We start from the raw sequence: 143270 nt of genomic DNA, 5'->3' as shown, positions 1-143270 counted from the left end.
ATCCAGGTAAAAGGAGGAGGCATTTGTGGGTCACATTTGGAGCAGTCTTTGTCGCCTGGCTGTGATGTAATCGGCTATTAAAGGCAGGCTCTGAATCACAAAACAACCACAATGGACCAAAGTGCTGTACAGTACTGACGGTTAAAAAAAAATCTACAAAGTGCTGTACAGAAGATTAAATACATAAAAACAAATAGAAAGAAAAACCACAGAAAAGGAAAAATAAAATAAAAAACTGTATACAAATAAATAAACAATAAAATAAAATCAGCTGGAGTCTATCCCAGCTGTCACCAGGGTGTCAGCTAACACACAGACAACCAGTTGCACTCACATTCATACCTATGGACAATTTAGAGTTTCCACGCAATCACAGGAGAACATGCAAACTCCACACAGAAAGACCCACAATTTCATACCATAAGGTCACCAGTCTCCCAGCAATTCATTTCTCATATATTTGCCCAACAACTTCACAAAAGCTGGAGAATTTATTGCGGGACCATGTACTCTCATGTGCCTCTTCATTTTCTCAACAAATGAAATCATTTCTCTTTTATCACATAAACAGTGTGGATGCTGAAGAGCTTCATCTGTCATGGAGGTGACCAATAACCCAATGGTCACTCTGACAAAGCTCCAGCATTGCTGTGTGGAGTATGGAGAACCTTTAAGAAGGACAGAGGCTGTATCCCAATTCAGGGTCTGCAGCCTTAAAGGCTGCATTTTAAGGCCGATTACGTCACAGTGGCGCATCGAAGGCTGTCCCAATTCAAAGGCTGCTCGAAATGCGGCCCTCAAATGCGTCCTTCATTTCCCTGAATTTTAAGGCTGTGGCAGTGTAGACTTCGTGGTCCCATATATCCCACATTTCATAGCGCTGCAGTCGGTGTGGATAATTCTGCCGCAAACGGCAGAAGCTGAATATTATGTCACTTATTTATGTGTAAATGTTTAATAATGAGGAACATTAAAACATTACTGTTGGCCACATGTCAGCAGAGTTATTTGCCATTATCGATGTTTGTACGTTCAGCTTTTACTTGCTTTTAAAGCCTTTAAAATATAATAATACAATAGTCGACCTTAATCTGACAGAGAATGTGATGATTTTGTGGATAATTAAAGTCAGTCATATATCCACAAACACAACAAGCTGAAAGTCAGTGATGCTGCTCGGTTTGCAGTCCTGAATATCACGGCACAAGCAGGATTCACTGCACTGTTAATGTTAGCTATGTTATATTGCTGCCTCTGTTCGGTGGTGTTGAGCCAAACGGACTTTAACGTGTGTTTGAACGAGCTGACGGTTCACTCGTTAAGCTGAAAGAAAGATGCTTTAATCACAGGAGTCACACGTGTCCACTGTACCATCTGGGAACTCTTCTTGTTTAGCACTCGTAATAACACAAACACTAAATCCTCCTGTTTGTAGCAGTGTATACACCTGAGACTGTCACCTGTCTGTCTGTCCTGCACTCTCTCTCTCTTATTTTCTCTCTGATTGTGTAATAAAAGTATGAACATGTATTTATAAGTTACACTTATGTTTGAATCCTGCAGCTTATCACACATTTGATTTCCATGTGTGACAACTGCAAGTGTCCAGAATGAGGACAGACTGAGGGACCCACTGCTGCACATCATCTGTGAGGCTTTGAACCCCTGATGATCCACCAGGACAAACTCAGCAGTGTGTGAGGAAGAGCAGGAGGAAGAGCCAGCAGCAGCTGACAGATGGAGAGAATAGACAGACTGTTCCCTGTTTGTGAAGGACTGCTAGAAAAGTTTAGAATAACTAATTGTCTGTCCTGAATCAGTCTTATTAGGTAATGTTCAAATAATGTTATCATCCCAGTGTTTTCAGTGTGGGAGAAAGTACTCAGGGCCTTCAAGTTACACACTATGAAAGGCAGCAACAAGTTTAATATTCAGAAACTTAAAGTATGTATCAGCAGCAGAATGGAGCTAAAAATAAATGTTTGTTTCAGTTTTATGAAGCTTTGAGTATTTTGGATTAGTAGCACTGCTGTGTTTGTTGCATCATATTGCTGTAATTGTTTATATGCTTTATATATTCTGAGCTAAGTTGATCTATAGTGTTACATCATATTCTATAAGGATGTTATGTGTTTGTATACTTTCTGCCCAGTTTGACCCATTTAGCAGAAGTCAGCCTGTTTAAGGCTCTGATAACTATTCTGTATGACTTAAAGCAGTTATGACATGGTCTGATTTTCTCACCCAATATAGGAATATTTCATATATCAGTCTACTCTTCATTCTATCAGACACAGTTATCACAGCTCGTACATTTTCTTTTTACACATATATGTAAGCACTGAGGCAAAATGTAATAATGCCAACATACTGAAGGAACAACATTTGTCTCTTATATATAATACATCTATATATATACTCTCAAAGATACTTGAATGTCTTTGAGTGAAGATTTAAGTAGAGATGGCACGATACCACTTTTTTATGTCCGATACCGATACTGATATCATAAATTTGGATATCTGCCGATACCGATATGAATCCGATATAGTGTTTTTTAATCAATAAAACTGTTTTTTTAATATCTTGGTGCTTTTTGTATAAGTTCATACTCAAGTTAAAAAACAACAACACTAAAGCTATTCTGTTATACCTGTATGTAAAAAAAAAACAAAACACACTGCACCCAAAATATTTCATAGTTTAGCAACACTGATCAATCTAATAAACTTAAACCTACTCCATCCTCCCTATTCTGATATTTTAAAGAGTACTTAGCAGAAATATTAAGCAACCTAACTAATAGGGTTGCAAACTCCCAGCAAAAGAAAATAGGGAACCACCACCCAACCTCTTCCTCATGATGCTTAATCAATGTAATCAACTTTAATTTGATGCAGGGTGAAAAAAAAATCACAGAAAAAAATTATTTTTCAAGAATAATTAAATAGATTCAACATCTTTCTTCAACAGAATCACAGAATTCACAGATGGTATCTTCCCAAAGGAAAAAGTAGTATAGCTTACTAGGGTATATTAGACTTAACAGTTACTATATACAGTAATGGACTTCTATACATTTTACATCAGATTAAAACTTTGGGTGTAAGATTCAGATAATTATTAAATAATTAAAAGCTAGATATTTTAAATGAGAATAAGAAAGAAAAGTATGTCTTTGTGCCCCCTTTTCCCTGTTAATGCCTTATCGGCCCCCCTGGCTTAACTTTGCTAGATCCGCCCCTGCTCAGTTACCAGCCGTCAGCTGCGTAGAAAAAGATCCTGGTGTAGAAAGTAATATTAAATAAATTCTAACAACAGCTTATCAAGCTTAATACTGCTGCTGTTGTTCAGCCGCTGGTTTCCTCTTTCTGGTGCAAAGTGGGCCAAAAACAAAGAAGAGAGACAGACTCGCGACAGAAAAGCCGATCAGCTGATCATTAAGCAGTTTCATGATTGAAGTAGCAGCAGGAAGGTGAGGGAGAGAGAGAGAGGCAGTTGCTCTATATATCGGTTGTTAAGCTTAACGCGGGAATGCTTTACAAACATTCAGAGATGAACTTACACACTTGCTTTACTTCTCTCTGAGATAACTTCCTCGGAGATGAAATGTTTGCTAGCAGGCTACAAATACACACAGCCGCTCTATCACGTGACCACACTGCTCCGACGTGCTACGGTTATGAGCCGAGTTACGCTGTGTCGCAAACTTTGTGAGGTGCTTTTTTGATATTTAATGGATCGGATTACATTTTTTATTTCTCTCCGATATCCGATCCAGTAATTTAGGTCAGTATCGGACCGATACCGATACGTAATATCGGATCGGTCCATCTCTAGATTTAAGGTGATGGGACATATAAATAGCTGCAACTTGAATCTTTACTGAAGCTCAGTATTTGACACAGAGTTCACTCACATGTGCTGTACCAGTGTACCTGCACATGTGATGTGACAATAGAAGTGATTTGATTTGAGAGTTCAAACTCACTGCTGTAATAACTAATAATGATTAATATAATAACTATAATATTGGCCATCTAATATTTACACTGACTTTAGTCTCATGAACAACATTAGCTAATTGTTATTTACTAGCTAATGTTATATGACTGTTCAGTACAGAAATTAAGCCCAACAATCATGTTTTACAGTCCTGTGGTCTCAGCCTCAGATACTTATCAAATCACACAAAGCTTATGTAGAAACAAACAAATGAACAAAATATATTCTCCTTCATTTCTGTCAACCACACGTTTCCAGCTATCATGGTTGCTAGGCAACCTGGGCAGCGCCACGGAGGCTAGACGGTCCCATTCATTCGCTGTGTCCCATTTCAGGGTCTGCACGCTTGAAGTACGCATTTTAAGTGCGGTTACGTCACCGCCATGCGACGACGGCTGTCCAAATTCGAAGTGTACTTGAAATGCATACTCCAAAAGCGCCGTCGATTTCCCCAAATATCAAGCGTGGTCCGGTGCACGCTTCGTGGTCCCATATATCCCACAATTCATAGCGCGGCGGTGGGTGTGGATAATTTTGCAGCAAAATACGGCAGAAGGGAGCGGCCGAGAAAACAAAATTAAAGATATTTCTTATAAGTTAATACACAGAATTTATCCTTCTAAAGATTATCTTCAAAGCAAATTCAAATTAGACATTGATACAAGTGTAACAGTGTTTATGTGGTATTATTCCACTTGCCACAAATGTCAGTGTCATGGGGAAACAGCGCCCCCCCCTCTCGGCGTGGCTGGTTAGGTGAGGCTGGCTGCAGTAATCGCTGCCAGTCTGCCGTAGCCATACGAGAGGTGAGTTGTATTGTTCCGCACACGATATAGCTAAGTAGTACAGACACATAAAACATGTTTGATTAGTTGATGTGCACCGAGTGTAATAAGTGCTTAGTGGACACATGTCCAACACCAGTTTTATGTACTTTTCATTTGTTTATTACTGTGTAAAACTGTATGCTAAAGCGGAATGCTAATGGGATGTTCTGCCGTAGTGTGCTGTGCGGAGCGGTGTGTGGCGAGCCATTTGCACTGATACAAAACCGTTGTTTCCATTCAAGTACATCATTTGTTGTTGCTGTTATTTTATTGTATATTAAAAATTGTAATATTGCTGCAGTAATCGCTGCCAGTCTGCCGTAGCCATACGAGAGTGTGCTGTGCGGAGCGGTGTGTGGCGAGCCATTTGCACTGATACAAAACCGTTGTTTCCATTCAGGAAATAAAGTGGCAACGATCGATCAGAGACTCCTTGTCTTTTTAAAAACAACACAACGCAGAGTCGAGGAGTCTGTTTGGGCCGAACTGTTGCAGCGGGATGAAGCAGAAACCGGTTACACTGGTGCCGTGACCCAAGCTCCTGCAATCCTGCGACTGCAACGGGGCCGTCTACTTCCTGGAAGGTGGAAAAGTCGCGGGAGACTGGCTTTTCTTAGTCCCGCCATTTTCTGCGTTCTTTAGAGACATCGGGGTGGGGCTCTGTGTTTTTTTTTTGGAGATTAAAAAAAAAAAAAAAAAAAAAAAAAGGGAGAGACACATTGCTGAGCCATGGCAGATTTTCCCAGTTTTGGCAGGGAAAGGGGGGCAGTTGGTTTTACCCCTCTGCATTCATTTGGCAGAGGCAGATCAAGGTTGCTGACAGCCCCAGTTTCATCCACACCTAAGCCTGTCCTTGCTGAGTTAAATGAAAACCCTATTGATGTGAACTGTGATGATCTACAAAATACTAGATCAGAAACCAGCCCCACAAAAGAGAACCTTTATGCAGAGATTGCAACGCAAATTGGGTTTTCTATTGGGGAAAGCATTGCTTCTTGTCTTGAATCTCGGTTGGGCTCTGGAGTGGGAAACAGTGTTGTTGGGTCTGCCAATAATGTGTTATCAGAACCCTCACTATTGAATGTGATTGTAAAGTCTGATGTTAAAGAACCTGTGTGTTTTAGAGGGGATGGCTGTGATACATGCAGTGTTCAGGAATGGGAGGAAATGATGATGACTTTTTTTAAGAAAAGAGGGGTACCTGTTGCGGAACAAGCTAATGATGTGCTAAGTAAACTGCTGGGGAGGGCACGAGAAATAGTCAAGGTGGGCATACGTAGTAAGCCATCTGTGTGTCTTGAGAGGGGCCCAGAGCCCATTTTTGAGATCTTAAAGCAGCACTTCAGTGACACTGCCTGTTCAAGCATGCCTTTAGCTGACTTTTATGCAACACTACCCAACTCAGGTGAAACACCGTTTGATTACTGGCTCAGGTTGAACAGAGCCATGGAGGTGACAGAAGACTGTCTGAAGAGACAGAATAAGTCCTTTGCATATCTGACAAAAGAGCTGACTGCTATGTTTATCCGTCACTGCCCAGACTCAGAACTGTCTCTTATTTTCAAGTGCAAGCCCCTGCAGCAGTGGACAGTTGCTGATGTGCACGAGAAATTGCTGGAGCATGGCAAGGACCGGAAGTGCACCCCTCAGTTTAGTGCAGTCAGTGCCTTGAGTTTTCAGCAACAGGAGGTGAGTCCTAATGTGCAGCAGGCGACAGGCAACATTAAGTGTGTTACACCATCACCAACCTCTACCCCAGCATCACTTACTGACCTTCATGCAAAACCACCTACTGATCGTCTTGATCATGTGATAGCCCTGTTAGAGAAAGTCCTGGAGGGGCAGCCTCGACAAGCAAAACTGCCTGCTAAGGATGATGTAAGGGTCCCCCGGAACCAAACACACAAAATTGTGCCTTGCGTGATTTGTGGTGACACTGAACACTCTACGTATCTCCACTGTAGAGCCCATCAGCTGTGTTTCATCTGCCATGCTGGCGACCACACACGGGCTCAATGCCCCAGGGCCGTGTCTGTCAGAGTGAGGGGGCCTGAATCGGCCACCCAGCAGCTGGGAAACTAGATGGCCTACATGTGGAGGGGGCAAGTGTTAGGCCTGAAATCGCCCCCAAAGAGGATGATTTTGATGATTTAGAATCTGTATTACACACTGTTTGTGAGGAGCGCCAGCTAGGCCGGAGACCCATTCTTCAGAACACACACAGACTAAAACAGCATGATGAGCTGTTCTATGAAAATGTGACCCTGGGGGGGCAAAGTGTCTGTTAAAGCCATGCTTGACAGTGGCTCTATGGCCTGCACCCTCAGCACCAATATGATGCCCGAACTATTACATCATGCAGTGCTGCAGACCCCCACCTTGCAACCCACGGATGTCGTCCTGATTGGCTGTGGTGGTTCGAGGACCGTTCCATCAGGTGTGTGTGACATTACGGTGGAGATGTATGGCTGTAAAGTTGTTGTGCCAATGTTGGTGATTGCAGGGCAGAGTGAGGACCTCATTTTGGGCAGCAACCTAATGAGGTATCTGGGTAATCGCCTGAGGACAGAGGGACATTTAGGAGAGGAATGCAGCAAGACCCTGAGTGCTGAAGAACAGCCCAATAAAAATCTGCTGAGTTCAATGTCAGGAGTGGTGGCCCCAGGGCATGTTGATGATAAGATCGGAACTGTCAAGCTAAAGAGAGCTGTAACATTAGAACCCTTGACAGAACACCTTGTTTGGGGCAGGCTGCAGCTAATGAATAATGGGGAAGTGGGCAGTGCTGTAGTTGTAGAGCCCACCGGGTCAAGGTCAGGACCGAGGTCAGTTATGGTTGGGAGAACTGTAGCGCATCTAAACAGTGATGGGTGGCTTCCTGTGAAAGTGTTGAACCCCTTTGACAAGCCGATAACACTGAAACGGAACATGAAGTTGGCTGACGTGTCCCCCTGTGCAGCAGTGGAGAACTTCAGCCCCACTGGCTCCTACTGGCAACAGAACATGCAACGGTCTACTGGCTCAGCTTGGTGCCATGATGAGCAGAGTCTAGTTACTGATGTTTCCACTCTGCCAGATGATTCACCCTCACAGGAGGTGACAAGTGGTTGTAGCCCCTTACATGCAGTGCTGCAAAATCTGGGGCTGTCTGATATCGACATTGATTCATGTGCAGTTTCGCCGGCTGGCAAAGAAAAACTGGTTGGCCTTATAGCCCAGTTTGAGTCTATCTTCTCGAGAGACAAGCTGGATTGTGGCAAGGCTAACGGCTGCCTACATCGAATTCGAGTTGTGGACGACAAGCCATTCCGGTTGCCATGCCGACGTGTGCCGCCAACTCATTATGAAAAACTAAGACAGGCTCTGAATGACATGGAGGAACGGGAAATAATTCGGAAGTCTTGCAGTAAGTTTGCATCACCCCTGGTCTTAGTTTGGAAGAAGTCCGGTGAGTTGAGAATCTGTAACGACTTTCGCTGGCTTAATGCTAGAACTGTCAAAGATGCTCACCCACTCCCGCATCCAGCTGACGCACTGGCTGCTTTGGGAGGGAATGGATTGTTCTCCACAATGGACTTGACTTCGGGTTATTATAATGTGGAGGTGCATGAGGAGGACCGTAAGTACACGGCATTTACGTCTCCATTTGGGTTGTACGAATATAATCGTATGCCACAAGGACTGTGCAACAGTCCGGCCACCTTCATGAGGATGATGCTAGCATTTTTGGGGATCAGAACTTCCTCAGTGTGCTGTGTTATCTTGACGATGTTCTGGTTTTTGCCCCGACAGAAGAATTGGCACTGGAGCGCTTGCATATGGTGTTCCAGAGACTCCAGGTTCACAACCTTAAGTTGGCTCCAAAGAAGTGCCATTTTCTGAGACAGTCTGTGAAATTCCTGGGGCACATTGTAAATGCTGATGGGATACAGTCAGACCCTGACAAAATAGCATCCATTACATCCCTTGCAGAGGCAGACCTTATGGAAGAGGGTTCGAGTGTACCATCCCAACAGAAGGTTCACTCATTTTTGGGGATGGTAATGTTCTACCAGCAATTTATTGAGAACTGCTCATCCATCGCAAAACCTCTGTTTCGGCTGACATCTGGGGATAAAGGCCCTCGTGGTTCACGGCGAAAGCACCGGCTGGTGCGTACAAAGCTGTGTGAGGAGGACTGGACGGATGAATGCAGGGCAGCTTTCAATGAGCTGAAGCAGGCCCTGTTGGATCGAGTGCTCCTGGCCCATCCTAATTTTGAGGAGCCCTTTTTGCTCTCTGTTGATGCCTCCAGCAGTGGCCTTGGTGCTGTGTTGTCGCAAGTTCCTGCTGGAGCTTCTACATCAAGACCGATCGCCTTTGCCAGTAAGACACTCAATCATGCACAGTCCAAGTACCCAGCGCATAGGCTGGAGTTCTTTGCATTGAAGTGGGCAGTGTGCGACAAGTTCCATCACTGGTTGAGGGGTCATCAGTTTACCGTATGGACGGATAATAACCCTCTCACTTACATACTTTCTAAGCCAAGACTGGATGCATGTGAGCAGAGGTGGATCGCAAAGCTAGCACCTTTCCAGTTTGACATAAAGTACATTCCTGGTCCTAAAAATGTGGTTGCTGACGCGCTGAGCAGGGAGCCCTTCGTGCACCCCGGGGCCTCACACCGGTTGATAAGGGTTCCATATAAGGAACTTCTGGCAGAAGCAGAGGCAGTCGCCACTGGTGGGGTTCAGGAGGCCTTCAGATGGACTGTTCACTCAGCTGATAAGGCCTCAAGCAATGACCAGCCTGTTGTTTCGCAGTGCACGGCTGTTGCACAGACAGGAATGCTGACATCTTCTGAGGTGGGAGCTGTCTTCCAGGCCCATTGTGAACATGAGTCCAGGGTGTGGCCACATGCTCTCCTTCTGCCCCAATGCTCGCAGACTGTGCTTACGCCAAACCAGTCTGACTCTGAACCCTTCTCGCATGATGACCTAGTGGGACACCAGCGGCGTGATGATGTGTTGTGCAGAGTGATCTCCTATGTGGAAAGGGGACGGAGACCCTCAAGGAGGGAGCGGGCAAGTGCCTAGAAAGTCTAGTCAAGGGACTAGAAAGAGAGAGCATATTTCTCCTGTTTTGGCTTCCCTTCATTGGCTTCCTGTTAAATCCAGAATTGAATTCAAAATCCTGCTCCTCACATACAAGGTCTTAAATAATCAGGCCCCATCTTATCTTAATGACCTTGTAGTACCATATTACCCTATTAGAGCACTTCGCTCCCGCTCTGCAGGTCTACTTGTTGTTCCTAGAGTATTTAAAAGTAGAATGGGAGGGAGAGCCTTCAGTTTTCAGGCCCCTCTTCTGTGGAACCAGCTTCCAGTTTGGATTCGGGAGACAGACACTATCTCTACTTTTAAGATTAGGCTTAAAACTTTCCTTTTTGCTAAAGCATATAGTTAGGGCTGGACCAGGTGACCCTGAATCCTCCCTTAGTTATGCTGCAATAGATGTAGGCTGCCGGGGGATTCCCATGATGCATTGAGTTTTTCCTTTCCAGTCACCTTTCTCACTCACTATGTGTTAATAGACCTCTCTGTATTGAATCATATCTGTTATTAATCTCTGTCTCTCTTCCACAGCATGTCTTTTATCCTGTCTTCCTTCTCTCACCCCAACCGGTCGCAGCAGATGGCCGCCCCTCCCTGAGCCTGCTTCTGCCGGAGGTTTCTTCCTGTTAAAAGGGAGTTTTTCCTTCCCACTGTCGCCAAAGTGCTTTCTCATAGGGGGTCATATGATTGTTGGGCTTTTCTCTGTATCTATGAAGCGCCTTGAGGCGACATTTGTTGTGATTTGGCGCTATATAAATAAAATTGAATTGAATTGAATTGCAAGTGAACCGGTTGACACGAAGAGACTTCTAAGGGCTTGGGACAAGTTAACTGTGAGAGATGGTGTGCTGTATCGAGTCTCCAAGAATCCCATCACAAAGACAAAGACTTATCTGTATGTTGTTCCGCCAACCTTGCATCTCGCTGTACTGAAAGGCGTCCATGATGAAGCCGGTCACCAAGGACAACAAAGAACACTTTATCTGGCCAGGCATAGATTCTACTGGCCTGGTATGGCCAAACATGTGTCAGAGTATGTACGGTGCTGCAGAAGGTGTGTTGTTAGCAAGTCGCCTGAGCCAGAGGCGAGAGCACCTTTGGAGAACATCAGAACATCAGAGCCCCTTGAACTGGTCTGCATAGATTTTTGGTCTGCGGAGGATTCGGCGAACAAATCAGTGGATGTGCTTGTGGTCACAGACCATTTTACTAAGATGGCTCAGGCCTTTCAATGCCCCAATCAGTCTGCTAAGGCGGTAGCACACCAACTTTGGCATAACTACTTCTGCATCTACGGCTTCCCAAAACGCCTTCACTTGGATCAGGGAGCTAATTTTGAGAGTGTGCTTATTGCCGAGCTATTGAATGTCGCAGGTGTCCAGAAGTCTCACACGACCCCATACCATCCGATGGGAAACGGCTCCTGCGAGAGGATGAACCGTACCTTGGGCAACATGATTCGTGCATTACCCCCGAGAGCCAAGCAAAGGTGGTCTGATGCACTGAAAGCTCTCACATTCGCCTATAACTGTACAGTCCATGAGACAACTGGCTATGTGCCATTTCTGCTGATGTTTGGCAGAGTGCCAAGACTGCCGATTGATGTGATCTTTGGCTCTGTTATTGAGCACCAAGACATCATGAACTATGATCGATATGTCCAGACATTGAGGAGGGACCTCAAAGAGGCCATGGATTTGGCACAGGAGGTGGCACGCAAAAATTTGAAGCGTCACACAGACCTCTACAACCGGAAGGTGCGGGGAGCCCCAGTAGTGATTGGTGATCGTGTCCTTTTGGCCAACAAAAAGGGACGTGGCAAAAGAAAACTTGCTGATCGTTGGGAGAGTGTTGTCTATACAGTTTTTGACAAAAATGATGAGAGTCACACCTTTAAGCTGATGGATGATTCCACGGGGCAAGTGAAAGTTGTGCATCGCAATCTGATAATGCCAGTGAACTTCCTCCCCCTCAGTGGTGCTTCAGTTCAAGATGATGGAGATGAGCTTTCTGAGTCTGGCTCGCTGATGGTTGGATGCGATGGAGAAGCTGTCTGCAACTCATCAGTGGGCATGGCTGAATACAGAACGAGAGCTTGGGTGTCTGACTTGCCGTCTGCAGTGTCCAGCGACTCGCTGATGATAGAGGTTACTCAACCAGAAGGCAGCATTATAGATCAAGAGCTTGCCTGTACCAGTGTTCCCCCTGTTGACACTGAGGAGCAGGTAGATGCCACCTCTGGTGGTCAACATTCTGACCTGCTTATGTCTGTGGCCCCAGTTGCAGCCTCCTCTGTTTTGGAGTTGGCAGCCGTTACTGACGGTGATCAGGACAATGAAGCTGCTATTGAGGGTCATGTCTCAGCCACAGTTGTTCCGCCCAACGCAGACCCGATTGATGTTAGCAGGATGGTGGGGACCCGTGCTAGATCGAGAGTGGGACGGTTACTTAAGCCTGTTTCCAGGTTGATTGAAATGATGCATCAGAGACCTGTTAAAGTTTAAATATTGTTGATAACTGCAAGTGGATTCTATTGTTGTTGAAATGGGACTTTGATCTTTAGAATTGGAACTGATTATTTGTCGTTGATTTTTCTGTGTCAGAGTGGTGTACAGTTATGATGTGATGAAATATGTAACTGGCATATTTTATTCTTTTTTTGGAAGGGGTCTGGCCAACTTCTTCCTCTACTTCCTTTGGGGATAGTCCTCTGACTGAATTTTCTTTGTGACTGTACGACCTGGTATTACTGAACAGATTTATCACATGTCGATAGCTGTGGATTAGCTATTGAATTTTTTTTATCTTGTTCTTTTTTTTTGAGGATTATTGGGTTTTTGTCCTCTGTTTATGTTATGGTGACTGTGGTGTACCTGTTTTTTTTTTTTGTTTTTTTTTTTTTTTTGTGGTGTTTGTTTATTTGAGTGTGCAAGTGGAATTCAGCAGGGGGGAATGTAACAGTGTTTATGTGGTATTATTCCACTTGCCACAAATGTCAGTGTCATGGGGAAACAGCACCCCCCCTCTCGGCGTGGCTGGTTAGGTGAGGCTGGCTGCAGTAATCGCTGCCAGTCTGCCGTAGCCATACGAGAGGTGAGTTGTATTGTTCCGCACACGATATAGCTAAGTAGTACAGACACATAAAACATGTTTGATTAGTTGATGTGCACCGAGTGTAATAAGTGCTTAGTGGACACATGTCCAACACCAGTTTTATGTACTTTTCATTTGTTTATTACTGTGTAAAACTGTATGCTAAAGCGGAATGCTAATGGGATGTTCTGCCGTAGTGTGCTGTGCGGAGCGGTGTGTGGCGAGCCATTTGCACTGATACAAAACCGTTGTTTCCATTCAGGTACATCATTTGTTGTTGCTGTTATTTTATTGTATATTAAAAATTGTAATATTGCTGCAGTAATCGCTGCCAGTCTGCCGTAGCCATACGAGAGTGTGCTGTGCAGAACGGTGTGTGGCGAGCCTGTGCACTGATAATACACCGTTGTTTCCATTCAGGAAATAAAGTGGCAACGATCGATCAGAGACTCCTTGTCTTTTTAAAAACAACACAACGCAGAGTTGAGGAGTCTGTTTGGGCCGAACTGTTGCAGCGGGATGAAGCAGAAACCGGTTACACAAGCTGTAGCTTTTGTAAAACTTCCAAGGAATCTACTATACATCTTTTTGGGTTTTGTAACCTTGTACAAGATTTTTGGCAAAGTTTTTGTGTTTTTATTTCAGAAAATATATTTAAAGGATTTGTACTGTTTTGGAAATATGTTTTGTTTGGTCTGCACAAAAACCAAAAACAATTCAACTTTGATAACAGATATATGATTAACTTGTTAATTTTAATGGCTAAATTTCATATTCATAAGTCCAAATGTTTAGGAAGACATCCCTCTTTTAATGTAATCTCCTTTGAACTTGTACAGTATCTTAACTCAATTAAGAACTCCACTAACCCAAAAGCTATAAAAACTATTGGTGTTTGTGAAAAAATCCAAATCTTTCAATCACTTTATTCTTTGGCTTGATCAGTTACTTTCCCCCTAGCATATTTATATTGTTGTTTCTGAATACTGTTCTTGTATTTGTTTATTTATCCATACAATTCTTTTGTAAGTACAACACCATTATCGTGGTACTGTTTAATTCCATTTTGTATTGTACTGAAAATAAATAAATAAAAAAAAGGGAGCGGCCGAAAAGTGAACTGTCAAAAGTAAGTACTGAATATGACGTCACTTATTCATGTGCGAATGTTTAATAATGAAGAACATTAAAACATTGCTGTTGGCCACATGTCGGCAAAGTTATGTGACACTAGTGATGTTTGTACTTTCAGCATTAACTTGGTTTTAAAGCCTCTACTTCTAAATATACATATAGTCGACCTTAATCTGATGATTTTATGGATAATTAAAGTCAGTCATATATCCACAAACACAACAAGCTGAAAGTCAGTGATATACATATATACATATATATATACATATATATATACATATACACATATACATATATATACATATATACACATACATATATATACATATATACACATACATATATATATATATATATATATATATATATATATATATAGTAGTACGTACGTACTATAGTATAGTACGTACTATAGTATAGTAGTACGTACGTACGTACGTACGTAGTGCGCGTACTTCAAGCGTGCAGACCCTGAAATGGGACACACCCATTGACTGTAGAAAACATGGACGACGCGACCCCGCCTCCTACCATTGTTTTTTTTTTTTTTTTTTTTTTTAATTTAACAAACAATGAGTATACAACATACGAACAGATGAAGTATACAAAACAACAGAACATGAACACAAAAATCCAGGGGTAAAAGAAAAAGGTAACAATTATAAGAATACATGCAAAAATTCACATACATATATTGTTTTGAGAGCCTTTTTGTTGGTGGAGTCTGATATTGATTGAATGTACATTTCCACATCCTTAAAAAAATGACAGAAATATGGTGTTTTGTTAGTAAACTTACATTTATGGATAAAAAATTTAGCTAAAAGTATTAACAAATTTATCATAAAAAAACATTTATCATACTTCTTGGGGAACTTAAAGAAACAGAATAAAACATTTTCCCATTGTAAAGAAAACTCCCTTAAAATATGGACAATAACAAACCTGCTAAATTCCTTCCAGAATCTCTGTGTAAAAGAACAGTACCAAAAAAGATGTGTCACAGTTTCTGGATGATCCCCACAGAATGTACAATTAGTATTTATGTCCCTTTTAAATTTTACCATGTAGTGACTGGCTGGATAACATTTATGTAGAATTTTAAATGAAACTTCTTTCACCTTATTTACAATCAAATATTTATGGGGGATCATCCAGACTGTCTTCCACTTGATATCTGGAACATATCGGTTCCAATAAGATATTATATATGGGAGAGAGACGATATCTTCTTGGAATAAACTACGTATTCTCTTATTGCTGTTACCAAGTTCCTGTGAAAAGCAGATTTTTCCTATTGGTGACTCAGCTGGCTCAGGGAGAGTGACTGAGGTAGATATTGAGCTGTCAGTGTTTTTATATAACATTAAAGTCCCTGAGGGTATGGCACCAAGCACCATTGAGAATTCCTGAACACTGATTGGAAAATTATATAGTGCAATAAAGTCGTTGTAAGTAAGTAGTTGTCCCTCTTTAATAACCAGCTGAGCCACCAATAGGATCCCATTTTGGACCCAAGTTTCCAGGAAAAGTGATTTATTTTTACAAGCGGGATATTTTGGCTTAATTTTTGCACAATGGTAGGAGGCGGGGTCGCGTCGTCCATGTTTTCTACAGTCAATGGTAGTGACAGTGGCAAAGTTCGAACCACTTCACAACACTCCCCTATGGAACTGTCGCTACATAAACATTGGAAACAAATCAATCTTTTATAAAAAATGGTACAGTAAGGGCATCTGGTCAGTGATGCATTTGTTAAATGATAGAGGTAAAATTTTATTAGAAGATTTCACCACCAATTATAATCTGCAAATAAATAACAAAGAATTTAAGAAAATTAGTAAGGCTATCCCTTAAAACATTCTATGTACAGCATATAATCTTTTTCAAAACCCTGACTATAGATCCCCTGACCTCCCTGAACTCTTGGTAAATGGGCATACATCTAACAGTCTGAAAAACTCCCAAATTAGGGAATTATTTACTAATGTTTTTTTTCCCTTATAGATGCAATCCAAATTCCATCTCACATCTGTTCTCCGGTGATCAAAAGAAAGAGATCAGAAAAAATTACCTAAAACTTCCCATTTCTCCCAAAGCTAAGGAGGTCCACTACAAAATACTCTCTGGTATTTACCCTTCCAAAGAATTTCTCAGACGTCGCTTTGCTATTGATAATAATTCTTGCTCTTTTTGTGATGGGGATATTGAATCAACAGAACATTTATTTTATGATTGTATATTCTGTAAAGCCCTGTAGAACGATGTGCACTACTGGCTCTTTCCAAAGATTCCAAACTTACTTGAATTTTCTAAAAATGATATTATTTTTGGTTCTCTAAGAAAAGAAAAGAAGCTTGAAAATGTTTTAAATGTAATAATTATTATGGGGAAATTCTTCATTCACAAATGTCGTTTTCTGAAAACAAAGCCGTCCTTTTTTACTTTTCACAAAGAACTCTGCCTCTTCCTCTCATCTGTTAAATTTATGGACAAAAAACAAGCTCTGGTTCGGAATCATATGATTATTGAACTAGATCTGCTAGAAAACCCCTAAGGTATAATGTCTTTTTTTTCTTTATTTGTTGTTTTTTTTTCTTTGTTTTGTTTTGTTTGTTTTGATTCTGTTTGGGGTTTGGTTTTATTTATTTATTTGTTGTTGTTTGTACTTCCTGTTCATTACCTATCTTCTATATGCTGGAATTCAGCCTGTTCTGATACTATTTCATGTTGGAAAAATAGAATCTTTGTAGAGATTGCCATAATTGTTGTACATTTCTGTGCAAATAAAATTTAAAAAAAAAAAAAGTTCGAACCACTTCCTGAACCAGTCACGTGGTACAGCCGGACAGCGAGGCTTCGGACGTCATCATTTTCAGCTCCTCCCATAAATGAAGCAAGCGCATCGCGGAAACGCCCCCTCCATTACTCGACACAAGCTTTGAAGCCTCGATACAGAATGTCACATCACGAGTTTTAACTATAAAAAGTTTAGTGCTACTCCAGTATTGCATTGATGCTTAAAATAAACGTCCTAGGAATCAGGTTTAAATTCATATTAATTTTAGGATGTCAAATTAATTTGACCACATCAATGAAGTGACCCCAGCAGCAATTTGATTAAATCACTTTTAGAGATTGTGTTTGAATGTTTAAAGGAAAAGCTACGGAGATTGTTACGCTTTTGAAATCCAGCTTTCATCTGTGACCTGCAGAGGATGGCCTGACCCAGTTTATCTCTGGGTACTTGTTATGTTACTTTAAGGTTTTTGTCACAAAGAAACTGGGGCTTTGTGTGGTGTCAGTGAACCGACAATAAACTCATTAACTGACTTTGAGTTTGTGAATTAACATTACGCAAACTTCCCTGACAACACATACTAACTATTAGGTTAGCATTCTATGATTCATGGGTTACACACATGGAACTCATGTTTGCATAACACATCCCTCTAATCCAGGTACCAAGGAGAACAGGAATGACAAGATTATGGTTTGCATAAACCTCCAAGGTATATGCGCTTTCCAGTACGCTTTTTCATTCATTCTTGCAAAACACTACAGAAAGGTGCAGCTCATGATTTCCAGACCTTATCATAAGGGAGGATTGCTCAGAATCTTCTGTTTACATCATACTTGTAGCCCCCCACAGCTGAGCGGTGGTGGTAACAGCCTGACTTATGTATGCCGTAGGGTTCTGGTAGAATGGTGTTTTAGAAGTATCATTTCCTAAGCCTTCGCAAGGAACTACAAGCAGGAACGTGGTGCATTCTCATTGGTGCAACTGCTTAGATGCAGAGGTGTCAAACTCCAGTCCTTGAGGGCCGGTATCCTGAATCTTTAACATGTGTCCCTGCTTCAACACACCTGAATAGTAGATCATTAGCAAGACACTATAGGTCTTGACTGCATGCTGAGGTGGCAACCACTAATCATACTCAAGTAAATTTAAATAAATTTTAAGTGTTTGGAAAAATGTACTTTTAAAAGTACTTTTATTGCACCATGTTCATTCATTCATTAGCTGCTGTAACATGAATCAAGTGGCTGAACTGCTACCTCAGCTTGTCGTCAAGGACTGTGTCCCATTTCAGGGTCTGCACGCTTGAAGTACGCGTACTACGTACGGTGCGTACTATGGTCGTGTCCAAATTCATGGGCTGCATCCTCCTGAGGACCCGGCCTTCGCGGTCTACGTGGGCCGGGTCCTCAGAAGGTCGGGTAGGCCGGAAGTAAACGGCCGTGAAATTGGACGGTCTAGCCTTCTGATTAGCGTCACCGCTGTCTCGGTGGAGTTTAATAAACTCAGCCGTCTGCTCCTTGCTATCTAAAATATAACAGGACACTGGTGTAAATTCTCGACTGTCTCATACTTCTGTTTAATCAGTTTTCTGTTTGACGTTTAGTCAGCTGTGTAAAAACCAAGGAGGAACCCACCTGGGGGATTAATAAAGTTTTATTTTATCTAATCTAATCAAATAACTTTAATGTCAGCCAAACCGATTTACTCACGAACAAACAAAACACTGAAAAAAGCCCAACAATAACATTTTTAGGTTGTCTAAGTGACTTATATATTACGTTTAAACCGAGCAGCGAAAGTCCGCGGTGATCTGAAAATGATGTGCCGGGAGTTGTGCCGTTCTCGGCCGCATCAGTGACCCTCGAGCTCCCGGCTTGCTATCGAGCTGGTGGGTAGCAGACGTCTCCGAAAACGTTGAAGCACTTTTGCAAATATGCGATATCTTGATAAACCGAGCAGTTATTTGATGTTTACACAGCTACTTTCACGCCTGAAAATATGTTAAAAGTTTATTTTGTGACCCAGAAAGATTAGTAAGAGTAATTTTAAAACTTAGTAGCGGCCCCCATTGTTGGAAACTGGAGTTTGGCTGGGCCGCGCTATGAATTCTGGGATATGGTAGGCCACGAAGGACACACCCGACCCATCCTTCAAATTCGGGGAAAAGGAGGACGCATTTGTCGGCTGCATTCGGAGGAGTCTACGAATTTGGACAGCTTTCGGCGCGTTGCTGTGACGTAATTGGTCTACAAATGCGGCCTCAGGAGGATGCAGCCCATGAATTTGGACACAACCTATAAGTACGAGAAGTGCGGAAGTGAGAGGCGTGTGAAATGGGACGGTATATGCTTCGTCGCGCTGTTCAGGTTGCCTAGCAACCATGATACTAACCGCGAGACACGTTACATACAGCTTTGTTTGACATAAATGAAGGAGAAAATTGTTTTGTTGGTCAATCATTTTTGTCATGACATCACTTTGATTAGATGAGTATCTGAGGCTGAGACCACAGGACTGTAAAACATGATTCATTTCTGTACTGAACAGTCATTTAAGATTAGCTAGTAAATAATAATTAGTTAATGTTGTTCATGAGACTAAAGTCATCTCACTATGGTAATGTAAATATAATATGGCCAATATTATAGTATTGTCAGATTATTATGATATAAATATATATATATACATATACATATATGTATATATATGTCCTCGTCTGTCCTGCTTGGTGCTGTTCCCAAACCAGGTGCAGATGTTTCTCGTCAGGATGCTCTCGATGGTGCAGGAGTAAAAGTTCTTGAGCACCTTCAGTGGCAGATAAAAGTCTCTAAGTCTTCTGAGGAAGAAGAGACGTTGACGGGCTTTCTTAACCAGGGTGTTGATGCGACAGGACCATGACAGGTCCTGAGTGATGTGGACACCCAGGTATCGGAAACTGTCCACTTCCTCCACTGGCGTGCCACTGATGATGAGGGGCTTGTAATTCCTCGCCTGCTTTGTAGTGAAGTCCACGATCAGCTCCTTAGTCTTGCTGACGTTTAGGAGGAGGTTATTCTCCTGGCACCAGGTCTCCAGGTTCCTAATCTCCTCCAGGTAGGACGTCTCGATGTTGTCGGAGATCAGGCCCACACCAACAGTGTCGTCAGCAAACTTGACAATGGAGGAGGTGTCTGATGTGGCTACACAGTCATAAGTGTACAGTGAGTACAGCAGGGGGCTTAAAACACAGCCCTGAGGCACTCCAGTGCTGAGTGAGATGGAGGGGGAGACTTGTTTTCCCACCCTCACTGATTGGGGTCTGTCTGTGAGGAAGTTGAGGATCCACTGACACAGTGATGAGCTGAGTCCTAGATCCGTCAACTTGGTGAAAAGCTTAGAGGGAATTATTGAGTTGAATGCTGAACTGTAGTCCACGAACAGCATCCTAACATAATTCCCTCTGCCAGTGTCCAGGTGACTCAGGGATGTGTGGAGCAGGTGAGATATGGCATCGTCTGTGGAACGATTAGTCCGGTAAGCAAACTGAAATGAGTCGATGGTGGCAGGAAGTGAAGAAGTGATGTGATCTCTCATCAGTCTTTCAAAACACTTCATTACAATTGAAGTCAGTGCTACTGGACGGTAGTCATTGTGGCAAGCGGGCTGTTGTTTCTTTGGAACAGGGACAATGATGGACTGTTTGAAGCACGTGGGAACCATTGCTTGGGCCAGGGAAAGGTTGAAGATCTCCGTGAACACCGGTGCTAGCTGGTCAGCGCAGGCTCTCAGCTCTCATTGCATCTGGTCCTGCTGCCTTCCTGGTGTTCACCCTCCTGAAGGTGTTCCTCACGGCATGCTCTGTGATGATGAATGCATTGTCTTCACTGGTGCACTCCGAGCATGCGCAGCCGTTTGTTGTTTTAATGAGTGGCAATGGTGCTTGTACTTGAAAGAATTTTAGTGACTTTAATAAAAATACCAAATCAGGCACACATCAAAGCAGGATCATAAATGTAAAAACCAGGTTTCAATCTAATATTATACGGGGTTATGTAAGCTCCATCATATATAAACATAAATTATCAGATCTCAGCTAGATTTGTGTAAGCTGCATAATATGTAAACAAATGATCTGATCTCAATTATCAGATCTATCTGCAAAATATATTAGATAAGAGTGCAAGTACGGTAACTTTTTTATTATTATTATTTTGCTTTTGTTTGGATGTAAACTTCGGAAAAATACACACATAACCATTACATGATGAAAGAAAAATACAGGTGTTGTAACAGAGCCAGAGAACATACGCATTACTGACTTCCTGTTGCCTTTTTCTTTTTTTCTTTTTCTTTTTAAGCGGACGTAGCATAAGAGAGCGCAAATCCGCTTTGGCTGCTCATTGGTCGAGAAATATGGAATCAGATGACGTAGTGGTTCCGGGTTTCTAGGTCCCGACAAAAGGTAACTTTCGGTCATTCGTGAAAGAGCGGCACACGGCTGATCGGGCTTTCTTCAGCTGAAGGTAAGAACGCTGCCAGCCTGCCAATACAGGAGGGTATCACTCTCTAGCTGACCGCTGTAATCTCATTAGAGCCTTTATCCGTTAGTTAATATGTACTGCTAATATTGAGCAGGTTTAAGCGACAGCAGCTAACGTTAATCAACTTGCCAGTGAGACGCGCCGTGCCAGCAACGTGCGGCGGCTTTTGTCATCATTTCGTCTGCCATGCCGCTCCTGACCCATTGTCGTTTCAGTTCTAGATAAGGAGGTCAGATTTGCTTCCCAGCTCGCCTTATTTTGAAGCAGACCAATTATGTAAAGGGAGCAAGAAAGTCGCTTTAATTTTAATTACAGCTCGTATTGTTTTTCATGGTGTTTTAGCGTAACGTGTTACAAGTGGAAACGGCAGACCCCGGCTACAACTTTAACATTTCCCGGTATTAAACTGTCGCTTTTGTTGGCAATACATGCCCTAAACGGATATGCAGTGTTGGGCTTTTTACCGTTAGATAACGTGTTATCACTCACAACTAGATTTAGACGTGCGAGGAGATTTGCATCGAACCACTCACTCCCGTATTCCCGTGTAAAATGATTTGAATTTACTTTTATTCAATTCCACCCAAGAGAGAGAGAAAAACTATTGCTTTAAACTAGTGAACCATGGCTTTTCCATCATCACCATCACCGTCCCCACGTCCTGTCATCACACAGGAATGTTTTCAGGGTATTTTTATTTCCACAGTAAGAGCCCAGAAAAAGATGCTGACATATAAATATTTCTTTCTCCGCCGCTTTGCTTCATCTGTGGGTGCACTGTCATTCTTTAAGATGTATGGACAGATGTGACGTACACTGAGGATATGATTCACTGAAATGATTCACGATGAAGTGTGTGAGCTTTCAGGATTGGGAAAGCCAGTTACGTGGTTTGACCTTCTCTTTGCATAAATGTCTTAATGTAGCTAAGTACACAGTGTTCTTTTATTTGCAGGTAACCGGTGTCTGTCTTGTGCCATAAAGACACTTTCCACTTAATAGCTGACTGCTGTAGGCTACAATTACTTCACGTGCTAAACGGGTTCAGCACGTGACGTTTAGCCACAGAGCAAACATGTGGATATTGACTACATTTTGCAATTATGAGACACAATTTGTTTTAACTACTTGACTGCCTCTGCACTCCGAGGATATCAGCAGGCTGAGCTTGCTCTATAGTGACCCTTCCCTGACCACCAAGTGGGGTGAGCCTAAAGAGTATTGTCATTGGTTGTCTGCAGCACAATCCTCATTGGACAGTAGCCAGTCTGGTCAGAGTGACCACATCTCCGCACTACTTCATCCCTCCATGACCTTTCAGTTGACCTGTTGTTTAAAAGTAGGCAGGTGTTTGAGTGCAGCAGAGGACATTATAAGGAGCTGAGCACTGAAAGCGTTCAGACATACAGAGGCGGTTTGGTACGCAGCGAGGAGGTGGCGAGGCTGTGGATACTTGCCGTGTACAGTGCAGTCTTCCTGTCTGTAAGAAGAGGTAGCACAGCGGTGGAAGGGTTTAGATAAGCCTCAGATACTGATGGTTAATAGTTCACTTTTTATTTCCAATCTAGTGTTTTGTCAGAGTTCCTTTAAGCAAGAAGTCAACCACCAGACAAACTTAGTTAACCAGCCAACTTCCCTTTTGTGACATCTTTTGGCATGTGATAGATATTTGGGTGAAAATCAACTCTCTTGCTTTTGACTTTTAACGTGAGTTATTTAAGTGATCTCACAGGCAGCTGATGAATGAACTGTATCAACTGACTGTATTGTGTTTTTTTGTTTTTCTTTTCTGTCTCAACTTTAGCTTAAGCATTTTGTGGACCAAATATTTACATGCTACAACTGTGGGACTCTTAAGAGTTTAAGAGCTTTTTTTCCCCTCTTCCCGTCCAACACAATTCTCTTGACGCATCTCAAACATCTTTGGGACCACCAAGCTTGAAAGTTTTCTGATAACCTGCTGCTCAGCTCCCTTCCAGAAAAAAGCATGGGTCTTCAGTCAGACTCTGTCCTCCAATCTATCCTCCTTTTTCCAATCCACCTTATCATATGGCTGTACTCAATAGTCTCATTCCTGCCTTGGTACTACCTCACCGGAGCTGGCCAAGGAAAAGCTCTGTCCAAGAGGATAAAAGCCCGTTCCAAATCAGGATGTGCCGAGGGACCATACCGCTCCGTGGACCAATTTGATTCCCTGGCCAGGGAAGACTTCCCAGGCAAGGACACACTCGATAAGCTGTTCAAGCATGCTGTGCAGCGCTTCGGTGAAGCTGATTGTCTAGGAACCCGAGAGATTCTGAGCGAAGAGAATGAGACTCAGCCCAACGGCAAAGTTTTTAAAAAGGTATGGTTACTTAGAGTTTACTGCTCTGTTGACAGAAGCTTAAGTGATCAGAGATGTTCGGTGTTATTTATGTGACTCTTTCTCCTTTTAGCTGATCCTGGGGGAGTACAAATGGTTATCCTACAATGAACTCGACTCCATAGTCAGTGAGTTTGGCAGTGGATTGGCGGCTTTGGGGCAGCAACCCAAAAGCACTATTGCAGTCTTCTGTGAAACCAGGGCAGAGTGGATGATCACTGCTCAGGCATGCTTCAGACGCAATTTCCCACGTAAGTATATCTCAGCGCGTTCAATCCAAGGTTTTGGGGTCAGATAGCGTGAGTGCTGTGTTAAGTGTTTCATAATTTAATTATCTCACTCACTGAGATCCCTTTTTTAAACAATGTTATTATTGCAGTGGTGACGTTCTACGCCACACTGGGGGAGGAGGCGATTGCTTTTGGACTGAATGAGACGGGTGTTTCACATTTGATCACCAGCGTGGAGCTCCTTGAGACTAAGCTGAAAGTGAGTTAATCCTTTACAGCACATGGTCTAACCACCACTCCTAAGAACAAGAAAAGCAGTGATATGATTATTCTCATGAGACGTCTTTGTTTACCATCTAACCAGCCTCAATTATCATCACATGATTATAATTTAAGATGTAGCAAATAGTTAACATTAAAGTTTGGAAAACCCAGAATAATGTTTTTGTCCACTGCTTCATCGATGAAATAAGGAACACAGAATTGATTTTTTTTAAAGCATTTTTTAAAAATGCATTTACTGGCTTTCTGTTACAAAGAAAATCCCAAAAGGACTATCACTTTTTTAAAAATGTTATTTATAGAAGGAAATCTTGTACTTGGGCATCCTCCTGTAACATTTTTACTCTTTGCTTTTTCTGCATAGACTGTACTGCCACAGATCCCCAACCTGAAGCATGTGATTTATGTGGATGACAAGAAAATGAACACAGAAGGCTACCCAGCAGGGCTTTCCATCCGCAGCATGCAGTCCGTACGAGAGATGGGCAGGCAGCCGGAGAATGGTGTGTATTTCTGACTCACTCTGGTTGTGCTTTTTGTCCTATTTCAGGCACAGTACAAGACAGTAACGCTTTCCTTTGTTCTACAGTGGCTAGGGCAATTGTTGAGCCCCAGCCATCCGATCTGGCCGTTGTGATGTACACCAGCGGTTCCACAGGCAGACCCAAAGGAGTTGTCATTGTCCACAGTAACCTAATTGCAGGAATGACAGGCCAGTGTGAACGCATCCCTGGGCTCGGGTGAGTTGCAGCAATGGCTGATTTGTAGTATTTTAGTAAGGCTACTTGGAGATGTGAAGAAATCTAAGAAAAAAAGAAAGTTTATTTCAAATTGGAACTAAGGAAGTGCAGTCAATGATCCTCAGTGTAAACATTGGAAAGAGGAACCGAAAATGTCTACTAATCGTTGGTCCTAACCAAGACTTTCAATGACTCTACTGTGGCAGGCCTAATGATACCTACATAGCCTATCTGCCCCTGGCTCATGTTCTGGAAATGACAGCTGAAATCTCCTGTGTCACATATGGTTGTCGGATTGGCTATTCGTCCCCACAGACACTGTCAGACCAGGTAAGCAGCACCGACGCCAGGTTGCATTGTTTCTGTCACTGTAGTCTTTATTTTAATTGACTCTTAGTGGTGTTGCTGTTAATATTTAGATGAAAAGTCTGGTTTATTTCAACCTGTTGTTTTTCACAGTCTAAGTGGCCATTGTGACCCTTGCATGCCGTGGCATCGGTCCACACTTTATCTACATTGTAAAGATTTGAGGAAACGAGAGTTCACAAAACCAGATGTGAATCGTGTTTATCATGGCAAACAGTAGCTCTCCAAAAAGACAGCTTTTTATATTTATTTTTTAATCTTACTTAAAGGAGATGGCTAACTTAGCCCACTGGAAGTTTTGCTAACTGCGCAACAAATCAGTTGGAAATGATGAGAAACACTTTAATAATGGCTGGTTTTATTAAAACTTGAGGCATGAGTTTGTCCACAAACCAGTGTGACTTGATCTTGCCTTTGTCGATTAGATTCTGTAGTCTGTGACCACAATAGTCACATCAGTGGGAAGCAGGGCAGATTGAGGAGGAGTTACATTACAAACGTTGGACAATTATTTCAATCTTCTTTTTTTTCCCCCTTCTCCTCTTTAGTCTACCAGGATAAAGAAGGGAAGTAAAGGAGACTGCTCTGTGCTCAGGCCCACACTGATGGCAGCTGTGCCAGTAAGAACCTTGTTTTTTATTTATCCTGTTCGTGTCTTGCTTAATTATTTTATTTTGTTTGCCAACTGGTGTCTAAATAACTCCTATATGTTTGGTCCAAAAAGGAAATCATGGATCGCATCAACAAGAACGTGATGAGCAAAGTGCAGGAAATGGGTTTTGTTCAGAAGATGCTGTTTACACTGGGCTACAATTATAAACTGGAGCAGATCAGGAGGGGCTATGACGCACCACTCTGCAATGCGTAAGAAGCATCCTATGCGTTCCTCTGACCCTTGCACTAAAACGCGATTGGCTTGTTTAACTTAAAATCAAAACACTGCGTGATCTCTCTTTGCAGCTTGTTGTTCCGGAAAGTAAAGAAACTGCTGGGTGGGCGAGTGAGGATGATGCTGTCTGGAGGAGCCCCCCTGTCCCCGGCCACTCAGAGATTTATGAATGTGTGTTTTTGCTGTCCAGTGGGCCAGGGCTACGGCCTCACTGAGACCTGTGGAGCAGGCACTATCACAGAGGGTAAGATAACATTTTGAGTGCCCAAAATAATGACAGATGAGTTCAAATTTAGGCATTATTTAATGTAAAAGAAACAAATCCTGACTTACAGTTTTATTTTAAGATGGATTAACTAAAGTGCCTCAGTTCCCTAGTATTTGCTGACTGGAAGCAGTCATTATTGTAGTGAGCCTGGCCAATAGTCACACAGGAAAAACAAATACCTCAGTATAGAAGCAGATGGGCCTAAATTGAAAATAATGTTTAAATGACTGTTCTTAAGAAATGTTTTTCATTTTACAGTTGAAGACATCAGCACCGGTCGTGTTGGAGCTCCTCTGATTTGCTGTGAGATTAGACTCAGGGACTGGGCTGAAGGTATGTTTGGGGGGGAAAACATGCCGGGACACGCTTGTGCAGAATGGAAAGATCTCCATTGCAGCGTACTCATGTGTTTTTTATTTTCACTCAGGTGGCTACACCAGTAAAGACAAGCCAAATCCAAGAGGGGAGATCTTGATTGGTGGCCCCAATGTAACCATGGGTTACTACAGGAGCGAAGGCAACAATCAGGACTTCTTTGTGGATGAAAATGGTCAGAGATGGTTCTGCACCGGAGATGTAGGAGAGGTTTACCCAGATGGCTGTCTACAAATTGTTGGTGTGTATATTTCTTTTTCTGGATGGGGGTGGGATGCTACTGTGAATGATACGTATTGTATAAAGCCCTTTGAGTGCTTAAGTGGAGTTTTTAAAAAAGTGCTATATAAAAATCAGTCCATTTATCATTTACTTTTTCTCATTAAGACCGCAAGAAAGATTTGGTGAAACTGCAGGCTGGAGAGTACGTTTCTCTCGGTAAAGTGGAATCTACTCTGAAAAACTGCCCTCTTATAGACAACATCTGTGCTTATGCAAACAGGTGAGTGACCTACTTTTTTTTTTTTTTTTTCCTTATTTATTCAGGGAAAGTTAAAATGGTAGGAGATGCAATTTAAAGGCAAAGTTTTTTCATATCCCAATATATGATTTACATCTGGATCAACGAGTATAATGGCAGATTATAAATGATATGGGGAAACAGCTGAATGAATTTGCAGATGGTGACCTTTCCACAAGCTGTTTACAGTTCAAACATCATATTCAACTGCTACAGGCGTCTGTGTTTTTACTCTAAACTTAAGAACACGAGTGCTTCTTCAAACATTTTTTCACTCTTCACATGTTTGACTGTTTGCTAATAAACACTGACTAAACACAGATTTGCATATGACGGGTACAAACAAATATTATTTCACGAGTTACTTGCATAAAGTTAGAATTACAGGAAATGTTATTCAGGGTCAGGGTTTTTTATCGGTTGATGCAAATGAACCAGGAAATGAGATAAAAGATAAAGGTACTAGTAAATAACCCAGATGACATTTCCATGAAATGTTTACTTGTACGTATGGTATATTCATCAGCTACAGGCTGTTTCTCTTTGTATTATACATGATTGCGTATCTATAGAAATGTCTTTCACTTATCTCACACTTGAGATTTGAGATGATGATCTCCATTTGAAAATGTGAATGACACTTTTTTTTTCTTTTTTTTTTTAAATCATCAGTCAATCATCATAAATGCAGTACATAATGCAGTATATGGACAAAAGAATTGGGCCACACCTTGCAATCATTGTTTTCTGTTCTTAGCCAAATGCATATACAACCAAGCACCTAGCCATGCGATCTGCCTTTGCAAACATCCGTGAAAGAGTGGGTCATTGTAAAGAGCTCACTGAATGTGAGTGTGGTGCTGTAATAGGACAAAGTTAGTGTGGGACATTTTTTCCCTACTAGATATTCTACAGTTGACTGTAAATGTATTATTGGAACCACAGCAACTCAGAGCATGTAAAGTTGCAGAGCAGGGTTTTATAAAGTCATCAACAATGTGCTGATTCAATAACTGCAGAGTTTCAAACATCAGCATAAACACTGTGCACGGGTAGCTTCACGGTGTGGGTTTGCATGGCTGAGCAGCTCCTGTAGGTCATCCAGCACTTTTGTCCATGTAATGTATTTTAACATATTGAATTAAGCAAGCTACGGTTTAATTCATTGGGTAGGTGTTTTGTTTTTTAATTATTATTATTATTTTGTTTTTTCTGACCAAATACAGTGTTAAGTAAGTGTTTATTTCTGGGCTCTTAATATAAACATAATGTGCAGGAAAACGTTTTTCAACCTAAATTTAGTCCAGTGTGTTCAACATGTGTGTACTGTTCTAATTATGCAGGCAGGTTTAGTTCCGCTTCTGAAAAGGGGCACCCGGTTTAGTTACAACAGTACTGACGTGTTGTCAGAACAGTTTAAATATGGTATATTGCATAATATTACACAGAGATGGTTACTCAGGATATCCCAACAGTAGCAGTATTTCTCAACGTTGCCAGCACTTGCTTGTGTCTCACAGCTCCACTCCTTGAATTCTTTTCTCCTTTTATCATTCCACATCACTCAGCACCGCTCCTGCAGTCATTCTTTGCCTTTTTTGTTTTTTTCCCCCTGTGCTTATTATACCTTCATGGTAACACTTTAAATCATTTCCAGTCTGAGTTCTTCTCCAAGCTCCAGTAAAATCAAATTGTTACTGTTCATACATAATTACCTGACAGGCTTTTGCGCCTACACACTTGAACTGACAGCTTTCAGTGTGAACACCCAAACGGTCACGAAATTCTTCCCACTTCAGATGTGTCACCTGCACTCTGGCTGACATGAGAACTCCAAGTGACGTTTAAGTGTCGTAATGACGACTGAATCGACAAATGTAGCGCTCACTTCGACTTCAGCTGATATCGGAACAATTAAATTTGGCCCCTAATTAGACTGAAGTGATTACGGCTGCAACTTGAATTAATTATTTCGTTTGTAGTTGTTCAGTGGTGGGCATGCAACGTAATGTTGAACCGTTTCTAAACTACTTCTTCTTCTTTTTTTTTTTTTTTTAAATTGTGTGCCCTTGCAGTGATCAGAACTATGTGATCAGCTTTGTGGTTCCCAATCAGAAAAAGCTCACAGAACTGGCCAAACAGAGGGGCATAGAGGGGACATGGGAGGAGATCTGCACTAATCCTGAAATGGAAAGCGAGGTCCTGAAGGCGATCAAGGAGGTCGCCACTAACAGTAAGAGTCCATTAAGTCTTTTCACAGCATTGTGATAATAGAAGCTATGCAAGTTTTGCTTTTATCCATACTTTGTCCAAATGTGTCTGAACATCACTTTCCTTCCTTGTAGTTAAACTCCAGGGATTTGAGATTCCAGTGAAGGTGCATCTGAGTCCAGAGCCGTGGACGCCTGAAACGGGCCTAGTCACAGATGCGTTCAAGTTGAAGAGGAAAGAGCTGAAGAACCACTATCTCCATCACATAGAGAGAATGTATGGGAGGAAGTAACTTCCAGCAGGCCCACACCACCCAGGAGTTACTGCTTTCACCATAACCACAATTTTGATGTGTAAATATTCCTCTGGTTACAAAGCTGTACTTTGTTTGTGTTCCACAGCTTCACAGAGAAAAGCGTAAGCTGTAAATAGTTGTAGCTGTGTGTGTGTGTGAGAGAGAATGTGTGACTGTGAGAAGTTGTGTTTGTAAGAGATGCACCAAAGTATCAGTTTTTGTTATTAGAAGGGTGAAAAGCTATTGCAGCTCTCAACTGCCATCCATTGGAAATTGCTGGGACTCTTATTTGTAGCTGTTAGAAACGGCACCTTCGGTCCACATGTTGCTTAAGTCTTGCTGCTGCTTTTATTGAAAATGTTTCAAAAAATAAAGGAAAAAAATGCCACCATGATCGCAGAGGCATGTCATGCTGTTTTGTAAAGTTGGAGTACTGATGTTAAGGTGCCTTCAGTCTGCAGTTCTCATGTAGTCGAGCAGAGGTGGTAGCTAGACAGTAAAAAAGAAAAGTTTCAAAAAAGGCTGAATGCCGTGTTTACTTGACTGAAAGGAAAAATACTCCCCACCGCAGACACATCGACACGATCAAGAGCATTTACAGTCGTTTGTCCGTGTCTGTAGCTTTGTTTTTGTTTCTTACCTGTGTTTTATTTATGCTTTAATGTTATTTTAATGGTTTGTTAAGAAAGGAAGACCAAAATGTGTTGGCCTAAATGACTCAGGAAGACGGACAAATGTTTTAATATATGAAGTTGTCAAATGTGGGGTATAGAAACATTTTGACAAATGTTTGTAGGCACCTTATTAAAAAAGCATGATTAACTACTAAACTGCTTAGCCTTTATTATAGTCACAACTGGCATACTGTAATACTGTGCGTACTTTACCTCAGTTAATAGGTTATTGTACGATTTGGTATAAAGGATCCTCTGAACTCTGTTTTAATGTGTTTTCTATGTATTTTTCCAAATACTGTCATGTTGGTGGATTTGCATTGTTAAAAGTTAAGTACACAGACGATGGCAGTCACTTCAGTTGTTTGGTGAACCTATGTGTATTTATTACTCCCATCATTGCAGTCACATGCCTTGTTCGACATCTCAAGAATAAACACCTTTTCGTACTCAGTGTTGTATGACACTTTATTTTATTACAAAAAACCTGAATATACAAATGCAATATTTATTATTATAAAGGTGATCACTGCTGAGGCCTTTGTACACTTCAGGGGAAAGCAGAGCCTCAGCTATTCCAGTCTTGAAAGCGGAAACAGTCGCTAGCGATCTTCCACACGGGCTGATCATTGTTGGGTGAAGCCTGAGCTGTTAGGAGAAAGTTCTGGTTGAAAAAACGCTGTTTGTTCCCTTCAAACTTGACTGTGCCACCGGTCACCACAAGCAGTGTTGTCTGGCCTTGGGTTGCTTGCTCTGAATGAGGAGAAGTTAAAGTTATTTTCTAAAGCAGCAACAGAATAAACGTTTACATTCACATTTTAATGAGACAATATGATTAATAGGGATCAATTTAATAGTTCAAATGTGAGTTTGGGATTGACCCACTGACCGTGCACAGGCTGGCAATCCAGTGTTTGAACCTGGAACTCGCTAGATGGCAGTGACTCAAAAAACTCGCCCAGGGCTTCCTGTCCCGACACCGCATTCCCGTTCCACACCAAGGTGGCCTTGTCCAGGTAGAGCCGGATTAAGTTCTAGCACATGGGAGCCAGAAAATGGTGAACATTAACAGCAACAGTGACATCAGCCTGTAGCAGAGCACCATGCTCATTAGCTCTAGTGAAACTGAAAAGTAGTTTTCATTTAAAAGATCATAATCACTTTAAGAATAAGACTGCTTTCACTGCAGAGGAGCTAGTGGGGAGCTCACAGTTGAATCCACTTTAATAAATTTACATCACAGGCCCCAATAAGGAGGTCTTCACAATATCTCTTACTTAGAAGATTTTAAAGCTAAGTTTCAACATGCTATAACCTACACTCATTGGCCACATTATTACGTACTTATTCAAGCTGGAGCCCAACCGATGTACTGACCAATATATCAGATATATCAGGACTTATAATGGCCAACAGATGAAAAACGTAAAGATGAAACAGATGAAACACCCAGAAGAGCATCTGTGAATGCATTCAAACCTTGAAGCAGATTGGCTACAGCAGCAGAAGACCACAGGCTGCCACTCGAGCTAAGAACAGGAAGCGGAGACTACAATTCACACGTGCTAACTAAAGTTGACCAAATACAGAAGACTAGAAAACGTTGCCTGATCTGATGATTTTTGCTTTCTGCTGCAACATTTGGCAGAGTCTGAATTTGTTGTAAACAAAGTGATAGCACAGATCCATCCTTGTATCAACAGTTAAGGATGGTGGAGGTGTGATGGCGTAGGTCAGTGATTCTCAAAGTGTGGGCTGCCCCACCCCCGGCAGGCAACAAAATGTACTGCAGGTAGGCTGCAGTAATAACAGAAATATCAGTTTGTAATTACTCACAAGTATGTACACTAGGGGTGGGGGAAAAAATCGATACTGTGTAGTCTCGTGATATTTTGTTTGCTAATAATGTATCGATACAGGGACAGCAGAAATCGATATTTTGTTACAAAAAAATGTTTTTGTGGACTGGAACATGCTCTGACTTCAGAGCATGTTGATCAGCTCCTTTTTCTGAGCAAGAATCCTGACATTCCTTCACTGTCCAAATGTGTTTAACTTTTTTTATGACAGCAATAAACATGACAGTTTACTTATTTTCATTTAAGACATGTTTTATTTTAATTAAGTTTAAAACTTTTTTATTTAATGTAAAATTATATTTTGTTTTAATTTACTTTCAAATTCTTCAGTTGCTGAATGGGCTGCATAGTTTTCATAAATTGCATAGTTCAGAATAGCTATAATTGTACCAGATGGTTGCATTCAGTTAAGTTGGACTAGACTGTAATACAAACCGTTCAGTTTGTCAACAATAAAACTGACTGAAATGAGAAAAAGACTGAGTGTGAGGCTTTGTTATTAGAGAAAATTAATATTGCTAAAGTTTACTTTTATGTACAGAATCTGAATATCGCAAAATATTAAAAAAAAATTGCAATAATATCGTATCGTGCGTTAAGTATTGTGATAATATCGTATCGTGGGATGTATGGTGATTCCCACCTCTAATGTACACTTAAACATTTATATACATTTATCTGAAACAGAAATTAAAATTGGTAACTGGAGGTGGTTAGTTTGTGATATTACTCATTACTTTAACTTAAACTCTGTATTGAAGGAGTGGGTCACACTTTGGCCTTAACACTTTTCATATGACTGCACAACATTAGCAATTTATAGCTAATGGAATAACATTTTCAATGAAATGCGTCATTTTTGTTTGGTCTTTAACATTTTTATAAGAGTTTAAGATTTAGAACTGGGTGGGTCCCAAATGATTTTCTGTTTTTTAAAATGGTCACAGCACTCTTGACTTTGGGAATGACTGGTGTAATGGGACATTTTCTTGGTACATATTAGGCTCCTTTGTACCAGCTGTTTAAATGTCACATCTTAGCTGACGTTGCTGACCATATGCATCCTCTTGTGACCACAGTGATGACTATTTCAACCGCTTCCATCACATCGCAAAGCTCAGGCCGTCTCAGACTGATTTCTTGAACATGACAATGAATTCACTGTAGTAAAATGGCCTCCGGTCATTAGATCACAATCCAACTTGGCCTTTCAAAGTGGAACAGGAGTTACATCATGGATATGCAGCTGACAAATCTGTGATGCTGTCAAGTCCACAAGCACCAAAATCACTTTGTTGAATCTTTGCCATGAAGATTTAAGACGGGACTGAAGGAAAAAGAGAGGCGCAACTAGAAATGTGTGCCTAATGGAATGACCGGGGGTTGGTTGGTTGTTTTTTTACGGATTCAACGCTTATTGGTCCTTCACATTTAGGGATTACAGAACTTAAGACAAAGAAATGTGTTGACTTGACCACATGTGGAAAATAAGGTAACACGGGGCGTATTTACGGCACTTTCGGGCCACCGTATTTGTTTGGTCTTACAAATTAATTTAAGTTAAATTCCAGAAACAAAACTCACCCGCCTCTTCTTATCCATACAGTCGTAATAAATGTTGACAAATTCTTCTGAATATCTGCATGACTGGTCGGCATGAGTCCTGAAATCCTGAAGAGATAACTACGTATTACTCAAAGCTGGACACGGTGATTTAACGTGTGTTTTTTGGAAACGGCATGGAAAAGCTTACCAGGGTGGTTGCCATATGAACGGAAAAATTATTGGAAACAACTCAAAACAAAAATATTACAAAAAGACTGGGAAAACTTCACAATTCAGACTTCTTTTCTTCTCTTGTTATTCCTTTAGCAACCAACACATTTCTATCACACTGGGTATTACTTCCTCGGGGCACCAACTCTGCCTACCAAAATAAGATGTCAGTACAATCTTTCAGACTCATTTGTGCTTCTCTCTTCCGAGTTCCACTTTCATGTGGTGTTTTTTTACATTTTAAGGAAACAATAGTGGTAGTAAATGTTGACTGTATGGACAATAATACGGAAGTGGCGTGGCAAAGTCAGTACCATTTTGGTGATGAGTTTTAGTTTGAAAAGAAAAGGTCAACCAGCGCGGAAAGAGAGCTCATAATTTCCTGAGTCATTGCTTCTGTGGTTTATTAAACTAAATAACTAAAGAGTATCCTCAGTGAGCTTTAATATATTTATTTGGACATTTAGCTATATTTTAAGAATGGAGGGGTCGGTGTCCAATGTGGAGGTGTGTAACTTTGCTTACACGGGGCAGTTTGAGAAATTAAAACAGTGCATCCTGTCAGATAAAACGCTTGCCTGCAAAACAGACCAGGTAAGAACACATGACCCACCAGTACAGCCCGCGGGAATTCATTTCCCCCCCTACAGTAAATCGGAATAATAATTTTCTTTTTAAAGCAACACAACTTTCTGTGATTTCAGGACCGGAGAACCGCGCTGCACTGGGCTTGTTCTGCTGGACACACCGATATTGTGGAGTTTCTTCTTGACATGGGAGTTGAAGTGAACCTGCAAGATGATGTAAGTTTGTTTGTGTGTACATTAATTCTTTCCTTCTGCAGACTTCTCCCTATAAGATGCCATGTGACCATTAATACAAGAGATATACGGATGAACACATTGTTTCAGAGTGATGCCACTGATGTCTGTGTTTTGTTTTGTTTTCCCTTTCAGGCTTCGTGGACCCCTTTGCACATTGCAGCATCTGCAGGCAGAGAAGACATTGTAAGATCTCTGATATCCAAAGGAGCTCAGCTCAACTCAGTTAATCAAAATGGATGCACCCCTCTGCACTATGCCGCCTCCAAAGACAGATATGAGGTAACATCCACAGGTTGCAGTATTAGTCCTCCATACTTCTGCAGTCAGTTAATACAGTTGTGTTATCTCCCTGTTTAGTTCAGTGGTGCTTTGTTTTTGCATATAATTAATTATATAGTGTTGTGCAAAAGAGTTTGGACATTTGTCTGCTTTTTCCACTTATCTTCGGTCCAGTTCTTATACCTCACAATTTTCAGAGAAGTGTTTTTTCCACATAAGCCACATAACACTAACCTATGAATCATTCAAACAAACAAAAAAAGACACCTAATTCAGATGAGCCAGTGTTGGCTGCACATAACAGACAAATTAGCAAAGAACCAGTTTTAAATTGTATCTTTAGGCACTTTGTTAATAGCAGCTTGTCATGAAAACACAATTCATTCCCATTTCTTTAGTTAAATCTACAATAATGCCAGAGATTAAAAAGATTGAAAGGCATAAAATGTCTTGTATGCCGAAAACATGGCAAACCTCACCACGGTGTGCAGTATGTCCTTTAAAAGAAAGTAGACAAGTGGACGACAAAAGAAGTGGCAGGCAATCTACAACAAATGCAACAACATATTTAAGTCATTTTCTCCAAAAATAGGAAAAATCAAAGAAAGACCTGACATAGAACCTGAGAAGATGCATCTCGCACTTCTGTTGACCCATCTGATGGTCACTGAAGTCTCAGAAATGGTCTCAGCTGGAGGGTGGCTGTCAAGAAGCCATTCTTAAGGAAGGAAAATAGGGACAAAAGGCTGAAGTATGACAAATTACACAAGAACTGGACTAAAATCAGTGGCAACACATCTGATGGAGTGATGAATTTAAATGTGAAACTTTTGGTTAAAATTGTTGTCAGTGGTGTAGCTCTGGGGAGAAGTACAGCTGTGAGTGTCTTCTAGTGATGGGCAAAGCACAGCTGTGTGAAGTAGTGAAACATTTGAAGCAGCTGTGCCAGGATTGTACTGAGGTTTCAAAACAATTTCCACAGTGACACCTACTGGCCACTTTTACTATTGTCATGTCTTGATGATGTCTACTCTGTGAACACACAACAAACGTGTTTTGCACAGTTCTAAACAATTCTCAATTAATCAAATTTTAATCTCGATTACAATCTGGGCTTTCAACGATCATTAAAAATGACTGAGCCGATTATTAGCCCCTTCCTCGTGCTTTGCTCTCGCGCTGCTCCATGTGGCAAATCGAGCGCACCTCTCTGCATTTCGAACACGTGTTACAACAATTACAGGACCCGAGGGAAGCTCGGAAAGCTAAGCAGAAGTTATTTGGAGAGGAGAGTGACTGCCGTTGGTTGAAAAGAGAGGTAAAAAAGACTTCAGTGGTGTGGAAACATTATGGGTTCGTGGAGTCAGATGTGGATCAAGTAGACATAGTGTGTAAACTTTGCTACGGTGTCGTAGCTGCACTACAGAGCAACACTGCAAACTTCACTAAACATAGATGTTTACCTTTTCCATTTATTTTTTATATTGCAAACATTTGCACTGTTATCAGTATTTGCACACTATTTTATATAATTTTTTGACAATCTTTAAAGTCATTATTCAATACATTGTTATTGTTAAATAAATATCGTCAAATAATCGAGATCTCAATTTCAGTGAAAATAATCGTGATTATCATTTTTGCCATAATCGAGCAGCCCTAAGTTATACCAGGCTAACAATAATTATGACCAGCGCATGATTTGGAGAAATCTTCATTGACCAAAGCCAGAAAAACTTTGAGACTGATGAAGCATGTCTCACGCATGTACACACATGTTAATATATTAAAGACTCTGCACTTAGTTATTATTTATTTTTATCTATTTTTATTTTTATACAAACCTCCTCCTCAGCCTTGGAAAAACTACAATTAAACAGTACACTTCTTGTGGGTGTATATTGGTTTTAAGTTTTGTTTGTTTTGTTTTGTTCTTTTTACTTTTTTTCCAAGATGTAAACATTTGAATAAACACCACATCATTGCTCCAAATACATTAGTGCAGCATGTGCCCTTAGAACAAATGTATCAGTAGGGATGGGTACCGGTTCTGTCATAAACGGTAGTAACCAGACCGAAAAGCAGCGCACATTTCGGTGCTTTTTTTCCTGAGCTGTGATACACTTTAGATTCTAGCCAATCATTTTATGTTTCCGAGGATAGTAGGCGGGTCCAGGTACGTACGTTCTTTTAGAGCAGAGCTACAGATTAAAAATGCCCGAGGCGAAGCAGTCAAAAGTCTGGCTGTACTTCACAGCAAAAGATGCAAACTCAGCAGCCTGCAACAAGTGCTTTAAGCTGATACTGTGATACTGTCAAAGGAGGTAACACCTCAAATCCGATGAAACAGCCGCTGCGAGACCTCACACCTCACACCGAGCACATCTACTACGGGTGTGGTGCCTGTTATCGGACCCGGAGTTAGCAACATCCCCCAAAAACCCGAAGAGTAGAGTCCTGGCCCCAACCCCATCCAGTGTAGCAGAAATGATGACGGATGATGATGGCAGCAGAAGCAGCCATTCTTCTCTGCGTGAGTAGCTTAATGTTCGTGTGTAATTTACGTTGAGTAGGCTAACCACGTTATTACATTAATGCATGTAAGGTGAACTAGCAAACACCGTTGTAGTTACATGCGGCTGTCTTCTTGTTTGATGGCAGATACTCCCGTCACCCTGGCCAAAAAGGCTAAAATGACCAAAGAAAAAGTGGAAAACAGCTAAACATGAGAGGTTTTTGGACAAAGTTTGTGTTTTTTCCATTGTTTAAGCACTGCTTCCAGCCAAGAGTGATACCATATATGCCCCATAGCTGCAGAAAAGGCTAACATTGTTATCTTTTTACAAAAAAACAGCTGAACATGAGAGGTTTTTGGACCAATTTTGTGTTCTCCATTCTTTAAGCATCGGTTTGAGCACCGTTTAAGCACCGGCATCGTTTCAAAAGTACTGGTTTGGCACCGGTATCGGATAAAACCTAAACGATACCCATCCCTATGTATCAGTGAGGTATGTATTTTTTGACTTCTACAGTGCCATCAGTAATTACACTGTGAATACTGTGGGTGACACTAAACCTGGGTGTGGTTGCTGTTGCCACTCCTGGTGCTGCTGATGACTCTTAAGCATTTTTACCCACAACCTTAAAAGCCCGATAGGGTATTTTCAGATTTAAGCTGTAGGCATAAAGGGGTAGAACTGGTGCCTGCTGGTATTTCCATAGTTTGCAATGTCGTCAGTTTTTGTTCTACACTTAGACACAGTGGGTAAGCCACTGAAAGCTGAAGTGAAACACACCAAGACTTCAGTCAGCTATGGTCATGTGATCTGAGCTAATGCGCATTTTGAAAAAAGATAATTATGCCAAGTAGGACTTTTCAGGGCCCAGTTTACCCGACATTAGTACAATAACACTGGCTCTCAATATAGTAATAATCATTAGGAATTATCACATATTAATTCAAATTAATCGTTTATCTGTTGCTGTTATTTAATTAATTTTTTTATTTTTCAAATTTTGCCTTCGCTTCCAGCAGGTGGGCCCTGTAATATGTACAGGTGGGGTGCTGAATGGTGGGTTACACTGGTGGGTTTCTTGTTCTCTACACAAGCTCTACTGGTGCTTCACACTGAGTACTGACACAAATATAGAAAGTAGGGCTGGGCCATATCATACTGTTCACGGTAATACCGGTATAATGTTGGGCAACGATAAGAAAATGAAATATCGCGATAGAATATGGGTAAAACGCGCATGCGCAGTGCCTTTGTTTTCATACACATGGCGGAAAAAGCATTTCGGCGACGGAGAATGAGACGGGCGAAAGCGGATCGTTGAATGACAGGATGAACCAGAATTGGTTTGTAAAAATGCTGCAAATTCAGTGGTGTGGAACTGGTTTAGCTTTCGTCCGTCAGATATACAACAAAGCACTATTTTTGGTAGCGCATGCTAGCGGGCCGTCGTTATTACCGTGTTTTTTGGAAAATACGGCACACTTAAAATCAATCCTTTGTTTTTTCTGAAAATTGACAGTGCCCCTTATAATCCCGTGTGTCTTATGTATGAATTCTGGTTGTGTTTACTGACCTCGAAACGATTTTATGTGGTACACGGCACTCGAAAATCTGTCAAATGTTTTAGTACAACTTTGCTAAGCTATGGAGCCGCACCGCTTGATGGATTGTCGGAGCATTACGGCTATCGTAGGCAGGGGCCTCGCAGAGTGATACGTACTGTGCTTCAACATAATATTACTGTATTGTGTGTGTGTATAACCTCTTTTTAAGTTTTGTGGATATTATACATGGTCATGCTGAGGATATGTCGGCCAATTTCCACTGGAAATGCCTTTTGGTTAAACTGTCAGCAAGGAATTTGCATTTGCGCTGTTAAATCTTCATATAACTTTAATGCACATAAAAAAACAGCTGCTTGTTTTGTACTGGCTTTACATTCCTGTGCCTTCGGAGTCGCATTACCCCTGTGCTACCACCCCTTTATTATCGCTGGGCCCTATACACACAGGGCTTGGCTTATGAGTAACCACTCTCTGTCACCTATAAGTCACGCCCTGTACACGCAACAGGTTATTAAATTTTTGAAACATGTTCTCATCCAGGGTACCAGGATTCGATTGTGCCTTTTCGTCTTTTCTTAGATCAGCATAAAGTTTTCTCTTTAGAATGAAACTTGTAGATATGAGCTTTAGTACTTTTAAGGAAACCCTGTAGGAATAAGTAAAATATAATTATAGGTTGCTTATACTTCTCAAATGTGCAAAACAAAACAGCTTTTCTTTAACAATAAACTTGTTGTGCTGAATATTTGTCTCCCCCTTGTGGCACATAGAGGTATTACAAAGATACCGTCAACACGTGCTTGTAATGTGTTTCATTTAGACTCTAACCTTTCCTCTGGACATGTAATGAAGTTTTATTTATGTATTTGTTTTTATCTGGAGTATTAGAAGGTTTTCCTGGACATTTCTTATTTGTTCTGAACCATCATCACTAATACATCAATACATCCCCTCTTGCTCTCTGAGAAGGATCACTTGGATATAAGAAAAGGTGATTTGTCAGCTTTATTAAAAAAAACAACAACACCCAAATCACTATCTACAGCTTTATTTTTAAGATAACAAGAATGTTTTGTTCAATATAACTGATAATAATATAACAATATAAGGACAAAGCTATCTCAAATATCCTGGCATTGTTGTAGCATGTATGCTGCAGTATCTATATCATTGCTAAGATTACAAAGATTTAATAAAGACCTATGTATATATGGGAGACTTGAGGTGGTGGGAAACGGGGTCCAAAACACTGCAACAATCAAGATGCATTTTTTCTGTTAAATCAAATGTGCATATAAAAGATCATGAAACTGAATTTTTTCATCGTCTTCTCTCACAAGGACTTGGACATGACATGAATGGATTTAATTTTACATTTACAGGGTTTTATTTCAACCACAGGTTTTTTTCCCAGTCAGGATTGACCTAACTTTCAGTCTCACTTCCTAACATGAAACTTCCACATGACTGTGGTAACCAAAATGACGAAATCTGAAAACGGGTATTTCATAGAAACTAGAAATAACTGGATGTAAAAGTGTGGTGTTCAGCTTGTGAATAAAACATTGTTGCCTCTTTGCAGATTGCCCTGCTGCTGTTGGAAAATGGAGCAGACCCCAATGCTACTGACAAGCTGGACTCTACGCCTCTTCACAGAGCATCTGCCAAGGGCAACTACCGGCTCATCCAGCTGCTTCTCAAACAGAGTGCATCAACAAATATTCAGGACTCACAGGGCAACACACCTCTGTATGATTACATATATGTCAAATGCAATTTTTTTTTTTAACATCATGCAATATGAATACAAAGATGAACTCTAATTATACCTAAAAAATAAAATGTTTTCTTACTTACCCTAACAGTACTAGAAGTTATCAACCACATTAGCTATACAGCTATATAGCTATACAGTGTGATTAGCATTGGGGGGGAGAAAGGCATTTCTGTATTTATAGTTATGCATTGATTTTTATTTTTTTCTTCTCCCAGCCATCTTGCATGCGATGAGGAGCGTGTTGAAGCAGCCAAGTTGCTGGTGGAACATGGAGCGAGCATTTACATTGAGAACAAGGAGGAGAAGACCCCGCTCCAGATAGCAAAGGGCAGTCTTGGGAACATACTCCGTCGGATCGTGGAGGGATGATGCTTTGTCTGACCGACGCGTCTTGTTCCAGCTCAAATCCCCACCACCAACCCCCAAGTTACATTCTAAGATTTCCCATCCCGCTCAGTCCTCCTTAAGCGGTCCGTGTGGAAGATGAGATGATGGACTCAGATGGTGCTTTGAGACTGCACAGATCTTATTTGTTGTCTGAGCACAGGTTTTCAAACCCCACAGGCTATTTTCTATTAAATTTGAATTGTAATGTAAAACATGAAGTTCAACCTGTTAATAAATGTGCTGTTCATGAATGACGTACTGCTGCCTTTAGTAATTTAAGCTATTATTGCACAAAATTTTGTGAATGTTTCCTACATTTTTGTTCTTTTTATTATTAGCTTATACCCAGGTTCCTTAAAGACTAACTGAAAATATTGTTGCCTATCTGCAACAGTATTAACCTCTCACCTGGTGATGGTGTCATACAGGTGTGGCTATGTGGAATATGGTTAAATGTGCAACAGAGCTTTATCTGACCACACCCCAAAACCCTGGACATTAAGAATCCTAAGCAAACCATTTTTGGACTTCTCAGGTTTCAGATTAACTGAATAACAAATAAAAAGTTGTGCAGCTTCATTGTTTTTAAGCTAAATCTTAAATAATGCGTACCTTTGAATGTAGCATGTCAACCTGACAACTTCCCAGCCACAACAGCTATTTAAATCCTGTAGTAGTCATGCAATATATGTTATATGTTATTTATAGTACTGCCAACACAAGGAACAGTGAGTGGAAAACGGAAGTGACCAGATTTTCCCTATTGACGTAGTGCTGCAAAGCGTTTGTTTCTTGTTCCCTGTTCCCTGTTCCACATGTTGAGATTATGCCCCACATTTTTATTAGCGGAAGTTTTCAGCCTTCTTTTCTATAGTCTGCTTTTTACTCAATGGCTGTGAAGGAAGCAGCAAAGGATGTCTTCATAGGTCATTAACTGTCCACACTGAAGTGGAAAATTGCCCCCACAAGCTATGCAGGTTTTTGTGGAACATGACTGAAACTACCACAAAGGAAAATAAAGCTAGAATAAGCATGAAACTGCTGGGAAGGCAACTCTCACTTGTAAGTCTCACATGAAACTCGGCTCAAAAAACAGATGGATAAGTTGATGGAAGTCAAATGATTGCTGGAGAAAATGGAAAGAACAGTAAATAATAGTTTTAAAGGACTCTGAAACAAAAAAGAAGAATACATGAAAGTGAAAAGACTGTCACTTAACAAAAATATCAAGTTTTAGCACATGCTAAAAGATTCTCAGTGTTAGGAATAGGTCCAATGTTCTACCACATTAAGTTTGCTGGGATCTGGCCAGCCTATAAATTGAGGAAGCTTCAAATTGCCTAAAAATAAATTAATAGTTTTTAGGTATTTAAAGGATGGCCAAGGTGGGCAACAATACTCAAGTATGCTGTGCCATTTAAATGATGTTCCTTTTGTATTAAGAGGCCAAAAGTTACCATTTCAGCACCATCAGCAGCTGCTTGAACCACTGATAAAAACCAGGTTGGATCCACGACCTCATGTCGTTTAATCCAAATGTACAAACATGTTCTCAGCTCACAGGAATGCCATCGGGTGTAGTCTACTGCTGAGTCTCATCTACCTCAAAGTTTATTGTGTGTTTAATAAGATGCAAAAGAACAACATACCAAGGTGTGGTGTTCACACCACAGTATGCACTTTTAAAATAGTTAAAATAGTTTTTATTTTTTTAAATTTATTTATTAAATACTAGTATTGCAGGGAAATCCCAGTAGATTAGCAGTTTATTATCAGATTTGCCCATCTTGCACCAGCAACCGTGTTTAAATCACCTTTCTTCCCCATTCTGATGCTTAGTTTGAGGTCGTTTTTACCATTTCTGCCCTTTACCTACGTGCATTGGCTTGCTGCTCTGTGACTGGTGGATTCGATAGGAGATACATTTAAATTAAACGGCGTAGCTGACAGCTGAAATGCAACTAAATCAGAAAACAGACTACAAATGTAGCTTGTTGGCTTATAAACATAGCTCTCCTGGACGATACTAAGCCATTTTGAGCGAAACGTAGAACCATTTTAATGCAATTTGACTCTTACATAAGTAATCCAGGTTTTAAAAAAAAATTACTAATGTCAAAAATTTTTTTTTTCCAAGAGATCTGGCCAAACACGGATATTGCTGGAAAACCACCACGGCACAACCCTTTCCTGACGTCATCTGATTAGGCGGTTTTCACTTCCTGACAGGGAGGTCACAAAAGACTTCACCGGAGTCTCCTTTCCGAGGTGTTCGCACTCTACACTATCTGGAGGAAACAGAGCTGTGTTGAAAGGTAAACATTTAAAATTTCGTTATTATATTCGATAAGTCACTGTGTGACCTAGCTAGCGTTGCGTAAAAAGGCTAAGCTAATGTAGCTACCAAGCACTCTGAAGCTAGCATTCGCGATTCCGCTTACGAGCCTAGCAGTACAGATCAAAAGCACAGGTCAGAGTCTAAGATTGTCGCTTTGGGTGTTTACATTTTACATATAAAAGCACTTTTAGGTAACTGTATTGACTAATTTCTAACTGAACGAAAACACGGTGTGGGTTTAGCGAGGTCTTGGCTGTCAGTTGCTGTCATCGGCGCTGTTGTTCTTGGCGTTTCCCAGAAACAGTACGGCTTCTGTGTCGTGTTCAACTGAAGCAAAGCTGTGGGGCCTTTCTGGAATTTGCTGGGGTTAAATCCTCTCCACTCTGATCATTAATAAATGTTAAAAGAAACACGTGGAACTGCTAGTGGGAAAACTCCCCTGTCGCTGGTTTTACTTTCGGTTAGATGTCGTTCGCAGTTACGAGTCAGTCAAAAAGTGAGCATTTTAATGCGTGGGACGATGCAGTCTTGGCACAAGTTAAAAAAATAAAGGGATGACGCTGGCGATTGATTTACTTGAAATAATGCAGACACCTAAAGACAGTTCAAAGATCGCATCCCATCAATACAGCAACGTATCAGCTGATAAACAGCTGTTTAAACATCTGACCAAGCACACAGTCACCGATTAAACAACCAAAACTATGACGCTGAGGAATGTAAAGATTCTGAAATCATAGCTTCACGCCTTAGGTTATTATTGCTCTCTTTCCTCATATTCTGCATTGCCAGGATGTCAAACTCATTTTTCTTCTAAGGCCACATACAAGCTCACTTTAGACCTCAAGCCCAGTGAAACTACCCTTACTCTCAGCGTTAAGAAGTTTAACTGCAAAATCTCATCCTTGAGGTATCAAACAAGGGTGATTTCAACAGTACTTCTCAGATTTTCTTCAGGCCATAGAAACACTGCTGCAGTAGATCAAAGAAACCTGTCAGCACAGCTCTCCAGGGTTAAATTGTAAGAAATAAATGCATAAACTTCCAGAAGTTCTGGCAGCTCATTTCTCAGACTGTGCTGTAATTGTAAAAGAGAAAGTTTCTGTTAATTCACAGAAAATGCTCGCCTTCTCCCTTTAAAAAACAAACAAAAAACAAAACTCTGGAGACCTTTTTGAAAAGAAAAAACAGACATTATTATTGTAGACAGATAAAACAGGAACTATTCTGTCATTTAATTGTTTATGTATTACTTAATTAATTTTGTGTGTTATGAATGGGGAGGTCTCTGTCAATAGGAAAAGCAGTAAAACTACAGTCAAAAGCCCAAAATACATTCCTTCTTTCACATTTTCCAAAGCTGTACAGCGAACCGAACTGGAGCCTTTGCAAGGCTGATTCTGGCTCCTGGGCCTTTTGTTTGAGATCTCTGCTGCATTGTATCTTCGAGCAGTATAACCCTTTTATGTGGTGTAATATGCAATGTGCCTGTAGACAAACCTGCCTCTCCAGTGCCCATCCCTCACATGGAACATTCAGTTCCTGCATGTGATCACAGGCTGGCATTCTCTTAAAGGTACAGAGACCCTGCAGATGTGCCGTTTGGCTCTCTGGCGCCAGACATGGAAATGCAGGAATTTAACCACTGAAGAGTCTGTTTACAAACAAACAAGCAAATGAGGAGACGGTACCATTTTTTTCTCAAACATATCCTGTTTCTTTCTATTCGCAGATCATCTGTCCATCAAGTTAACAAATCCCTACAGCTTCCTGTTTCAATCATGTGTGATCTCAGTCAAGATGGTGTTTGGGAGTCAGACAATGCGCCCGATTTTTCCTCGTTGACAAGACGCATAGACTCATTCCGTGGCTCCAACCTTGCTAACAAGGTGCCTGCGGAAACACTGGCACAGGCTGGTTTCTTCTACACTGGCGAGTCTGACCGTGTCCGCTGTTTCAGCTGTAATATGACTTTGGATAATTGGTACAGCGGAGACAGGCCTGTAGACAAACACAAGCAGGTAATCAAACTTGTAACATGAAAACGTGGAAGTGGTTAATATTTCACTTTTTTTTTTTTGTCTGTTTGGTTTTCTTCCAAATTGATCCAATTCTAATTTTCTCATTCTCACAGTTTTCTCCATCATGCACGTTTCTCACCTGCGTCCACCGTACCAGTTTTAACCAGAATTCCAATACTGCACTAATCAGTGAAGAAGTAGGAGACATGGAATATCGTTTGAGAACAGGAGAAGTGGTTGATGAGGCCACCTACCCTAAATTTCCTCACATGAGAAATGAAGAAGCCCGACTTCGGACCTTCTCTTCTTGGCCCAACAGTACTCCGGTGAGACCCAGAGATCTGGCCCAAGCCGGCTTCTTTTACGTGGGGCAGAGTGACAAGGTTCAGTGTTTCTGCTGTGGTGGTCGGCTGAATGGGTGGGAACCAGGAGATACTCCCTGGAGTGAGCACAACAAGCATTATCCCAACTGCTTCTTTATCCTTGGGCATGATGTCAGGAACATCCCAATCCAGACAGGTATAGAGGAGGATGCCAGCAACAATCGGTGTGCAAATGACCCGGCCTTAATGCAGAATTTTGAGGCAAGGCGTGCTACTTTTGCTGGTGTCTGGCACCCTATTGACCACGAGAGGCTTGCCAGAGCTGGCTTCTACAGCACAGGTAATGTTCAGGTGTTTGAGACTAAAGAAACATTGTGCAACATTTTAAAATGTATGATCTAAATTTTCTAGTAGGTAGCTGTGAATGCAATCAAATGTAATTTGTATCCTTGCAGGAAGAGGAGACGCAGTCTTGTGTTTCCATTGCGGTGGAGGCTTGAACAATTGGCAGCCTGAGGAAGACCCTTGGGTGGAGCATGCCAAACACTACCCAGGGTAAGAACAACTATGGTACCCCCGTCTTCTTAATATGCTTTTACACATATGTATATACACACACAGGTTGTCTTCTTTGTTCTGTGGCATTTGCGTCTGTTTTAATCAAAGTATATACTGTTTTAAAACAGGTGCAGCTTCCTTTTGGCAAACAAAGGGCCAGAATTTGTCAACAGCATCCAGCTACAAAGACCACACGACAGAGCTGTAAGTTTTTGCTTTTTCCACAAGTTGTGGATGCGTAAACTACAAATTAAGATTCCCTTAAAGCACTGTCAATATCAACACTAGAGGTCTGGCGTATGTGCCCAAATGAAAGCTGAACAGTGCTGAAAATCTTAAGGTTAGTTTAGAAAGGTTTTCATCATGGATTGCAAAGCAGGAAGGCTCACATTGTTCTTCACAGACAATCGCTAACTTGTTTTGGAAATTTAGCATACTTTATATGTATAAATGGGTGTATATGAATATTTGGGAGTATATTAATTTTCTACACTAGAAAAATCATCAGTAGTCCCAGATTGGGCTCTAGTTAAAATAAGCTTAGTGTTCCATTTCAGCGTGTGAAAGGTGTGTCATAATTAAAGGACTTACAGTCTTCAGTGATCTCAGTCACAGGATTTTGTTTTTCCATGTTTGCTTCCAGGCTTCAAGTCATCAAAATCCAGTTTCAGAAGATATGGAAGGTACATTTTTCTTTTTTTCTTTTTTACTTCAGTGCCCCAGATACATCATGAAACAAAGTCTGAGCAGTGCTGACTTCTGTTTATTTAATTTTATGTCAGATGAGGACCCACTGGAGAAACTACAGAGGCTGCAGAGGGAAAAACAGTGCAAAATATGCATGGACAGAGATATTGCCATTGTATTCATTCCATGCGCTCACCTTGTTGCTTGCGAGAATTGTTCACAGGCCCTCAACAAGTGTCCGATCTGCTGTCAAGACATAACACAGAAGATCAAGACCTATATTGCTTGAGAACAATATATTCTTGCTCAGACGCAATGCTGCTTTTACACTGTCATTATAATATTGTAATTATATCGTAATTGTAAAGTAGAGAGCCTATAATATTATTTATGGATCAATTTTCTTTAATAAATCTTAGAATGATAATGTGTAAAACTATATTTTCCTAGTCCTTACAATGGTAAATATCTGTATAGATGTAGATGGTTTTATAAATAGTTCCTTGAGATGTAAATACACATTAAAGGGCTGTTCCTATGTTGAAACACATTTTGCCAGAAGTGCCTTTCTTTTGGTTTATGTATTCTAATGCATCACTTACCACAGATAAATTGACTTGGATGTTATTGCTGTCATTTTCATCCACTTTTATCCTATTTATTCGGATTTAACTTGTGTGTTTTATGTATAGAACCAGTTGCTGTGTCTTTACATTTCTAAGCTCAAGTTTAGGGCTTGGAGTTAACCATTGTAATGTTAGAATCATTTTATTGTTTCTTTAATTAAGTGTGAATAAATATTTATGCAGACTTGGAGTTTCATTTCATCACTAAACAAAATGTTTTGTGTTGTATTTGCAGAGATGATCCCGGTGCACTGATTGTGCAATGTTAGCTAGACAGTCACATTTCTATCAGATGAGGTTTGAGAAAGTGTAAGAGTGATGTAACATTTGACTGCCTATAAACTGAAGTGATGGCAGATGGTAAAATATACAAGAACTGACCCAAATTAATCAGATTTAGAAACAGATTTTTAGTTTTTGTGCAGCATTTTAGTTTCAATTATGGTAAAAATCATTACTCTTATAGAGTAATGATCTTGTAGGAATTAGATCTGTATTTTATTAAGTATCTCGTGGCGGACCACCAGGTGTCGTCTTTACATACCTCCACAATCTTCCTAAAGGACAGTAGGGGAGGGTGTTTTAACCCTTACAGCAGAATTGGAGAATTGTCTTATCTGATGTGCTAAACAAAATACCTTGTCTATATGTTGCTTAGCTCCTTAGTTTGTTTTTGCTTGCGTGTAAGTTGTCACTGTGAACTGGGAGGGAACTGCAGACGAGAACCATACAGATTTGCTACGATACTTCAAATAGTAACATCCTAGGTCAGTATTGTGTGCTCCTTTTATACATACAAAACAAATGGCTAGAAAAGCTAGCCCACGGAAAACAGAGGCGGTAGTGTTACCGTGCAGTTCTCGTCAGTTACCACTAGATGTCAGGCTATAAACCGTGCATTCAGTGCGAGTATTGTGGCCGCTAGGTGGTAGCTCTGCACCAGGATATCCTCCTCCCAGGTCGTCGAAACAACAAACCGAACTACGGAGCAAGCGGGGTGAGAGAACGTCCGAAACCGCCTCTGACCGCGACTTTTAAACTCTTTTTACAGAATTGTGGCGGAATTCAGACGGAGGCTGTATACGAGTAGTAAAAGTTACGATTGTACCGGGACTACATTTCACAACAAGGTAAGTTAGCTGTAAAATGGCGGAGAGCTATCTGGAACTTAGTTGATTTGTATTTTGCTAGCCGTCTCGCTAGCCAGGCTAGCTTTAGATGAGCGCAGAGCGCGGATGTCTGCCTGAACCAAGTCGCTTCGCTAGCTCGCGGGACATGGCTACTTCGGTTGTTAGCAGGCTAACGAACTGGATTTTTTACACAGCGGCGCAAAATACGTAGCTCGGAACAGACCGAGGCGTTTTATTGCCATAACCGACTTACTTGCACTTTATATATTTGTAAACAAAGTGTTTGTTGCTTATGCAATACGGTACTGGAACTCCCGAGGCAAGATGGAGGACGCAAGGACGTGATGTTTTTTTAGGTAACGTTAGCAGTAGCTCTTAGCATTGCTAACTAGTGGGAGTTATTTTCAGCTCGTCCATTGGAGTTTATCTGCTATTATTTGCTTTATCTTCGGACGAAGACTGGTTACGAGTGACACGTAGACAGAAATTAGTTAATGTACACGGCAGCATTGCTGACTAGCCTTATTGTGTTCTGGCTAATATTAGCTTACGCTAGTACAGAAAGGCTTGCGTTGTTTTGTTATTATGGTCCAACTAGTATAGCAATGGTAAACGCTGGCATGTTCTGAAAATCTGACGATATTGCATTGTATGCGATTCTCGTTCTTCTTATTTAGCTATTCATAGTTTGTTTTCCCTAAGTAGCGCATGCTTACTTCATCAAATTTCAACTAGCTGACGCTGGGGAAAATACGCCAAAAATCCACGGTTACTTAGCTACTCGCGCTAGCACCAGCAGCGCACCGGCGTCAATTTTGACAGGAACCGACGAAGAGCGGCTCCGTGTCGGCAGCGTTGGGGCGAGCGGAGCCGGTAGTTGGTGGCATAGTTGTCCTTGAAAAATTCACACAGTTGAGTTTCACATTAGCGTGTTTTTTGTTATATAGCATTCTTTACTGTCGTTTCGCATTAACAAGTTTATGAGATACACCCCGATTTGGCGCCACTTTTTCTGTCTGCACGAATCCCGTCGTCTTGTCATGCAGTATCCCCCTCACTATCAAGGAAATGGGCACGGTACCAAACTCTCAAACCAAGAATTAACTGTGAAAAGCTGAAACTCACATAGTCATAGAAACATCATCATATTGAGCACTAATCTTCGCTTTGTTGTTAGCTGATGTTAACCAATTTCACGTTTACTATTTAATTCACAGTAAACAGTAATAACCTGTAATTTGGCACGCGCGAGCCTTCATTTTGCGTGAAATTGTGAGTAAGAATCAATTTGCTAACGTTACTTTCGATTTAAATCGGATAGTCGGCCTTAAAGTTTACTAAGTAATTGTGTCTGGTTTAATAATGGAAGAATGACAACGTTGTGTATGTTCGCTCTAAGTGTACTAGGACTGAAAGAGGGACTCACTGCACCCAACCTGGTGTATAATGGGTGGAGTTTGTCTTTTCCAGACTGAATCGTTTACTCGGTAGGGCTTTTATTGATTTCACTGACTGCTACAGAAAAAAATACATTTGGTTCAGAGTGAACATGGTATTAGTCCTGATTTGAAAAGTTACTTCTACTTGCTACTTTGATCTGTGTGCCACTAATTTACACTTCACAACCATGCAATAGTTTCCCTGTGGCCTGCAGAATCTTGTTGATGTTGATACTGGCATTTGATTGGTTGAGATATGTATGGGGCGGATAGGGCAGTGCCATATTTGGACATTGAGGAAGACACTCCGGTCTTGATTGTATGACGTTGTCTGTAAACCCAGGAGAGCAGAGAAAGGGAGGGAGCCAATGGTTGGACAGTGAGCATGACAGGAGCGTTTGTGTCCGCCCCCTGTTACCATGTGAAACCTTTTTTTTCTTTTTTCCTCTCTCACTCTCTCTTTCAAAGACATCAAAGTAACATTTGCTCACTACAGATGCTGTGATTTCTGGAAACACAAAGTGTTTATTTTGTTTAGTTTTCAGTGTTGCTGGTGAAATGTGCAATGAGACTGCATGTGCAGCACTCTACAACAATTCTGCTCCATATTCTAGGTCACATGCAACGTCTCCTGCCTTGTATTTTGTGAGGATTATAAGCCAGTCGTAAGTTAAAGTTATCCAGAAGATGTTGCAACAATGATAGCACCAGAAATACCATCAGAGTTCGCCTATACTCAGTAAGTATCTACTAATAGTTTACATTTATTGTTAAGGTTAAGGTTGATGTATCTCATGCAGTTATTTGTTTTTGTCAGGGATACAGACACTCGATTCTCCTCAGACACAGACTTCTCTGAGGATCCTGATGGAAGGAGTGCAAATTCAGCTAAAGGAAAGGTATAGATGCAACAAATGGACCATTGCACAAGTATTGGTAACACACATTGTTTTTCTTTCCTTACGCTCTGCACTGGTTCTCAGATTTATATTTGTTTTTTCACTACTTTCCCAGGGTGGAAAGAAGGGGAAGAAGGCAGCAGGGGAGAAAGGAAAAGGAGGGAAGGGAGCAGGCCGTATAAATGGCCACCACCAAGAGAATGGCATGGAAAACATGATGCTGTTTGAGGTTGTGAAGCTGGGAAGGAGTGCAATGCAGGTATGAACAGTAAACCGTTTGAAATTGCCACCGTTTTTTTCCTTTTATTTTACTCAGTAAAAGAAAAAAATACACAACTTGTGCTTGTCCCCATCTTCTTGCAGTCTGTTGTTGATGACTGGATTGAATCTTACAAACATGACAGAGATGTTGCACTGTTGGATCTCATCAATTTCTTCATCCAGTGCTCAGGATGCAAAGGTATTTATGTTTCTCAGCTTCAGTACTAATACTACATGATTGGCTGTTTTTTAAACTATATTGAGGAAGTATGTAGTCTTTGTTGTCCTACAGAACCTCCCTCCACTCATCTGAATCAGTAGTTCCGCTTTTCCACTCAGGAAATTGTCTTCTGTCTAACCTCTTTATTCTTCGTCTTCTCCTTCTTCTGTGTTTTTTCCTGTCAGGTGTGGTTTCTGGAGAAATGTTTCGCAACATGCAGAACTCTGAGATCATCCGACGGATGACAGAGGAATTTGATGAGGCAAGTTACCACATTAGACTAATAATCACACCATATTCACTATAAATCACTTAAGTTTCATTTCAGATGCCAAATACAGAATTCTTGTATGTACCAAGGACAATAAACTTTGCTAATTTGTGGTAGATAACTGCCACTTGTACTAGTCATTGTAGTGAAGGACTGTCGTTCCTCTGTGTACGTTGCAGGACAGCGGTGACTACCCTCTAACCATAGCCGGGCCCCAGTGGAAGAAGTTCAAAACAAGCTTTTGTGAATTCATTTCGGTGCTAGTGCGCCAGTGTCAGTACAGTATCATCTATGATGAGTATATGATGGACACAGTCATCTCCCTTCTCACCGGACTATCGGATTCCCAAGTCCGAGCCTTCAGACACACCTCAACACTGGCAGGTAAGATCGTGTGTGTTTATGAATTATATTTAAGTGTTTGTGCTGATTTACAATCAATAGCTTCTTTTCCAAGCATACAACAGTTAGCTAGCTGGGAAAAGTTGTGTGTTTTATTTAAAGGTTCTTCCTTGTTGTATCCTTGTGTTTGAACTGCAAACTCATTTGTAGTGCTCTTGGATATTAAAAGAGGTCAGAAATTTTCATTGGTGTAAACTCTAGTCTTTTTATACTGTCTGCACATTTTGTTTCATAGTAGTATTAAAATTAATAACCCCCAGTGATCAACCTAGATGGGCCACCTGCACAAATGTTTTAAGTTATTTTTCGTGATTAGATCCTTTTAAATGTTTTTGCACTCCTAAGGGCAGGGCAACTGAAGTCTCTATTATGAGCTTGTTGTGTACACATGAACACTTAGGATAAATGTAAGCAGCAAAGGGGGATTTAAACACATTAAAAAACGCAGAAGAATCTTGATCATATGCTCTACAATAATCCGAGCTGTGTAGAACACATAGCCGATATTCTTAGGCTTAATGCTTACTCTGTCACGTGGGTACTGTGACTATAAAACATATAGGGTTTTTTTTCTGTCTGGAAAGTTGTTGTCACGAACTTTCAGTATGCTTTTGTTGTGCTTCTGTTTGGGTGTGAGTATTGGTCTTGGCAGGCTGGCCTGTTTCAGCTGGTGGACAGTTATTTTAGATAATACACTAGTTAATGATTGTTCTCTGCACCTAAGCTACTGTGTTACCCAGGTGTTGCTAAAACTATTATTCATAATCAATTTGCTTTGAGTTTGGTGACTTGTCTTCTTTTGTAAAGCATACTTGAATTCAAGGTTTCTACTTAATCAGAATTAAAGAAACCCAAACATTTTTTTTTCTAAAATATAAATATTGTTCCAGTTGTGACCATTTCACCATCCTTTAAATTTAAGGTATTGCGATTTTGCTCTGTAGTGCAATCAGAACTAACTTTGATTGCAAATTATTAATACCAAAACCCACTGATGTCAGATAAGCTCACATAACTTAATGAGAGACAGTTTTGAAATAATCTACAGATAACAGAAATTATTTTATTTCTTCATGTTCCTTGTTGTGTTTTTGACAGCCATGAAGCTGATGACAGCCCTGGTGAATGTAGCTCTAAACTTGAGCATCAACATGGACAACACCCAGCGCCAGTATGAGGCAGAGAGAAATAAAATGGTCGCTAAAAGGGCAAATGACAGGCTGGAGCTGCTGTTGCAAAAACGTAAAGAGGTAAGCATTGCAACAATTTGTTGCATTTGTTTTTGTCATGCAGCTTATCACATTAAGCACGTCATGTTTATTCATTTGTACGTTTGACACTTTAAACTTCACATTGAAAACTGGTTTGTTTGAGCAGCGATTTGTTAATGTATCAAAATAATTGGCGACTGTTTCTTAGGGCTCTGCCACATTGTATCATCAGCTATAGTACCGGTATACATTTTTACGTTAAAAGTATCCTATCGCAATATTTTTACTGTAGCAAAACCATTTGTTTACGTCCTTTTGTGTGTACAACAAGGAGACAAACCCGGGCATGTCTGAAAGTAAGAGCATTGTGTCACTCTCTAATGACAGTTTCGTACCTAAAAGAGAACTACTTCAACAATCTCCAACAAAGTACTGATGTTTGCAACATATATAATATATACATATACAACTGTTCCCCATAAATGTGGAAACAACACATTTATTGAGATAAAAACATACTGTTGAGTAAAACCAGGCTACAAAGGAAGGAGATGCTTGCAGCTGGAGATGTTTGACCCAAATAGAAAGAAAAAACTTCATCATCCACATGTATGAAAATGTTGTACAAGTTTCTGATGAATTAGAATTTAGATTTATGTCAGCTTTTGTTAAAGTATTAAACAGTTATATAAAACTTAAAGTTTACAGGACAAACGCTAACTAGACTTCTACTTCTGTGCTTGCATTTTATTTATGCTGTTGATGGTTATAATGCTGTTCAACTACAACTGTAGTTTGTCATCCATGACAGTAGCTTATGGAAAAGAAGCATTGAAAACGCCCTTCATTTATTTGCACTAAATGCTGCTTTTCCTTCAGTTAGACAAAAACAGGAGCAGTTGGGTAGGCCCTATAGCCTCAAAAATATATCACAATATTTTGAGAAGATTTTCAATAATGTATACTTTTTTAAAGTTCATAAATATTACAGCAAATTGCTTAATTCAGAGAGATGCGGTGCATAAGAAAGGTGTAGCCTGTGTTTAAAAGACTTGGCAAGCATCGTGTCAACTGTTGAAGTGGAGCCACACTTTTGAAAGTTTAATTCTGTGTCTGTGTGCACGTGCTGCATGATGCTGCAGCTGAGAGGCATCTCTTCCCTGCCCCTTCCACACAGGCTGTGAGAAGGTCGTCTCTTACAGCTTGAAAGTAACAGAAATGACTAATGCTTCAATCTTGGTGCGAATGAAAATTGAAGTTGGAGAGATAAATGTTATTGCTGTTCAAGGTCTGCCTGTTAATGTGACTGCATGCATTTCAGATTTATGCTCTGTTCAAGCAGATTTGCAAATGTTACTGTGTCTGCCCTAGTGCACATACTCTCATAATGTTTTTTTTCTCCATTTTTGAAAAATGACCAGAGTCCTTTAGACACGAAGCCAACACATTCAGATGCCATTACATTAATTGAAAGTAGCTATAGATTTTTAAATATTGCCAGTGTAGCTATGTAAATGAGGTAAAAGTGTAGCATTGATGTGTGAGAATAATGTGTATCATCTAGCACACAGTAAAGTTGAACTGTAAAGAATGGATCCATTTTCGATTTAGCAAATTAGTAACAAGCTTTAAAAACTCCCTGGTCACCAAATCCATTTGAACAGATAACTTTGAGCCTACTCTGTTTAGGTGAAGAAAACTACTTTGGTCCTTGATTTGTTCAATTTATAAGAGCTTGCATCTGTGCAGAGTTGTGGAACACAATGGGCTTAACTGGTTATTATGTTTCAGCAGCTGGAGACGGTGTTGGCAACAACACAGCGGGAGGGTCCCGCTTTGTACCCATTTCCCTCGTAAAGTGGGAGGACACAGACCAGTTTCTCTCAGAACTTTTTTTTTGGGGGGGGGGATAGTCATTGCATACACAGTATATTCTTCTGAGTATTTATTGAATTGAACTTTGTTTCAAAATAAGGACTCTATTGTGAATCAGAGATGACAATACCAGAAATCTCAGGTGATTTGTGAAAGATTCACAGTATATTATTTGTTCTTTATTTGTTCCTTTTTTTTTCCTTTTTTTTTTTTTTTTTTTGTGGTCACCTCAAAGAATTTAAACCAGTATTCTACAAAATCAACAACTGACGTTAAACTTTGACTCTCCCCAAATCATGAAAGAACCTATATAACCATGTAAACAGGAATTACTGTAGCTTGTGAGGAGACATTTGTTGGTTTAGGAAGAATAGTGACTGCTACTCCTCTGTAGGTGGTGAACCCGCAATGCCAAGTGTTATTTAGCCTGTATGGCGGGTTTATTGGTTATATAACAGCAGGTCCCACAGGGCATCCATCTGTTAGTTCACTGTGCAGCCACACCACAGCATGGTGGCATAGTTGACTGTCACACTAGTCTTATTATGTTAACAATGCATCCTGACCACCAGTTATTGTTGCAGTCTGGTCAGTTGCTGCGTTTGTGTGATAAAATGTGCTGACATGGTTTTTTTCTGCTCTTAATTTCAGCTCCAGGAAAATCAGGACGAGATTGAAAACATGATGAATGCAATATTCAAAGGAGTGTTCGTGCACAGATATCGGTATGGCCTTACGTCAGTCAGCATCCAGTCTTGAACTTTGTTATCACTGTCTTTTCTACAGACTGCTAACAGCCCTCTTTCATTTTTTTGTTTGTTTGTTTGTTTTTTTATTAAATAATGTTTTAACAGGGATTCAATAGCAGAAATCAGGGCGATCTGTATAGAAGAGATTGGAGTGTGGATGAAACTCTATAGTGATGCCTTCCTCAACGACAGCTATCTGAAGTATGTGGGATGGACGATGCACGATAAGGTGGGCAATACAAAGGACTCTGAATTTTTTAAAAGCTCCTCTTAAGGTGTATACTTAATTAATTTTTTTTTTTTTTAAAAAAAAGAGTGTGTTGATAACTGCAGTAACCAGTAATGGATACTTTCGTACTCTATTCCAGCAAGGCGAAGTACGTCTAAAGTGTCTCACAGCACTGCAGGGCCTCTATCACAACAGAGAACTCAATGCCAGACTGGAGCTCTTCACCAGTCGCTTTAAGGTCAGCACCACCTGCTGGACAACTTAAACACAACAGCTGTATTTGTTCCATACTTGGAGAAACAAACTCCATGGGCTTGTCTTTATTTAACTATGCTTTCAGTAATTCAGGAGTTTGCGAGGCAAAATGACTCATTAAGTTTTCTGTCTCTCCTTTTGTTTAGGACCGCATCGTCTCTATGACTCTTGACAAAGAATATGATGTAGCAGTACAAGCTATTAAGCTACTTACTCTTGTCTTGAAGTAAGTGGTTGTTTTTGATAATATGTAATGTTGTTCAGCACAAGTGATTGGAACGTAGTTTATACTTCAAGGCTGAGCACTTGTAAATTTTGTGATTTACATCAAGTACATGTATGCTACTGATAAAGTCTTTGTAATTTTCTTTGTATTTGTTTCTGCAGTAGTACAGATGAGGTGTTGACTCCTGAGGACTGTGAGAGTGTCTATCACTTGGTGTACTCGGCACACAGGCCGGTCGCAGTTGCAGCTGGAGAATTCCTTTTTAAGAAGTATGTTAGACATAAGTTAAGATTTCTAGCTTCAGGCTTGTAGTGATTTTTGTTTGTAAACCTTTACAGTTCCAAGAAATAGTATATCAGCTGTTTGAGTTAGTATTCCATGTGATTCCCAACTAATGAAAAATATTCTCAAAGATTGTTCAGCCACCGAGAACCGGAAGATGAAGGTGCCCCCAAAAGGAGAGGCAGACAAAGTCCCAATGCCAACCTCATTAAGACCACTGTCTTTTTCTTCCTGGAGAGTGAGGTACATTATCATGCTATATTTTCTGTTCTTACATTTCTGTCTTTATTGCGCGTACTGTTTTGTAAACGGTATCAGTGATCCATCCCTCATCTGTTTGAACACTTATTCCATCAGCTCCACGAGCATGCAGCTTACCTAGTGGACTCACTCTGGGAATGTGGTGCAGAGCTACTGAAAGACTGGGAGTGTATGATCAGCTTACTGCTAGATGACCCATTGCCAGGAGAGGAAGGTATGGCACTAGGTTTTTTTCTTTCTTTCTTTGTACTGGTATGCAGTTGAGAGCACTATTGTGATTTATTGATTTCTCTGTTTGGTTTTTCTTTCGCAGCTCTTACAGACAGACAAGAGACGGCTTTGATTGAAATCATGCTGTGCACTGTACGCCAGGCTGCTGAGTGCCACCCACCTGTTGGAAGAGGAACAGGGAAGAGGGTAAGAGTGGCTGACACGCTAAAAATCATAAGCCAATACTAGTCACGTCTGTTTGTTGGATTATGCTGTCTTTGTGCTGGCCTAATCGGCCAACTATCCTGGGATTTCTTTGGTAACAGTAATATTATAGAGTTAATTATGTTAAATTGGTTAACTCTTTATGAACCTTCTGAAACACGGCCACTTAAAAGATCTACAGATCCACGTCTGTTCATAGGTTTTCAAATAATTGTCAGCCAACTTGTTGTTTGATTAGTTATTTATTTTTGTAATTTTGCTGTCTGAAGTGCAACATGTAGGCTACCAGAGGATAAGACTGTTTGCTAAGATTGTTTTAATGTATATACTTTCTTTTGCTCATTGTCGTGGTGTTTGATTTTGGAGATAAGAACAGTTCTGGAATATTCTTCATGTTTTGTTTTGTTTTGTTTTTAAACAGTTGCAAGTTGGTCCGTAGCTTCGCTCTGCATAATTGTAGATACTAAACTTGTACTTTCTGTCATGTTTCTACTGCACTTGCATACTTTCTTTATTTTAATGAGTTTAACCACAGCTGCTTTCGGCCCTTTTTATGCAGTCCTTCTGAGTTGTTTACAACACATCAATTCCTAAAGAACTACTTAAAATATTTAGCAAATTCAGTTAAAAGCTAAAAATAAAATTCCCCAGAAGCGCTAAAAAAAGATTAATGTAGTTTACATTTACCCTAAATGGCAGTGTTCGGTATTAAGAAGTCAGAGTATACTTTCTGAATGGATGAATGGAGACTAGTTGTGTGGTCTAATGTGGTTGCATCACACATCAGGTGATGACGGCTAAAGAGAAGAAGACTCAGCTGGATGACAGAACCAGAATAACAGAGCTGTTTGCTGTGGCTTTGCCCCCTCTACTGGCAAAGGTATGTCATATCTACTCAGCTTTCTTAGAAGCAATCTTCCTAAGGAGGTTGTACTTTTAACAGTACAGCATCATTGTGCTCTTTGTGCTCCACAGTATGCCGTGGATGCAGAGAAGGTGACTAACTTGTTGCAGCTTCCGCAATTCTTTGACTTGGAAATTTATACCACAGGGCGTCTGGAGAAGGTAAGACAAATTGGCTTGTCGGACAGCACTAATCAGATTATAACAAATCGGATTAATGTATTTAACATATTAATGTGATTGTTTATCACACACGATGCTAATATCTCTTATCTCTCGCTCTTCTCCATCCAGCACCTGGAATCCCTGCTGCGTCAGATCAAAGAAATTGTGGAGAAGCACACAGACACTGAGGTTTTAGAGTCCTGCTCTAAGACTTACCACGCCCTCTGCAATGAGGAATTCACAATCTTTAACAGGGTGGACATAGCCCGCTCCCAGCTGCTGGATGAGCTGGTGGACAAATTTAATAGGCTATTGGAGGACTTTTTACAAGAGGTGAGAGTAATAGTGCGCTTAAATGTCCAGCATACCTATAAGTCCAGTACAACAGAAACTAGCTCAACATAAACCATGAAAAGAGCACAGCCTCCATTATTTGTGTTCTGTTCTATCTCTGTCACATTTCATAACTCTTCATTTATTGGTACTGGAACTGGTACTGGAACATAGCAAGGATGAAAATACTTGATGTGCTGTGAATGACCTTATCATATAGTTTGTAAAGAAGCTCATCAGAAATTTTCACCTTTCTGGACAACCTGAAAACTCCAGTTTGTTTTTATTTATGATAACATTAAAGATCTTGACCTGTTAAAATCACTTTTTTCTGTACAGGGTGAAGATGCTGATGAAGATGATGCTTATCAGGTTTTGTCAACTCTAAAGAGGATCACAGCTTTTCACAAGTATGTTTTCACAGAAGTATTTTCTATGTGCTTTTATCTACGTCTGCTGCATTGTTGGTAGATTCAGTGTGCACGTTTTTGAAAGTGATGAGACGTCATCAACTCTTTTGCAGTGCACATGACCTCTCGGGATGGGACCTTTTTACCAGCAACTTCAAGCTGCTCAATACTGGCATAGAGAATGGGGACATGCCTGAGCAGGTAATATACATAAGTTACTCTGCATAATTTTTTAATTTTTTTTTTTAAATGCTCGAAAATACTGATACATGTTTTTTTAATTTTTTTTATTATTTTGTGTGGGTTTTTTCTCTTTCTCTCTCGCTCCTTGTGAGTAGATAGTCATCCATTCACTGCAATGTACCCACTACGTGATACTGTGGCACCTGGCCAAGTTATCTGAGGGCAGCTCCAGAAAGGTGAGGTCTAATCACATTTCATTGCTATTTTGTGCTGTTTTAACAGACTTAAGCAGCTATAAATGTGATGTTTTAAAATGCGTTTGTCTTTGTTTCAGGATGATCTGGTGACCCTGAGGAAGCAGATGAGGGCATTCTGTATGATGTGTCAGCGCTACCTCACCAACGTTAACACAGCTGTCAAAGAGCAGGTGACACAGATGAGAAAGTGACAATTATCCATGTTTAAAAGTGTGCGTAAAATCAGCTTGAAAGCAAAGCAAGAACACCTAAAGTACATGGACTTTGTGCAGCTGAACAGACTTGCCTTTTAACTCTGAAGTGGTGGTTTGGTTGCCCCTTATTGCAGCTACAATGGATATTTGTTAAGCTCCAGAGCACTTATAATGTATCTGCTTAATTCGAAATCTAATTTGTGATCATTTTGTTTAGGGCTTGTGCACGCAGAGTTTTAACTTTGTTCTTTTCTTCTTCGTTTTTTTCCACAGGCGTTCACCATCCTCTGTGATCTCCTGCTCATCTTTAGCCACCAGATGGTGTCCGGAGGCAGAGAACACCTGGAGCCCCTGGTCTATTCTCCAGAGGACTCACTGCAGTCTGAACTGCTCTCGTTCATCATGAACCATGTTTTTATAGACCAGGATGATGACACAAATAGCACAGGTATGAATATGCAGATGTGCAGTTTTGGCACTGCACTGGCCAAAGTGAAGAAGTAGCTAATGGGATTTCAAATTGTTTGTTCCCCCTCAGATGGGCAACAGGACGACGAGGCAGTAAAGATCGAAGCTCTGCACAAGAGAAGAAACCTCCTGGCTGCCTATTGTAAACTCATTATCTACTGTGTGGTAGAAATGAGGACTGGAGCTGATATCTTTAAACAGTACATGAGGGTAAGCTTAAGCAATTGTCATTTTAAAAATATGCAGTTGTGTATTACCCCCATTAACTGTGAATATAAGTAACTCTTACAGGAAAAAAAATAGTTGTTTAATTAACACATTTGCTGTTGTCCTGACCTTGGGCACATGCATGCACACACACACAAAATTCTTCACGACCTTTCAATGTTTTTCCTGTTTGTTTTTTTGCTTTTACAGTATTACAATGATTATGGTGATATCATCAAGGAGACTATGAGTAAGACTCGGCAAATTGATAAGATTCAGTGTGCCAAGACGCTCATCCTCAGTTTGCAGCAGGTCAGTGTGCACACTGTTGCTCGCGTATTAATTAATTCCATAATTGTGACCTTCTGCTCATGCGTCCCAGTGGTTAAGATGTTATCTAATGTTCCATATCTCTCTGTGTCCTAGTTATTTATTGAAATGGTGACTGAACTGGGTCATGGCTTTGATCGCTCCTCCTCGGCATTCTGTGGAATCAAGGAGTTGGCACGTCGTTTTTCTCTAACTTTTGGTCTCGATCAAGTCAAAACCAGAGATGCCATTGCCATGCTGCACAAGTAAGGCTTTATTCTGCTCATATTGGGTTACAAAGCTTTTCTTAGATTTTGGCCCCGTATCTGGGAACTGTCATGTTAGACAAATTACTTCTTGAATACTGTGTTTCCTTTGCCATGTTGTTTTTCCTCCGGATTTTTGAGAGGCTTAAGGATTGAAATGTTACACTCTAGCCTTTTCCAGTACAGTAAGTATTGTAGAAAAACATGTTTAAAAAAAACAAAACAAAAACACAACACTGAACTGCAGAAACATAAAGGAAGGCAACCGACCGTTACATATTTGAGTCGTGTGAATGAAATGAGCCGCACAGAGTTTTCTTAATATCTGATGGTGGATCATCACTACTATCATTTCAAGTATCTTCTCTAAAAACAAACTATTGCGGTGGCAGAAATCTATTTTAATACCGTTATAAGTGGTGGAAAATTGGTTGTTTTAAGCATTCAATCTTCTCCTCTCAAAAATCTCTCACAGTCAGTGAATGCTACGTTATATTGGACATACAGAGCGAAATCTCTGATGAAACATTGGTACTAGTAAACCTTTATCTGTTTGAGCCAATCAGTTTCACAGATTAGTATTATTAAATTTGTTCCAATTCAAAGAGTTCTGAAAGAAGGCCTAAAACTACTTAAGTTATTACTGAAAATTGAATTCTTTTGTTCCATGGTGCAGAGGGAAGAGTGCAAGAGGACTGAAACAAACAAAAATAAATGTATAAAAGTAGTTGCCATTAATTGTTGCTATAGGCCCAGAATCTTACAATATGCCTGCCTCGTTGGGTCCAGTACACTTGTCATGAGGTCATATTTTAAAATGTGTACTAAAGAGGTAGTAATTCTGACAGCTCTCTCTAGTATTTCACAGGTTTAATTATTTTATATAAAGTAATATTACACTATTGAAAGTTGTGGCATGACTACTGCAACTTGCTTTACTTAAGTGGCACGAATCAAATGCTGTATGTGTTCAACACACTTAAACTACTAGATCTGATATGGGGCCAACAAGTCAAAGCTGGAAACACTTCGAGCTGCCCGAGATTCACAGAATTTACTGAAACTGTTAATTTTTTGTGATTTATATCGTTATCGGGAGGATAGAATTCTTATATCGGGATATGAGATTTTGGTCATATCGCACAGCCATAGTTCCAGCGTTTGTTTTTTAAAATCATACGGAGTACAACTAGCTAGAGACTCGGTGAGGCTATGCTGAATGAGCTTACTTTGTTTTAGTTTTGTAGCGTTAGCTGCAGAGTTTTCTCTCCGGCTTTCAGACAATCCTGGTACAGACTCGGCTGCTGATGCTTGAGATGGTGAAGTAAGAAGTATTTTCCCCCATTCGATATTACAGGCGTCTTGCACTCCTTCCATATTATTGTGGTCTGTTCTGTATCTGCTCATTTGTATCCAAAATATTTCCAAACCACTCAAGTAGCTGCTCTTTTGGGAATTAAATCTTCAGCAGTGATGCTTTAGCCATGTTTGCCGTCACTTTCACAAACTTAATAACTTCATGCTGCATGACCCACGTTAGCGTAATCCGCTGTGTAATAGGGTGATTTGTTTTTACACCATCACAATATAATATTTATTTATTGACCCGGGGCAAAAACAAAAACTACTGGTATTATCATGAATGATGTGTGTATGCACACCTCTACTACACAGTTAAGATGAACTGCTTTTTGTTTAATGTCCACAAAACGTTGCTAATCCTTGCTCACAGGTCTTTCTTTTTCTCTCTACCTCTGTGCTTTTCTCAGGGATGGTATTGAGTTTGCATTTAAGGAGCCTAGTCCCCAAGGAGAAGGAGGCCCCCCACGCAACCTGGCTTTCTTGGACATCCTCAGCGAGTTCTCCTCCAAGCTTATGAGACAAGACAAGAGGACTGTGTAAGCTGATTTTCTTCTTTTCTCCCCCCTCTGTTTTTGGATGGGAAGCTTCAGTATCTAAGTGGAACAGGTGTTTGTGACAACTGGTGCAACTGGTGTTTCTGATGCATGACAGCTTTTTTGCAGCTTCGAATGCCCCAATTGGAATGTGCACCTGGTTTCACGTGTGAAGTTTGTCCTGTGTATTGTGTATTTCGTATTTCATTTTCTCAAGATGACCTCCCTCTTCTCCCCAGTCACATGTACCTGGAGCGATTCATGACGTTCCAGATGGCGCTGCAGCGAGAGGACTGCTGGCTTCCTCTCATCTCCTACAGGAATTCCCTACAGGCTGGGGGCGATGATGATACCATGTCTGTGATGAGTGGCTACTCCAGCAGAGGCTCTTCCGTTCGCTCCAAGAAGACTAAGCCTCCTGTTGTTACAGCTGGACCTTCAGCAGCCAAGAGGAAGTTGCCAGAAGGTATTGTTTACTCAGGAATATTAAAATAAAAGTGTTTAATTATAGTGCAGGTGGAAAAAATATATTGATTTTTAGTTTGGTTTAAAAAGATTAAAGCTAGCAGGGTTCTATAAACTATAAACATGAATTAAATCGGAGAAATGCATACAACTCAGCCAGGCGCGATGTTACAAACACAGAGCCCAGATTAACCCAGATGTCTTCTCACTAGCCTGCATGGGTGGGGTTAGGAGATTAAACAGCAGATGTTAGGAGAGAGTCAAAGTACTCTTTAACAGTCAAAAAACCTCTCTAGTGTATGTTTGCTTCAGAACTATTCATGACAGGATATTGCTCTGATTTCAAGAAAAGTAGAGTTTACCGGCCCCAAGGCAAAGTCCAAGCCTTGTTGGTTATTTTAAAGCCCCTAACTAATAAATGAGAAAGCATAAAAGCTCCATACAATCACCATCAAGTTTGTTTTTGTTTTGTCCTTTACAAGTGATACTTCATGTTTCTGATGTTATGGCTTAATTTACAGCTCCAGAGAACATTATCTCACACTCTGTTGCTGCCAGAGCACTTAAACAGAATGCCATGCTAATTCATATTGTGGACAAATTAAGCCAAGAAAAACGGTTAATAATAGGTAGATATGCTAGCCTTTATCAATGTGACAACACGGCTGAGTATTGTGGCTCACTGGGGAGAGACGGCCCACCGTTTTCGCTGTTGTGTAATTTTCCAGGTGGTTTCTGTTCCTGGAGTGCCAAACACACAGACATGCTCAGAACTGTGTTTCAGTTGTATACCTACGCCTCTTCTGTGAACTGTGGCAATCCCTGCCCCTGGTGCAAAGGTTAATGTGTTGCTTTTACCATAGCAACCAAACAAAATCCTAAATTTTGATTCTCCTCAAACTCAGCATGGCCAGGACAATAGAGCTTTGCATTGCTAACTTGTGCAAAATGTATAAAAACTAGAATGTGTGTGGTTGTTTGAAACAAACGCTTTGGCTTTTCCCGTGCAGAGGAGAGCAGCAGCAGCAGCGAAGTCTGGCAGCAGAGCATGCAGACTCCAGTCATGATGCCATCTCCCCATCTCACCTCCACTGCCATGCGGGACCCTAAGAGGGCGCGTGATGACAGCTTCATGGGGGTCTACCCCCTCCCTCACGACCAGCAGCAACCCCACCAACACCCGCAGCACCATCAACCGACGCCCCAGCACCACCAGGCATCCATGGATTACAAGTACGCATGCCTCAGTCTTTCATTGCTGCACTATTGCTGTCATGTTCAGCACAGTAATCGTTACAGGCTAATACACACTGCTTCTTTCAAATAAAAACATTTTTACTGTAGAGGACTTATTGATTCTTCACTGTCCTTAGATGCAAAACCTCTGAAAACTTTATGTTTATAAGTGTGTAATAAAATACAAGTACACTTGAGTTGGCAAGACCACACATAGGTTCAAAGACTCAAACACATTACTTAGGTTTGTAACATATCAGTGTGAAATTATTAGCGAAGCATTTTGATGCACAATAATGAGGGCAGTTTTAATAATGACCTATTACCTAGATAAATCTCTAGGAAAAGAACAAACACATTAGGAGTCTTTACAGATTTGCTATGTGTCTCTTAATCAGCAGAGAATGGGCAGATCAATGAGGAAAAATGGTGTCTGAGCTTCAGAATTGAATTAATCAATCTGCGAAAATATACCTATATGATATTAGTGAGCAGGATTTGGAATCGTGCCTCTAACTAAGTTGAGATTATATAAGATGAGTAGTGAATAGTTGTAGCTTCTCAAAGTACAGGCTGAGAAAACTGGAAGTAGACTGGAGCTACAGCAGTAAGCACTTACTTTCCTTGAGCACCTCCAATTGCTCAAAAACCCCACAGTCCAACATTAATGTTTTTTCCCTCTTCTTTCTTTGTTGACCCTATAATCTCAAAGCTATTTAATGACCGTTTACTTTTAATTAATTATCTGTTATTTAAGCATATCCCGATGTTTCATACTATAACATTTTATAAATACATCTAGGCTTATATCCAGGCCGATTATTCAGGCCAGAGCATCACTTATTCTCTGAGAAAAGGTTTGGACTGGAATGAGCCAAAATACATTAAGACAGGGTTCAGTGTAATTGCCCATTTGCATGCTATTAATTTGGAGGGCAAATGGTAGCAAAATGGTTGTGCCTAACAGCCTGCCAAGTGTTGGTCCTACTGGGACAGTGACTGACTAGTTTATTTATCCTCCCTGAGTTTTTGCAGGCATCGGGCCAGTGTGCAACTAAGTTGTATCCTCATGGTATCCCCAGTAAAAACACCAGACAGTTGTGGGTCAAAACATGGCTAAATAATGTGCTCTCATATATTTAGTTCCCAGGTGACGTGGATGCTGGCTCAAAGACAGCAAGAGGAGGCACGCCAGCAAGAAAGAGCCATGAATTATGCCAAGCTCAGGACCAATCTGCAGCATGCTATGTAAGTCACAGGCACACCTGTATGCCGATGTGTAAATCTGAAGACTGGGTACACTTAGTAATTATTTAATGGTTTGCTCAGCAGTCGTCGCGGCACTGGGCTCATGGAAGAAGACGAAGAGCCGATTGTGGAGGATGTGATGATGTCATCAGAAGGCCGTATGGATGACCTCAATGAAGGCATGGACTTTGACACCATGGACATTGATCTGGTGAGATACATGCATTTTCATGAGTTTATACTTGGTGTACAAACATTAAGATGTCCTCTGAAGTGCTGTGATACAAGCTTGTGTCTTCTTGTGATCTAGAGGAAACTCTAGATCACAATTAAAGTCTGTTTTTGTTTTTTGTTAATGGTCTTGGAAGGCAAATCAGCATTTTACACAAGTATCTGTTTCCAAATTGTCTCTTTGTCATTTAATGATTCAGTTTGATGGTAGTTGGAGATTAACAAGAGAAAATTAACCCTTTTACAACTAAGTTCAGAATGTATTCTGATGCATTTGTGTAATTGTTTTTTATTGCACACACTGGCATAGGATGTAACCAGGCACCTTGTTTTGAATGTTGCCTGTAATAGAACTAGCACAAGTCAGAAATCAGAGAAATGTTTGCTTGTGGAAAGAATATATCTGTATTTTTCTTCTTTTTTTTAAAGTATGTACTTGCCAGTACATTGCAATTGTTGGTATACCATGATCAAAAAAGACAAAAATATTTTCATCATTTATGCCAACACCACAGATTTATGTATGCCGAGTGTAAAGCCAGAACAAAATTTGATCCGAGGCTAATACCTCTCTTGGATGCTGGAGCTGGATTCCATGAGATGGGCTCCAAATGTCATGTTGAATCAACCAGAAGACTGTACAACTGTCCTTGTTTCTCTAAATTCACTCTACTTGAATGTTCCAAGCATATGCTGAAATTACATATAAGCATTGTATGTTGGTTCTGTCGATTTCTGCAATCTCTGCTTTTTTCTCTCTCCTTTTTTAATAGATGGGGTAAAGTTCTAACAATGGGTGGGAGTAGTTGTTTGACAGTCTACTAAATATGCCGTTTCTTAAATCTCATAGCCACCCTCCAAGAACCGCCGTGAGAGGTCTGAGCTCAAGCCCGATTACTTTGACCCTTCTATCATGGATGAATCGGTAAGGAGCACCAAGATCAGGATCCTGTACTGATCCTGCTCACAATCTTATATTTTGTTTGTTGACGTCTGTTACATGTGAAGTGACACAACTGTTGGGAAGTAAATTGCAATTGCCTGCCTTTTAAGCTAGACCAGCTGCTAGCCTGTTTTATTTGGGTTGTGAATGAGGCTGTGCATTTTGACAGGTTGAGCTGACTAACCTTTAGCCAAGTGCAACATTTCTTTTTGGTGAGCAGAGCAACCATTAGGCTTGTATAAACGATTTTTATTTATGTCTGACTGGATATCCAGCCTTAAATTCTTGTTCCAGACTGTCACAAAACCTCTGGGAAGGTTTTTTTTCTTTCTTTTTCCTCCAATGTAACAATGTAAGGCTAAGTAGAGCCCTGTGTGACTGGTTTATGTTATCTTAAACAACCTTTTTGATCACAAAAATGAAACTAAATCATCAGAATGAAGCAGTTTTGTCTGCGCTAAATTCTTCAAATCTTGTTCCATTAAGCTTTTTCTGAGGATATAAACCATTTCCGATGTACTTGGCTTTTACCAAGTCTTTTTGCACGGCTCAAAACAAGCCTGTTTAAGATCAGGTTTTCTCAGTAACTGTTAATTTAGTTTGGAAACTGGTTGAAAACGATCATGTTCTGTCAGACTTTAATCATTACTGATGTAGATGGACATTCAATGATGTAAACATCCAGGACAGTGCAGTGTGAAGTCTGTATTAATGTTCTGTTTGTTTCTTGCAGATGCTTGGGGTGTCCATGTTTTAAGCTAATATCCAGATGATTTTGACGCTGGGATGAGAGAAGAGGCGCTTTGTATTTAAAGAGAATTTTAGAAGCGAAAACAGAAGTGTTTTCTGTAAGAAAAGGCAAAAATGGAAAAAAAAAAGGAAAGAAAAGAAAAAAATCTGGCTTGTACTTTACGTGGACCAATGACAACCCACACTCAGTGTTGCTTGCTCAGAGAGGACTTTGTTTCAAATATTTACTTTTATAATCTTGGGTAAGCTCTTCCTGTTCAGAAATAGCGTAACAGGCCACTTCCAAACCTATTAGAGATGAGACATGTCTGAAGAAAAATCAGTAATAGCTTTTTGTTTTCCTTTTTTTTTCTCTTTCTTTTTTTTTTAATGGGGATGAAATGGTGTGTTTAACTTAAGAAACATTTTTGTTTATGTCTAACCCTTTTTACAATTGTAGTAAGTTACCAGGTGTGAAGTAGTAATTTATAAACGGACTGTAGTAGCTTGCTTGTACTGTGTTAGCCAAGTGGATGGAGGTCTTTGTTTCTGTGCTTTTTTTTTTTTTTTTTTTTTTTTTTTCTCTCTTCCCTTTCCCCCACCCCTACCTCCCTTTTGTCTGTTTCTTCTTCCTGTTGTTGGCCCTGAGTTGAGGTCCTAATAACCACTGGTGGTTAAGATGGTTAAGATGTAATGTAGAATCAGCTAAGATCCCTTTATGCTGTGAAGATTCCTATAGAGTCCACTGAACGCTCCACGCTGTAAGTCCCAGAGCTTAGCCCAAGATTTGGATCACTCCTTAACCACCATCTTACCAGATACATATGTACACCTTTCCCCCTCAAAATGAGCTTTTTTTCCCTTCTTTTTTAATCCCAGTAGTACCACCGTGTGGGCTCTGGGGGATAACAGCTCGGTCAAAGAAAATCACCTTTTTTCTCTTTAAAATCCAGCAGCATAATGTTGAAATGGGTATCTCTACATTTTAAATAAAAGTTATATATGAATCGGTGCTGATTTTATATATGTGCTTTTGGTTTATTATTTTCTTATTTTCAACTTTTCAACCTTCAGTCACAAAGTGAGAAATGTGTAAGTAAAACCTAAAAAAATGAAAGCATGTAAAGTCATGCATCAAGGAAGATTTTTAAATTTGTATTTTTATGTTTTGTTCTTTTATTTTTTTTCTTTGTCTTGATAATGTCTTCGGGTTTCTACCTTTTTTCCTACATGTAAATTAGTTTGGATAAAACTAATGAAAAGACTTGTGAAATTCAGCTTTAAGGTTTTCTCAACATTAAAAAAAGAGTCCGGTCACAAAATACTTCTAGATTTCAAATGTTAAAACTGTAAGGTAGTCATTCAGCCAATACTGAAGATGAAAGTTATTCAGCAGCGCTGTGGCAGCTAGACAAAGCTTAGATTTTGACATGTATTTGTCACACACAAGTTTTAATGAAATGTTTTGTCTACTGAGGTTTTTATTTTGTAGTCATTCCATGCTTAAGCCTTAAACATGCTTGTGGAGGTCACATTTTCTCACAGTAATCTTCCATGTCAGAGGATCAGTCATGTTTAAAGGTGGATAATTGGCTTCTTAGAACATGAAATATGAGGTGGTCAGATGTAATGTGATAAAGTAGATAAACAGCCTATATGTGTTTTGCCTAATTATTTTATGTAAGTAAAAAAGAAAAATTCTTTTAAGGAAAAAAGTACTGTTTATTGTTTGTTACTTACCACTACATCGGTATAAATTCTTATTAGATCATGTGTATATATACAAAATTTTATTTCTTTCCTTCATTTTGGCCATGTCTGTGTTTTATTTTGTCAGCACTCTTGCCTACACTCTGAGTTGTCTATTATCCCATCCTCTTTCAGTCACTCTGTTTTCTGATTTGTACTTGTCTGGAGACAGTAACTTTTGAATAAAAATCAACACATTTCATCTGTGGTACTTTTTACTTTTGACCACAAGAAACAAACTGCAACTAATGGAGCTATGACTAATCAGGCTGCACAATAGACTTCTTATGTTCTCTTTGCAAAGCCTAAATATGGTGTGGTTTGGTGATTCCAAAGGTGGAGGAGGCTGAAACGTATACAGTATGAAGTGCACCTCAACTTGTTAACAGTTGATTATTATAAAGTAAAAAAAAAAAAAGGCAAAGTGTGTAAATCTAAAAACGAAAACCCGATTAACCTTAACACTAGAATATGGATAATAGTAAGCTTTCATACTAACGGTATGTAGGGGGGGGATGGCGTTAGCCGAACAATGCTAATTTCACTACTAGTTCACATAAATAAAATATTAATTGAACGAAAAGTGTAGCTAGCGGTTAAGTTTTTGAACTGGGTATTAACATATAAAGCAGAGAAACACTACGGATAAACACTGTTGTTAATTATGTATATGTCTAGATGTAAATTTAGCCTAAAGTATGGCTCGGAGGCAAACCGTTAGCAAGCTAGTAACTGTTAAAGCAAATTATACTAAGGGTAAACACAGTTGTTGAACAAACAAAGTAAATTTCAGTGGATGGCGGATGTAAATAAAATGTAAATTTGACTAAAGTAGTAAACTAGTAGTAGTAAAGCTAGGAGGTAAACCGTTAAACTGCATTAATTTTTAAAGCCGTAACATTCTAGTGCGGATAAAAACCGTTGTATTTAAACGGAATCCTTGAAAAGGCTTTTGATTCCTTGAGTTAATTTATACAACTAAAACAAACTACAGTTAAGTAATTGTTCAGCGAACATTATTTAAATTCAGTTAGAAAGGGTTTAACTGAACACACTTCTATGGAAGCTTGTTTCTGGAGCAAGCAGAGCTATGTTGAAATTTTGAGTTATTACAAAATTACTAGTTGGAGAAAATTTTTGACTTACAATCTTGAAATTTTGAATTACTTCTGAGGGAGTTTGAGTTTTTCAGGACGTCAGGTAAACAACAGGTAACCGCTGGAAAGGTATTACCTTTCATGCCACATGGGGGCAGTGTGGTTCAAGGCAGACCTCCACTCTCCCTACAGTGGCTTTACTGCTGTACATTTTCTGACTCATAATACATATAGATATATATCTTGCACTTCTAAGTTACTGACAAACAGAATGTACACATCTTGCTACACACAACCTTTGTGTTGACTATCAAAAACATCCCATTTTTAGTAAGAGTTGTCATGTGGAGACAAAGAGCGCCAGTGTTCCTCTTCTGATAAAAGTGAGGACGCGTGGTAGCAGGAAAAAAAAAGGGATGAAAGCAACTGAGACTTCTGTGTTAAATGCATGATTAATAAAGAGGCGCTCAGATCACTGCGGGCGTACCAGAATAGGACCTGGCAGTGAGCGCCCTTCATGTCCAGCTTGTAATACATGAAGAGGCTCATCTATCACTACGTCTGCTTGTCACACGTCGGCTATCAGAATACTGCGAAGGGAAGCACTTCCCTCTGCAGCCCTGTGTAATTGTCATCTGAGCTGTCAACCTTTTTTTGTAACATGCTGTTAGTGGTGTTCATGCAGAAAGAGACCAAAGAGGAATCTTGGATTGGTGTGTAGCTGTTGTCAAACCAATTGTCAAAGTTATTTCCACATCTCACGCTTCTGTGCCAAAGCGATTATCTTCCCTATACTTTTCTTTCTGTAGCTGTTTTGTTTTTTGTTTTTTTTACTTCCTTTTCTTTTTCCCACAGCAATGCATCTGCTTGGGCTGACTTGGGGGTTAAAAGCTGTGCCGAGGTCATGGCTGCGGATTTTAAATCAGAGCCTCATATGGACTTAGAGCCTGTATTTACTTCTGATAACCCAAAGGCCTCAACATACACTATCAGTTCAGCTGGTGTTGAAACCTCAGTGGGTCAAGGAGGACTTCTGATTTACACATACACGTGAGTTCACTGTGGAAACTCATCTAAGAGGATCCGAACAGCATTTCATGGTCATTCAAAATATGTTTGCTCTACATTAATTGCTGCTCTTTCTTGTGATTGATCGCAAGCCTCTCCCTAAGAAGAGCTGTTTCACGCAGCGCCTGAGACTTTTCCAGGACTCTGCGAGGAGATAAACCTAGAGTTTTTTAATTCCGTGGATAAATCATTAATGAGAACATTGGTTGTAATCTTCTCAGCTTGTAAGGGCAGAGGAAAGCAGCTGACCCTGGAAAATCATTTACCAGAGCCGGCCTCAGATTAGGCACGCGGCCTCATTCACACAGACAGGCCAGCAGCGCTTGAATGTCCAGACTCATCTTCTAGCGCCTCATTCATTCCAAACCGTATCATTCCAACAATGTGCTGGGCATCCAATAAAATATCTTGTAACCAAATAAAGGGAAATAATCTCTCCTGGACTAAGAGGAGACGCTCTGTGGGCTGTAACTGAGATGTCAAGGTGAATGTGAAATGAGAAGTAGGATCAATGCCCTTCATTATGATGAGCAGGTTTCATGAGACAAGCCAGAACAGGTCAGAGATTCCAGTGAGAAGCTATGAATAGAGCGCCGTGGGAATCCACCTTCTGCCTCCTGTCGGTTTTCTTCATATTGACACACAGGCAGAGCGGCTAAAGGTATGCTGAATGAGTGAACGAGTGACAGGGCTATTGTACTTGGGGGATAGAAGCTGGAGGATTAGTCTCTCTTTGGCACTGATGGTCCAGAGTGTGGAGGGAATCTGTCATCAGCAGAGCTGCAGGTGGTCCAGAGGTCTGAGCGGGGCATTCGACCTCACGAAGCAAGAAAACAAGATGAGCATTCAGCTGGGAGCAGGAGGATATTTACCCAGGGTTACCCTGGAATTTGATTCTCTACACCTTCTCTCCTCACTTCACACCATTGTTGTGAAGCCACTTTCACTCATCCCAGTGGGCCTGTGCTCTGCGGTGAGGATAATAAAGGTTTTCCCTGCAGGAAGAGGAAACAAGATTACGGGTTTTTCAATGAGAGGGTATAGAGGAGGGTGGGGGACAGAAGACACGCAAGCCAGCGAGGTAGCAGTGTGCCACGCAAGGCCGACATTTTCTCCACTTTCATTTTCAAATCCCTTGAAGCGCATTCAAAGGTGACCCGAGGACGAATGAATGGATTTGTGGGCCAAGCCCGCTCTGCTAAATCATGAGTCTCAGTAAAGTTTGGATGAGTGTCTTATAAGGGCGTGATGAGACAGGTCTCATAAAGATGATGAAGAGCTCTGCATGTCACCAGCCCCTGCCAGGAAACCCCATGATGAACGAGAGCTGAGACACCTCTGCTAATAAGACTCATCTCTTTAATTGGCTTTATGATACAGCTTTGCAAATGGGCCAGGGTGCGGCTGGAATGTGTGTGTGTGTGAGTGTAAATGTGCATGTTCGTGTGTGCAACACCCACATTTAAACTATTACCATTTGTGCATGTATGTGGGGGTGTACTCGGCGTATGTGCATGCATGTGTGTATGCGGGAGGCCCGTGAATGTGCCTGCTGCAGGCTTTCTCGCTTCTCTTCCGTGCCGATGAGGAGCAGAAACGATGTAGCGGAGCCTCATTAGAAAGAAAGCACTTGTACTCCTGGCCAAGATTTAACACCTCACCCAATAATAATTTATTCAATCTATTCTTAAGTATTGCAGGCACTGGTAGATAGGGGTTAGGTTATGTAAGAGTGCGACAGTGCGTAGTTTGAATGTGATATGATGATAATTATAAATCCAAGGAAGACGACAGATGGCGAGGTACTTTAAAGGTTCAGCCGGTATAAGTATTACTACTCTGCTGCTGCCAGATCAGTTCCTGGGAGAGCAAAATTAGAGGTAGTCAAAGACAAGAAGAGAGAGTGCAGACACCCTAAGAGAGAGCTGGTCCTTGTTAGCACGCTATTCATCAGTCTCGTGAGGTCAGGGTTCAGGGGACCCCGAGGCTTGGTGTGCCACCTCTTCACCCCTGACCCTCAGCCAGCACCTGGAGCTGAGGTATTTCCTCTCAACATTTCCTTGTAACATTTCATCTCTATTATGACTTCCCAGGCGTGCACGCTGAGCAGAACCGACTGGAATGGTTATACATTTCTATATAGCTCCATTACCATTCATGCACACACACTCAGGCAGAGAGAGAAAGGAGTGGCTGACCCAAGGTAACATGGGAGTAGAGGACAGTGAGAGAGGAAGAAATGCAGAGAGAACCGGGGAGGCACAGGAGACAGGACGGGCGGAGGAGGCGGAGGACGGAGTGGTGGTGGGGGGGTCAGGGTCACAGCTGTGATAAAAAAAAAAGAGGCCAGAATGAAAGATGTTCCAGTCGGACCGTGAGGAAAATAAACATCCTCCTATAAATAGTTTGGAGTCCTGTTCATCCGTCCTTGTTGTTACTTTAGCCAGGTGCAAGCAACTTTGCTGTCTATAGCATGCCCAGAATCCGCTGACCTCTCTGAATAAACCTGTAATGACAATAATGATGTTAATGTAAAGAAAAAGAAAAGTTTATTGGATAAAAGAAGCATCGGTGATTACCCCTCCAGTAGATAAAACATCCCTGTCTTTGCATCTTCCCATACTCCCTAATGTAAAAGTTGCCCCTTATGACCCATGCTGTTGACCTTTTGTTCTCTCCATATATCTTCATTTCCCTCCAAGAGGTTCCTCTGAGCTGAGCTGGAATTCTGTTTTTCTGACTGGCTGATTGACACATGCAGAGAGAAATGCTAAAGAGATACAGACGCAACCCCCTCCTCCTATCTCTCATTCTCAGTTCCTTTCTATATTCCCTCTCTTCAACCCCCTGCGCTTCTTCCGGTATGCCTCCCGCCCGCCACCACCTTCCTTTATTTATGCCTGCAGAACCACTTTGTTGTGCTTTTAGTGGCTGGGTTTGTAGATGGAGCAGATGCTGGAGCTGATATTCCCTGATCCTGCAGCGAGCCGAGATAAGAGCAGATTTATGCCAGAGCGAGGGAGCATGGGAGTAATTGCTGAGGCTTTCATGATGCGGCTGAGAGCACTCATGTACCCTCGGCTGCTTACTAACAAGGACATCCTCAGATTTAGGAGTTTGTCTCCCTGGGTTTAAAGTGTTTTTTTCTTCTTCTTTTTTTTTAAGCATATCTTTGTTTGCCAAAGGTGTGTTTGCGCAACAGTGCGTTCTTAGGTGCAATGCTTCCTTTCTTTTCCAAGTTTGAGCGTGGGCATGTGCACATATGCATTCCCTGTGATCATTCTTGCGTCTTTGCTTTAAAGGCGTGTCACAATTACAGCATTATGTGTGTGTGTGTGTGAGAGGGCAGGGGAATTATTCCCCATAAACTACCTCCAGGATTTTTTACGGCCTCTTTATTTATTGCTGCTCAGCTGAAAACATGACATAATCAGGATAGCAGATAACATTTTCTATCTGCTGATAAAGTTATCTCAAAGTGGTTTTCTATGGCATGAATTGAAGCACGTTTGCTCGGAAATGCAATACAAGTGCTACTGAAAGAAAAAAAAGGCCCATTCAGACGATGTTTCCATTACCAGGATTGTGAAGGCGTACATGCACGCATGCATCCAGGGTTGCTATACTACCTCTTTAAATATAAATACGTGATCAAAGTTGCAGCAGCCTACACAATTGCAATGCTGAGCTGCACCTGCCAGGGCATAAAAGCCACTGATGAGGTTGTTGTGGCTTCTTTATTATGTACTCTGATTAGAGGCGGAGGCTAATGCTACTTCAGACGAGCACTGAAGAGAGAGGTGAGAGATATGCTAAGCGTCCCCTGGCGATGATGTCACTGAGGACATGTCAGTGACACCAGGCAGGAACAATGACATGTTGATCTCAGGAGCTTTAGAGTCTGACCTGACACTTGACTGGTGCAAGAGGGTTCAGACAGGACAGATACTTCTACGAGATATCCAAAAACACACACACACACACACACATGCACACGATCGTTAGCATGCCAGAGCGTACAGCACACAAGTATGCATAAATCTTATCTTTCTGCCTGCCCTGGCCCTCACCCTTTAGGGCTTCCTGTTTTTCTGAAGGGGCCCCGAGTGATTCCAACTCTCTGCTGCAGTTGTCAGGAGTCATGTGAGGCTGGTGGATCTGATGGGAAAGACACTTTGACGAGTATCAACTGGGGAGAAGAAGAGGGGTGATAAGTGGAAGATCATTAGTTGGCCTGAGCCGGAGCCAAATCGAATTAGATGACGCACACCGCAAGATCGTAACGCAGGCCAAAATCAGTAAGGACACTGGGATCAAATTAGACGCTAAATCCCCGTGTATCATTTAGCAACAATAATTTCTTCAACACGTCAGCTCTGTGGGCTACTTGTTTCACTTCCAACCCTGCCATAGAGAGCCGGCGCTCAGTTCAGAGGGAGAGAGCAATGAGTCAGATCCTCTGCTCCAATTATATCTGCATCCTGCAGTCTGCTCTTTAAAACGCACACGCACACATCGTCGCATAAGACAAAAAGCACACCCAGGCAGAAAGACACACTTTGAAATCCACACTGCACGCATAGCTGCCAAGAAATGCATGTAGCAGTCAGAAAATAACAGACTGCCAAACAGAATCACACACACACACACACACAGACACACTTGAGCAGGAGCTTGTTGACCATCACACAGCTAAGGGACTGCAAAGAAGGGGGGGGGTCGAGCTCACAGAGGTTGCTTTGAAGTTCCTATTCAGGCCTTTGTCCCATTCAGGCTGCTGGCAGTAGACATCTCTACTAGGGCTCCGGCTCCTCCCATCGTCACACCGTCCCCTCACACACAGACACTCAAAAAAGAAAAGAAGGCACGTCCGCAGGTCCTGTCCATCACACGGGCCTTAATTAGAGTGGATTCGAATGCACCCTTTTGTACCCCGCTCACTCTCTTCTCTTTCTTTAACCCCCACTTTCACTCATTTCACTCTCTTTCACCAGCTCCCACCCTCGCTCCCCCCCTCTCCCATCCCTCCCTCTCTAACCCTTTTTCACTTTTGTTGCCTTCCTTTTCTTGGCAGGGAGTGAGGCACCTCTCCAGACATTTTTTTTCCCTGCGCCTTGAGCCCCCTTCTTCTCTCCCTCCCAACCCACCCACCCCAATTCCAAGTCTGGAAGCTGAGTGTGACCTAATGTTTGACAGACAAGTAGCCTCGGAGAAAAGACTCATCTATCAGAGGCTGGTAATTCTATTAGAATAGACAGAACACCCCCACAGGCCAGCATTTGGCATATTCTCTCCATCAGTTTAGCTCTTTTCTAAACCCTCCGGGCCACAGGCCTACAAAATGCAGCTTACGCTAACAAATAATCACAGTGAGTTAATAACATATGCGTGTGTGCGTGTCTGTGTGTGTGTTTGTGAGCGCATGTCTTCACTTTCTACCCGTTTTTTCAATGGGAATTGTCTAGTTCTTTGATATGAAGCATCAAAGGACAATTTCCCTTTTCAAATTCTAATCTCATCCGAGAGGCTAAAAAGGTATAATGCAGGGAACTGCGGCAAGTTAAGATAGGAGGATCACAACCAGGCACTAATCAGGATTGCTATCGAGATTCCTGGATGTTTATATGTCGACAAAGATGGTTACATGAAATGTCTATTGTCTTGGGTGGTTATCAAGCCTAATTACTACTATAAGAGAAGAGAAGAGAAGAGAAGAGAAGAGAAGAGAAGAGAAGAGAAGAGAAGAGAAGAGAAGAGAAGAGAAGAGAAGAGAAGAGAAGAGAAGGAGATTTTACTTGCGTCTCATACTGGGATGGTAATATGTGGAGGACATGTTTTGAGCAGATTGTTATTTGTGTGTAATCAGTGCTTTTCTGTCAGTCGTGATGGCTGAGACGAGTAAAGAAGAGGAGGTAGATTGAAGCAAGCATAAGAAGAGAAGGGAGGAAGACGTCTGGACAGCAATCAAGCATACCACAAACAGGAAATGTAAGTCTGCGGATAGCCCAGCTGTTGTGATTGGCCTCTCTGCCGCTACAGTTAAATCAAAGCAGCAGGAAAAGCTTATACAACAACCTTCAAGTGTCAGCCTCTGAAAATAGTCTGTTAACATTAGCTGAGTTTTCCCACCGTTTAAAATGGCTCAGTGTTTGGAGTGGATCAATGTTGTTTGTGTTTATGCCCTTACGTTTCCTTTGGTGGAGACTTTACAGTACGTGACATGGACGAGAAACATGTGCCACTAAGTGCTCGGGTGTGCGCGGGCGTCTCTGTGTGTGAGGATGCATTGTCTCCGTGGTTAATGACTGTTCGATATTGATTGCAGCTGGAACGTCCCAGTCACATGTTCCTCGTCCTGTCCAGATAATGAGGGTTAACCACTTGACCCCGTGCATGCCAAAGGGACTCGGCTCATACCTGGACGCGCAGCCCCGGCTCAAGCCGCGTCTCCCGCAGCACTACCAAGGCCATGAGCCTCTGGTCTCCGGGCTGGGCCTGTAGATCACAGTCGTGTCATGCAGCCACGACTAAAGGGAAATGTGCCAGACTTCATTAAGGGCAGATTAAAAGCGAGAGGAGGGCGTTTTAACCGTGATTTACTTCCCCTGTGAGTTGCTGGACGAATTACGAGCCCGCAGCAGCCTCATCCTGGAACCATGATGTCATACTTTCAGTGTTTGCTAAGTGTAAATATCAGATTGGGAAGCAACTATGTGCTCGACAGCAGGGTTCATCTTGGATTCAGAGAGAAGAAAACAAAAGCGACAGCAAATGTCTCTCCGTTCTCCCATTTACGAGCTGTAAGAAATGACGACACAATGAATTTCATATAAATCTGTGAACGTTTAAGAACCAAAGAATCGCTTCAGTTTAAAAAGGGAGAATTTACATGTTCCTGCTTTATATGACAATATAGTATTCATAGCAAGAACGGTAGCAGGATTTGGGGATAGTAATGTTAATCTGACTGCCAGTCAGTCTCTAAAACTACTGAATGTGTTGCCTTGCAGGTTCATATAGACATTCATGGCCCGCAGAGGAGGAATGGTGATCACCTGACATTTCTTTTAACACCAGCAGGAGTATCTTTAAGGAAAAAGTCTTCAAAGCAATTGGATATACTGCAATAATATCTGCTGCGCGCTCGTGTTCCCTAAAGCGGGATAGAAATACTCTAGTAATCCTTTCAGGTGTGTCTGTGCCAATATCCAGTCAAAATTTCAATTAATCCAGTACTTTGGGTTACAACTTAATAACTGCTAAAGTGGTGACGTTCTTAATCAGCCTCAGCTGAACTTTGCAACACTAAAAGTGAGAGGGTGAATAAGCAGGACACCTACTATCTGCCTGGTCATTATAAGCGTGTCAGCGTGGTAGTAGGTGTTTTGAACTGTGATTTGACCGCATTCTGACACATTTGATCAATTAAATATTAAATGAATAAAAGCATGATTACAGTGCTGTGCACAAGTGTTGAGCTACCCCTGATTTCTTTATATTCTGCTTCCAAGGAGCCAGACTTTCCTGTAATATTTTAAAGTGGTCTTGAGTCACAGTTCTCCAGGCTTTGTGAAGGTCATTCCAAGCTTTTCTTTGGACATTGACTGCTTTTTAACTCATTTTCAGTCCGTGTACCTGACAACTTTCCGAGGAAGCTTCTGTTTGTTTGTCTGTTTGTTAAGCCACTCAACACTGACCTGATCTATAAATCATTCAAGCTCTTAAAGCAAAAAGGCACTTAACGTGTGGGCTGAACCAGTGTTGTGTCTGCACATAAACAGACAAACAAAAACCAATTTTAAATGGTATCTTTAGACAATTTATTACCGGCAGCTTCTTGCAAAAACACATAATTAGTTTAACTGAATCTATGAAAAACAGTTTGACCGACATAAAACTGTATTTTTGCATCAACAAGGTGATTCTTAAAGAGCTATTAGATGAAAAGTTGTTATATTGTGACATGGTGTGTAGCGTGGCCTTAAGATTTTTGAGGAAACTAGACAAAACCCCCCCCCCCCCCCCCCCCCAATCCTACAGCAGACGAGCAATATCTGTACTACCGTTCACTGAAGCCTCATCGAAAGAGTCTCAGTAGAAGGGTAGGTGTCATTTAGGCATTCTTAAGGAAGAGGAAGTGGCTGAGGTTTGCTAAATTACTTAAGAACTGAACTGAAAATCAGATGTAACAGGTTGTGGGAGGTCGAAAGAGAGGTACAACAGCGAGTATAATCTGATATTGATCACAAACACACTAGAAAAGCAGTAAAAACATACCTGGATAACCAGCTGATAAACAGCTGCACTGAAATAAATAATGTGAGGTTCAAGACTTTTACACATTACTACCAATCAGCGATGAAAAAACCCCTTAGACATGGGCGTTCTCCATTTTGAAGTGTGTGTGCGTGAGCTGCTGTGATATGAAAGTACATTCAGGCTATTTATGGAAGCACTAATCACAGCCACCTATACACATTAACACAATGACCTCATTCCTTGAAAATGCCAGTATCTTATAGGTAGCTGTAAGAAGGGTGAAAAACACTCAAATGGGTTCTCTATGATGTGAGTGAATATGAAAGCTAAGCTCAATACACTCCTTGTTGCACAGAGGAGTTTTTGTTTATGTAAAGGCATGTGGACAGTCAGTCATGTTTCACATATTGTAGTGAATATAACATTTTTTTTCTTTTGAAATCTACATATACTATAGTAAAAGATTAATTTTGATCATTCCTAGGACAAATCTATGGATAATGTTTTGCTGGGCTAACAAACGTCTACATCACCATCCTCGTGAACTGTTGGCACTATGCGTGGCAGTCCACAAAGTTGTACACAGGTGGCATCTGTCCATGACCCTCTGATTGGTAAAGCATCAGGCATCCAAGATGGCAACTCTGTGGCAACTGCTGCTGTTGAGGATGCACACACATTAACTGCACAAATATAAATTTACTCAGACAATTAGGGTGTATAATCACTGGAAGCCTGTGTTATTGTCTCACAGAGATTTATGAGCTGTCAACACGCCATGGGTTGTAATAAAAAAAATAATTTCAGAAACCATAAGACGTGTCTTTAAATGTCTGCTTTATTTCCTTTCCAATTAGACTCAGTCCCTCCCCCCCTCACCTGTAGTCTGAGAATCGATTTCATCACAGCCATTAGGGGGCAGCATTGATTGAATAAATGCAAGGAAATGAAGGGGAACTCTCCTCTCCTTTCTCCCTCAAACACACACACACATATGCGCGCACAAAGGGGGCACAGACATGGACATGATCAATTATGTGTCAAGCATTTCTTCCTCAGTGAATGAATGGCCCAGTGACTATAGGCTACCGACCGTCTATTGTCTATTGACACTGGAGACTAAGTTCTCATGCAGTTCATTATCCCAAAAGAGGACGACTAGAAAGAGATCCAAAGAGACCATTAATCATCATTCCCTTCAGAGAAGAAAAAGAAGGGGGCCAAAAGAACAGATACTGTAATCCTGTGTATATAGAATAAAACCAATATATTTACAGCGGCACAGCTAGAAGTAGCAGAAATAACAGACTAGTCGTAGGGAAAATGTTACAAATGCAATCCTTCATAACCAAAATGATAAATGTGGCGCTCCAGGCGAATTTCTTGATGGACCAATTAGTAATTAGTTATCTACTGGGAACAACAAGCCCTGGACTTAAAGGGGCCAAAGTTTTGCTCTTGTAAGCACTTTCACACACACATACACACACTCTGGTGCACTCGTTTTCAGTATGACGAATAACTCCAACGCCCATTTCAATTTGGGTCGATGGCTCGGGCCGAGGTGGTGGTGGAGGTGGTGGTGAGAGGGGAGGTGGAGATGTGGGGTCAACCCAATAACACCCCCGCCCCCCTCACCAATTCTCGCTCCCTCCTTCTACCTACCATCTACCCATCCACGTCCCTTAAATGCCTTCGCTTCCTGCTTCCAAGTTCGGACAGAGCGCTGTGATTGGCCGCCGCTGGCACAGTGGGCTGTTCCTCATGCGCTCTGTTCAGCTCGGGTTACAGTTGAGCTCGGGCTGCCGCACACACCGGAGGGCACAGTGTTACAGACGGTCAGGAAAAAAAAACACAACATACCGGCGTGGAAATGTTGGTGAGCTGATTTAGGAGCCACGTCGAGAAGCAGGGGAGCAGGTCTAATCTTACCTCGGCACTTTTTTGTGTGTGTTTCATGAAGCAATAAACTAGCGGGGAGACCGGACTGTATTTTTACGCACCGGCCACGCAGCATGCCCGAGTTGGACTAGAAGCGACCCTGCCGGAGCGCAACACGCACGCGTAACGCCACTGAGAGCCAGGAGGAATATTTACAATAGAAACTCAATTCCTTTTTTTTGGGGGGGGGAAGGAAGAATAGCAAAAGAAGGAGGCGGAGGAGTGAAAGATAACACTGGAATGAAGTGGACCTCGGGATTCCTGGCGTGCTGCGGAGTTGTGACTGATGGATGAATGTGGTCATCTGTTGGCTATAAACGGCGACAGGTACACACACCACCGAGGGCAGCTCTGACAAAGACGCGGCGCGGCGCTCCACCGACAGCCGCATCGCCAGATTGTGGCAAAACTGCGCGATTGGTCAGATCCGCTCCACGCATAGGGATCGCTGAGTTTTGTCCACAGAGTGAAAGAAAAGGTCGTGAGGGGGTGTTTTTTCTTTCTACTGCCTCAGCCACAGGTCAACCAGGACACTCGGTGGGCTGCTGCTGCTTTCCTCCAAATCCTATCAAGAACCGGGGCTCCTTCGCACGGCAGTTCAGTTAAGGACACGGGGTCTGGAGCAGATCTAAAGAAGTCGGACACAAGGACATGTATCTGATATCGACCTCACATGCTCCCGACTGATCGTAGCTCACCTTCCCACCGGGCGAACCGCAGATAAAGGTTGCCAAGCGCACCGTCCGTAGCTCTAGAGTTCTCGGCTCACTCGTCTTGTGCATTTATCAGAATGGCGGGACTCGGTTGTTGGAAGTATTACCTCTGGATCTTTACAATAATGTGCAGGTCGGCGTTACCCTCGGCTAAGTCGCTGGAGACTATAATCTGGAGCTCGCAGAATCCCAAGTAAGTCTTGCATTTTCATTTGGACGAGGCTGTCAAACTCTATGGGTGTGCGTGAGTGTGTGTGCGCGCTCAATGGAGGGCTAACATTTATGGAAAAGTTGCCATTGTGTACACGCTGGGTTAAATGTTCTGTTAAATGTGGCAATTATCTTAAAAAGAACATAATTTATTTAGTTCTAATTGTCCTTTCTGCGCCGCAGAGTGTGGCGTTGACGTCTTTCCCAGTAGGGAATTTCCCAACACTGAAGAAACACCGTTAAGTACATGCTTATACAATGTACAACGGGCCCAGCTTAAATCACACATTAAGATGGGTAATTATAGCAATTTTATTCGCAATATTGCACCCACCGTTTTATTTTCCAACTAAATCACGGCTATTCTAGGGCTGTGAGAAGTTCATCCACTCATAATTGGTGCAAAGAATAAAGGTGAAAAAGTCAAGTAAACCACGCCAAGTGTGTTCAGCTATAGCGCAGGATATTCTTTCCTCCCAACAGGCGTACGAGGGCCACACTCCGTCCAAAGTGGCCAAGTTTGAATTTAGTTTCTCCCCACAAAAATGCATAACAAGATGGTTCCAGATATCAGGTGAGCAAATGATCGAAAATTGTATTTTTCTTAATTACCCTGGCTTGGATCCAGCGCAATTTCTTCCCATGAAATCAAGGACACGTTTTTCAAAAGTCAGCAGCTGAAAGCCAGACACTTTCTTTAAAAATCCATATTATTTCCATCCAAACAAGTAAAGTGAGCCCAGACTACTGATAATAGATTACGCTCTGGTAACAATTATCACCCACTTAGACTTGACTCCCACATCTACATCATGTTGGAAAGCATTCATAAAGGGGGGGAAATAAACTAAAAGAGAAAAAGAGAGAGAGAAAAAGATCTGTGTGGTTGGAGCTGACCTTCATTCGAGCTCACAGCACTGAGGGGAAATGGAGAGTAGCTCGACCAGCCTATAACTGTAAGTTACTCATTGAAGTGAATCCATGATTTATCCCCCAAATGTCAAATGTCATAGAGGCTCGTTGTGCAGTCAGTGGGTATGAATATTGCTGCCATGTTCATTGGAGTGTGTGTCTCTGAGTGTGTGTGTGTGTGTGGCCTGGTCCTAATGGCAAGACTACGGCCCATCAGCTTTTATTTGGCTGCAGAAGTAGTGGAACAATGAGCGTCATCAGACAAAGATACACACACACACACGCACATGCAAAAATCCACACTTTTTAGTTAAGAGTAAAAAAAAAAAATAGAGGGAGACATTTATTGATTGATGATGTCACCTGAAGGGAATGTCTTAGAAGGTTACCATGCTGGGATTTTAGGGACTGGAAGATTGTTTCTCCATCTGTTTCTCCACTCTGCTCCTTGTAAAATCCCCACGAACGGCTGAATATTTCATAAAGTTCACAGTGGAACAATAATGCACTCTGCAAAGTGTTCTCTCAAGCTAATTATCCCGCTGCTCTGCCTTTTGGAAAACAATAGACAATTATCTTGCTGTGTGCAGGCTTTACAATAACAAAAAAAAGAGAGAGAGACAAACCTGTTTTTGCTCTGAAATGTATCAGTCAGCAGCACTCGCTGATAGGCAGTAAAAGAAAAAGAGATGGGGTGGGTGTGCTTGCGCAGGAATCAGCATCAGTCTTCACTGTTTGTTCCTCTAAACTCCATCTCTCGGTATTGGCCTGTATTACTCTATAGCGATAACAGTGGGAGAAGCCTATAGAAATGTACAGTACACTATCTGGTGACTTATCGAGATTTACGATGTCTTACTTCCTGTTCCTGCTTTTGGGAGCGCTGCTGCCTCAGCTAATAAATTAATCTGGCCCTCTGCTTGCACAGTGTACTACATACACACAAAAACTATAACAATACCAGTGCCTCCCCACAGGCCATGAGTTATGAGGCAAAGTCTAGGAAACCAGCAGGTTTGGGCCGCTACGGTGTGTGTGTTTGTGCAGGTTTATGTGCATTCCTGCTGCTATGGATTTTCATGTGAGGATGCCATCACTCCCGCCTCCTGTATTATCAATAACTGGGGGTTTGCTTAATTGATTTCCTCCCAGCGTGCTTGAACAGGCAGCATACATCATCGCGGTAGCACTGTCTTGCGAGAAAAATAACAAGAGGAAACATGCTTGAGTTTTAGTTCTCTCTTCTTTTTTTTGCTGCAGGATGCATCAGACCTTTTTGATATTTAATTTGAGGCCGGATGAGTGAAGTGGCAAAGTAGGGGTGTCGGTGGGAGGGGGGGGGGGGGGGGTGATGAAGGAGCAGCCGTGCAGAAAAAGAAGAAGAAGGCTGGGATGTGTCAGCGTCCCCCCGGCCGGTAAAGAACAGTCTAACATTTGATCAGAGCAAATCGGATTAGTTCTCATTTAGCTGAGTGGGATTATGCCACGAAATGTCACTTTGTTATGACTGATCACGTCCCATCGCCTTGGCTGAAGCTAGCGCCACTATGTACAGGCGTGCTACATACATGGACACACACACACACTGACACTCACACTGTGCTGAGGTACACTGCAGTGATGCCAATTTAATGATGATCTGACAAGGTTGCTGTGAGCGGTTCCTGCTCGTCCTCCAGCCCTCCTCGGCTAATATTTACCTCATGACCTGTAACTACCACAGCCTGTTTGCAGCAGCTCAAGAGACAAACAAGGTGGTGAGAGAGGGGTAAGAGAAAGAAAAGGAGAGGAGGAGAGATGGAAAACACAGTTGCACACCTCTAAAAACATGCAGCGAGGAAGTGGCTACAGGCTGGGCAACAGTCTGCTGCACTTCTTTTGAACTCTTTGCATTTTTTGGTGAGGCTTGGAAAGACTTTACATGAATTATTTTTTATTTTTTGGCCTCTGTGTCAAAGCCCGCAAAAGGACGCAAAATAGCAGAAGAAAGGGGGGTAAAAACGAAAAGAGCATTTGCGTTTGATAAAAAGTAAAGTCTCCTGATTCAAGCCTGTGAGTCTCTACTTTACTCGACTTACTTTGCTGTCCCTTTACCTCAGCTGTCTGGCTCAGAGTTTAACAGTTGACTGGTTTGCTTTATATCACGCTTGCGTGGTTAAACGGTTCAGTGGGCTTGTAATTAAGCTAAACTTTATTACCACTGGGACATTTAGCAAATATGTTTAATTTTTCCCAAAACAAAAAAGAGGAATTTTTGTGGCTTTTTTTTTTTTTAATTGCAAAGCGCTTTGAGATGATGAGGCAGCAATTTTATTGGTTCACTACATTTTTATCACAGCATAATTTAATTTAACTGCTGCTGGTTTTGTTTTCATGTTTAGTGTTTTACAATAAGCTAATTAGGCAGATTTTTTTTCTTTCTTTCTTTTTTTTTCTTTGCATGAGGTAATGAGAAGAATACAATGTCTTCCTTATCTTGGAAGTGCCTCTTACCAAAGCAATCATTTCAATAGGTTTGTTGTCAGACACTGACTCATCTGCCACTTTCACCTGCTCAGCTATGCCGACTTTCAGGAGGAAGTGAAACAAAACAAACTGAAACGGCACAACTTGAAAACTGCCGAAACCTGTTGAGCGAGAGCCGGATGCAGCCTCAGACGAGAATCAGGATTTGGTTCGGAGTCCGGCGAGCGCTCCCCTCTCCTGCTCCGTGCAGCCGCGGTCACTGTCGGGGAGGGTCAGAGGCCTGTTTTTGTTTCTTCCCTGCCTCACACCCCGCCGCTTGCCCCCGTTACCCCTTCGCGATACGTACCTTTTCCCTCTCTCTCTCTGCCTCCCACAGTCTCCCCCTTTCTCCACCCTTTAGACTCTGATCATGTTTCCCTCTGATAGAGATCTCATTACACACAGAGAGGACTTAGAGCCTGAGCCCCACTCAGAGAGAACGAGAGAGGGCCAACCAATAAGAAATACCTCTGGATAGCAACTGGCCCACAGTGCTGTAAAGGGTCCCTGTGTCTCGCTGTAAGGACAGCTGCGTTTTCTTTTATGTGTCTGTGTGTGTGCGCGCACACGCGTGCTTCTGTGTCGACACGACTGTTGTTTCAGCGGTGTGTGTGGGTAATGGCAGATTCTTCATTTGGTTATCTACACAAGGCACCTGGGCTCGGGAAAGAGGGCTGCAGGGCGTGTAGGTTATTTCAGCGAAGAAGAAGAAGTAGAAGAAGAAGAAAAAGAAAAAGAGGAAAACAATGCAGCTTTTTCATCATGGTTTTGCTCCAGATGGACTCACTTTATCCACTGGTGGTTTTGGCTGCCACATCACTGAAAGCTGATCATTCTGTTTTGCTGTGTTATTGATGCATTCATTTCTTTATATTCAAGCAGTGGTGCACACGAAACCAAAGCTTTTGTTCCCCGAGTTTGGGAAAAGTAGCATTTGCTACTAATTTGTTTGGATTTTTTCTTTCTTTCTTCCTCCGTCTTTTTGTTCTGTGTGTGTGTGTGTGTGTTTTTCCAACTGGTCGTCGTGACCCACAGTTCCAGTTGGTTTTCTTTCAAGACATATTACAGGGACAGCAGCTGAAAGCAGTGAATCATTTGGCAAGAGGGGACAATGCCTGGAAGGATTAGTCAATTAGCAGAACAAGAACATAAACAGCAGTGACTGGACACAATCAACAGCAACTTTACTGACGTCGAGAATCTAAATCCGCAGGCAACGTGTCATATCACAATATTACCATATGTATTTCTATTTAAATTTATATATTTAAATAGTATATTTAAATATATACAGCTACACAAACAGGCAAAAATCCAAATCAAGTGTATTGACTTTTTTTTGTTTATCTGGGGAGTTGCAGCTCAAGATTGTAACCTGACACTAGTAGAAATATTGCACACACATCAACTAACAGAAATGGCACAGAAAAAATCAGCAAAATGCACACATTGCACACATATTGCCTAATTCCTGCCCCCCCCCCCCACCACCACCACCAATTAATTAAATAAATTTTTCAAAAAAAGCTGGTTGGGATTTAGCATTTTTAACACTTGCCGTTTTGTTTTGGAGTGTTTGTGTGAAATAAGACATCTAATATACTTATGCTTGGGGGGATGACAGATAAGAACTTGTTACCAAAGCCCTGGAGTAAAAACTGTTTTTACATTTGGGGAATTTTCATATAGGTGTGACAGTTGCTAGTGAGTCAGAGTTGTGAGTCACTGATAACAATGACAAATGCAGCAAAGTGCATTATGCAACAAAAAATTCTTCACTGGGATAAACACCACATTCATTTAAATGGGTCATGATAGCTGAGTGGCTAGGGCGTGCACCACATGGGTGCAAATTCAGCCGAGCAGCACCACAACTGGCTTGCTTCCTTTGCTGGGAGTCGCTCCCCTACCCTCTGTCCCGTATTTCCTGCCTTGTCTTCTTTTGCTTGTACCCAATAAAGGATCCTACCTCCTAAAAGGAAAAAATAGGGTGTATAGATGCTTATTTAAAGAGTAATTGTAAGTTCAGTTGAGTATAAAATAAACTTCCAATCAGTCTGAGTCTTGTTTATTTTTCCTCTTGAGCTCGTGGAAGTGAAGGAGCGCTTAAGAGTGTACGTCCGTGCGCCATTGTTCTTTGTCCAGCCACAGCGGAGCATTAAGGAAGTGTTAGGAGCGTGCCAGTGTGCCCCTGTGAAAGTGTCGAGGGCCGGGTGGTGGATGAGTGTAGAGTGGCTGAACAGTGGCTGCCTTACAGGCTGTTAGCGACCCAGCTTCATTAGACGGAGGCCTGGCTGGCAGCGACCAGGAAGTTCCCATCAGCTCCGGCTCTGCCAAGCAGAGGCACAGACGACGGTGCTGGAAGGCTTCCCTTAAGATTCCTACTTGTCGCCTCGCCTGTGCTTTTAGCTGATTCGAGAAGAAAAATGGGAAGGGATGCAGAGTTACAGGAAATGAAGAGAGAGGGAGAGAGAGAAAAAAAGTTGAATGGGCAAAGTCTGCCTTTTGTTTTCCATCTAAGTTCTTTTACATAAGAGCAGTTGAATATAAGGGGATTAAACAGAAGAGGAAAGGAAGCTAATGTAGAGCGTCGAAATGCAGCCCCGGGCTCAACCGCACATCCTTTGAGTCCAGCATAGAGATCCTAGATTACTTCCATGTGTCAGTGCAAGGAGGAAAGAAGGGGAGAAAAGAAGAAAGGAGGACGGGGAGAGAGAAGTTGAGCAATTGAAAAGCAAGCAGACTCGGGCTGGTGGAGATCAGCGGCAGTATTGGACAGTGGAACGGATCTGTGTGACAGCCATCTCTAAAACCATTACCCCCACGGCTCCGACTCGGGGAACTCGTAACCTCCTCCTCCAGACTGACCTCACAGACTTAACTCTTTCTCATAGAACCCCTCTGTGCTGAGGAGGCAGACCTCATCGGATGCCATTCCCTAACAGTGGGCAGGCAACCTCAACAGCCAGCTGCACCGCACATTCTTTAAGACGTCAGGGGCTGTCACCGGCATACAGGCGACGAGGGATCTGTTTCCCCCTTCGAGTTTGTGGCACACTAAAGACCTTTGTGGGATTGGTTTGCATTTACTGTGCCAGGAGGTGACGGAGCCCAGCGACTAATCGCAAAAATGTGTGGGACAGGAGAGGAAGTGCGTGTTTATTAACAAATAAAATTGGTGAAAACACTGAGGTGGGAATATAAATTGCGATGTAGGGTTATGCGGTTTCTCGCCTTTGTTTTTTAAACTCCAAAACAAAAATACAAATGAAAATTGTAGCATTTTTACAAGTTTCAACTTAATTAAGCAAACGATAGATTTAGTTGGACAAAAGTTTTTCTGGAACTTTCAACACTAAAAAAATGTGTATTATTGACAAAAAATGCTTTTACTCTGCAAGTCAAGAGTAACAGTTTACGTCCTCAGTTTTTTCTTGCAGAATATGAAGGCAAGTAATCTTTTGCATGCTCCAAAAAAGAATAATAAAATAAAGTGTATCACATTTAGATGTTTCTTATGGCTGCCCACGAGCTCAATTTACATTTGACATCTTAATTGGAACCAAAAATGAGCCGTGCTTTGTAAAAGATCATATTTTTACAAGAAGAGCCTGGATGAAGCATGACCACGCCACAACCGGCTCGGAACATATCATTAATGATCATCACGGAGCTCTTTGTTCACTGTTACGAGTACACTAATGGAGTGACAGGGTAATTGAATCGAGTGGTAGGATAATAGAATGATAGAATGATAAAGTAATGGAATAGTGTGGTAGCGGCCTCCTTTTCCCAAGGGATACCCCCGTAAGTGTGTCAGCGTGGCAGATGGGCGGTCTGTAACAACCCCCTTACCCATGTTAATTATAAAGCATCATAATCCATCTATGGCATACAGAGGCAGGACATGGAGACTATTAGGCCGAGCGTGGAAACGGCACAGTGTATAATCCTTGGGACTTTTCCTCTATTAGGCTCCCCGGGCATCGAGCAGAAAACCCCCCACTCATTTCTCCGGTAATCTAGTTTGAGCAGTGCCTCTCTTGCTCATCGTCTCTTTCTGCATCTCTGCGTTTGCGTGTCCCAAATTTTCAGCTGTTAACTGGAAGTTTGATTTATCTTTGGGGGTTTTTTTCTCTTCGCTACTTCATTTTTTTCCCACCATGCCCACAGGCAAGACAGACAGCCCCCAAAAAGCATTTGAAATAGTGTGTGTATATGTGTGTGTGTATGCCTCCGTTAACCCATTCTGCCAAGTCTTGGCTCAGTCTTTTCTAAGCAAACTCCCAGCAGGGACCTGGTCCCCCTTGTGCTGGTGAGAGGAGTTGGAAGAAAAGGCCTGTGGGACTCCTGCTGCTCCCAGGCCCGGCCCCGGCCCCTCTGCCCGGGAAAAGCCCGGGCCTGGGATTTGCTGTGCGCCGGGGCTCTGTGTGGCAGCTGTGAGTGACGCTTCAATCGCCTCTCCCCGGGACGCCCCAGCGCAACCCTGCATTCCCTTTCACACCTCGGAAACGGGGGGGAAAAAAGAAAATTACACACATATTCAGCAACCTCCATTTCCCAGTCTGTCTGCAATCCTGCATCATTGATGTACGGCCTATGAAAACACATTTGTAAAGTTTCTTGTGTTTTGCAAATAAGTCTGCCTTCTAAACAACTTGCAAATTAGCTTAGTTGTCCGGACAGCCCTTCTACAATTTCATTATGCATTTGAAGCTGCTCTTGTTTATTTAATTTTTTCCAACTTGTCGTCTCTCCCGGTAAACACCATAGCTCTGCTATTTCCTCTGAATTTCCCTTGATATTTAGAAAACATAAGTAATGGAAAAAGATTGGAGCCTTAAAGTGGAGTTAATGCTATCATGTATGGGTTGTCAGTAAATTGAGTTTGTCTCTGGGCTATTGGAGCAGGGACTGGTGAGCCAGCGGGATTTAAGTCTCTTAATTGAATTATTTTGATTGCTGACTTGATTGATGGAGTCAAATGTGTAGCGTTTCCATGACTTTTTTTGTCTGACTAATTCTTCTTCCAACAGAGCCATACCAGACAGATACAATAGGAACCTGTAATCAATCACAACTGCAGCCCCGAGCATTTTGTCTGGAGAGAAATGTGCCTGCCATCAGGTCCGAGTTCCACAAGCCATCCAGACAACGTAAAACCAACAATGACATCAGATAGTAAAGCACTCTAAAGTCTAATCTTCCCATAATGCCATGCTAAACCCCACAGAGACCCACTGCGGGGAGAAAGGCTTTTTTTTAATGCCTCAGTGCTGCTCCTCCTCCTCCCATGGCCTCTAGCTCTGTGTGCATGTGTGTGTGCATGTGTGTGTGTGTGCCCATGCATGTTGGGAAGCGAAAAAGAATTCAGGAGTGAATGGAGATGTCACTGTCAGACTCTGGCCTCCACATGAATCTGCTCCAGAATGACCATATTGGCAGCTTATCCGTATCTGTGTGTGTGCGTGTGTGTGTGTGTGTGAGCCCGTCGGGGGTCCGTCATTTCCCCTCCATGCAGAGTTCTTACGGCCCTGATTGGAGCCCGGCAGGACGCAGGTCTATATTTCATCCCATTCATATGAGGGAGGCCGTTTCATCTCGCACACACATGTTTCCCATTACATGTGTGTTTATTCTCCCCCATGATGTGCTCAGCCGTGGAAGTCCCTCATCATCTCTCCGATATTGGAAATCGGAGTTAGGTTCTGCTAAAGCAAACACAATATCCCAAAACCTCTCAGCTTCCCTTTATGAACTGTTCGGAGAACACGACCGTCGGCGTTGTGTCGGCTCCGTTTAACGAGTTACTCTGGCGGTTTTGCCTCTCGAGGCTCCGTAGCACGAGATTTCACACTGCGATTTTAACCGGCTAATCTTAATGTGTGGCGCTCCATCCGCTGTTCTGCTGTCTCATCTTCCATTTTCCCCTTCGCCCTGAAAAGTTTGACTACTTTTAGCTATTTCTCTCATCTGTCTCAAGTCCCCCCCCCCAACTGTGAAACATGACAGCCCAAACATCCATCACATCACTCCTCTCTTCTCCTCTGCTGTCTCGGAGATGAAAGCTTTTTCTCTTTCAGACAAACCTCTGCGAGTCCTTTTCTTCGCGCCGAGCTCAGGCCCTGTGTTGCTGCTTTTAGGAGCTCTGTTTGCTGCGTTTTCTGATTTATTTATACACTCCTGATTGTAGCGCCTCATGCATGTCAAGAATCTCAAAGTCTGAACCTTGCCATGTGCATTATGCGGGCTGAGTCAAATTCTTATTTGAAATATACATGAATGCATGAATATATTTATTGCCGAGAAGCCCCCGTGCATCCGGGAGAGTCTCATTTCCTGTAGTGGCCCTGCTTTGGAATGGAGTGGCGTGATCTTTGAAGGCGCCCCACATGCGGCCACCGAATAAGAGCGCCTGGTGCACCTCTCGCACAATGGACGGGGGTAGAGGGACGGGAAATGATTTGGCTTCTCTTTTGGAGGGGCCGGAGCAGTCGCTTCAAAGCGGTGTGCCTGGCTGAGGCTTTAACCGGCCATCTCTCTGCATTAGATGTGCGTCCTGTGACGAGCCTTTGAAGGGTGGGAGCAGCTCTGGCTGGGAGATTGCGATTGCATTGCACAGGTGTTGGAGGGGGTTCGGCCTCTCAAAAAGAGACTTACAAGTCAGTGGCTTCAATGGGATTGCGCTGCTCCACTCAGCCTTGCTTTAGTAGGCTGGAGTAAAACGTGTCGAGCCCAAGGGCCCGCAATGTGACGAGGCAACAGCTGCCGTGTCACGTTTGGATGTACACACACACGCACATACAGGGGAAGGTAGTATGGATGTGCGTGCGTGCCAGCTCAGGAGTCAGCTGTGGTTGGCTCGCCCAGATTAAGGTTTGAGTGTGCGTTACAGATGGCAGTAATAATGATCAGATAGCCCTTGTAATGGAGACAGCCCAGTTTGTAATGGCTTCCTAAAACAACACATGGAGCGTCTTTACGAGGCCACAATCCGACCGGTTATCACAGAGCAAACTGCGCGAATGAGAATAGCGTCATGTCAAACAAGCTATTTATTAGCAGACGCATCACACACACACGCATACATTTCATTTTAATACCGACAGCCTGCATCTTTGCCCGCGCACTCCGCTTGTTAAAGGCGAGTGTTATCAGAGGAGACACAGACTCCCGCTGCACCAGTTAGGCCGTCCTCCCCTTTTTACATTCGCTGTTAATGAGCCTAATGATGTGTGTCTCCGCGATTGCATCAGTCAATATGCCGTTCAATACGGGTTTTAGAAAACCCACTGACAACTTAAGCATGTCCGCCTGGATAAGATCTCCCATCCAAGGCAAAGAAGAAAGAGGAACCAATTTGTCTTGGATTTGATGGGACATGTGTAGCTGTCTTTTACAATCATGAGCCCGAGATTGTAAGCGAGAGAATAGGCTTGTCACTCAAATTCTCCGATAAGAAGCTTCTCTTAAGAAATGGAAGGCAGCTGTGTATTAAAAGCACCGCGTCCTAGTTATTACAGTTCATCGTTGCTCTTTTCTACAGAGATCTGTTGTGCGCTGGAGATAGCTCTCAGTCTTTCTGTTGTGCTTCCTGTTTGATTTCAGTGCAGGTCTAGTTTCACTGTTTCAGAAGGTTTTTTTTTTTTTTTACATTTTATTTCTGTTTATGTCAGGAGGTGTTTAGTGTATATAAGAGACCAGGGACATTTCGTTTTATGCTTTGTCTGAGAGTTGCCTCAAGGAGTTTTAACAATCTCAGCGTAGTGATTACAGATGTTTCTTTTTCTGCTCTGCTGCGCTTATTTTTAGCCGGGCTTAGTTAGTGTAGCTTTCCACTCATGCACCTGAAATACATTCCCTTGTTTCTTTATATTTAGTTTACTTTGCTAATGTTGCTTTCTTCCTTCCTGCAAACACAAAAAAAAGGAAAAAAAATCCAGCGAGAGTCCTTTCTGACACTGATAAAAGCAGTTTCTTTTAGAAACCACACAGCATTTGATTGATCTGTCCCGTGGTCTTGATCCCTGGGCTTGGCTGATTAAACCTATCCATCAGCTTCTCTTATCAGTGGCCTAACAGATCGACTGCAGGACACTGAACTAAAACCCCGTGTATTGTTGTTACACAGAAAAAGTCAAAGGCTAAGAACAGGGAGGGAAGGGCTTTGCCTGAACCCCCCTGCCTTCTTCTTTTTCAAGGCACTGAGAACAAAGCATAAAAAAATTCCCCACTATGTTATTTTAAAGAACATGTATCCTGTAAAAAGCGGGTTTTAAGATGTAGGCATTCGTCATGCTATTGTCATTAGCATGCTGCCCATATTGAATTAACCTCGAAACGAGGCCTGAACAGTAGCGTCGCTGATTGTGATGAGTGTTTTCCTCCTGGAGGGAAAATCATAAAGTAATGCTTCCTGCCCGCAGTGTCAGCTTCCCACTAGAGATGTGACCCTGCACCCGGTCACAATTCACACAGACATCAGCCAGATAATGACATCTCTTTCACTGACAGGCTGTCGCTCACATGCCCCTGCAAGAATCCTCACAAACCAACACACACACTTAAATGAACCTATGCAGGCATGCACTTGTGCATGCTTGGAAAAAACAAACAAACATAAAAAACAAAAACGAGGTCATACGAGCATGGTCCCCGTTATGAATCATCGGAATGATTTGCAAGTCTAATAACCAGTTTCATAAGACCTGCCTGTTATTTTCTGAAATAAATTTCAGTTTCTCATCTTCCCCCTGCGTGTTAAAGCAAATACATCAAGGCTACTAAAACGCTGGATGATTGCATGTCACTTTGCTCTCATTTATCTGCAAAGCATCTATTATCGTCATGTTGTCAAGTCGGTGCAAATGGCACGGGGGAGAAAAGCCAACAGATAGGCTTTTTAGAATTCACAGATGCAGGATTTTTGGGACAGTTTGTTGAGGATAAACCCCTCGTTTCCCCCTCGCTCTTATCTTATCGTAAACGTCCTAAATTACGTTAACCTCTTAACACTAGGAAACACAGTATTTCACCGTGTCAACATATAGGCTCACGTTTCACTCGATAATGATCGCATCGGAGCTTGCATGCTGGTTTTTCTGCACTCTGCAGAGCATTTGAAAAACAGATAGTGCCGTCAAAGTTAACAACTCGCTGCCTTATCCAGAAACAATCAGCCTAAGTTTACATAGTCGGAATTTCACGTTGAAAGAAGATAGTTTATTTAGCAAACCTGTTGCGGCATGCACTTGCAGAAACAGGTTTAGACCTGCTAGCTTGTCCGCTTGCTGCTCCTCATTTTTTTAAAGAGGAGGTGGGTGTGAGCGCGTTTCCTTGCGTGGCACATTCATTAACCCGGTATCTGGCTAATCTCTTTGCTAATTCGTTTGGTTCTCCAAGTGCTCCTGTGTATTAATATCCTCTCTGTGCTGCCGCTCATGGGATGTAGTAGGAGCGTAGCCATGGCGATGATTGTGTCATTATTTTGCAGTCAGATGAGTGATATCTCAGAGGGCTCTAGCCGAGTTGTCCTGGCCAGTTGAGAGGAGCTGATTAGAATTGCAAATGGCCGCCAAGTGTTGTGTTTATTGTGTGTCTCAATATTGGAGACAATCAGGCGAATCAAAGCCCTCAGCTGGAGAGATGGGACTGAGGCACGGTGGGCCTCTCTGGTTGGCACCACGTCCTCAGATTTGCTCCCTCCTCCCCGCCTCCCTTCTTTCTTTTTTCCCCCCCTTCTCTCTGGTGCCCTCTCTCTCAGTTGACTCTGTCGTGTCTGTGTGTGTGTGTGTGTGTATATGTCCTGAAGTACATGGTCACAGCTGGAGAAAGGGAAGGAGAACGACACTAAATCCAGCACACTCAATCATCTGTAGTGTGGCGGTCCCTCTCACGCAGCTGAGAAATATTAAACACGCTCTATGATAATGAAAGCGCCCGCGAAGGGCATAAATATCAGAGGCAAAGTGCGGAAGGATTAAAACGTCGTGTACGTTTGCTCATAACGCAAATTTGTCATTGATTTCATGGCTTCCTGAATCGTCAGAAACAGAATTATCAGCTATTCATCAGTGGGAATTCTCTCTCTCTTATTATTATTATTTTTTCTTTTTCCGATGCCTGCCTCTGATGAGGAATGGCTGCACATATTAAGGGGTCGGGTAGAATACTCAAATACCTGCATGCAGTACTCTTGTCAAGCCCTGCAAATGGAGCCTGTTGGCAGAGCGCCCTAGTTACGGCTGGGTGACAGAGTGCGGTCCAAAGTGCCCTAAACACACATTTTCTCCGCAAATCACTTGTGAATTGTTCTTCCTCAACGATAGGCCATTACCCCGATATTGACTCACTGTTTGTACAAGATTCGGAGAAATCCATCTGAAAGCCATCCAGTGCTGTTGGGTGAGACGGGAAGCGGTGGTTTTTAGCTCTCTGTGTAATTCACTCTGTCAGCTGCATACAGAGAGGCCTATCTTCTCTTGTTTCGCTACTGTTGGCTTTTAAAGAATGTGTAAGTATATATGCACATGTGAGAATGTGTGTGTTCACAACCCTGTTCAAACAACCGGATGATTCCTCGGGTCATACGTGCTTCTCATATAACGCCAGTTGCAACAGGCATGTGCAAAGCCCAGGTACGGGCATGCACAGTGAGCAGGTATTGCTATGGGGAAATGACTGTTAAATTTAAGTTTTATTGCACCACACACATACTTTTTTAGTGATTGCTGCTGGAGGCAAAATGGAAAACAAGGTTTTCAGGAATGTGTCCACACTCTAAGATAAACCCAGAGACGTTCACTGGGAGACTTTTATCGTGACTCGCGAACAAAGAGCGAAGACCGGCAGCCTTCATAAGACTCGCATGTCCAATTTGATATGATCAAGAGTCACCGGCCTTGAAAGGCAACAGCCAGTGCCTGTGAGAGGCAGCAGCTCATGGCCTGTTTAGACAGAGATGTGTGTCATTGAGCTTGACACGCGGTTGATGAGAGATCCTTAGAATTGTGTGTGTGTGTTTGTGGAAGGAGAAAAGAGAGACTGGATGAGTGTGTGTCAGATCGCCGACGTCGTTGTTTGTGAGTGTGTGAAACTAAGGAGGGAGTTCATGAGGTGACATCTCGTCAGCTGTTTGACTTTCCCAGTTTCCCAGGGAAGCAGTTTCAAGAACAATGCAGAAGAAAAACCACCAACCACCGACAATTGAAATGCCACAAAGAAAAAGAAGAAGAAGAAGGAAAAAAAACCCCGGCGCTGTTTGTTGGTGACTGAATTATTGCCGTTCCTCGAGATTGGAGACGGAGGGGGAAATGTGTGAGTGACTACACAGTGCTTGTAGCAGACACATATCACCTACCGGACTCCTCTACCCATCCATCTCCCAGCACTCCTCACAATAGCAGGAATACATTAAAAAAAGAGTAAGTCGGGATGGAAGGGGACACAAGATAAATATTGTGTTAGTATTTTTCCTCCCTCTCCCGTGCAATTGTCTTTCACACTGACAGATGAACAATGGAAGTATTTTGAACTTTGCTGCGTGCTATCTTTTACTTCTGGGTTCAGAGCTGCGCTGTCAAAGCCAGACGTGTTCTGGCAGAGATTGATTGATTCGCTTTCTGTGCACCATGTCTTTCCTTTGTTCTTCCAGGAAGGCTTTGGTGTCTTTCCAGTATTCCAGATTTTCTGTAGCTGTGTCATATTAACACCTGTTAACAACATACAGGCTTATAAAATATAGATGTAGCTCCCCTTTGATCGTAAAGAGCTGCTGTAAAACTCAACCTGCATGCGGTTCATTTCTGTATTCTATAGAGGCAAACTCAAATCTTTCTATAAGACCCCGACTCTGGAAGTCTTAATATGTTATTACATTAGGGCAGATTAATTTAAGAACTATTTGCCCTTTTGGAATATATAATTATTATTTACATTAATTAAGCAAGCATCAAAGTGAACATCCGGCTTGTTTCCCATATGGGAAAGAAATAGAAAAAACTTATAAAAGACTTGCATCAGATTTGGCTTGCTTCATATAGTGAATCATATAAGGCCACTTTCTCATTACTTTTGTATACTATTTTAGGAAGTATCCAAAACATACAAGTTTCATTAATATAATTTTTCTAAGGATCTTATATCTGTTTTCACTCTTTTATGTTTTTCATACAAGTTTCACACAAGACAGATACAAACTTTATAAGATTTATATATATCTTTTCCATATGGGTTAGGTTAGCATAAGACTGGAAATTGAGAAAAATGGTTTGTCCGGCTTTGTCCTATGTGAAAAAAATTAATAAAAATATACCTGTAAGTCTTACAAATGATCAGGTCTCATTTTTATATAGAACACTAAATACAGTTTTAAAATGATATCATGTCTTATCACATTCACAACTTGATGCTATGTTAAGCTAACCTTTTGGGAAGCAAATAAACAAAATTTTGAAAAAGTCAAGTAATCCTTGATTTACTTGACTTGAAAGAGCACAAGTCTTAATATATCACCACATTATGGCAGATTCATTTAGAAACTGTTTGACCTTTTGGAATATATAATCACTTGCTCTTTCTTGCTAATAATTATGATAAAGACTATGCTAGCAAGCAAGCATAAACAAATTATTACAATATATCTCATTTTATATGACACAAACTGAAGTGAAAATGTCATGTTATTTTTTGGTATTCAAAAGCTTTATGCTAGGTTGAGCTAACCATTTCTAGAAGTAATTGTTAAAGTGTTTAAAGAAAAAGAATAGAAATCAAGAGAATTGGCTATTCTGGCTCTGTCCTATGTCACAAATTAACTTAAATGGACCTTTAGGTCTTAAAAACTATCATATTCCATTTTTATATATGACACAAACTGGAGAGTAAAACCAAAATGTTTTCTTATTGTACTAATAGCTTGATGCTAGGTTAAGCTAGCCTTTTGGAAAACAAGCAAGTATCAATGTAGCTTACTTTAAACAGAGAAATTATTTACTTTTGTCACATAGGACAGAGCAGGGTAACCTAAATGCACCTTAAGGTCTTAGAAATGATCATATCTCATGTTTATAAACTGAAGCATTAAAGTGACATGTTCTCTTATGACATTTAGAACTTTATGCTAGGTTAAGCTAGCCTTTTGGGAAGCAAATAAACAAAATTCTCAAAATGTCAAGCTATCCCTCAGAGGAAAAACCACATTAGTAATGGGTGTCCAGTGTGTTTTGGTGATTTGATTTGATTCCCAGATGTGTGGGTGCCAGAATATTTCTAAACCGGGCAGCTGCACTTCATCACGGTGTTTCTAAGAGCCACTTTTATTAGAAGCACAAGTTTGGAAAATTAGCAACAAACCGTATCCAGACCCTCATCCTCAATAAGCTTTTTTTACTTGCTTCATTATTCAGTCTAAAACTGAGATCCCTCAAGTAATTTTAACCATGCTGAGATAGGAGGGCAATTGTTAGCAATTGAATTTAACCATGACTGGCTGTATCTGAGTTGAACAGAAATTAAATAACTTTTTAACGTTTTAGTGTGTGTGTGTTGGATGTGTTTATTAGTGCATGTGACTGAGCAGCAATTTTTTTTTAATGAAAATGTTTTCTGAGGGCTTATTGATGGGGTTAGAGATACCAAGCACAAAAAGGCCTCTGGTAGCATGTTTGCAAGCTGTGTGGGTTTGATAATGGTTATGGGTTTTTTTCTTTCCCCTTGTTTCTTCTTGTGCTCCCTTAAGTGGGAGTGAAACCCAGTCGGGGTGAGGGTGAGGGATGCTATTGTTCGTCTGGGAGGTTCTCCTGATTTCTCCCCCTTTTCGGTCTGCTCGGCACTGATTGTAGCCTCGCATCCCGGTCCAGCTCTCGACTCTCTGCTCTGCGGCAGCTCGTCCTCGGGGATCCTTCTCTCTGTGATCGTCCAGCACCCCACACCTCATTTACACGCACATTCATCGCAAACTTTGGCTCAATCGGGGCGTCTGGCACACAGGCCCGCTCACCGTCACCCACTCAGGCCTGCATGGACACATGTATAATCTGCACACAGCCACACAAGCACATATACAGTGAGTTTGGGCCAGGCGGGTTTGGCTGTGACTGTAGACTGGGCCTGTGGAGAGATCTTTACGGAGCATGCAGAGCCCATCTGTGGCTGCTCCTCAGTGATGGGAGGCAGCTGGCTGTGTGTGTGTGTGTCTGTGTGTGTTGTGTTGTGGCCAGGAAAGGGGCTAGGGGAGAGGAAAGAGCCTTGTGTGTGTTTGGGTCACAGAGCAACCTCAGAATGAGGGCTAAACTCAGGCTGAAACTGACCCAATGTCTCTCAAGCCGAGCCAAATCTCTTCTCTTCTCTTCTCTTCTCTTCTCTTCTCTTCTCTTCTCTTCTCTTCTCTTCTCTTCTCTTCAGCCCTCCAGCTGGAAGAGCTCAATCCCCGAGCTGAAGAATGAATAAGTGGAGGCCCAGAGAGCAACAGCCTGGGCCTTCTCTTGCTGTCAGCGATACCGTGGATGACGTTCAATCACGCCGCATACACCCATGCTCGCTTAACTCCCCTGCTCTTAGGGAGGGATGGGCTCAGCTCTGACAGAAACCACAGAGGCCATAAGAAGAAACAGATTATGCTCTTTCTCCTCCCTAATGACTTCTGACACTCCTCTCGCTCAACAGTGCTCTTCAGCTTGTTCGTCTGGAAACGACGTCCACTTCTGTCCTACTTGTGGCAAGGCCATCTGGGCATCATCTTGTTAGCTCATTACAGCCGCTGATGGTGTTATGCTAGCCCTTCATGTGACAGTGATAGAGGGCAAGCATACGGGGCTCGTTTTTGAACACGAGGGGTGTGTGCTCTTGCGTTGGAGCTCATCCGTTTGCCACTGTTATGAGCCACGCTGGATGGGATCTGCTCTGCATGCCAGCCTGTTGACTGAGCTAACTAAAGCTAGTGTCGTGTTTGTGTGTTTCTGTGAGAAAGAGAGAGAAAAAGGAAGCCTGTGTTCACACATACAAAAGCAGTTCTCTGCAGGGTGGAATTCAGGATATTCTGTCTGTCTTTTTTTTTGCCTCTGACATCGTCATTTATGTCCCTCTAATGGGGACAGCCCGGAGGGAAAATACCAAGCTTTCTACTTTTCAGCAAGTCACTGTTGCCAAGTCTGGCCTACAGTGCAGCTTGGACCGGAGTTTATAGTTTATCCAATATCGCTACCCTCTGGCTAGTTTGTTGTTCTTTTTCTATAATAAGGGTCAAATCCTTCCTGCTTTACTAAACAGTTCTGGGGCCAGATGGACCTTGTTTTTCTTAATTTCAGGATGCTTGTGTTTGCTCATGTGTCTTTATGTGTGTGTGTGGGGCCTTGGTGAGCATTGGAGGCGACTTGTTTACTGTGCTTGACATGTGAGGAAATCTGTGTGTGTACACTGCGGGGCGTGTGTTTATGCGCGTGTGTTTATAGTCAGGCCTCCCTAAGAACATCTGCCCCCGCGACAGCCTGACAGAAGCCAGCTATGTATACAACCGATCGGGGTCGGGCTCCGGGCTACGAGCGCAACCCTGCGACCAGCTCACCTTCTCGAAGCTTTGGACGGGTTTGGGGTCTGGTTCTGTCGTCGTTCACATGACTTAGTGGCAAAACTCTCTTTGGCCTGAAACGACCATGCTGCGTCTTCTCTCTCCACATTAAGAGCGAAGCCATTTCAGAACCCGTTATTTGAATGTTTTCATTGCGAGGCCGCGCAAGCAGTTGGCTGCACCTAGAGGGAAATGAAAGGCCAAAGCAGTCCCTGGTAGCAGGCAATTATTTAATATTGATTGACTTAAATGAGAACAGGACGCATTTGTAGCCTGTGATTACACAAAACATAGACTGCCTCGAGTGAATGAATCTGTTGTAAATCCCTGCCGCCGCACACTATCTTACACAAGCGCTCAACCACAATGCTCTTTGCATAACACGGCTTTGTGTTCTTTGCAGACTTAAGCATAACTGTGTCACACAGTTATGACACAGTTATAACTGCGTCTCCCTGCTTTACTGCAGGGAGACTCTAGTATCTGTTTGAGCGGCAAACTTATGGAGTATTGATTGAAATGTTAGGAAATGTCTCACACCGTTTGGAAAGTGTAATCTCTAATAATAGGTGGGGGGTGGGGGCGGCCATGCTGATTGTGTGGATAATGTAGAGAGAGAAGAAGTAATTGGTAAGGGAACAGATTTCCTGGTGTGATAATTACCACGCTGATATCAGGGGGAATTGAATACCTGTTGTTGTGCGTGGAGAGTGTGCATATGTTTGTTATTTTACATGATTTTATGTATTGTAAAGGCTGAAGAGAACGAGAGAGTAATTATGCGCCCAGCTGCAAAATCGAGACATTAAGAGAAGAGCCGGTGCCTGCATCTGGGGCCCGGCACGGAGGAATTAACTGTGTATACGTCGCAGAAATGTAATTGATTTTAATTGATATGTATGGCATGTTCGAGCTGCTGCTCAGGAGGAACAAATCAATTTGACACCATTCTGTTGATATGAGCCGTCTCTGCCCCTTTCTCTCTCAGTTCCTGTGCCTCGGGTCCATTCATACAGCGGCCGAGGCTGCCTGCCAGCGCAACGCTCGGGGCAGAGGCTCGGGCTGACTGGACGGGGGTGGAGAACATGGCGGTGGTGGGGGGAGATTGAGGCTCTGTAAGGGGTTTTGAGTGGGCCTTAGTGTAGGCGGCGTTTTATATGAAAGTCGGTGAGGGCAGGGTGCTTGAATAGGGGTGGCTGGGAAGTTGGGCTGGGAAGGCCTAGGATGCACCCCACAGTGCTTTTGTGTGCTCTCACATCCGTGTGTGTGTGTGTGCGCATATGGGAAGGTGGGTGGGGGGTGTAGCATATTTGAGATCATGTGCTCATATTCACCAGTGGAATGTAAAAAGAAAAGGGTGGGAGGGTGGGGGGTTCTCCTCTCTTTTTGCTTCGTTGTTTTCTGTTCCCTCTCCACCACAGCGTAGGTATGTTTGCATAAGCTCTTTACAGGATTCAGCATGCTGTGGAGCCATCCAGATGAAACAAAACCAACCTCATTTGGTTGTTTTGAAAATGATTCTCTTTATTTTGCTTGGTTCAGGCAGATCCACCTCGTTTGACATGAGGGGAATAAAGGCTCTCTCACGTTCAGGGTCATTTCCCAGAAACATTATTTGTATCTGCACAGCTCTTCCTCTGTGCGCTCAACCTTCTTTCATCAACAGGTCTTAAAAAGTCTCCAGACAACATGAATGAAAGATGCAATTCACCCCCACCCCACCGCCAACCCCCTTTTTTCCCTTTTCGACCTCCTCAAAAGTACAATAATCTTCAGTCACTCGTCTCCTCCTCTTCATTGCGTGGCTGTGTGTAGCACCGGAGTGGCGCTGATTAAGCCAACAGAGAGACAAACAGGAGACAAAGTCCCAGCCCACCAGTTTAGTTTCACATCCTGGACTGGAGCTGGGCCGCAGCTTGCCAAGTGGAGGGCTTTTAAACTGGGCTAAACACTAATTGCTGCCCTATTTCTTTTATGTTGCTTCTTTCCCATCTGCGATGGCGCTTCCAGACCTCCACAGCAGCCAGAGCCTCATTATAGCAGACAGTTAACAAAGGCTGGGAAACAGAAGCGGAGAATTCACTTAGGATAGCTATCTAACTGCCAACTAGGAGGCCTGCTCGGAAAATTGAATCAATGACAGGGGCCGGCTCACGATGAAATCCTTCAGGGATATTAAGATATTAAGATTTTTTGGAAATCTTAATTATTCATCTAAATTGTTGCGGCTCGCTTTGATAACGGAATAAATGGCCTGTAAAAGCGAGGAGTCCAGTGTGAGGCTACTCGTTTTAGTTGCTAGCCAGGCTTTTAAATGTTTGAATCAGAACATTTGACCAAAAAAACCCAAAAAATTGCCAACAATTTACCTACAAAGAAAACAGAAACTGCAAGCTACTTGTTGAGTGAAACAAACAGCAGTGTAATCATGATGTTTGCCTCCTCTTTCTCCTTTTTCCCCCTGCTCTGTGGTTTCATGCTTGTTTTTGTTTTTGTGTGTGTGTGTGTGCGTGTGCGTGTGTGTGTGTGTGTGTGTGTGTGTGTGTGTGTGTGTGTGTGTGTGTGTGAGTGTGTGTGTGTGTGGATGTGTGTGTGTGTGTAGAGAGAGAAGCGAGGGGGAGGATGGAGAAAGGGGTGGTGGTGGTGGTGATGAGAGAAAATCGGAATGAGGGAAATGTTGAGGAGGTGAATGAGAGGGAAGGATAAAGCAATGGGGAATGAGATTGTGGAGTAGAAATAGAGGGGGCTGGGGGAGTAGATGGAGGAATAGCGAGAAGGTGGGGAGGGGAGGGGTGGTCAGTAACAAAGCCTAATGTTGCCATGGAAACTTGTTTATGCCTCACTGATGCATCTTGTAGATCCAATTAGAGACTGATTGTGTCTGTGTCTTCATAGACATACGCACGTGTAACTGGGCACAGCGCACACACGCACACACACGCACACGCGCATGCATGAAAACATATGGATGCATGCATACACACAAGTGCACGAGCACACAAGCGCATGCAAATTGTTGCTGCTGAAAATAGGCAGATTGTCGGGAGACGTAGGACAAAAGGATACCCCGAGTTCCCTCTCTCTTATCGGCCCTTGAATTTGCACAACCCCTCCCCTCAACCTCCACCCCCATGAGCCTCAGACAATGGCGGCCAAATAACGTCTCACCCGCTTCCAAGCGTTGTATAAGACACACCCCCCCCCCCACATACCCACCATCCCACACATGCTTTCATGACATCATATTCAGCAGAGCTGACAGAGAGGATTTTGACCACTTTGCATGTCTCTTATCTTATATTTCATATCCCTTTTGTGAATGAACTCATATGTTTGGTAATGACCCTGTCTGAGATGAATGGCCATGAATGTTAATCCAATCATGTTAATTTTCATGGGGGGGGGGGGGGGGGGGGGGGGGGGGTTTCTTCTGAAGATTGAAGACTTTTTAAAAGATCATTTCTTACAATGGGTGGGTGTTTGCCAGCGTTTAACATCATCAGAGGAAGAAGACTGGTGATCACGCACCACCACCGTCGTTGCCGCCGCCTCCCCCTCCCCCCGATAAGCTCGACCACACTCGCGCACTTACACTATCAGGCATCAGTTCTCTACTTTCATCCGGGGCTGTCTGAGGAGTCAGTTATTTACTGGTGAAATGATGTGTGTGACGATGAAATGAGGGGCTGTAGATAAGGTGAGATTACACTGTGAAGGGTAAAAAAAAAGAGGGAAGAGACTGTGAGAGAGAGGGGGGGACAGAGAGGGGCCCAACCCCTGATGTCTTGTTAAAACACAAGGGATCAGAAAAAACAACAAATGCATCGCGCGTTGCTAAATCCTGCTTAAATCCGCTGGCATGGGCAGATCTAGCAGATAGCCCTGCTGCTGTGCTCGCTGTCTGCGTCCATGACACACGCACGCACGCACACAGACACGTACACGTACATAAACACACCCGTGGTCAGTCCGGCTGTCTGGGTTAATGCTTGGCTAACTGGGACAGCAGAGTTGAACCATGTTGACATTTTAAGCCTCAAACAAGTCCAGAACAATGATTCAGCCCGTCCAGCCCCCACCCCACATCAGACTGCAACCTCAGCCCATTTTGCTGACCGCACATACACACACACACAGGCAGGCGTGCATAAACATACACACCACTGCCCAAACATACTGCTTAGTACTTGGCGTGTCCCCTCCGCCTCCTCTCTTCACACACACTTACAGACAAACACACACTGGGTCTCCTCCTGTTCCCCACCTTTAGTGAATAAAGGAGAACAAGAGCTGATCTGATTGAGTTGGCAGCAGAGAGCGAGGTGGAGAGGTACAGTAAGGCCAGATGGATTATCTTAATCCTTCAGTAGATGATCACGGCAGAGGGGAAGATGAACCGGGAAGCTGTAAGCTCCCAGCAGACCCCTGGTACAATGTTTTCCTCCAGAGATGCAGGCTACTGAAGTAGATGCCATGTGAATACCACGCCGACAGGCTGGTATTATCCAAAACTCAAAAAATCAGAAATTATGAAGAAGCTTTTTTTTTTTCAAAAATGTGATGTAATCCCACCCGTACGGCCGTTTCTGTGGCGGCCATTTTGTGTCAGGCCATCTTGTTTCCCTTCTCGCAAACTTTTGGTATGCTTTGATTCATATCCAAGTATGAGAAGGAACTTAAGGGGATTTGTGTGAAACACACTAATGCTGAACAATGTCAAGCTGCTACATGTAGTGTTTTTGCGGGGCTAAATTAACTGCGCCCTGCCTAAAAGGCCATGCCAGACAAATCTAAACCCATAACTCCGACAGCTCAAAGTATTAAGGCTGTATAAACTGTTGCTGAATTATGCGGCTGCTTTTCCAGACTTAGTTTTTTATGTGTTTGTAACAATTTCTTTTCTTTTTCTCGCCCCCTCCCCACTCTCAGGTTTGTGGCTGGAAAAGGCCTGGTGATTTACCCCGACATCGGGGACAAGCTGGATATCATCTGTCCCAAAGCGGACCAAGGGAGAGACTACGAATACTACAAGTTGTATCTGGTGAAGAGGGAGCAGGCGGAGAGCTGCAGTACAGTCCTCGATCCTAACGTCCTGGTCAACTGTAACAAACCCGAGAAGGACATCAAGTTCACCATCAAATTCCAGGAGTTCAGCCCCAACTACATGGGCTTGGAGTTCAAGAGGAACGTCAACTACTACATCACCTGTAAGTTTGTCGTGAAAGATGATTTATTGTTGATATTTAGCTTTTTAACCTTCATTTAACCGCAGAGGCCCGACTGAACGATCTGAGTAATAATCTCTGCTTCACACTCAGTTACACACAGTCACACCTGGGAGTTTCCTAGGAAAACTGCATTTTAATGGCCGCTGCAGCAGCACCACAGCAGCAGCTAGAGAGCAGAGCGGTATTAGGTGTTTAGGATGGAAATGTTCCATATCATTACGGGACCTTAAAGTGGCAACCTTGACTGACTGCTGAATGTTGGGTTTTTTATTTTTTACATTTTTGTGGTGGGAAAAATAGAATTTTCTGCAGTCGTCTAAAGTCACCGAGTAGATTTACTGCTGCTATTTAGTTCTGCGCTCGGGCACTGTTTCGATATTTCGCTTAAAGTTTTCAGCCTGATTCTACTTTATTCTTTCAAACTGCTGTTTTACAGAGAACAACACCACGGTAAAAACAGCTATATTGCAGTTCCCACTAGATGCAGCGTTTTAGGTTTAAATATTGCTTTTTTGCTAAAACGTCAGTAATAAAATAAACACTTGTCTGTTTCTGTTTTACTGACCGCCAGCTGTCTAAAAAAGCACAGGAAGCAGTTGACTTATTTATTCTAGCTTTTCCTCGAGCTCATACAGAAGAAAAGGCTTCAAATCTTTTGGAAATCTTTTTAAGCCTGAACATTACTGCCCTTGTTTGGTCTGAGATGACTGTGACAGTTACTTAATACACTGTTTTTAGTTTGTTTAGCTTTGAAGTTTATTATGTTGGACCTCAGTCTTTTATAACATGTATGTGTGTATATTTACTTTACATACGTGCATTTGTGTGCATATTATTATATTTAACCGCTGCTGATTGAAGTTAAACAAAGGTTAATTTAACACAACATAAATAATTAGAATGCAGTTATATTATAATAACTGAGGTAATATTTCATTAAATTTCCTAAAAAATAAAAATAAAAAAGTACTATTTTTTTCTTTTTTTCTACATGATGGAAATGCAAAAATACAGTGCATTTGTTGCACTCTTATTTTATCGCTTCCACTAACTCGAGCGAACCTTTTCATCACCAGAGCGAAACGTTTCAGACAGATGGGCGTGCGATAATGCCAAATTTGTCACAGAGAGGCAGCTGAACATATATGGAGACTTCAGTTTGCAAAGATAAATAAATAGTGAACAGTTTGGGCTTAAATGTAGCCTTTCTTTTACGGAAATGTGTATTTTCTCTGTAATTAGTGCCAAAAGTAAAGTAAAACTGTAAAGCTATTTTTGGGAAATATTCTGGAAAATTATTAAGAAATTACAAACTTGTAGAATTGGAGTTTTTTGCCCTTCCATCTAATGTGTACTTTTACCATATTTTCTTTAATAATAATGCTTGTGTAGTGTTAAATTTACTTACTAAAAAATTAAAGATTGTAGATTGTGCAAACTTTCCCCTACACATATTTTTTAGACACTGTCAAAATAAATTATTACTGCTTCCTTATTATAGGTGACTATTTTTGCAGTGACGCTGGAACAATAGCAGAGTCTTGCTCTCTGGACAGATCTTTTAATTTGTAACCTCACTTGTCTGTGTATGAGTAAAGGACTTTTAGTAGAGGGTGTCAAAGGAACTGGGTCAGTCACTGTACTGGGTGGCGGTTGCTGCCTTTCACACAGATTCCTGCTCGTGTAATTTGATGCCGTAGTAATTACCTCAGAGTTAGCAATGGGTGTAAGAGCTGGAAGGAGTTCTCGTGGTTGGACTGCTCCTTTACGTACTATATTTTCCTTTAAGGATTGAGGCTCACCAGGGGGAAAAAAACTGATGGGACCGCGTCTATCTCTAAACTTGGCTGTGTAAATCTGCTTCACCCAAGTGTCTGGTTGAGTAATTTAGCGCTGAAGTAATGACCAGTGGTTTAACAGGTGGGGTCAGAGGAGCCGGAAAATCCAGAAGCACAGCAGTGTCTGGTTCTTTGGTGGGTTTGAGGTCTTTCTCCTGGAGAATGTAGAAAACCTCAATCCTGTTACTCCGAACCTTGGAAAAGGTTGATGTTTGACAAGGGGTGATTTAGAAACAAGTCAGACTTTTGGGATCTTGGGCTGAAACGTGCAATTTCAAAATGGACAGGACCATTTTAAACCTGATGGAATAGGAGAAGTTGTCCTGATAATCCTCAATAACCGGAGCCCAGACCCTGGAAGATACCAATACCGGTCGGCCGCCTCATCCTGCTTCTCTCTAAATACATCGTATGCCATGTTTTGGGATTTTAGGATGTCCCTAGGTTCGAGTCATCAGAATTGAAGCTGTTAGTAATTGTGCATCAAATATAGCTTGCTAAAAATTCAGAGGTTGGACTGTGGAGCATCTGGCCTTGAAACCTCATTTATTATTTGTATTTACCTGAAAAACTCACACCTGAAAAACCAGATATAAAGTGCAGTTTTGACACATTTAGAAGATAAAATCATTACGAATTTAAAGCAACTATTATAGATCCTCTTTTGGTTTCTAGCCTTGCCAGCATGAGAAGAGGCTTGGCAACATTTTCATCAAAATCCTCCAGTTTAAACTCCCAAAGCCTTCAAAGAGAAACAAAAACAGGGGTTTTATCTCAGGTACTTTACTTCATTGCAAACAGTTTAACATGTAGGGGCGGTTGGTTTGTATATGTCTTATTAACTCACTGTCCTTTTGCCGTCCTTCAACACAAGGATTATCATGTCTTCAACAGCCTTATTTTCTGTCTGACGTTGGAGGAGTTCTATCACTAGTGCGATCTAAAAAAAACATAAAGCATATGATTCACACTTAAATGCACTCTGATAAGACTGCAGCAGACATTCATTGTTAGTTTTGGCTTGGTGGTAACAGTAAATCTCACCTGACATCTTTTAACTGTTGATAAGCCAGCCGAGCTGCAGAGGCAGATCGTGCATGAGCATATCAAAAAAACAACGTTAACTTGTTTTATTGATTTATTTAAGCAGGAATCAGCACAGATGTGCATCAGAAGTTGCACCACCACCACGTCTTTACTGATATACACTGAGGTTTCAGAACGTCATCAAATGTCGTCTTTTTCGGGGAAGGAGCTAATGATTTCAATCTGCAAAAAGATGAAACATTTGCTGTTTTTGTCTTTTTAATGGGATTCTGCACATGATAACATACTGAGCTAATAAAGGAAAATAAGGCCTTGTTTTGCTTACTTAGGCTCTAATTTTATCTTCTGTTTGTATTTTTTTTTAAAGTTGTCTGACTTTAAAACATTTCTAAAATTAGACGTCGAGTTTTGCTTGATCTTGTCTCAGAAAACAGTCAGTCAAAGTCTTCATTGTATCTGTGATTTATTCTGAAACTATTAGAGATGACTCTGACTTTAGAAACACACTCTCTAAACTCATGCAACAAGCTGCCGTATGTCAGAGGATGACTGGCACAATGAGAAATTACTGCAGGAAAACATGGACCCAGTACCAGTCTCCTCTAATGACGCGTGATACATAACAGTGTTTTATCCAACACATAATTAACTTTTTTAATATTTCCAAATATTCACAAAACACGATTAATCTCCTTATGTTACATTTTTCCCAAATAAGAACATAAGTCTTCCTTGCATGGTTTAACTGTATAAAATTAAACTTTGGGTATAAAACATCTCCAAAGTTCAGATGTGTAGATTTTAGTCTCACAAGTGGCTTCTGTTTTTTTTCACACTCTCCACACACACAAATTAAATCGCACATATGTTTCTCTTTTCATGTGTAGCGGTTCAATCGATACTTGCGAACTCCCCCTCACAAACGGGGATGCAGAGAAGCATGAAGCTTGTGATGTTATCAAGGGACGTTTTTAGAGAGGGGTGGGCTGCTGTTGCAACGCATCTCGTGGTCTTTTAGAAATATTTCTTTGAGCTTTATTACGCCCACATGTCTTGCAGATAACACCTTGGGCATTTTTTATTTTTTATTTTTGGGCGTCTTCCTCAAAGTTTTGCTAACCAGCTGTTCGCAGAGCTTCTCCGCATATTGTCTCCCGATTACTTCATAAATATTTGAGCAAACTTTATTAATGGCACATGCATCTCCGTGCATCTCGACTGCGGTTTGAGCGAACATCAGCTTTACTTTAGCTCGAATGAGCTTTTCTGCAACGTTCTCTTGTGTCTCTGCTCCGTAACAGCATTCCTGCTGATGCGTGTTTTTTTATGTAAGCATTAGGAGCACTTAACACTCTCTCCATAGTGTTTTCTCACAGAAGCAGTTGTAAATCCTTCACGGGGGAGTCTGGTCGTGCAGAATCCAGCCTGATGGTGGATCATTATTAGGCTCATATACTGTAACGTTTTCGTGTCAGCAGTAATCGGATGTAGTATTTGTCTTGGTATTATGGTAATGTTGTTGTCCTTTGCAACAGGAAAAGCTTGTTTTATTTATTCCACCGCAGCCTGTGCATACACCGTGACACACTTCATCTATCATTTAGATAATGGCCATGCGTGGCTGGCGCATATGTGTGTGTGTGTTATGTGTGCATTTCCTTGAGGGCGCAAGAGAAGAGAGAATAAGCACCTGCATTGAACGCACCGCCTGCTTTACCTGTGCAGCAGTGCACTGTGTCTGTGTGTGTGTGTGTGTGTTGAGGCCCCCTTAGGCAAGCTTATCCCTGCCTAGAAGATGTGAGTAGGTTATCCCAGTGACTCTGTGGGAATGTGGTCCGGTCAGCCAGCAGAGCGGTGTAAATCTGCTCTGTGTATAATGACCTGGCTTATCTGCTCTGATTAACGGTCAGACGGGAAAGACACCGTTTGAGATCAGAAGAAGACGCACAGGGGAGTGGACATTCCACTCAATCTACTGGCAGTCTTTTTCTTGTCCACACCCGACCTCCAGTCTGACTCCGTGGCTCTGTTAGCCCCTTTATCATTCGCACACCCCCACTCCCATCCTTTACCTCGTCTCTTTCCGTGGGGCAGAATAAGCAACAAAAGGTTTGGGGTAAAGTAAGCACCAAATGGTGAGCGTGTGTGTGTGTTGACTCTGGTGATCACCACAGGGGATCCCGTCCACTCATCCCAGCCCCGCTCTTACAGGAGTCGTGGTGGGTTTAAAGGTCAAAATTCATGGCCAAAGGGGTCACGGAAACACAGCAGGGGGGTCAGTAATGATAACCCTGCACTGATCTTAATCCCAGACCTTCAGTTCCCCCCATGCCAGCTATGTACACACACATAAACACACATACACATTCCCACCCCCCATCCAGGTGTAAAAGCGGACAAACTGGTTATATTTCATTGCGTTGTCTAAACACGTGGATTTCGAACGAGTTGTTTGTGAGCAAAATGACTGCGGCGCGTTTAGGGGTTAGAAGCAGGAGAGAGGTGATTTTAGACAGGAGGCTTTTAAAGGAAAAGGAAATATAATGGGGAAAATGAGCAACAGAGCGGTAAGAGAGAGAGGGAGGACAAGCATACACGCCTGTACAAATATATACACAGGCACTCTTTATATGTCACCTAGCAGGAGCCAAAAAAAAATAGTCCCTTCATTTTCTCTCCCATTCGCTCCTCATTGAGATAATGTAGCGTGACTGCTTGGTTAGACGTTTGCAGTGGTTAGCCGGGCCGGTAAAGCTCTGCTAGATATAAGGGAAAAAAGGCCACGAGGCATGAGACGGAGGCAACCTATCATGGTGCACTTCTCCTCTTCCCGTGTAGCGGGGCAGAGTAAGCCTGATGCCTCCCGACAGCTGTCACTCTCCATCACAGTGTACCATCATGGACACTGACACGCACAGACTTCCCCACCAGAATGCTGCCGCAGTGGAGCACACATTGTCTCACCTCCACAAGATATGCCCCACTGAAAGAGAGAAAGTAGGCAGGAAGGGGGAGAGGGGGGGAGCAACCGAAAAGGAGGGAAAAAAAAGCCCAAAAACATTATGTCTGCTCACAGCAAACAGTGAAGCTGATTTTATTTCTTTGACTTTCCACATAAATCTGTCGGAACACCTTCGGATTGTTTGTTCTAGAAACAGAAAGAGACTGTTGTTGTCGTCTGAGAATAAGTCAGTCACGAAAGAGCCGTATTTATCTCCCAAAACACTTAAAGATGGGTGCTTATCCAGTATTTGAAAATCACTGCTCGAGAACATCTGACAAACTGCATTTGACACACTGAGATGATTTTTTTTTTCATTTCTGTGGTGCTCACGCCTCATAGTATACTTTTTGATGTGGACTCTCCTCTACATAAGTATCTCTATTATTTATGCTTCAGCCCACACATAATACCCCTCCATCCAACCACCACCTATAGCAGTCATCTTCCCCCTGGATAACATTCGCATATATAAGAATTTTTTTTTTGGCCTTGGAGTTGTTGGAGGTTGAGGATGAAACCCTGGACTCGGCTGCAGAAGATCACAAGATCCTCCCTTGCCCCACATTTGCATGCAAGGACATAAACTCTCTATCATACCTCGCATGCACTAATGCAAGGTTCACGACTTCGGGAAGCTGGAAACACGCATACAAATGCAAAGGCACGTACACAGCCGAATAAATATACATCGACACTAGTGGCTCGATTATGATGTAGCGCAATAACAGTAATCTGATTAGAAAAAAAGTGTTAAATGTCATCTTTTAGAGTTAACATAAAATTACCATAATCAAATCAGAGGCACTCAGAAACAAGGCAGCTGGAGTTGTCAGCGGAGCATTTAAACTACACAAAGGCATTTTGATTGTCAGATTATAGAGATGCAAATAACTCGCACATTTCTTAACTGGCAATTAAATGAATTTTTTTGTCAAGAAATGATAACTGTTAACATCTGGTAGCCTCCCTCTGTAAAAATCACACTGAAATATTTTAATTACAAGCAAGAGGCTCCGTGTAGGATTTTCCTTTTGCATCAATTATGGCCTCTCCTACATACTTATTATAAGTAGAGAACAAAAGCTGTATTGTTTCATTGCATATTTATCAGATTGTGGACATTGAAGAAAAAAAAAACCCAAATCTCTGACAGGCACTGAAATAATAATTTGTATTGTTGGCAAACATTTCTGTCTGTCCTGTTTTGTAAAACGTTACAGTTTAAAAGCATAAAAAACTCTAAAAGCAATATTAATGAAGCAGTTTTAACATCCTTTTGATTCAAAAGTTATAAATAGCATTTGTAAAAGAAGCAAAAAACAAAAGATGCCTCGAGTAACCCTTAAATTTAATCATACGTGATTAAGTTCAGTGTGTGTTTTAAGTTATTGAGTATTGATCGTAGAGAGTAATAGTTGTTGATTGACTAAATAACTGTCATTGATGTTACTGATTACAGGTTAAAGCGGCTAATCAGTAAGCTTTAAAGGATTCCATTTTCAAAAGTAAACCCCGCTAACAGGTCAGGTTATCACCGGTGAAGCATCATGGCCTGGACTAAGGAGATTTAACCCCCACCACCACCACCCTCCCCCGTGAGTGAACATAGCCCAGTGTTTATTAGAGTGCCAGTGTAATATATGACTTTCTGCTTGCTTTGCAAATCTATCCGGGCCGCCTCTGCTAGCTCTCCTTTGGATATTTCATTCAGAGAGGGTTAGCAGGCACAGCATGATTGTCGCTGGTTATTGCCTTTCGTTTATTACAGAGGAGTTTGTTTAGAGTCAGGGGCGGGGGAGAGTGGGGGGGGGGCATTGAAGGGTTGTGGGGGGGGGGGGGGGGCTTTTTTGGTAAGTGGAGGGGGGGGCTGCTCATGTGACTGTACAACTGAATGGTAACCATTGGTTACGACTGAACCCGTTGCTGCTAGATGAAGCTGATATATTCATGTATTCATCTCAATTAGTCCTCTCCGTGCATCCCCCAAACGCAGACACTCATCCCTCCTCGGCTGTGCTCCGCGCTGATCTTATTAGAATATTTTTATCCTGCACGGATGCGAGGCCTCGCGCTCTGCTCTTTCCTGCGATGTCATTCCTCGTTTCCACCCCTTAAACCATCCGTCCTCTGCTCTCACGTTTCAAAGTTTTATGTGTGTGTGTGTGTGTGCATTTGCAGGTGCTGTGGGAAGTCTGTTCAAGTCATTTTTGTTAACCGCTATCTTAGATCTCCTCTCAGCACAGAGGCCACGAGAGACCGCAGAGCTGACTCAGAAGCAACAACACTGTTGATTTTTTTTTTTTTGTTTTAGTTTTTTCTTCCAACCCTCTCATCTAGCACAAACTCATTTGTCGAATTACTATTTCTCCAGGAGCGATTTTCAGTTGTCAAACGTGGCTTCCTGGGCTTGTTTTAATTTCATCCTCTATGCTGAAACAACCTCTGTGGTTTTTACAACCCCTAAAATAGCTTCAGGCAAAAAGAAGGGGAGGCATATTAAGACTGCTGGGTAGCTGTATTTTTGGAGTCCGCGATGATTAGGAAAAGTAAATGTAGGACATGGAAAGCTGAGCGTCAATGTCCATAAGGCAAATTATACCGGACAATGGCGTATCGCTTTAAAAAAAAAAACACGCAAGCAGAAACACGGGATAAAACAATGAAGGCCCGTAATCTAAAACACTCTGGAAATACATATTTTCCTTTCCATCAGAGATTGTCTGAGGTTGTTTGCCCTCTGCGTTGCCAACAACACATATTCTCAGTGTCTTTCTTCTCTGGCCAATAACTGAGCTCAAATCACAGCTCTGTGTCTGTCAGATGGAGCTCGCTCTGCCTCTCCACCATCCCTAGAACAGCGGTTTGTCTTTTCCAAGGCACACTCTGAAATGGCTTTGTTTTCCGACAGCCATTCAGTGGCACCCTCAGCCAGGGCCTGCCAAGAAGTCCGCCTCCCCCGAGTTGGAGCCCGGACTTGTTTACACAAACTCATCGGAGAAATATGGATGTATAATTATAGAGGCTGTTAGTTTTAATGTCGCATCCTCGCTATGGAAACCCACTGCGTGCTTGGTCAGCTCCGATGAGGGGTGGCTGATGAAACTCTGACCGGGTATGGAGTGAACATTTCTGTGGGAAGAGTTTTAGGGGAACGAGATAGAAGGGGAGGGGGGCAACTTCTTGATGGAATCGAATCAACACAGAGCAAAGCAAACAAACATGAATCACAAGGCGGTGATAGAGATTGCTGTGGTTGTCCGACGCATAAATACAGAGTCTAAATACTGCTCTGCAGGCCAGGACCAAACCCGTTTCTGTGAATTCAGCTCAGCGGCAAAATGTCCGTGTTCCATTCCAGCACGACCACAGGCACACAAACACAGTAACAGGAGCAGACAAACACACAAGAGGCGTGTGCGTTTGTGTGTGCATGCATGCGCGCCCAACACACAGGCATAAATAAGCCCAAAGCCACATAAGCAAATTCAAATATATATATACTCATAAGCTCACACTAGATTGCAAATAGATGCTTGCACAAAAACACAATCTGCTCGCACACATCCGTCCTCCATCTCTCTCCCTCTCCACAGATTTGCTCGCCTAATAGAAGCTGCTGTATGCATTGTGCCGTAGCTCAGCACGAGATATTCTCAGTCAGCTGTCCCACGAGTGAAAAGCGTGCACGCTGTCGGGAGCTTGTGCACGGGTGCCACGACGATTGGTTGTTTGGATGGATGGATGCTGAAAAGAAACGTGTCTTCAAATGAATATGTGTTGCGTTTTGAGTTCAGGCTCGCGCCGCCTCTCGCAGCGACTCGATGATTTCGTACATGTTCTCCCCCCCCCAAACCCATGGGTCCAATTTCTCTTCGTCTCTTTTCTGTTCGTCTTTTCCTCCCCCCCTCCAACCCCCTTCCGTGCAACTTAATCTACCTCTCCATCCGCCTTTGCTGTTCCACCTATTTTCTCTCCTCCTAAGATCACCCCTCCACCCTCTCCCATCCCTCTTGCACGGTGACAGATTCTTCAGGAAACTGTTTCGAGTAAGCTAGACATTTTTGTGTGTGTCTGTCTGTGTTGTAGCTGTTTATTTGTGCTTGGGGGCACCAAGGCGGTGGGGCGGTGGGGGGGGATCCTGAGCCTCAGTCTCTCTCCGCTCATCGGACTAGAGGTTAAGCTCCTGAGCTCTTTTGCTGGCCTGTGCCAAAAAACCACTGGTCCTCGATCAGCGCCGTCTTTACCGTGTAAACGATACCAAGGATCAGGAGAGAGGAGAAAGAGAGGATGTAATCAGTGTGTGTGTTTGTGCATGTTTGTATACGCGTGTCAATTGCTTGCCTTTGTGCATATTAGGATGTAATCAGCAGCATGTTCTCTGTGGTCTGCTGTGCTTTTCTGATTGTTTTTTTTTGGGGTGGTTAACGGGGGGAAAGGGAGGAAAAAGCGTGTTTCTTTCCCTGCTTCTTGTGTTGCAAGCCTGGCCTCAATGCTCGAGAAGCCGAATTGCGGTTTTGGAGCCTTGCTTAGAGCGCTGGCACTTTTCACATCAGCTCCATTATACTCCCCACACCCACTTTAATATTGCTATATATCTAAAAAAGAAAAAAAAAACAATATAAACATATGTACATATATATATATATGTATATAAAATATATAATATATAATCCATCTGCCCATGTGCCACCATGTGTCTCAGGTTTGACCGTGTGCGTTTTACACTGCATGTTAGCTGCAGTCAGCTTTGCTCAGTCGCCTCCATGTTAGCAGGTACAGGAGATTCCCCCGGGGCCCAGGCACACAGGCTCACACGTTAATGTGCAAAAATTCACACGCGCGGGCACACACACACGTGTACAATCGCAGGGACACGTGCACGCCCACACACCTGTGCACTGTCCTCTCTCTGTCTGTCTTTGTTCTGCTTTTTGCAGATTTTGTTTTTGTGGACAACAGATGGACCGACGTCGACTCTGTCCTCCATCACAAGTACACCCTCTGTCTCTTTCACTGACATCTCTCTCTCTGCCCTCTATCTCACTGCCTTTACATTATAATCTCTCCATCGCTGCAACACATCATCAGTTAGTTACTGAGCGAGAAAAAGCTCCAATCGCTGATTATTGCAGGATCTCTTTTTCGGGGGGGTTGTTTTTGTCGTTAATTGAGTAATATCTCTCCGCTTTTTGATGGAAGCTGCTTTCTGACTTCTTGTAACAATTAATCCACGTTTAGCTGAATCTTTCCCTTTTGATGTTGCTCACACCTGATTATTATACAAGCAGCATCATTAGCCTGAAGGCAGTTTTCTCACCTGGGTCAGTGCCTGGACTCTGCATCCTCCCCGTCCACCGGTACGGTTCCTTCTCACTTAGATTGCCTCATTTGGTTTGTTTTGCATCGCCTGTTTGAGAGGGGAAACGCTGCGCCTGCAGTAGGAATTATTGTTTGTTTGTTGGTTTCTCCATCTTTGATGTGTGTTATTGTGCCGAGAAACACCGGGCTCGCTCAGCTGTCATAACTCTCCTCTGGAGGCCGTATTGAAAAGGTCAGCGAAAATGAAGCTCCTCTCTCGGGGGAGGATGAATGGATATGGTATAAGAGAGCCGCACAGACACACGAGAGCCTCGCACACTTAAAAATGTAAATGCATTACAAACATTTTGTACACGTCAGCGTGAGTGAACGTCGAGTTCGTCGACGTGTTCCATTGCTTCACCTCTGGTTTCTCTCGCAGCAAGGTCACTCAAAGACGGCTCCTAGAGCTAGTCTATGTTTTTTTGGACCCTCACGGCCTTTGACATGACACTGCTATCTCCCACCACATTCCGATCCATCCCAGCGGTTCTTTTATCAGGCAGCGTGGGCTGATTTGTGGCTCGTGCGCCCTCAGAGGTGGATCGAGGAGGGCGACTCCTTTCTGGAATCCAGAGTCCCATATCGGCCTTTGTAGACGACCACAGAGGCCGGAGAAAAGACAGCGAGGATCAGGTTTATCATCTGTCGGGATTTAGCGGGTGAACCACGGTTCACCTCGTGTGATTAGCAGTGCAAATGAAGCAAGACGGAGGGAAAAAAAAAAAAACTTCAATGAGCATCCTGCTGAGGATCGAGCTTACTGGGGGACCTTGTTTGTACATCTGCCTCCTGATTACACATGTGCAACCTCACAATAGCACTACCACCCACTAATGTGGATGCTGCGGGATGTTTTTAAGGACATAACTACTGGGATTTATAGTAGACTAAGCTAAATACAAAGGCATTTTCATGAGAGAAATAATAGGATAATCAGTGTTGTTGTCGTCCCCCCCCCCCCCCTTGACAGTACAATAAGAATGAGGCCAGAATACTGCAAAAACAATTTATGGATTCAGCGTTCAGCAAGAGCATTGTTAATGCATTTGCTTTGGAGAAAAACCATTTTTAGTGCATTCAAATAAAAATGTGCTCCTCATGCATTTAACATTTGTGCAGAGAAGGCAGCAGCGTGCTATGGAAAGAGTTTTCTTCTACTTGAGGCATAGGGAAAAGGTGTCCCTCACAGTTATGGCATATAAAAACGCAGTTAGACCTTGTCCTTCGCAGCCTGTGAAGTAATCAGCTCTCATGTCAACAGTAAGGAGAAAACTTGAGAAAAGCTGAATATCTTCAGACCAGTGGTTCCCTCATTATGGTCACAGTGTGGGATAAGAAACAGCCGTTCTTTTCCATTAATGCAGAAATGACGTTTTTTCTGACTTTTTTAAAGTTGTTTTTTTTTCTCATGGATAATGGTATCTGTCCCAAAACTGGCTTCATTTAAATGCCTCATTCATTTGCTAGTTTAATTCCTCAAAACAGGCTAACGGTCATAACATTAATACTTAATACGCAACATAAAATAAATAAAAGTCTGAATGCGTGGCTTAGTAGTGGACATAATTCACACGTCAAACCACTTCTTCTCCTCTGAAGATCCCCTGTTGGTATATATATGTTATTCATCCCGTGTATTGAATTTTACTTTCTGATTTATCGCCGCCGTTACGATTTTTGACACATTTCATGTGAGGCGCTCATTTCAGGGCAGTTACTCTTAATATTCTCAACAGATACTTGTCTATTTTGCCTGCCATCTCTCTTGGCATCTCCCCAGCTCCCCCCCCTGTATAAAATGACAGTTAATAGAGAATGAAAATTGAATATTATGCTCCATTTCTTTGTGCATAACTTCCCAGAGTGAACATGACCAAATGAAATTGCAACAATGTTGAAGGGAGGTTGTTTTTTTTTGTTTTTTTTAAATTTTATTATTATTTCAACCTGAAGTGATCATTCATGCTGCGAAAAAAAGGTTCCTCATAACTAATTAGAAGTTAGTGAGGATGTTATCAGTCGGATGAAGATATGAACTGAAATACGCGGTTAGAAGTCATATTGACGGATTGTTAATGTGGATTAATGCACATTTGGAAGATGACAGCGATAGAAAGCAAACCGAGTCTCTGGCGGGATTAACGGGACAGCAAATAAAGAACTGGCTTCTGTCTTTAACAGGGATGAAACTCATGCTCATTGTTAGCTGCACACACAGGCGTGCAATCAAGCCTTGTGCACACAGACATAATGGTTAAGACCAAGATAAGCACCAACTCAGCAACTCCTATGTGAACCGTATTAACCTTTAGCTTTAGAGAGCTCGTGTGTGCGCACACGTGTGTGTCCCAGCATGTGCAGCATCCCTGCTAACCTTTAGCTCGGACCAATAGGAAGGTGAAATGCCAGTTTTTTTCCTCTCTCTCTCTCTCTCTGACCTAGTTTCCCCTCTACTTATTTCTCTGAACACGCAACATTTCAGCTGCTATTAGTCAAATGATGCGCTGTCTGCTGGGGGAGTTCAGAGGCAACGGTGTGTTTGTGTGTGTGTGTGTCTGTGTAGGTGTGTGTGTGTCACCCGTGGCTCGTGTAGCACCCTTGAATACACTAAACTAACAGGTGAACAATGCGTATGTGTGTGCGCCCACTAAGGCTGTACCTAGGAAAAAACAAACATGCCTTATTGACGAGGAACAACAGCAAACAAAGAAAAATAACAGTCACAACTGTCTGTTTTTTCAAATGGTTAAGCCTTTGTAATTACACATTTATAGATGCTGGTCATCTAAGGCAAAGGGAGTTACTCCAGGCCTCTACTTCAGGCTTTTTTTGCCCCAGTTGTTTCTCTGCAAATGATTAGTGTTAAACTGCTGAGGTTTTCTGTGGCTGCAGCTCGATGATATCGGTGAAAAGAGCCATTACTGCCAATTAGCTACTCTGTCATTAGGGAGGGTTGTGTGGGCTACTTTCAACTTCTCCACACAACAGAATATATTATAGCTAAAATAACTGGTAAAAGTTGAAATAGCCAATATCTAAAAAATGCCCCATATTGGGAGCATTGGGAGCTGTGGGTAGGCTTTAACTTTAATTGTCGGTGTGGTTTATTAAATTTATATTGAATGCTGTTGGCGCCGTCGTTGCTTCTCATAACTTTTAATAGTGTATGCAACAGCTTATAGTATTAGGAGCTTTAAGCCTCGCCTTCCTTCGGGTTGCACAGTTTTATTGTGACAATCGATTGCATTCAGAATTCTGCACTCCCTCGGTGTGCACCTGTCAGATTGTGTGGGCTCGGGCTCGGAAGCATGCTTGCACATTTTGAGCAGGCCGCGTTTGTTTTCCCTGTGTGTTTGCAAATTTGTGCGCCTTGGATGTGTCTGCGTGCGCTCGTGCTGGGTGGGGTGCGAGAGAGAGAGAGGTTCAGGATGCGATGTGCTCTAAGACGAGTCTGTCTACATCATGTCATGTTGGAGCGCGCTCAGTCTGTTCGTGTTTGAGACAGATGACTTGCCCTGCTCCCCAAGGTCCTCCTGTTATTCTGCATCCTTTATCTCCTACCGATCCGACAGACGGCCCCGCGCCGCGTGCCTACTTTTTGTTTGTTTGCGTGTAGGTGTGCGGTATGTATGTGTGTGCGTGCAGACTCTTTGTGATCGCGCACGGGACAGTGTCGTCCTCTATTTTCGTGCAAGTGTGTGTGCGGACACGAGGGGAAGCTTGATGCTGTGTGGGAGCACAGGGGTTTTGTAGCATGCTGAGCTGGGAAATGAAGAGTGGAAAGTGCAGTGGTGTAAAAACTCTGCCCCACCGGATCCAGTGTAGAGGTAACACACAGACACCCACAGCTAAATGATGCAGAAGCTCTCTGTGACTTGTAGAGACGCACACATTCCACAGATAGACACACACACAGACACTTTGGGAGCCGCTGACAGGTCCTCTGCAGAGGTTAAAAGCTGTCATAAGTAGCCTTGAAGCACTTACACTGTAGGGCTAGCTGGGAAGTTCATAATGCCCTACCTCTGTCTGTCTCTCTCTGTCCTACACATAAAACACACACTCAATAAAAAAGTTGCAAAAGTCATATATATTCCCAGTGACATCTGTACACATTTTTACAAATGTGAGCTCCAATGTACATAAATGTATGCGTGTGAGTGAGTGTGAGTGAGAAGCAAGCTGGCCGAAACACACACACACACACACACACACACACACACACACACACACACACACACACACACACACACACACACACACAGTAATGAACACAAATATTCAGATGCACACAATCCAGCGCACATATGCTTCCTTTACTTCACAGAGAGATCACCTCCCACTTCTTCTCTCCAAACGGAGCATGCCTCCTCCTCCTCCTTCTCAACTCCTCACTTCATCACCTCCTTCCATATTCCCTCACCGGCATATGCACGCACACCCATCCTGCAAACCCCTACACACGCACACTTCAGACAGATCAAATCTCACCCCTCTCCAGCTCGCACACTCTCTCGGAATCTCCAGCTTCGTCTCCCGCCCCTCCTCGCACCCCTGCACGCACTCCTCTTTCCATCCCTTCCCTGAACACCGCACATGTGCTCGCACACACACCTCTCCACTTCACCTCCCTCTCTCACACCCCGCAGCACCTCACCCACCCCCTCCTCCTCATCCTCCCCCCACTCTGCACCATCCCATAGTGCTCTCTGCTGGGAGGATTTAGAGGTACCCTGTAATTTTGGTGCCGGAGGAGCTCTTAAGTCCCGCCTGATCTTCTGGCTACACAGGCAGCCAGTGTGTGTGTGTGCGTGTGTGTGTGTGTGTGTGCGTGTGTGTGTGTGTGCGTGTGTGTGTGCGTGTGTGTGTGTGTGCGTATGTGTGCGTGCTTATGTGAATATGTCTGTGTGTGAGTGTATGCGTCATCTCTGTTCACTTCTGTAGGCCCAAGTTCTTACATGTCTGTATATATATTTCTTGCAACCATTTCAAGTGTGGTTCTGTGTGTGTGTGTGTGTGTGTGTGAGAGTGAGAGAGAGAGAGAGAGAGAGAGAGAGGGAGAGAGAGAGAGAGAGAGAGAGAGAGAGAGAGAGCATTCTAATCAGGGCACAGGAGAGGAGCTCCCCCTCTGGCTGTATACTGAAGCAGTGAGCTAAGCAACAGTTGTGTGCACTGGGCCGCTAACCAGCCTTAAACCTTGTCTCTAACGCTGCTGCTACCTGCTCTCTGTAGCCTCAGCAAAGTGGCTCCTGAGAGCAGACAGCACGTGGTAATGCCAGAGCTGGTGCATGGTGATGCTTGCAAGAGTAAATTGTAAAAAAAAAGGAGGAAGAAGAAAGAGAATAGCTTTTGAACGTGAAGATGAGAAAATCATCTGTGTCCACCCTCATTACTCAAAACCACATTCACTCTAACCTAAATTCAATATAGAATTTCCAAAATGGCATAAAAAATGCACGGGACTAGCGTTGAAGATACGACTATTTTATATTGTCTGTCAGCTTTTATTACTGAAAAGAAACACGGGAATTTAAAAAAAGCCTCGGCCAGGCTGAGAGAGCACCCAATTCATCAGAGATGATGTGAAAAGTCTGAATGAATTTTCTTTGCTGGTGCCAAACCTGCGGAGGAGGCTACGTGGGAGAGTCGGCCAGTGAGAGGTTGGAGGTTGATTACTTATTTCCATTTCTATTTCTAGGACAAAGAAATGGAAGGCTGATGGGTTGGGACATCTATTTAGATCCATTTCATTCCACCATAATCAGGCTTTAGCCATGCCCTAATACTAAGGATTAGAAAAGGTTCAAAGTGCAAACATCTAGATCCCCCAGTATTATTTCCAGTCTGCCAACCTCACTTTGTGTTTGTGTCTGTGGAAGTGTGTGTGTGTGTGTGTGTGTGCATGCATTCTTGCATGCATGCCAGATCTGCTGGGGTGGGTTATCTCTGGAATCAGGCGCATAAACCTAATCTAACCCTCTCTGTGCTTATTCAGGAGTGAAATATTTTGTGCAAATAGGCCCTCTTTTCCTTCTCACCACTTTGATTCTGGTTCGGTAATGTAAACAAAAGCTGAGATAGGAAAGTCGCAGGTATGAGAAATAGCCATTTCTGCTGTGACGCTCTGTTTGATGCACACACTCATACCTGCCACAGCTGCGTTAGCTCCCTGCTTTTGCCTCAAATGGATGAAAAAGCTCTTTGTGCTGGTGTTTTTCCTTGATGCTAAGTGTAAATGATCAGATTGTGGTTGTGCCTGTTTATGTATTTAGCTTTTTTTTTTTTTGGAAAATATAGACATTATTACTGGTGGTTACTGTGACTACCCAGTGCCTGCTCAGCTCGTCTAAGTGGAAGTCTGAATGCTGTAGAGAATGGAAGTGGGGGGGTGGGGGGTGTTGTCGGTGGTGTGTGTGAAAGGTAGCCAATGAATGTCACCTCTCATCCACTTTCTCATTAAACAACCTGCTCTGTCTGTCACATGGGCTCTATCCATCCCCTGGTTTGGTGCTTTGGGCAGATGTTGCACGCATAGACACACACACAGCAGCGTTACGCACACTTGCGGACACACAGCCCATTGCGCTGTATGAAAGCAAGCCCCCCCCCCCCCCTCCCCCCCGGGCTGGACAGGAATAATAAGCAGCAGATGATTCATGATAGAGATGGGGAATGTATTCAGCAGGACCACCTGAGTGACCTCATTTAGCAGACCTGAGAATAAATATAGACCACCGCTTCGCACTCTAGCCTTAGCTCGCGTTGTCTTGGCCAGTCAGTGGTGCGCCTCTCACACTTCTCCCACTCTTCTCTTCAGAGCACCTCGGGGAGCAGCCCTTCCACTCTACCCTGTATGTCCTTGTGAAGTCTGTGTGCACTGGTGTATTTGCAAGCGCCTACATTCACATATGCATGTTAATGGGTTATGCTTTAGGTAATGTGTGCAGTAGTACGTGTGTAGCGTTGGAACGGGAGCCTTTCTTCCAGGCCAGCTCTTTTTTAAAAATTTTTCCCCCCGTAAGGCTTCTCCTTGGCCGATACATTTGTGCTGTCGATATTTCCCAACATCAACATTTGGCACCTGGTTTCTCTTATGACTTCAGCAGCTGTAGATCTTTTGTTCCCCCCACTAGTCACTCTGTGGCCAGTGATCCACACCCACTAAAAGGGCCTTAAATCATACAAAAGCCATTCTTTGGAGCCGACGGCTTTATTAAAAAAAGCAACATTCCTTCATGCAATGACCAGCTCTTTCTGTATTCTGAACCGCTGCACTCTGAAACAGTTTGTTCCCCCAAATCATTAGCAGCAGACTGGGAGTTTCTTTGTTCTTCATGCTGTCGTTCCTTTATCCCAATATGTTTTTATCTCTGCCCGAGACACACGGGAAGACCCAATTCCCCAGTTTCCTCTTTCCAAAATGCGACACGACCGTCGGCCTTTTAATATCTGAAAATCCAGATTTGGATTAACGTCAGTATGCAAGGGAGGAAATGAAAGAGAGGGAGGGTTAAAGAGGGGAGGACAAATTGAGTGAGAGGAAGAAGTGATAGAATGAGCGAAAGGCTTTTAGATTTAAAGAGGAGGAAGCTGGCAGTATGTCTTTATTTGCAGAGTAAGGTTGGGGGGTTCTGAGAAACATGGCTGGCAGTTTTTTTTCCTCCTCTGATCTGACATGATAGATGTGAATGCACCGATATCAAGCAACACAGGAATGCACGGTTCTTAACGGTGTGCGAGTTTCGAGATTTAGTGCAGGTTTTTAAATGCGCTCAACAGTTGTCTCTTTAGTTGATTTCCATCTTGAATAATACTTAAAAATGATTCACATAAGGAAATGTGGTTAAAATTGGACACATTTAATTGGATTATGAATTTCCACTGGTACAGTAAAGGGCTGAATTATTTGACTTTTAAATGGCCTGAATGCAAACAACATATAAAGCAATCATCTCTTTATAAATCCTGCTCTGTTTTCAGTCTCAGTTGTTTGGCTAAACAGAGGCCCCAGAGGGGCAACTTATCATTATGCCACATCAGTATTGCACAGGCCCGTTCAGCCAGCCTGAAGGAATAGTTAATTTAGATGACAGGAGTAAGTTAACACTGAGTAGATTTGCTCTCCTGGAGAGGATATAAAATTCATAGCATGAAGCTCACTGTTAGTCAGATTATTCAAGCGCCTTTGAGCTTGATCTTCAAAGAGCTCATTTTTTTGTATAACCTTGCCCTGGAAATTTAAAAATTGAACGAAGAGAAGAAATTGGGTGGAAAATGGCAGGATGAGGTTAGCACTTGTGGCAGCGTCTGGGCCATTCGGGGGCTGGGAGACGGGTGTGCGCCTTCAAGACTGGAAACAGGCCTGTTCACCTCACTGTCTTTGAATGTTCCCTTTAGAAGAGACACGATCCCTGTGTAGACTTTACATAAATCATAAGACTCACTTAGTCGTGAGTGTTCTTTCACATTAATGCCCCACGTAAATTTCAAGTCTCTCTCGCTCTTATTTTTTTTCTGGTCCTGCGCAGCGCCGGGCTCCTCTGGCCCCCTCGTATATATTTCGGTGTCCGGTTCACTCAGTCGTGTTGAGTCTACAGCGAGGGGGATTTCGCCAAAGAGCCCCTGACATGATGTTATCACAATCATTCTCGCAAATTATCGAGTTCTCCGGCCACGCTGACAAAATGTTGTGGTTCTCGTTGTAAATTTGCCGCCGACTCTTGAGTGCGATCTGATAATGTAGCATAATATTAGTGCAATTCATTATTTGGTTTTCTTCAATTTTGCCGAAGCACAAAGCTGAAATCCCACAGGGCAACAAAATGTCAACATTAATAACACTTAGGAGTGACGGGACATGAATCAGCTAGATGAGCTTTTATGTCGCTCCGGAGCCAAATTTCAACACAGAGCGATACAACATCAGTTTCTAGCAGGGGAACGCGTGTAGAAACACTGATGCACCGTGCCAGCCGTGTTTGTAGTGCATTGTTTGGACCCACCCAACTCCCCTGCCTGTTGCCAAGTCTGCTTCTCTTTGTGTCATCATTAGATAAGCAGCCTCTCCAAGACTATCTCATCATAATGAGGGTGCCATCTGAGGCAATCACCCAGGGAGATGGTCATTGAGTTAAGAGGGAGGGAAGGGGAGGGGTAGAGCCAGATAGTGCTGATAAAAAAAGACTAAAAAAAAAACTAAATGAAGTGAGCGGAGGGGAAAAAAAGCAGGGAAAGAGAGAGCAAGACGGATAATGCGAGGAAGAGAAACAAAAGCATTTCAGAGGAAGGGAGTGAGTTGAAACGGCAGACTAAGCGGAGATGGAGATCATTTGGGGAATTCCAAAATTAGAGCTGCCATCATATGCACCCAAACAGGCGGATGCCCACACACACACACACTCGAGCACGCATACAGCCGTGTGCTTAGCTGCCCAGTGTTAAGGTCAGAGTCACACTCTGTCTCCCTAGGTCATTATCATGGGCCCTAAAATAGACGGCCAATTGTATCGCGGTGTCTGAAGTGAATGTGACATTGAATAAACAGCCCTCAACCCTGAGCTCCTCGCTCAACTTAGGGAACGAGCGTGCGCTTTGAAACAAATGCAGAGAGGCTGACACGCACCAATATAAAAGTGGACACACACACACACACTGAGGGAGGCATTTAGCTCACTGCACTACCAGCAAGTAGTGACACATGTGGCTCAAAGGGAGTAAGCTGCTGGAGGAGTTGGCAAGCAGCTGGAAGTCTTGGTGGCATGCCTCACTGCTAAACTATGCACAAGTAGAAACACATACACACACACACACAGGTTTGACCATGTTTCTTCTCTTCACCTCAGCACCCACCTCCCTCAGTAGACTCTAATGTTGTTCCATTCATTTGACTTCACTTTATTGTGTTAATGAGACACACCGTTGAGAGAAGCCGGCGGTTGATTGAGGATGAGAACGGCTAATCACTGGAACAGCTAATCAGTGCTTGTCGTAAATATTGATTAGTTCTGTGCGTTATGGACGTGCTCATTAACCGGTGTGTCATCTTCTCTCCCCACCCCCACCCCCACTTTTCACTTCTTTACCCTCCATCAACGTCCTCCCACTTCTTCTCATTCTCTCTCCCTCTCTTTTTCTCCCCCACTTTCTCCTTCTTACCCTCCAGCAACCTCCAACGGTACAGTCGAGGGCCTCGAGAACCGGGAGGGAGGCGTGTGCAAGAGCCGAGCCATGAAAGTCATCATGAAAGTCGGGCAAGGTAAATGTGCGCTCACCTCACATGTAGAACACAATACAGCGCTTCTGCCTCAAAGGCATGTTTCACTTTGGTGTGACATTTTCATTTAACGCCGTGCGTTACTAGTTTGACACGACTGCCTCCGGCCTCCGACCAGGCCTGCTCTGCAGAGCTGTTAAGTTACGCTAGAAAATAGATTGGCTACCAAGGTTAATATTATTGTCATTTTTTTTATTTGACTTCTTTGAGGGCAGTACCTAATTTATTGAGTTGAGCGACATGGCGATGATGGGACTCGATAAAATGTTGACATCTAAACGAGCTGCTCCAGATAAAATGAAATTAACATTTACAAACTAGATTTGGACTTTTCTGTGTATAATGAGACAAAGATGATCTGATATTAACCTGTTATTATTTTTTGTGTTTATTATTCTAAAATATTTAAGAAAAAATTCAAAATAGTATTGTTAAAGCAGTATTTTGTGGTAGTTTAGAAAAAATATAGTTGTAAAAGAAGATAATAAAAACACGGTGAGATCATCAATATGAACAATTTTCTAAAAAAAACCAAAAAAACTTACCAAATAGTTTAAAAAAAAGATATTTAGGCTAATTAAGTACAAATTGTTTACAGTTATGCTGAAAGTTAATTCCAGTCGTTTTCAAATTTCATTCAAACATGTTAAACTTTGAATTAATCTTGACCTTGGAAATAATTATTTGATACTTTCTTTCATATCTTGTAGCTTTTATCAGAAGAAGTGTTGTATTTTATTATATTTCATCAGTTATTTGATGAGCTGTTATGGAAGTTTCGCATGTGAAGTCGTTTGTAGCTTTCAATTAATTGTTACAAAATTATGTATTTTTTAAACACAATTTAAGAAAACTTTTAATTATTGCAACAAAAAAAAAATTCCAGTTTTAGGCATCACTTTAAAATCAGTAGCTATCGATTCATTTTGGACTCTAGGACAGGCTGAAATACTGCAGTTATTACCCCTTTGATATCTGTGTTGCATTACATAGTTACAGGCAATATTGTAAATCAATAACCAGGACTACTTTATAGATTACACTATTGAATTTTCAGGATTTGTGTGTCACTGACCTGATTTTCCACCCATTGAATTCTTGTCATCATTTTCAGTTGAACAGAGCAAAAAAAAAAGAAAGAAAGCACTACCTCAATATAGATTGTCATTACCATATAAAGTTACATTTACCCTAATGCTTGATTTTATCCATTAGCTCTGCACTCGTAAACTAGTTTTGAATGCATCTTAAATATCCACAAACAGTTTTTGCACAGTGTGGAAAATGAGATCCCGGAGGAATAACAACCAAATGAGAAACATCTATGAGGAATGACTCAAGTTCCAAATTGTAAAAAAAGGCCTCTGATGTTCCTCGGCTGTGATTCTTATGCAGTAATCACAGAACGAAAATGTGTTTGAAATTGGTATGTAAGTGCACGGTCGGGGCAAGTCATCTAAAAATGCTAGAAGTAAACAAGCTCACTTTGTTTGGATATCTTTGGTCGCAACATTTGGTTTGCATCATACATTTCACTTTTATACGCAGTTTTACTTGATATGTGGACATCCATATCCTGAGTTTGACAGACTACAGTACACAGATGTGTTACTCTGTAAACATTTCCCCAATCCTCAGTTTGGTTGTTTTGACCGAAAGAGACACTAACCACCATCTGAGAGGAACATCTGCCTGCCACAGTGATCTGATTCCAGCTTAAAAGCTCGATCCCAACATCCCGTCAAAAATAAACTCGCTCAGTCTCGCTGAGAAATCTCCAGTGTGTGTGTGTGTGTGTCTGCAAATTTGTGTGCAGATATTTGAATTCTGGCTTGTGAGATGACAGCAGCATATCCTGGCAGCCAGAGAAAGAGAGAGAGACAGAATAGAAGCTAACAAGCTGCTGATGCTAGCAAGGTCTGAGTGGGAACAAATTCAGCAAATACAGTGAAAAATACCCACAGCAATCTCACAAGGAGACAGCCATTGCATTATCTTTCCATGTAGGTCAATTTGAGCATCCAATAGCCTGGGATTGCAATCCCCTCGCAGAATGACAACACGGATGCATGAGTGCGGGGTTTTACGCCACGCTATTAACTGGGGGGAAACAATTTCATCGTTTAACGTTAATCAAAGTTGAAAGGAAATGTCCTTTTCGAGGAAAGTTCGAGGAAAGTTTGTCTCAGCTGGAGTGTTCCTGTACCTCCTGGCTGTTCCTCAACTTCGCCAGAGCCATGCGCTCATTTTCCAAAATGGTCCATAGCGAGCTGTCACTCACAATCAATGTGCCCTAAAAACCTTGATAGAAAAGATGCTGTTGGCCCTGCTGCTACTACTTTTAAATCTATTTCTGCGGGCGGAACTTTTGATGTATAATGTTCCCGTCCAACCCAGTAACTATTTGAAGAAGGTCCTCGAGAAATTAGAGCGTTGACAGGAACTTTGATTTTGACATATATATATGTATGTATGTATGTATGTATGTATGTATATATATATATATATATATATATATATATTAGGGGTGCAACGATACACAAAATTCACGGTTCAGTTCGGTTCAATACTTTGGTGTCACGGTTCGATAGTTTTTCTATACAAAAAAATGTTCATGCTTTTTTAATTTGTCATTTATTAAAATTATAAATACATATTTTAACTCAAACGTACAGTTTTTAAATTTAATGTTGCTGAAACAACAAAGGGATAAAATAATAAATCTATCTGATCGAGAAATCACTCATCTTTGAAAAAGAAAGTTTATTACAGAGAAATGTCTCTTTCCAAAATAAAAGCTATACTATACGCTTCTTCTGGGCTATATTCTCAGCAGCATATTAAACATATCAGGTCCCCATAAGGAGAATCGTGTGCTAACGGCTGTCTAAATGACTCGGGTAAAGTTTGTAGCATGCATGCTTGTTGTTTTTGTCTGCTTCCACTTGTCTTTGCACTAGGATGATGTCAACGTAAATGTGCAGTCATATTCATTTTGTTCCCACTAGTGCTGTCAGCGTTAATCTGAAATGACGTTAAGGCCACAACACGGCAAATTTCCGTTAACGAGCTACCGCGGCTCGCCCCATGCGTGGGGCTGGATGGCCAACACGTTAACGAGCTAACTGCGCTAACGCACTAGTTCCCACCCATGTAATTGAGCATTGCGTGGCACATCCAGCATACTGTTTTACTTTAGTCCATGATGCGCTTACCTTCAGGGTCATACGTCACATGAAAACCAAAATAGTTCCAAAGGCCAGATCTGAATGAGGGTGGGGGAGGTTCAATTTGCCATGTTGCAAGGAGAGCTTACCTTCTGTCTTGCTAGCTTGCGCTGCGCTCAGTGGATCTGCGCTCGACAGTGCAGCCTAGGCGGAGTAGTCGAACGCAGATCCACTGAGCGCTCAACACAGACAGCATCGTCAGAAGAAAAGTTGATCAAATAAATAAAAAATTTTGTATTGTTCGATACATATGCGTACCGAACCGAAAGCACTGTATCGAACGGTTCAATATCGATACGAGTATCGTTGCACCCCTAATATATATATATATATATATATATATATATATATATATATATATATATATATATATGTATATATATAATGTGCATACTCTCTGCAGTGTTAAGTTTAAGATATTACCTTCACCATCTGTAATCCAATGAACAATTATTAGTGCTGAATGCTGGAGTATATTCAGCTAATAACACACCACTTTATCCATATCGACAGGCTTTAACATAAATTCATGGACTTGGAATGAAATTACTAAAGAAATCAGTTTTTAAATTAATACACAAATTGAATACATTTGGCTCAGAGATTGATCTACTCCATGGTTAAATGTAATTTCTGCAGTATCTTGACATTTAAATGACTGTGCTTTAAAATCTTCAGTGGACTAATCATTACAGAAAGCAGGCCTTATTTACACTCCTATACTCGTATCTTCTGCAGTCACATAAGGCTTTGCTTTAGCAAACGCTAAAGCCTGGGCTCCACTTGCTTCTGACCCCAGATGCTGCCGTGTTTGACTGTTTGCTTCACATTCCCTGCGTATCTGTAGCTCCAATGCCAGCTCCTCCTCTTGCCAGATCCCCAAGATCTTCCCATATGTCCCCTTGTACTCCTTTTGCACTTTCACCACGATTGTATTCTGGTGACTCACTCCACTGTGAGATATGTGCACATTCTTCTAATGCTACATTTGCATTGCATTTCCATTTCACTGTGACAACACGTCTGGGCAGAGTCACGTCGAGTCATCCATCTCTGACACATTGATATTTAATTGTTTTTTAAATGCCTCGCATTCTTTCCTTTGTCTTCAAAAAGAAGAGAAGCCGATTGGAGGGGGGGGGGGGGGGGGGGGGGGGGGGCGTTTGAGGGGAAGCAGGAAGTCTATTTTTTATACGTACGCTGCTGTTCAGCACGCTCTTATCCCCTCCGCTACACTCGTGTCACTCATGTGCTCATTAGAAATGTGTTGACTCACCGCCTCGATCGCATCTCCCCCTCATGTTTTCTCTTCCTCTCTTCTTCTCTCCCCAGCAAAATCTGTCTTTCCCTTCTATCGCTCCATCATTGTCTCCCTCACTCACTCGCGTTCTCCTCCTCGTCCCCCACCTTCCTCCTCCTTCTGGTGGGTTGGCAGTTCTGAGGTAGTTGCTGTCTGCATAGCTAAGGGAAATGTCAGCAGTACACGCTCGAAAAATGGGTCAGAACGCTAGAACACTCCCTGCACATGCTCAGTGGTTGACACAGTGTTGTGGCTATATTCATGGAGTGAATCAGATCACTGTGTCCTCTCATATCCTCTGCCATGCGTGAATGTTCCCACTTCTCACTCCTGTCTTTCCTCATCAATTATTGACAGCGCACAACAGCTCACGCCTAAGGTTCACCACCGCTGCAATCAGTAAGCAGCGATGGGCTGGTGTGGACATAGAGAACATGGGGGAACAGTGCGGTTTATGCTCCAAAAAACAGAAGAAGAAGAAAACGAATTAACGCTCTCATATTTCTTTCCTTCTTTGTTTTCCTTTTTCTTCTATCATATCTGCCAGACGCCCCCCCAAAACCACCACCTCCGCCTGCACTCCCCACGCTGATCATTCTCTACTTTGATTTGGCCAAGCTGGGGTGGAAATAGGAAGTACACTCCTAGACTGAAAGGCTCTTTTCACTCACATGCACACTCACACACTCACACACACACACACACACACACACACACACACACACACACACACACACACACACACACACACACACACACACACACACACAAACTTCCCATGGGGGACTCGAATGTAAATTGCCTCCTCACACGCCCTCCTCTCTATTTCGCACACACGCCCCTTGAACAGCCCTTTGGGCAGATGCAGATAAGGCCTGATAGAGAAGAAGCATCTGATAGTGTACTGTGGCATCCATCTGGCTGGCTACGGTAATAGCTTATAACTGTCTTCTGTCTGCCGACCCTGCCCTTGTAAAAACCACGCTGTGGACCCACCAGTGTTTACTGCACAAAGACTTCAAAGTGTGTTGGCTGAGATCACAACAGACAGAGAGATAAACTGTCTCTTTCCTTTGCGCCTCACCTCAAAGCTTATGCAATCCCTTCCTCTCCTCGTCTCCCCCATTTTCTTTCCTGTCCTTCTATTCTCTTCTCCTCAGAAGTCTGCCTCTTTCTGGCAGAGTTAAAGCCGAAGCAATAAATAAGGCATATTATGGCCTTTTAACGTGATGAATAATGTAAAACAATAAAAAGTTAATATATAACTACTTTACCCTCATTCTGCCATGCCTAAGTGTATTGTAAGTATATTGTAGGTGTGTGCATTGGTGTGTGCGCATGGCGGTGTGTGTGTGTGTCTGTCTCCTACGCTCTCATGAATGTGTCAGTGTTGGAAATGGCTGTCTGAGTGTTTGCTGAAGGAGCTGCTGATGTAGATGTGAGCTCGTTTTTTTGGGGTTTTTTACAGCAGGACAGGGATGTTGGCGTGTTTCACAGATGCTCGCTAACTTGTCCTTCATTTTTTTGTGCTTTCATCTTTGCCTGTGAAACACTTTCAACACACGCAAAGATAACCTTCTCCCAACACAAAAGATATATCGAAAGATAATAAAAGTAATCCGTGGCGTCGCAGAGAACAAGTCATTGTAATTCAGCATATGCAGCTCGTCAAGGCTAAGTTTTTTCTGTGTCTGTGTGCGTTTTATTTCCTACAGTTCCAAATGCAAACCCCGCCGTGCCGGAGGTCCCAGACAACACCATACCCGAGTCCAGTCCCAGTCTGCCTGACCAGGATCGGCCGGGAGCAGAGATACCAGGAAACACTGGTGAGCAGACTGACTGACATTATTACCATAAACTGCAGCTTAACACTTCATTAAAAAATGCTTTCTAGTTTCTCGAGTGCAAATATTTTAGTAAAATAAAGGTTTGTGAAATGTAAAAGAAAAATTAGAGAGGGAGAGAATATTCACAGCCTCCAGGCTTCTTCTTCATAATTAGTCACATTTAGCCTCAAAAGAGAAAGTAAAAAATGAAGTCTGAATTCTCTCATATGGATTTTTCACCCCTCCAGCAGTCCTTTGATTTTGGGGGGTCAGCATGCTAACATACTTGTAAAATCACAGGTAATAAAACTACCCAAAAGTACAGGTGCAGTCCAACAACATGAAACGCCACCTTAAACAAATACAGCTCACTTTACTTATTCATGCTGTACACACAGGGTGTACTGCACCCAAGGAGACTCAAAGACACACTTTTTTTTATTATATATCTTTTTAAACCTCATTAGAATTGCAGATAAATGAAGATTAGAGGCAGCGATAATTGAAGAAGTCACATGAGCCTCCTCGGATGCTCTGGGCCCTCCTTGCTTCCTGTTTTTACCAGCACCTTTCATAGCTGCTTCCCACAGGAGGGACCGCTTTCTTTTTCTTTTTTTGATCACTCCCCGTGCTAACTTTTTGACTTACTCCACAACTTTCGATGCTACAAACTTCCTCCAAGTACAGACTGTTCTGCCTGTCCCAATGTGATAAGCTGTCCTCATTTAATAATTGCTTATTTGACACTAGTTGCTCTATAAAAAGATTTCCTAATGTCACTTTTCCTCATACCTGGGCTTTTGCCTGTATGCCATTGTTAGATCAGTGATTATGTCAAGTGAAGAAGTAGAGGGCGGAATGAAGGACGAGGCAATGCGGTTTGAGGGGCAGATATTTCAGGAATGACATTTCTGACAGCCTCTTTTTCCAGCTTTCTTCAGCGACCAGAGTGTAGAAAATTCCTCCAGTTTCTGATTTCGCTGATAAGGCCAGAACTGGTAGCTTTCCTTGATGCCATTTGGTTGCGATAAGGCATGAAAAAAAGTTTGAAAACAAAAGCGGAGCCAGCCCCTCCTTCGCTAATGGTTAAGTCCAGGAGTGGCCAGATGATTGCGGAGACACAGTCATTAAGCGGGGATGGCAGTCTCTGGAGTTATGAGACTTTTGTGTGCCTGCGCGGGGGTCACGGACAGTAAAAAGGTGGTGCTGGGAGAGGGGCGAGTGCTGCTCTTTGGCAGCAGCTGCATGCATACATGGAAAACAGATTTGGTTCTTCTCATATTTCAGTCACTGGAGGAGCCAGTCATTCTCTTTTCCAACCAGTAACAACCAACCTTGCCTCCCCCTCCACCCTGAACCCCTTAAACAAAGGGATCAAATAAAATCAGATGCTCAGATATGCCTTCCTCATTTTTTTCCATATCACATTTGGCCTTTGCCATATAAACCTTGACATGTCGTACGACTTGCTCAGGCACAAATCCTATCATAGCCGGAATCTTTGTTATGTTGAGTGATGACTACAGATTTCATTAGAGGCCTATTCTTGATTGAGCTGATTCAATTAGATTACATCAATGGGGCTGTTAGTCATGTTGAGCAAACAACAAACTGAGCCTTGCTCACAGTCGATTCAGACTGCAAGATGTGCACACGACAGGACGGGCTTACTGTAAATGGTCTGCAGTCTCTAAGGGACTATATGAAAATTACAGTGGTGGCGGCGGTGGGTGCTCAGCCTTATTTACCACCAAAAAAAAAAGGAAAACGGAACAAGCTTGATGCTTTCATTAATATTTTCATTGCACACTGTTACCCCCAGCCCCCCTACTCTGTACTTCTGAATATAGTGAGATTAGGCCGATTCCAGCCACCAAATGAGTGAAGCAACAAGAGGCGATAGCTTTGCACCTCCTCCCCGAATGGAAAGCACACAACCACCACCACATATTCTTTACACATGGCCAAATGCAACTCTGCAGAGCGCATGACAAGCAGGTTTCTGATGTATGCATTTGATCTTTTTGAATAATAAATCTCACGAATGCAAAATGTGAAATAGGGGCCCCCCAAAAAAGATAAAAAGACTTCGTCGTTTTTTTCTGCAAGAAGTCAGACGGAAAAAAGTATAAATTACGATATTCTCGATTTTCCTGACCTTCTTTCCGTGGTAATAATTTTTTATACAGTCCCTAAACCCCCTTTTTCTCTTTTTATGTGTGTTTTCTAGACCACATGAATCAGGACCAGTCCGGGTCTTCAGATTCAGAGGGCATCCTCAGGTCCAAAGCGGCCCTGTTCTCCGTCATCGGGGTCGGCTGCATCATCTTCCTCCTGCTCATCCTCCTCCTCGTTATCCTCCTTATTAAGATGCGCAAGCGGGCCAGGAAAAACGCCCACTCGCAGCCCCGCCCCTCCGCGCTGTCCCTCAGCACCCTGTCCAACCCCAAGCTGCCGGGGGGCACGGCTGGGACGGAGCCCAGCGACATCATCATTCCGCTGCGGACAGAGAACAACTACTGCCCTCACTATGAGAAGGTGAGCGGCGACTATGGCCACCCGGTCTACATCGTCCAGGAGATGCCGCCGCAGAGCCCCGCCAACATCTACTACAAAGTCTGACGCGCTTTTGCGCAGCCGGCGCCCCGGTCAGGAGATAGAAAGAGAAGGAAAAAAAAAGAGAGGAGCGCTTGACTTATGTTCGTGGGAAGGACACTTTCCTTTTGCATTTTCGGGGAACTTGTTTCTTCAAGCCCGTGTTATTTCTACCACCTGCTGCACAAATCTGGAGAACCGTGCACTGACCAGTAACCAACGGGGTTAGGAGCTGACGGATGAGAGACAGAGGTTTATTCTGTTTGTTTGGCTTGCCTGACAATCCCCACCTTCTTCCCTCCTCCTCCCCCCCCCCCCCCCCCCCCCCCCCCCCACTTTGCCTCACCTCCCACCTCCCGTACCGTTCTCCCAGCTGTGTTCTGACCGCGAGGAGGGTGGGGTTGCGGGGTGGGAGACACCAACAGATGGAACTCAAACTTCGTCGTTCGCTGTCCCTTTGTGGGGACGGGATATAACTTATCTCAGTTCCCCAAAGTCTGCTCTACACCCAATTAAACACACCACCCTAGCACACTAAGGCAGGAGCAGGCAGACGCAGGCCCGAACACCGCTCGGCCTGCAGTTTGTGTGCAAGTGTTGGAAAAAAACAAACTACAAAACAAACGTGTGTGTGTGTGTTTGTGTGTGTGTGTGTATGCGTGCATTTCTGTGCATGTGTGCGCGCGCGTGTGTGTTAGTCGGGGCTCCGTGCTGGGCCAGGAAACTCTCCAGATAGCTCAGGTATCAGACACAGTGTGTGAAATAATGTGTTCCTCTCCCTTCGCACCTCTGATGTTTGCCTTACTATTTTTGATGGAGGATTTCCTTGAACCCCGATTCAGTTCACAAAGCAGTTGTATTTTGTTAGACTTTTCCTACAAGTGCACAATGTATAGAGTTACATAGAGCGCCATTATTGCTCCATCTTCTCATCACCCATATCATCCACTGCTCCCATTTTTTTTCTTTTCTTCTTTTCCTTCCCCGAAAGGAAATACCTTGACCTGGACTGCTGATGTCAAGGTGTGTATGTGTGTGTATGTATGTTTCCAGGAATACTCCTATCTCTGCTGGCCTGATATGAGCTTTACCATTACAACTTCTCTGTGTGTGTGTGTTTTATCAGGGCGTGTCTTCCGTTAGTGTGTTTGGACATGTCCAGACCCGTTTGGTATCTGAGAAGCCTTATTGGCTTAGAGGTAGAACACTAGGTTACTGTTGCAAGCTTCAAAAATGACACACACAGACAGAACGACGCGCCTGCAGAGAGACAAGCCCGAGCTCTTGCAAAACCCTTTCAGTGCTCCAGTTGGCACTGATCTTTACTGTGTCTGATGAGCTTTCAGGGCGATTGTTTTTAAGACAGCAGGCAGGTTGATATTTGTTTATTCTAGCTTTTGGAGCCACAGTGTAAGCATCAAACAATTTCATGCTCGCTGCCTGGGCAAGGTGGGCGTAGGCTGGCACTGATTGGCTGGCCTACATAGGTAGGATGCCCTATATATAAGTTGGATGGAGAGCTACAGCTGAACACAGAGCTACAGTATTATCAGATGCCAATTGGCTGCCATCTGTGGATGAGTCAGTGGAGTGCACAGTTAGCGGTGTCGCCAGCGTGTGACTAATCTGTGTGCCATCTCCATGCCCACACTCACCAGCCGGGGAGCAGAGAGAGTGAGAGCGACGGCTAGAAGAGAAAATGTTCCTGTGATTTGGCTTTAACCTGCGAGGGTGATGGCGGTGGGAACGAGGGGGTGACGGGTGAGGCGGAGGTAGCTTTTTTAGCGTTCACCCCCCCACCCCCCCATCCCATCCTCTCGCCAGTTGTGCTGTGAATAAAAATGCTGCGCAAATTATTCCACAGTCAAGGTGTTCAGCCAGCGAGGACACTGCAGACCAGCTATCACACAGCCCAGGGCAGCGGCACCGAGACAGGATTTACTGCTGCTGGATGTGTGTGTGCACGCAGAGGCTCGCTGCGTGAACGTGTAGGTGCTCATATGTGTGAGTGCTTATTTGTGCTTATATTTGCAGTTTATTTCTGTACGTATGCGCACATGTGTGAGTGTGTGTAAGTGTACCCTTCTGTGGTCCAGCCTCTGAACAGACCTTTTTTTTTTTTTTTTTTGGGACTGTGGAAGTAGGTGCTCCAAACAGTGTGGCTGCCAAAGTACAGAGTGCCGCAGTCCCGGTTAATGATGTGCGAGAGGAGAGGGGAGCAGATAAGGACAGCCATTCCTCGGCACGCAGACATGAGCTGACGTTTGACGCACATGTGCGCGCGCGCACACACACACACACACACACACATACACAAACACACCAAGACTGACGGGTCCAGGTTTATCTCCAGTCAAACGGTCAGGCTGCCGGTTAATGTTTATTCACCGGTAGAGACACCCATCATCCGCTGCCACATACTGTTGCCATCCACCGACAGACACTGCTGAGTTAAAAGGCAGCCCAGCTTGAAGACTCTGGGAAGACTCCAGTGGCTTTTTTTTTTGTGCGTGTCGTTAACCTCAGAGTTAACAACCTAAACAGCTGCTTGTGCTTTTGTGGTCCTGTGTTTTAACTCAGCATGCAGCCCTCAGCGGCCCTCTGCGAAACACATCTAGATCAAATATTTTTGTTTCGGATCGCCGCGCATCCGTTCACCTACACCAGCTTAGGGAGTCATTACCAAATTACCACAAACCCATATCTCATTTTCATTCATTCTAGTAAACCACTTAATGTTATTCGAGTTTTTTTTTTTTTTTTTTGGGCGGGTGGGTGGGGTGGGAAGGGTATAAAACAGTAAATGTAAATATATGGATAGAGCCCGATTTAAGATGTAATTTCACCCGAACACTGCTCACGAGGACAAAAAAATTAAGATTAGATTTTTGTAATGGAGGATGTTTGTAAATAGCTGTCTTTTTAAAGTGTGTTTTGTATGAATGCTTGCATTTTTTTTTTTTGGTCTCTGCAACATGTTTTTATTGACTTTTTCCTTTAGAGTTAATATTGCAAAAGTTCACATGAGTTGCCTTTTTTGTGCAGCTTTGTCCAGTATTGTCAAAATAAAGAAAAGTCTTTGTTACCACATGTGTTTTAAAAAGAAAAAAATGGGGTTCAGATTTTTATTTTATTTTATTTTTTACATTGCCATTAAACACAAATTGTACTAGAAGCTGTTCAGGACTGAAGCTTTGTCATAGAGTGGCTTTGAAAAGGATGCGTCACGCTGAAGCTGTGAGTGATAAGGCCCTTCCCTGTTGGAGACGGCACTTAACTCTGCATATGAAGACTGTTATTCCACTGCCTTTGAGTTACCTGCACCTTCTACTCTATTATAAGATGTAAAACACTCTGGGCCCGCAAAGATGAATCTTTCCTCAGTTTTAATAAGTCTGTCGGGCCAGACTGAGAAAGAGAGAGAGATGTAGAGAGAGGGAGAGAAAGGAGGAGAAAAGGAGGCCATGTATGAGTATGTGGCCGTACTGCGCTCGCCAATAAATCATCTGGTTTACACCACTCATTATCTCCCAGGCGGTCCTTTGTTTTAAAGATGCTCTCTCCTTCTCTTTCCCTCCCTCCGCCCCTCTCCTTTGTCATCACTCCCTTCCCAATTTAGCACAAGGATGCTGGTCGCTCGTGGCACGAGCCTCACTGTAGGTTGATTTCTGCTATTGTTCAAAGCCACAGTATTATTTTTCAATGTGCATGTGTAAGCAGAACCTGTTGAATTCGTTTCCCTTTGTTTGAATCACAGCTGTCGAGTTTTTGTTTTTTATTTCATTTTGCCGTTCACTTTTTTTTTTCCTGCAGCTTCTCAGCATAACCTGTTGGCACCAGCTACAATGGAAATAACGTTCCACCAGTTTGGAAACTACCGCATATTGATAAATAAAATTTTTCCCATGGAACTTGGTCTGGAGTGATGTTTTTTCTTTTCATTTTGTCATCCCCCCTTCTTCAAAGCCTTATGAATGTGGGCAAAAGATTTAATTTGCCTTCCCGCTGACCACCTTCGTACATGGTGGGAGCACAAACCAGTCGCCCACGCTCGAAGCATTTCCCCCTCAGTGCCCCCTCCTCTCCAAACCCCTCCAAAAACCCTCACCTCAGGGGTCAGTGCTGCACAGATGGGTTTGTTCTGATACATTAGTCAGATTGAAATCACAAGCAGGCTTCATAAATTCATATTCGGTGAGTATGGACACGCCTTTTTGCATAGTAACTAATATCCATATCAACCCGCTCTGCCCCAGTGTCCTCCAGAATTACATTTCTTCATACATGATTAAATCTGATTGGCTGCACTCGGCATTTCCATTGCGTTTGTCTGAAATTACAGTCCCCATTTATCCGACTGAGGAGCAAACTCCAAGTCCTTGGTGAAAGTGGAGATGGCATGAAATGCTATTAAAGTGATTGGGCATTTTCTCTGACAAACACATCAGTGTTTGTGGGCATGGCTTTCGTTGTGGCTGATGATGTGAGCAGAGACAGAGTGGGCGAGTGAAGAGACTGATGGCAGAAGAAAGAAAAAGTCAGGGCAATGAGAGGCTTAATGTGCCTGTGGCTTCACTCCCCCCCCCATGCGCACACACACACACACACACCATAGCCCTTCACTTCAGTCCACCCACCCAACCCTTGCTGTTTCCTTCTGTGCCCGAGGGCAGGTACATTCATCTGGTTTCCTGGCTCGGTCCCGAGACACCCCCGTAGATCCATGTTACTGTGGGTTTATT

The 143270-nt window shown here is 42.5% G+C and overlaps 6 protein-coding genes across 8 annotated transcripts; 5 read left to right on the top strand and 1 right to left on the bottom strand.

Annotated features, from left to right (window-relative positions):
• The first annotated feature begins 21355 nt into the window (after positions 1-21355).
• acsl4a (acyl-CoA synthetase long chain family member 4a) lies at positions 21356-31140 on the top strand. Its single transcript, XM_006781745.3, has 15 exons — positions 21356-21457; positions 23280-23819; positions 23911-24088; positions 24217-24326; positions 24714-24852; positions 24939-25089; positions 25296-25419; positions 26004-26075; positions 26180-26319; positions 26416-26588; positions 26871-26945; positions 27040-27228; positions 27375-27489; positions 29583-29740; positions 29853-31140. The coding sequence occupies exons 2-15, from the start codon at positions 23463-23465 to the stop codon at positions 30008-30010; spliced, it is 2139 nt and encodes a 712-aa protein (XP_006781808.1). The 5' UTR covers positions 21356-21457; positions 23280-23462; the 3' UTR covers positions 30011-31140.
• Positions 31129-34482, bottom strand: nxt2 (nuclear transport factor 2-like export factor 2). Its single transcript, XM_006781747.3, has 4 exons — positions 34300-34482; positions 34131-34217; positions 31577-31721; positions 31129-31440 (listed from the first exon to the last, which is right to left on the bottom strand). The coding sequence occupies exons 1-4, from the start codon at positions 34312-34314 to the stop codon at positions 31256-31258; spliced, it is 432 nt and encodes a 143-aa protein (XP_006781810.1). The 5' UTR covers positions 34315-34482; the 3' UTR covers positions 31129-31255.
• psmd10 (proteasome 26S subunit, non-ATPase 10) lies at positions 34203-41921 on the top strand. The gene is made up of 5 exons (XM_006781746.3): positions 34203-34916; positions 35027-35125; positions 35279-35425; positions 41089-41255; positions 41499-41921. The coding sequence occupies exons 1-5, from the start codon at positions 34803-34805 to the stop codon at positions 41650-41652; spliced, it is 681 nt and encodes a 226-aa protein (XP_006781809.1). The 5' UTR covers positions 34203-34802; the 3' UTR covers positions 41653-41921.
• A 1916-nt stretch (positions 41922-43837) lies between these two features.
• xiap (X-linked inhibitor of apoptosis) lies at positions 43838-48407 on the top strand. Its single transcript, XM_006781748.3, has 7 exons — positions 43838-43985; positions 45741-46029; positions 46143-46692; positions 46808-46907; positions 47039-47114; positions 47554-47593; positions 47693-48407. Exons 2-7 carry the CDS (start codon positions 45790-45792, stop codon positions 47884-47886), a joined length of 1200 nt encoding a protein of 399 aa, XP_006781811.1. The 5' UTR covers positions 43838-43985; positions 45741-45789; the 3' UTR covers positions 47887-48407.
• A 738-nt stretch (positions 48408-49145) lies between these two features.
• On the top strand, positions 49146-70759 carry stag2b (STAG2 cohesin complex component b). 3 transcript variants are annotated; one of them, XM_006781749.3, is made up of 34 exons: positions 49146-49353; positions 51407-51531; positions 51610-51691; positions 51807-51950; positions 52055-52151; positions 52358-52434; positions 52623-52827; positions 53944-54095; positions 56583-56656; positions 56786-56909; positions 57049-57147; positions 57311-57390; positions 57552-57659; positions 57804-57915; positions 58030-58147; positions 58247-58350; positions 59156-59248; positions 59344-59433; positions 59566-59769; positions 60109-60179; positions 60293-60380; positions 60518-60598; positions 60697-60789; positions 61087-61261; positions 61352-61491; positions 61699-61800; positions 61915-62063; positions 63833-63961; positions 64198-64424; positions 65434-65656; positions 66803-66907; positions 66989-67118; positions 67989-68063; positions 68815-70759. In XM_006781749.3, exons 2-34 carry the CDS (start codon positions 51491-51493, stop codon positions 68836-68838), a joined length of 3816 nt encoding a protein of 1271 aa, XP_006781812.1. In that variant the 5' UTR covers positions 49146-49353; positions 51407-51490; the 3' UTR covers positions 68839-70759. The 3 variants fall into 3 exon arrangements, with proteins under 3 accessions (XP_006781812.1, XP_006781813.1, XP_035766043.1); XM_006781750.3 differs by having other exon boundaries at positions 49147-49353; positions 66992-67118; XM_035910150.2 differs by having other exon boundaries at positions 49185-49220.
• A 12027-nt stretch (positions 70760-82786) lies between these two features.
• On the top strand, positions 82787-141286 carry efnb1 (ephrin-B1). Its single transcript, XM_006781751.3, has 5 exons — positions 82787-83830; positions 107759-108036; positions 129470-129562; positions 135823-135933; positions 138164-141286. Exons 1-5 carry the CDS (start codon positions 83715-83717, stop codon positions 138553-138555), a joined length of 990 nt encoding a protein of 329 aa, XP_006781814.1. The 5' UTR covers positions 82787-83714; the 3' UTR covers positions 138556-141286.
• Positions 141287-143270: the final 1984 nt, after the last annotated feature.

The sequence above is a fragment of the Neolamprologus brichardi genome, chromosome 2 (genome assembly GCF_056152115.1).
Source record: "Neolamprologus brichardi isolate AB-2024 chromosome 2, ASM5615211v1, whole genome shotgun sequence".
Lineage (NCBI taxonomy): Eukaryota > Metazoa > Chordata > Actinopteri > Cichliformes > Cichlidae > Neolamprologus > Neolamprologus brichardi.
This window is presented reverse-complemented; position numbering and strand designations above follow the sequence as displayed.

What these genes read in the sequence shown, in the direction of transcription:
- acsl4a (XM_006781745.3), top strand. Translation starts at nt 23,463, where the DNA reads ATGGGTCTTCAGTCAGACTCTGTCCTCCAATCTATCCTCCTTTTTCCA. An exon ending in CTTCAGACGCAATTTCCCAC is followed by an intron (nt 24,089 to 24,216) that starts GTAAGTATATCT and finishes TTATTATTGCAG; the next exon opens with TGGTGACGTTCTACGCCACA. An exon ending in ATCTGTGCTTATGCAAACAG is followed by an intron (nt 27,490 to 29,582) that starts GTGAGTGACCTA and finishes GTGCCCTTGCAG; the next exon opens with TGATCAGAACTATGTGATCA.
- nxt2 (XM_006781747.3), bottom strand. An exon ending in GTATGGATAAGAAGAGGCGG is followed by an intron (nt 31,722 to 34,130) that starts GTGAGTTTTGTT and finishes CCCATGTGCTAG; the next exon opens with AACTTAATCCGGCTCTACCT. An exon ending in GGATTGCCAGCCTGTGCACG is followed by an intron (nt 31,441 to 31,576) that starts GTCAGTGGGTCA and finishes CTCCTCATTCAG; the next exon opens with AGCAAGCAACCCAAGGCCAG.
- psmd10 (XM_006781746.3), top strand. Translation starts at nt 34,803, where the DNA reads ATGGAGGGGTCGGTGTCCAATGTGGAGGTGTGTAACTTTGCTTACACG. An exon ending in CCTCCAAAGACAGATATGAG is followed by an intron (nt 35,426 to 41,088) that starts GTAACATCCACA and finishes GCCTCTTTGCAG; the next exon opens with ATTGCCCTGCTGCTGTTGGA. An exon ending in TCACAGGGCAACACACCTCT is followed by an intron (nt 41,256 to 41,498) that starts GTATGATTACAT and finishes TTCTTCTCCCAG; the next exon opens with CCATCTTGCATGCGATGAGG.
- xiap (XM_006781748.3), top strand. Translation starts at nt 45,790, where the DNA reads ATGTGTGATCTCAGTCAAGATGGTGTTTGGGAGTCAGACAATGCGCCC. An exon ending in AAAGACCACACGACAGAGCT is followed by an intron (nt 47,115 to 47,553) that starts GTAAGTTTTTGC and finishes GTTTGCTTCCAG; the next exon opens with GCTTCAAGTCATCAAAATCC. An exon ending in AGTTTCAGAAGATATGGAAG is followed by an intron (nt 47,594 to 47,692) that starts GTACATTTTTCT and finishes ATTTTATGTCAG; the next exon opens with ATGAGGACCCACTGGAGAAA.
- stag2b (XM_006781749.3), top strand. Translation starts at nt 51,491, where the DNA reads ATGATAGCACCAGAAATACCATCAGAGTTCGCCTATACTCA. An exon ending in ACACACCTCAACACTGGCAG is followed by an intron (nt 52,828 to 53,943) that starts GTAAGATCGTGT and finishes TGTTTTTGACAG; the next exon opens with CCATGAAGCTGATGACAGCC. An exon ending in CCACAGGGCGTCTGGAGAAG is followed by an intron (nt 59,434 to 59,565) that starts GTAAGACAAATT and finishes TTCTCCATCCAG; the next exon opens with CACCTGGAATCCCTGCTGCG.
- efnb1 (XM_006781751.3), top strand. Translation starts at nt 83,715, where the DNA reads ATGGCGGGACTCGGTTGTTGGAAGTATTACCTCTGGATCTTTACAATA. An exon ending in CATCATGAAAGTCGGGCAAG is followed by an intron (nt 129,563 to 135,822) that starts GTAAATGTGCGC and finishes TATTTCCTACAG; the next exon opens with TTCCAAATGCAAACCCCGCC. An exon ending in AGAGATACCAGGAAACACTG is followed by an intron (nt 135,934 to 138,163) that starts GTGAGCAGACTG and finishes TGTGTTTTCTAG; the next exon opens with ACCACATGAATCAGGACCAG.